The sequence below is a fragment of the Tenrec ecaudatus genome, chromosome 1 (assembly GCF_050624435.1).
Source record: "Tenrec ecaudatus isolate mTenEca1 chromosome 1, mTenEca1.hap1, whole genome shotgun sequence".
Taxonomy (NCBI): domain Eukaryota; kingdom Metazoa; phylum Chordata; class Mammalia; order Afrosoricida; family Tenrecidae; genus Tenrec; species Tenrec ecaudatus.
In genome coordinates, this window is record NC_134530.1 from 116,908,830 (window position 1) to 117,030,725 (window position 121,896).

The window sequence follows — 121,896 nt, forward strand, 5'->3', positions numbered from 1 at the left end:
CCTATCACCTTTAACAAATACTCAATGCCTCCTGCATAATCTTCTGTATTTTGCTTTGCCTACTTCAGTGCCACACACATAGGACAAACATAAGAAATACTCAGGAATGAATGAGTGAGTGAATAACTCGTATAAATTCTGCATTTCCCTGCAGGGAAGGGTCCTGTTCCATCAACCACGGAGGGATTAAGAAAGGGAGTGAGTACAGCTTCCTTCAAGTAGAGTCAGATGCGCTGGACCAGGTTCTTCCAGATGTGCTCAACATTGAAAACAGCGAGCGCCACTGAGCCTTAGCTGAGCCTGGGAAGATGGGGAGGGAGTGCCCCCAACTACAGTTCCCCAGGACTCACGGTCTGATCAACAAGTTCTTGGTCAGACATGCTAAGCTGCCAGGCTCCCTGGAGACCTATTTATGTTTCTCCTGAAAACCGGTGTGTAATATCAAACTCCTGACAATAAAATCACAGTTTAAATGGAACCATGGAGCTGGCTGTTTTAGAGGAACCTGCTGGCAAGTTCTCTCCGAAAATCTATAGCCACTCCCAGATTTATCTGTGTTATGACTCTGGATTTTTACATATTGTGTTCCCTTCGAGCAAAGCATACCCTTATATTGAGTTTCCCCACAGTGGAGTCTTTGTGTTGAGTCAGTGATTCGAAGAGTTTTGCCAGGACTGGCCTCTCCCTAGAGGGTTCCTGGTTTATCTAGGCTCCAGTTAGACCACTCCCATCCCTCCTAGAAGCCAGGGTTTCCCTGTTGTGGAGGGAATAAATAGAAACCACAAATACTGTTGTGCTTCATTTACTTTAGAAGGAAGTTACTTCTGCTCTGAATTACTTCCAACTTCAGAGAGCTGGACCATAGCAATAACACAGGTGCATCCTCTACACAAAACAGATTGTCCGTGGGCATGTACGCACATGGCAAGGAACAGGGAGGATGCCTCATGTGTTCAACCCCTGTGCATTGAGCATCTAAGACATTCCAAATTCTGTTCTTTTTATGCGGGGTGAGGCTAGAAACACAGTGGCTTCTTGTCTTGATGAACTCTGAGTCTACAGCTACAGCAAGCTATGCTGATTGTCTCATGCGGTCTGAGGCTGCCTCATCCTGGGACTGGGGGAAGGTTATACAGGGAAGGGAATCTAGAAGTTGGGTCTTTGGTGGAAAAAATGAAGAGAGAAAGGGTCGTGAGGACAGCATGTGCTCTGCTGTGTGCCTTGAGAATTCCACCTGGTTTACGTATTATACTACTAACCACAAGGTTAGCAGTTCAAAACCACCAGCTGCTCCCTGAGAGAAAGAGGAGGTTTTCTTCTCCTGTAAAGAATTACAGTCGCAGACACCTGCAGGGCCAACGCTACCTTCTCTTAGAGAGCCTCTACGAGTTGGCATGACTGGGCAGTAGTAAGTTTGGTTTATGTCTTTGAGAGCATGTGATGCTGGAGTGAAAGGCTTGCCACGATGGAACCTATACTTGTAAAGTCTCTAGTTCTAAACGTGGTTTCCCAGATACCCTCACCCCCCCCCACCACCGAACTTGCAATTCGCTCTGTAGCCGTGCCACTGTGGGTGCCGCAGGCCCCCTGGGGATCTTCTTCTCCTGACTGTTGCTGTCTCCAAGGTGAGGGGGGCAGGAGAGAGCAGCCACGGTGACACTGGTTCTGGGCCAGAGCAATAAAGTGTTGCAGCTTCTGCCCGGGGGACCCCATGCACAATGGCCGGGAGCACTGCCAGGTCCTGTGGTGTCTGTCATTCCCATAATCAGCTGAGGACTGAACTGCTGCGATCCACAGAGGCTTCTCTGGCAGCTTCTCAGAAATGCATTGCTAGGCTCGGCTTAGCATCAAAGCAGCAGACAAGTCCCCACTGAGTCAGTGGGTGCGGTTTTGCTGTAGGAACATTGGCCATCGATGGAACCCAGGTCTCAGGCAGGGATTCGACGACAGAGCAGCCACCGCCTCAGAAATTCTAGATGCTCTTTCTCTACCTTCTTCTGCCTGTACTTCGGTCCTTCCCCAAGCGCCACATGCTGCCAAAAGCTGCATGCTCACATTTGTCAGACCTGCACCTTGAAGTCAGTCACCAGGGCCTAATAAATAATCCACGGGCAAACACGTTTGTATGGTCCCACTGAAATGGGGGGAGGTGCCAGAGGCAGCTGTTAAGCTCTCTCTCTCTTTGAGGCTTGATTTCTTAGATCCCAAATCTTAGGGCTCAGTCTCCTTGGCTAACTTTTTAAACTGGAGCTGAGGGTCTGTGATCACTGTGGGACAATTCGCCCACTAAATTGGGAGTCCCTGTCAACTGTTTCACTCCTTAATACTATTATTCAAGACAAGGATGATAGGATTTCAGGGATGCACCCCATCTGCCAGGACCTCTTTCACACCTGCTCTGCTAGAGGTGAGCCAGGTCTTTCTCATGGGTAGAGATGCCTGTCTGCCTGCTCTGCCTTGTCTGTAGTTTATGTTCAAGAAGTGTTGGCTGTTTTGCTGAAAATTAATTGGAAATCCTCCTCCCCATGTTTGTCAGTAACTGCTGTGGTTGTCCTCCGGGCGCTCTTCAGACTGAATGGAATCCCTGCTGTACATCATCTAAAGTCATCTAAATGACATGCCCACCTGCACTCCCACCCATCCTTTGTTTCCCAGGATAAACATTCCTGGTGACTACAGTGATCTGAATTTCAGACCTTTCATTCCCCGGTTACTTGCCTCCATATACTCTCCAGTTATTCAAGTCACTCTAAAAATTCATGAATGAACAGTCCTTTGGGTGTTTCCAGAGGCTTAACTCCAGCAAGTCTCTGAGCTCCTTTAAAGACCCTAAGGTGTACTTTTACTTACAAATCAACTATTGAACCATGAATACGAATTCTCTTGGTCTCCTCAGATCCCAAGAGGCATAGATTTAAATCTCAGGATCCAAAAGACAACATAGCACAGGAGAAATAAGTCTTGACTTTTTTTGGTATCCCCAGTCCCCAGCAAAAAGCCTGGTCATTAGTAGGCTTTCAATAACTATGGCCAAGCAATGGAATCATTTACTTAATCAATGTAGCTTAATGCCATATTGCATTTGGATTCTTAGCAATATAGCACGATGGCACAGTTTGTAGTAAACAGAAGTCTCATGGTCTATATATCATATAGAGAAGCTCTGGTGAGATAGTGCTTATACACTGGGCTGCTGACTGCAAGGCCAGCAGTTCAAAACCACCATCTGCTTCAAGGCGGAAAAACAGGAATTTTTATTTCCGTAAAGAGTTATCTTAGAAACTCACAGAAGCAGTTCTATCCTGCCCTAGAGTCTCCCAAATCGGCATCAACTTGATGGCAGTGAGTTTAGCTTTTTATATTTCCTATAACTATCTGTCAAGAGAACCGCCCACTTTGACTTGCATTGTTGATTTTCCTTAATGTAAATTTAGGACTTAGTATTTATGGAACAAATTCTTCCAAAACGTGATAGCTTAAATCAACGATACTTTCTCATATGTCACAATTGTGTTGTGTTGGGTGGGTGTTTTTTTCTATGTATGACTTTACTCAGCAAGATGGTTCGTGGGAACTGGAATGTCCAAGATGGCCTGTCACCTCCCAAGTCTCTCTTCTATGGCTTCTTATCATTCTGGACCCTGGCCTGTGTTTCTTTAGAAGCAGCATGCTGATTTGTAAGAAGGAGCATTCCAAGAGCCCAAGTCCTAATGTGAAAGCCTCTGAAAGTATCACACTAATGAATGTCTCATTGGTCAAGACAAATTATTTGGTTAAACCTAGAGTTAATGTGGGAGGGAACTATACATATAGGCATGATTCCTTTAAGAAAACAAAAACCTTACAGCCATGGAGTCCATTTAAACTCATGGCGATGCTATTGGACAGAGTAGAATTGCCCCTGTGGTGCCCAAGGTCATAAATCTTTAGGAGAGCAGAAAGCCTCAACTTTCTCCTGTTGAGTGGCTGGTGGGTTTGAACTGCCCACCTTGTGGTTAGCTGCCCTATGCATAGCTTATTATGTCACGAAAGCTCCTTATGGAGATTATTGGAGACAATATGATTCAGTCTACCACAACATTCATTCTCCTTGTTACATTTATTCTCAATGTTAGTGTTTCAGCTTCAAGAAAGTACTTTTTTTTCCCCACTCCTTCATAAAATTCTAAGTTTTAGTTGTATGGACAAGCCTGATGATGATGATGTTTATTACCTGCTCTGTACGAGGCTGAGCTTTATGTGTTTATAATTCATGTAAAATGCCAAGGACAGAATTATAAATTTTTAGATAAGGAAAGTGAGGTTCAGGCCCTCTTGGTTCAGGTGCTTAAAATCTCCTAGTTAGTTGAAGACAGGATTTCGATGTAAGTTTTCTTGTTTCCAAAATGTGCATGTGTGTGTGTGCGTGCATGTGTGTGCATGTGCGTGCGTGCGTGTGTGTATGTGCGCACATGTGCGTGTGCGCATGTGTGTGTGCGTGTGCATGTGTGTGCGTGTGTGTGTGTGCACACGTGTTACTGTGCTTCTCGCTCTGCTGTCTCTCAAACTGAAAATTATGTCTCCCTTTTTGACTCAAATAAATAGCTCCCTGAGAGACTGTCTTTCAAACTCTAATAAGAAGAGAGTAGGAAACCCAAAATGCAAAATAGTCATTTCTTTCTCGAGTTCTTTAAATGTTTAAGTCAGATTTTTCCTTGAATTTTTTTATATATAGCTAATTCCCTAAAGAAGTGAAGGAGTCCTATAAAGTACTGATCATGCAGTAGGGCTGGGATGTTTGAATCTGAATGAAGGCGCTGATAAGACTTTATACACATAATTATAAAGCAAGATCTCCGTATTTTAAAAAAGCCAGTTTTGAATCTGAAGCCAATCTTTTTTTTTTAAAGCCAATCTTAACTCTCTCCATATAGTCTCCAATGCCAGGCGAATTGGCCTCCAAGTAGAGAGCTCTGCTTTCTTCTTTATCTGTGCCAGTAAATTATTAAAAACTTCTTCTGCCCACAAGGGAGATCATTAACCCCGGGGAAGTTACAGAGATGTCTCGCAGGTGCAGAAAGGTGAGCCAGGCTGCACTGGTAAGGATAGCAGGGTGAAAAAGCAGCTTCCACTGGTCAACCAGAATGGACAAAAAGTCACCAGAGAGCAGGCACTGTGGACAGCAATGGAGGCATGAATGGGATGGGGGGACAAGGGACATCCAGCTCAGCTTGCAAAAACTTTAGGCTTCAAATTCATGAAACCAAAGAAAAACCAAACCACTGCCATCAATTCCATTCTAACTCAGAGTGACCTCTAAGGCATTTCTAAGACTGTAAATGGCTAATGGTACAGACAGCCTTGTCTTCCTTTCTCAAATCACTATTGACCTTGCAGTTAGCAAGGTCTGATCCCACAATGCCATCAGGGCTCCTGGCAAACTCATTAGGTAATAAGCAACACGATTTGCCTGGTTGACTATATATCATATGTGTATTACTAGCATGTCCTTCTTGGGAACATGGAGCTTCTGTGTGGTACACCTGTCCCCTACGGAAGGAGAGTCAGAGATAAGTCCCAGATTGATTCATGGAGACATGCCTGTGTAGATGACACAAGAGAGAGAGATGTCACAGAAGAGAATAGGTGGGGTGTGTGTGACACGATATGGTCACAGGCACCAACTTCATTACCCAGAGACCGGATGGCCTCTCCCACCTCCCCTCAGCATTGGTGCTGTGGTCAATGTCAATAGCTTCAGCGACTATACTGGGCGGACAGTTGAAAGTGGTTTTCCCTAGAAGTCAGGAGGCCAAATCTGTTGCTGTTGAGTCGATGCGATTCATAGTGACCCTGCAGACAGAACAGAACTATACCGCAGGGTTGGCAAGGTTGCAAGTCTTTCCAGAGCAGACTGCTATGTCTTTCGGTGGCAGCGCAGCTGTGTGTTTGAAGCCCCGCCTTCAGAAGCAGCCCAGCACTTAACCACTGAACAACAAGGGCTCCGGCAGGAGATCAAAGGTTCTAAAGCTTTGACTTGAGTCCAGCAACTTGCCCTGATTAGGTTTCTCTCCCACATTCTGCTCTTATTTGGGGGTGCAAAGTGCTCCTGCTATTGGAGCGTTCCACTTCTTGAGAATCTCTTTCAGCTTTTCAATTGACAAGCGGGTCCAAAGTGCCACCTCTCATTCCGCCACTGCTCAAGAGTCTGGAAGAATTCCTGAGCGGATACAGGGTTCATCTGGCGTGAAAGCCATTCACCACACTGGCCCGATGGTGTTAGAATTCTGGGAGTGCGGCCGCATACATGGGAGATCTTTTTTTTTTTACTTAGTAAATGATATATTTTCTTTGTGGGTCATGCTATGATTACAACTGAGGTACACATCGGAAATATCCCTGGGCTTCAAGAAGTCACTGGCTGTGAGAAAGTTAGATCACATCCTTTTATTTCAGAGCAATATTGGGGGGGGGGGGGACGATGAGAAAAGAAGCAGGGCCAGACCAGAGACTACGCCTTCTAGGCCCAGAACTATTTTCCCTCAGCCTTGTCTCAATGGAAAAGGGATGAAACTATCAGGCAGATATGTAAGGGCAAGAGGTGAACCCTGAGACTTAGGAAGCTTCCACTTCTGACTGGAGTGGCCGGGGCAGGGGACCCACCCGCCGAGCCTTGGCTGCGAAGGACTTTATCTCCATAGCTAGGGCTTCTTCAGGAAGGGCATTCCGGGCCCAGAAGAACCCGGGCCAGAGCCCCGAGGCCCCGCCCACCGCGGCCAGAAGAAGGCCTGAGTGCGGTCCCCACTCTCTTCCTGGTGGGGGGCCGCCCGAGGTTCCTATTGTCTGAGGTCACCGAGCCTCCTGCAACTATTTCTGGAATGCGGAGGCCCTGACTCATTCTCTTCCCCGTAGTCCGCGGGCTGCAGTTCCGAAAGCGCTAGTCCCTACTCACTCTCATTCAAGCAGCGCCCACGTGCTTCCCAGATGGGGCTGCCCTGGAGGAATCTAGGGACACTCGCTTTGTTGCTGAGGATGTGACAGGAGATGAGGAGGTAGGAGCTGGGGGGTTGGGGGGGGGGATCCCTAGCCAGGCGCTGGGGCACGTGAGAGCCAAGGAAGGGAGCGCTGGGTGCCATTGGCGGCCCTTGCCCTGCCTCAGTTGCCACTAGGTCTCCTGGGAAAGGATCCACACCTGCCTGCGAGTTGTGAGGAGGGTGAAAGGCGCGAATCCGTGTAAGTACTGAGAATACCGCCTGACACACAAAAAGCATTCAGTAGAGCCGGCATAGTGTTATTATTACTCACAGTTGGGGAAGGGTGCGTTTTCTGAACACCGTGTTGGGGTGTGGTGGGTGGTGAGAGAAGTCCTTCATGGAAAAGGGTTGCGGCGAGAAATCTGAAAGGAAAATGTCCACTGCTGCGTGGGGAGCGATCTGGACCGCGAGGACTGAGGCTAGGGCCGCCCACCCCGTGGGAAGGGGATTCCAAGCTTGGAGGAAAGAAACTCTCATCCAGCCAGGTGCCCGGACACAGCTCCAGCTCAAGTGCTTCTTCCTGACTGTCGACAGTTCTCCAAATGTCCAGGGAACCAACAAAGGGCGGCAGGCAAGAGAGTCGGAATGTGCAGGGAACATACAAATCAGCCTGGCTCAAGGTCCCTAAGTCGTGGGAACCCTTTCATTTCCCCTGTTTAGGCAATGGGATTATCCGCGAGGAACATGTCACATGGCGTGAAGGCGGCGTCTGACCTCCTCTGTCTGGCACGTGGAGGAAGGACAATCAAAATGGTCAGACCGAGGCAACGAGATCAGGCATGGCTCCATCCTTCAGTTTTCCTGACCAAGTCTGACGGCAACCGGACCCTCCCACGACAGGCTGGGCTTCTCTGCTGGGTCTGACCATTCATGGCAATGACTCGAGCTCGCAGACGACCTCAGGATTGCGGGCTTTATTAGAGACGTTTACAGGTTACAATTCAGGATTGTAAATGCTCCGGACACAGTTCTTCCAGTCAGGAGTCTTTTCTCAGCTATGTTCCCAGGAATGCTCCTCTTTTGGCCGTGGCCTCTGGCCTGCTTGAGCGAGTGTTACAGAGCTTTTAGTGCTCAGCGCCAGCCCTGTGGACCAGCAAACCCACCTACCCAGATGATGCACCTGGAGGCCACCCACTCCATAAGCAAGCCTCCTGCTCAGCTTACTGACTAACTCTAGAGCCCAGGAAGCGCCTTTCTCTGTCTTGTGTTCTTGGTTCTGCTGTCTCTGCTGCTGTTGTTTCTCCATCACAGCTCTGGTTCACCGCCCTTGCCTCCTGGAATGAGGAGGTTCAGTGCTCAGGGATCTTGAAGACCAAAGAGGACGCTATTCCCCATTCTTCTTTCCATATCTGCTTCTGAGCAGGCTCGTTTGAAACCTAGTGGGATGGCAAAACAGACCAGTGTCCTACACATTCACAGAAATATTTATTAAATAAAAATATCAAAATAGGAATGGATTGTTTTTCAACCTAGCCTCCATCTAAGTCTATACACTTCTGAAAACAGTATTTGCATCTCTATATTCTGTCCCTGGAGAATTTTGCACTTTGGCATCCCCAGGGGACTGAAATCATGTCCCTTTTCAACGATCTTTCGTTTGGGGGGACCAAGAAGTATGAGATGGCAGGAGGAAGACTTTAGGATTGATGAAGTAAGGCTTCCCAAGGAAATTCTCATAGGAGAGCCTTTGCTACTGCCCACGAATGAGCAGGTGCATTGTGCGATGCAACTTTCCTTCCCCTGGTCTCATCAATATGGTCTTAAATTGTCTAAACACCTCCTAATCAGCCTTCATGGCCATCTTGCGTCCTTCAAGACAATCTCTCAAAATTAGCCCTTTAGGGTTCCAAAAGGCAGTCACCGTAATTTTCAGAGCTGACCTCTCCACCTAGAATTTAACTGACCCAGATGATGCCCTTGGAAGCCACTGTTTTTCTTTTATAAATTGTAACACATTTATTGACGTCTAATTCACATACCGTACAGTCCAAAAGTTTGAACATCTTTAAAAAATGGTTGTGTCATCATCGCTACAGCCAATTTTAGAACATTCTCTTCTTTCTTGTACTCATTATTATCAGCTCCCCATTTTCTCTCAATCTCCCCGACCGTACCCCAAGAGACTATTAATCCAGTTACTGTCTCTGTAGATTTAACTATCTGGATTTCATATAGAGAAAAACATACAAAATTGAAAAGAAAGGGAGAATAAGTGGTGAGGATTAAAATTTAACCTAACTACATCTGCATTAGTCTGCTCCCCAATGTGCCCTGCCTGATAGCAAGGCTATCACATCCTGATCAATGGTCAGAGGCGATTCACCAGGGCTTAATCCAAGTGGGGAGCCTGCAAATGGAGTTTGGGTTTCCACTGTCACCCACAGTTTTCTGCAAATTGGGTTCTCAGAATTTAAGCTCTAATACCATTCCCACCTCCTGTCTTGGACTTTATTATTTAGAATCCTTGCAAGCTACTCTTTTACTTGGACCTTGTTTTCTGGACTACACTGGTACATCCAAGACTTGTCATTCGATGTGGTTCATTACATAAAATCATCTTCATTAGCTTCAATCTTGCTTAAAAGACTGATGGAAAGATCAACTCTTTGAGCTAGCTTATCTTTTTGTCATGTTTTGACACCCACTGTGAGAAGAAGCATGCCGAGGCAAAAATGTTAGCTTTAAAATTGAAAATGCCAAATCATATGAGATCCCTATATCAGTGACTGTTGCATTGACAGTAATTCTACAGTCTTATTCCACCAATTTCTGAACTTCAGGAAGTTTCTTCATTTATCCAGGTTAATACATTGCCTGCCTCCCCCTACCCTGCACCTGTCCCTGCCCTGACTAATCTTTGTGGTCTTCCCAACTTTGAAAAAGTTTGTTTGGCAAATACATAATCTCATGTCAACTTGCGAAGGGGTGGAGTCTAGCCTGTCAATCAGGTTGCAGCTTGATGACTTCATTTGGAGGTGTGCTAGCTCACTGGGGGCCAGACACACTCTCTGCTTCGTCTTCCTCCTGACAAGACAGTTGGAGCGACACTGATGGAACTAGAGCTCTGGAGCTAGAGGAGGCACATGAACATCCACGCCAGCACTGAGATGCTTTCACCACCACTGAATCTACAAGACTTTTCGCCCACTGACTTGTGATCTTCCTGCATTCAGTGTCATTGCATGTGTTGCGTGAGCCTGAGGAGGAATCTATAGACTGGCATCAGACAGATGGGCTAATATCGGACTATGGACTTGATCTGGACTGGGCTGGGATGTTTTCTCAATATTCAATTACTCTTTTATATAAGCTGTTTCTCACACACATGTGTGTGTCTCTGGATTTGTTTCTCTAGTCAATCCAGACTAATACATTATGGTACCTTGGGAGTGGGGTGCTAGAGAAACAAGCCACAAAGCTGGACAGTGGATGTTTGTCTGACCTCTGCCTCATGGTAGTTTTTCCTCTTTGGCTAGCCAGAGGTCAGATATGGCCATGCAGTCTACTGGGCTGTTTTCTAAAAAGAAATTAGGAAGTTAAAGTTTTGAGTATTTTGTTTGGTTGTTGTCTTTGGTCATTCCTGTAGGAAATGGCAGAAGTGAATGTGATTAATGTATATTTTGAGCTCAGTAGATGAAATTGCTCCTTGAATTTTTCAGAGCTGCTACGTGAAAATGGCTGACAGAAAGTCTGGCCCTGGCTTGAGACCAAAGGCCATATTTTATATCAATGGAATAATTTAGATAAGGATTAAGAAAAGATAAATATTGAACTTGACTGTTTTGAGAATTGAGTTTAGGATCTGGCTCTACTAGGTCTATACTATTTTCTTCTGCCTATTGTCATTGTTATAATGAATGATAGAAATTACTATTGGGAAGCGAAAAGAGAGCGTTTGTAAGACTACTTGCCTTCAGTCATTAAATTAGGACACACCTTCAAAGAAGGTTCTAAAAGGAAAAGCCCCACCCAGTGTCTAGCATGCTCGAGGCATTCAAGGTGAAGAGACTTACCTAGAGAGCTGTTGACAGATTGAAGAAAAGGGAACTCTTCGGGTTTCTGAAATTTGAACTAGTGCTTTGTGCCTGAGGCTGGACATTTGGAACATGGAAGGAACTCTAAGCTCTAGGACTGAACTGTTAGAGGGAGCCTGTGGGCAGGTTGAAATGCTTGCTAGGTGACCACCTGGATCCACTTGTTGAGTGGAAGTGAGAGAAATACAGCAATAAAGAGATGGGTCGAGTCTGGCCACTGACACCGTAAACTTGGTTCACAGGGACTAAAGGAGAAGGAGCGGGTTGACTGGTTTGAAGTTCATGACCTAGCACAAGAGGGCTAGGCTTACTGAAAATTTGTGATGGTGCCCATGGTCTAAAGGCAAAGCAGTCCTGGTGCGGCTAAGTGAAGTAGCCCACATTGACTTGGCCAGAAACCGACCAGATGAAGAAAAAGATTTTTGATCCTGTGAACTGGTGCCTACTGCTGCTGACTTTATGTACGCCCTATCCTGATTTGGCTTTGCTGATGGATGCAGACTTCACAAGGTTCCAACTGGATTAAAGATTTTCCACGTTAAAGATTAGAACTGTCTTCTCAGAGCACTGAGTGGATGTAAGAGGGCAGTATAAAAATTGTATACCCAAAATGGCATAAAGGCATGAGGAGGTTGGCTTACAAACTTTCATAGGTGGAGGAATATCTTCATAGGATTATGGGGTAGCTGTTCACATTAGTATAGAATATTTTTGTTTTGTTTACTTATAGATGTTACATTTAAATGAGGGTGGCACTTTTAAAATTGCATGTAGTTCAGTTTTATCCTATTAGGTATAGATTTTATTTTATTATTGTTTTGTTTAAAAATTATATATAGCAAAGACTTGTGTAAGAGTGTCAAGTTGACAAGGGGTGGTCTGTTGCAGTTACATAATCTCCTGTCAACTTGTGAAGGGGTGGAGTCTAGCCTGTCAATCAGGTTGCAGTTTGATGTCCTCATTTGGAGGCATGATGGGGATAAACAGCTCACTGGAGGTCAGACACAGTCTCTGCTTCATCTTCCTGATAAGACACGTGAAGCTAGGCTGATGGTACCAGAACTCTGCAGCTAGAGGGGGCAAATGAAGATCCACGCCAGCACTGAGATGCTTCCACCATCACTGAATCTACAAAACTTTCCACCCGCTGGCCTGTGATTTTCCTGCACTCAGCATCACTGTATGTGTTCCCTAAGTCTGAATAGGGATTTACAGACTGGCGTCAGACAGATGGGCTAATATTAATGGACTTGATCTAGCCTGGGCGGGGATGTTTTCTCAATATTCAATTACTCTTTTATATAAAGTTCCTCCTTCTCATACACATATGAGGGTTTCTGTATTGGTTTCTCTAGTCAACCCAGACTAACACAGTTTGGTCCATCGAAAAACTGCTGTTTTATGTGAGGTAGTATTTCTGTAAACTTGTTACAAAGCTTCAATGATTTGGGAAGATGTTCATGTGAGTTTCATTAAAAGTTTGATATTAGTGCTGACCTGAAACCCAGTTCGCCCCGCCTCCCCCGCCCCATGGCACCCTAGTGAGCTGAAGACAGGTGTATTACTGAAAGAATTTATCCTCGGTCACCCTGATTGTGGAAACATGCTTTGTTTGACATAAAGTCACGCATGTAGGAACTGGAGCCCTATTTGCGATACTTTTTGGCATACCCTCACATACTTTAAAGATAGTTCTGTGGTAGTGTACATAGAATTGTCTTTCTGTAAACTAGTTTTGCAAAGCAAATATAGTTAATGTAGAGGACCCGTGGTGGCATAGTGGTTACTTGTTGGAGGGCAGTTTGAAAGGTCAGCAGTTTGAAACCACCAGCCACTCGATGGGAGAAAGACGGGGCTATCTACTCCTATAGATAGTTACAGTCTCGGAAACACAGGGCCAGTTATACCCTGTCCTCTAGGGTCGCTATGGGTCAGCCTCGACTCAAGGGGAGTGAGTATAGCTAATGTATATTTCAGAAATGCCTATATAATCAGTGTGTAGTTGGGTAAATTTTACAAACTGGACACTGAGAGCCAGCAAGAAGCCACCACCAGCATTGCTGGTTCTCCAGAAGCCCTTCGAATGCCCCCTTAGAGACACCACGTGTCCCCTTGGCTCGCCCTGGGTGGAGCAAATGGGCAAGTGCTTTACTGCTAGCCAAAGGTCGACGCACTTCAAACCTACCCACAGTTATCTTGGGAGAAAGGCCAGGCTTGCAAGAGACCAGAGGTATGAAAACCCTACAGAGTACAACTCTATTCTCTTCACATGGGTTGCCACGATTCAAATCCATTTGAGGGCAACTGATTTTTGTTTTCACCCACCCCTTACCAAAGACAACCATGTTGCTGACTGCCTATCAGCTTCATTTGGTCTTGCTTCTTTATGTAGGTTTCATGAAAGCACCATATTGCCTCTCATCCTCCTTGGTATCCAGCTTCTTTCCCTCATCATCATGCTGTGCGGTTCATCCGTGCCATGGAATTTCACCTGCTACTAAATGATACCTCCCAATAAGTTAAGGTCCTTGCTGCTGTGGGTAAAACCATCTCTAGCGGCTTAACATCTTGCATGTCATACACACTTTCAATCTCTTTCTCTCTCACAACCTTTGCCTTTCTTTCAATGGCATTGTAAAGGCCTTCAAGAGTTCACATTGCCTCAAAATGCACCTCCAGATGGAGATGCTGATGAAAGCCAGCAGCCCTGTGTTGAGATTTGTGTAGAAAGTTAGGTCAAAAGGAGGAGTCCGGGGGGCAGGGGCAAGGAACAGCAGCCTTCTTTTCTGATCAGCATTTACACAGCCACAACGCAAGGAGGCATGTTTATTGAGGCCTCATTCACTTCCCCAAGAAGCCAAATCTCAAATTCCCCAAACATGAGGAATCATGACAACGCACTGGTTTGCATTCCCTTTGCAAATGTTACTTTTAAAGTGGAGTCAATATGACTTCCAAGTACAGAGCAAAGCAGCTTTAACTAATATCAGCAAAAGGCCTAAGAAAATAGATGTAGCTAATGCATTCCATCTGTTTGTGTGCTTTCTTGTGCCATCAGACTCAAGAAAAAATAACCAATTTAGAAAAGGAGTCATAATACACAGGTCACAACAAGGTACCAACAAGGCAAAGCTAGACATTGTCCAACATTTGTTGTCCACTTATGAATTAGAGATTCCAAGCTGTCAAATCAGTCCCCAAACTTACTCCCCACCCCATCCCAAGTCTGGCAACAACAGGGGTGTCTATTTCAAGATATGAGCTCTTAAGCAGCAGAACCAATGTGCACATTTATGTGGGGGCCCATCAGCGCTACCCTGATTGGCTCAGCAGGCAACATGCAGGACTGCATTCTTGTGGCTCTTCTTTCCAGAAGGCCTTTCCCAAGCGCCACATACTGCCTGCCCTGGGTCCAGCAGAAGAGGGAGGCAAAGGCTGTGCCCGATGGCACGTCTGACTCTGTTTTATGTAACACTGTGCTACTTGCTTTGGCCCATGGCATTCCTGCTTCCTTCCTCTGGAAGGCCTTGTCACATGGGCTTCAAACGAAGTCGTCCCCATTTGCCAATCTGTAACAAATAATTATAGTGGCTGCCAGACATCCTTTCAAACTGGTCATGATCTCATGCAATTATTCTTGCAGCAATGAAACTTACAGAAAACCCAAGGAAATCCAACCCTCGACCCCTGGCTTTCATTGAGAATGTGGACAGAGAGAAAAGGAGGGAAGAATCAGTATAGGAAAAGCAAAGAGCTCATGGGGAAAGCTGAAATGGAGCTTTAGCCAAGTCCAGAAAGAATGTTCCATTTAAAGGATTTATAAAGATTTTCTTTGATGAGGAGTAGAGTACTGCATAAGGTGTGTGGCTTTCCAGTGACTTTTCAGTCTGGCATCGACTAAAAGGAGTTTTCTATCCACCGCAGAGAAGAGGACAGAGCACAAGGAGAGTACACATCCTCCCAGGGCAAGTCAGGATGGTGGGTGGGAAGCAGGGGGGAACGCAACTGCCAAAGCCAGAGCCAAGCCTCAGTCTTTACTCACCAGGGGCTACGTGTCTCTGGCCTAGGAGGCTGGGGAGGGCACTCTCAGGGCGAACTCACTACTTCCCTGTTCAACTGGATTCCACACGATTATATCACATTCCTTCTGGGAAATACCTTCATAAAACGAGGACAGAGATCAGAAATGCCCATAGGGAAGGCTTTGATAGGAGCCTAGGAGCTCAAATGGCTGGAGTCTGAATTGGGCCAACACATGCAATTTTAACCCTGAATGACTGAACAGAAGATAAGCAACCATCGGGTGACAGAGCAAACACACACGAAATATGACCTGCCTATCACGGAGCAAGCTATAATTCTTTTCTTTTTTTAAACATTTTATTAGGGGCTCATACGACTCTTATCACAATCCATACATATACATACATCAATTGTGTAAAGCACATCCGTACATTCTTTGCCCTAATCACTTTCAAAGCATTTGCTCTCCACTTAAGCCCTTTGCATCAGGTCCTCTCTTTTTCCCCTCCCTCCCCGCTCCCCCCTCCCTCATGAGCCCTTGATAATTTATAGATTATTATTTTGTCATATCTTGCCCTATCCGGCGTCTCCCTTCACCCCCTTCTCTGTTGTCCGTCCCCCAGGGAGGAGGTCACATGTAGATCCTTGTAATCAGTTCCCCCTTTCCAAACCACTCACCCTATACTCTCCCAGTATCGCCCCTCACCCCCTGGTTCTGAAGGTATCATCCACCCTGGATTCCCTGTGCCTCCAGCTCCCATATGCACCAGTGTACAACCTCTGTCCTATCCAGCCCTGCAAGGTAGAATTCGGACCATGGTAGTTGGGGGGGAGGAAGCATCCAGGATCTGGGGGAAAGCTGTATTCTTCATCGGTGGCAAGCTATAATTCTTGAATGAATCTCAAAGGAGAGGAAGTCCCTGTTGACTCTGTAATTTTGAACCCAAACCTGAGCAAAATCTTGAGTCTTGATGCTTGGAAGAAGAGTAAAGAGGGCAAGGGCAGGTAGATTTTAAGGGCTGGTAGAATTTGAGCATTAGTCTTGTATGAACAGACGTTCCAAGAGTCAACAGTAGCTGGCAGTAGATAACATCTTCCAGGATCTAGGACGTCATATTAGTGCCAGACTGGCCTTAGAGATGGCTGAAGGGTGTCAGATGAGGAAATCCAAGACAAGAAAGGTTACAAGGCTTGAGCTGGAAGTGGAGCCAAGGTAAGCTGACTTCCATTGCTGTGACGTCCCTGCTAGTGTATAACCTGACTCAAAAATAGTAGAAGGGGCAGAAAAAAGGGAAAGGATATATTGAAAGTCATTCGTGATCCTAATGTTAGACCCAGATCATTAACCCACTGAACCCGCACATGCTGATGCCCTAATGACATAGAGACAACAGCGATGGCACTAACATGGAATTTTACCCAATAGATATTTAGGGCAGACTTAACATACATTTAGAAGGATATTCATCTAAACATATACCTATCTATTGTACAGATTGAATGAGCGAATATTTGTCTTTTAATTTTGCTAAAAATAATTTTTCCCAACAGAATTGTTCACAGAACCATAAAATCATGTGACTTATAGTTGAACCCCAAATTGTAATTGTTTCCATCGTCTTTCCCCACCTTTTTTTTTAACTGCTTATTAGTTTTCCAAGAGTGTCTTGAGGTATGACGGTGGCAGTGAGAAAACAGAAGTCCTTTCAATCAGCCCTACCCACATCCTTGCAGAGTGAGAAATAGCTCAGCCAAGTGTGGTGTCTCCAGGTTGGGACGAAGAAGATGGGCATGACCATGAAAAGCAGGAGTGACCTGATCTATTTTAGACACTAATTGTTAAGTTTCCACCAAGGAGCTCAGAGAAACTAGGCTACCCAGTTAAGAGACGAAGATACAAGATTTTGTTTTGTTTTTCTCTTTTTTTCCCTAATGTAGCTTAAAACATCCATAGCCTAGAACACTCTGTATTCACAGTAAGGACATTCGCTTGTATTCTATTCAAGAATGGTGTACATCACCACTTGGGTCTAAAGGACATGGTGAATCCTCTAGTCTAGCATCTTCACTTTCCAGATCCAAGGCACTGAACGATTCTGCATGCCTCTGTCACCAACTTGACATGAAACTTGGCTGGATGATTTGGCACTTTTACTGGCTGTACTCGTTTTAAGCAAGGTTTCAATTCTCTTGACAGGCAAGTCTATACTTTCCTGCAATCATCCACTATCAACTGTCCATAAAATCAAGTTTGGCCAATGCTGAAAACCTGTGACCACCTTAAAGTGCTCCAAGCCGCAAGGCCCACCCTGAAGCAAAATCTCTGCAGAGCATTTCCCTTTGGTCAGTGTAGAGCATATTTCATATTCTTAAATAGTTTGATGAATGAGCTTATAACCTTGGAGTATAATTGGGTCTGCTGTTAAAACCACAGGACAATGATTGTCATTCATTGAGCACCTACTAAATTACAACCAGTTCACAAGAGTTCACAAGAGCCAAAATATGGCCTTGCGTCTATCTCACTGAATTACAAGACCATCTCAAGAACAGATTTGGAATGTTGAACACTAATGACAGAGGACTCGAGGAGCTATGAGATGACATCAAGAACATCATACACGAAGAAAGCAAAAAGACAAGAAAGGAAAGAGCAGAAGAGACTCTGAAACCTGCTCATGAATGTAGAGCAGCTAAAGCAAATGAAGAAATGATGAAGGGAAAGAGCTGAAAAGAAAGTTCTGATGGGAAGTTCAAGAAGACAGAGGGACTACAGCGAAATGTGCACAGACCTGGAATTAGAAAGCTGAAAAGTAAAAACATTCCCAGCACACCTGAAGCTGAAAGAATTGAGAAAAAATTAAAGCCTAGAGTTCCAATATGTAAGGATCCTACAGATAAGATATTGAATGATGCAGGAAGCACTAAAAGATAAAGGAAGGGAACATGTACCCAAAAGACTTCTTCAATGTTCAACCATTTCACGAGATAGCGTATGACCAAGAACCGAGGGCACTGAAGTAAGAAGTCCAAGGTCCACTGAAGGCATTATTGAAGGACAAGGGTCCAGGATCGAGGGAATAACAATAGAAATGTTTCAACCAGCCGACGTAACACTCATTTGTCTATCCCAAGAAATTTGGAAGACAGTTGCCTGGACAATTGACTTGTAAAGCTCTATATTTGCACCCATTTCAAAGAAAGGCGACCCAACAGAAGGCACAAATTATTGAACGATATCATTACTCTTACATGTGAATAAAATTTTGCTGGAGATCATTCAACAATGGTTGCAACACTAAGCTGACAGCCGCCAGATATTCAAGCTGGATTCAGAAGAGGATGTGACATGAGGAATATCACTGTTGATGCTGATGGATTTTGGCTGCAATCAGAGAGTACTAGAAAGAGATTTCCTTGTGTTTTATTGGTGATGCAAAGGGATTTGCCTATGTGGATCATAACAAACTCTGGATAACATTAAGAAGAATGGGAATTCCAGAACATCTCATTGTTCTCATTCAGAACCTGCACATGGTATAAGAAGTAGTTGTAGGAGCAGAAAAAGTGAATACTATGTGATTTAAAACCAGGAAAAGTGTGTGTCAGGGTTGTATCCTTTTACGATACTTACTCCACTTGTAGGCGAAAGATGTGGCTTCTACTCTCATTAAAAGTTCCAGTTTCGGAAACCCACAGAGGGTTGTATACGGTAGCTATGAGCCAGAATTGACTCGACGGTAGTGAGTGATTGAATTCCATCCGTGTGCTGAGCAACTGAACTATATATAAAAGAACGCCATGACATCAGAATTGGGAGAAAGCTTGTTCACAGTCTGTGATACGCAGATAACAATCTTGCTTAGAGGAAGCAAGGGGGACTTGAAGCACATGATGATGAAGTTCAAGGAGTACAACCTTCAGATTGATTATAACACAAGGAAAAGAAAACAAACACCCTAACAACTGGATCAATACACAACATAACGATAAGCAGAGAAAAGATTGAAATTGACCATGGTTTTATTTTTCTTGGCTGCACAATCAAATCTTGTAGAAGCAGCAGTCAAAAATATCCAATGACACATTGCATTAGATTAATCTGTTGTACAAGACCCCTTGAAGAGCAAGGATGTCACTCTGAGGACTAAGGTGCACCTGATCCAAGCCACAGCATTTTCTCTTTTTTTTGTTTGAAATGAACTTGTATGTCACTAATGGATCCAAGTCAATTCCAGTTTTACATTTGCTTCTTTTTGAGCCACTGAAACAAATATTTATATCTTAGGGGTGTGTTAGTCTGGGTATATTAGAGAAACAAATCCACAGAAACTCATGTATAAGAGAGAGTTTTATGTAGAGGTTAAGTGCACATCAAGAAAACATCCCAACCCAGTGCTGCCCAAGCCCGCAAGTCCAACATTAACCCATTAACCCATATGCCCGACACCAATCCATAAAGTCCTCTTCCATCTCACAAAACAGACACAACGATGCTGACTGCAGGAGGAAAGCCAAGTCAGTGAATGTGTAAATATCTCAGCGCTGTCAGGGGTCTCCACACGGCTGCTCCAGCACCTAGGGCTGCATCGGGGTAGGTCCATGTGACTTCTCCTCACGGATACCTTGCAGGAAGTGATCCTTGCAAGCTGAAGCAGAGAACTGTAAGGTATCTGCATCCTGATGTGATCATCACAAAGCAAGAAACCCAAGAACTAGAAAGGCCAGGCTCACTGAGACATGTATCCCTCCATCCTTCAATTAATCTCACATGTGTTTACCGGCCAGGTTGTCACAATAAACCAACTACCTCAGAGGGGTAAGGAATCTGCAAGTATTTTTTTAATGGAGCATTTTAAAATTTAATTTAACAATTCCCATTAAACTCTTCGCTCTCTCCATCTCCCTGTTCCTACCCCATCCCTGGCCTATTTGAAGTCACAAAGTCTTGTCTTTTCATGTATAAACCACATTTCTTCTTTGTTTCTCCTTATAATAATGGTGATTGTGTTAGTCTATGTAGACTAGAGAAACAATTCATAGAGACACTCATATGCGTATAAGAAAGAGCTTTATATACAAGAGCAACTATAAATTAAGAAAACATCCCAGTCCAGTCCAGATCAAGTCCATAAGTCTGACATTAGCCCATATGTCTGTCTGATACCAATCTATAAAGGCCTCTTCAGACTCACGAAACACATGCAATGATGTCAAATGCAGGAAGATCACAGGCCAGTGGATGGGAAGTCTTGTGTATCCAGTGGCATTGTAAGCATTTCCGTGCTGGCAGGGGTCTTTCTCCATGTGGCTTCTCCAGTTCCCAGAGCACAAGGTCTATCAATCTATCAGTGTCATGTGTCTTGTCAGTCTAGCATCTCTCAGGGGGTGAGCACAGAGAGAGTATGCCTCCTATCTCCAAAGAGGAAATACAGAGGTTCCCAGAATCCTCAGGAGAAGGCATGCCCCCACAGAAGCCTCATTGGCTGTGTCCTGATTGACAGTCTAGACTCTACGCCTTCACTCTGATCCTCTCAAGTCCCAAATTGACACCAGAGTATGTAACTACCACAGTGAGATTAAATCTTTATCTTCGTTAAGATTGACTGGGTTTGCTAAACATAATGCTAAGCCATTGTACTTTCAACCACTTCACATGCATGTGAAAGTTGGACATTGAATGAGGAAGACCAAATAATAACAGTAAATGCATTTGAATGATGGTGCTGGTGAAGAATATGGAGAGTCCATGGACTGCCAGAAGAACAAATGTGTCTTGGGAAAGGTACAGCCAGAATGCTTCTTAGAAGTGAGGGTGGCTAGGCTTTATCTTACATACTTTGGGCATATGATCGAGAGAGATCACTTCCTGGAAGACATTATGCTTGGTAAGAATAAGGTCAACAACAGAGAAAATGATGCTCAATGATATGGCTTGATATACTGTCTGTAGCAGTGAGCTCCAACATAACAATTCAAGGATGATAAATACTGACATTCAAATCTGAAGGAGGGAATGATATAAGGCCTTAAATTGTAGACACTTGGTTTGCAGAAGGCTGCGGATAATGGCGGAAGCCCAAGATCCATTTGCAGGAGCCGCACATGGATTAAGCCTCTGGCAAATCCCCTCTGACCACAGCTGAGGGACGGGAAGAGTCCTGTTAGAGGACAGAGAGCATTGGAAAGTCGATTATGACTGGTGTACTTAGGTTAAAATGTAATGCCTTATCATTTGATCTCCCTTTAGACGCATTTTAAAGTTTGTTCAGTTAAGGGGAAATATACTCCAATATTAGTATTAAGGTAGCAGATGGACATTGGGCCTCCACTCAAGTACTCCCTCAATGCAAGAACACTTTGTTCTGTTAAACTGGCATTCCATGATGCTCACCTTCCCGACAAGATCGCTGAAGAGAAAGCAGTGCATAAGCAACTGTGGTGAAGAAAGCTGATGGTTCCCAGCTGTCAAAAGAAATAGGTTCTGGGGACTTAAAGGCTTGAAGATAAACAAGCAGCCATCTAGCTGAGAAGCAACAAAGCCCACATGGAAGAAGCACACCAGTCTGTGATCACGAGGTGCTGAAGGGATCAGGTACCAGGCATCAAAGAACAAAAAATCAAATCATTGTGAATGAGAGGGAGTACAGTTTGGAGACCCAAGACCCATCTGTAGGCAACTGGACATCCCCTTACGGAAGGGTCTTGGGGAGGAGACGAGCCAGTCAGGGTGCAGGGCAGCAGCGATGAAACATACAACTTTCCTGTAGTTCCTAAGTGTTTCCTCCTCCCCACCCCCTATCATGATCCCAAATCTACCTTACAAATCTGGCTAGACCCGAGGATGCACACTGATACAGATAGGAACTGGAAACACAGGGGATCCACGACAGACGATCCCTTCAGGATCAGTGGTGAGAGTGGCGATACAGGGAGGGTGGAGGCAGAGTGGGCTGGAAAGGGGGAACTGATTACAAGGATCTGCATATAAGCTCCTGCCTGGGGCATGGACAACAGAAAAGTGGGTGAAGGGAGATGTCAGACAGTGTAAGGTGTGACAAAATAATAATGATGATTTATAAATTATCAAGGGCTCATGAGGGAGGAGGAACAGGTGGGAGGGGAGAAAATGAGCTGATACCAAGGGCTCAAGTAGAAAGCAAATGTTTTGAGAATGATGATGACAACAAATGTACAAATGTGCTTGACACAATGGATGGATATATAGATTGTGATAAGAGTTGTATGAGCTCCCAATAAAATGATTAAAAAATAATAATAAATAAATAAAATGCAAAAAAAGAAGAAATATATTCCAATGTACAGTGGAGTAAGCCCTTGGTCAATCCACTTTGACAATAGGCCAGGGATGTCAGTAGCATTGCTATTATGCATAGTGGATTGGAAAATGGCTAATTGCAGGCTGAGTTAGGTTAAAATTTAACACCTTATCATTTGGTCTTTCTTGTGACCCATTTTAAATTTGTTCTAGTTCTTAATATTTTCTAGTTTCCTTTCAATTGAAGTTTCTCTATTTTACTTGGATATTGTTGTCAACTTTTTGTATATTTTTTCTGTATATGAAATACAGGGTAGGTAAAGCTATAAAGACTATAACTGAATTGATGCTTTGGGGGGGGGTAAGGCAGTGGAGGGGGGAAGGAGTAGGAAGCTAAGTAGAGTGCATACAAGAAAGTAACAAGTGTTCTGAAATTGATTGTGGTGATGATTGTATTGCTCTTCTTAATGTACTTGACCTACTGACTTGTATGCTATGTAAATTATATTGATCCAACGAAACGATTAGCAATTAGCAATGCCATCATGGCTGTCAGGATGGTACAGAGTCCAGCAGTGTTTCATTCTGCTGTACATGAGCTGACGGCCCCGAGCGTATGGACAGTGCTTAACACGCAGTCCCCCACTCCCATCTCCATGCTAGTGCTGCACTGTAGAATGTGTCCTGTTTCAGAGATGAGGAAATCAAGATCAGCAGTGCCCGGGAACTTGTCCAAGGTCACCCAGCAGAACACGACTGAACTCTGATTCTTGAATTCTAGCAGCCTCCTTCCTTGTTCAGGGCCCAGATGCACCCAGCCAGACACAATGGCATCCCTCCATCTATGTCCCAGATCTTATGTTACTGTCAGAAGCCTTTTCAGTTCCAGTATTTGCTCAGAAGCCTGTTTTCTGGAACTTCATTTTTGTCATGCATACATACAACTTCTTTCGATTTCCCAGCAAATTTCTACCAAATAAAACCATATGCACTTCCTAGCAACATTGCAACACAAACATGGTGTAATCGTTGTTCACTGTAGTAAACAGCTTGAAAGGTTTGGGGGTTGTTTTCTTAATAAAAAGAAACTGCATTTGTATACAGTTGAATGGAATCCCATGGCAACAAGTACAAACATCAACTTCGTTTTTAGGCTCCCCCACCCCCACCCACCTCTTTTCTTCGCAGGGTAACAGTTTGAGAACATCAGAAACTAGGTTGCAACACTTGTAAGCAAGCAAGGTCCCACTCAGTGACCGATGAGCTGCCAGCCCAACGGAGCCCTGCGGGGGACAGCGGCCACACCCGGCATGTGGAAGTAGGAGGCCAGGCCCCAGCTATTGCAACTCTAGCTTGATGCACGCGGAGACCCGGGCCTTGTGGAACCCGAGATGGCCTCTGCGACTATGCCATATGCCAGGCCAGCTCCCTCCGGAGGCTGGGTGCGACCAGTCCGGCAGGGTCGCCTTGGGGTGCGTGTGGAGGAGATGCTGGCTTGTACCGACTGGGTCAGTCCAGTGTAGGGAGCCATCGTCGCGCACGTTCTCTGGGCTCGTCTGTGCGCATGTGCGCTTCCTGTTGCAGCGCATCCTCTGTCCTCATAAAGGGATATTGCGATTGGCCTTATTTTACAAATGAAAGCTCCAGCCTCCTGTAAGTCAGCACTTTGCCCAAGCCGATGCTGCCAGGAATCGTTGGCGGCGGGGTCTGGATCGGGGCCTACCTTGTTTGTTTAAATCACATATTCGACTTTTGGACCCCGTGGACTGTGTATGGCACACTGGCTCTCTACCTGGGTCACAGCCCTTCCCAGCGCGGTCTCAGTGGCATCACTAGGGCTGGTGTCCCCAGGACGGTACCACACAGTGTCACAACCGCCCCCACCCCACCCCCTCCTGTACCAGAGAATGCAGAATTGTTAGATATGTGTGCGTTTAAAATCTATTTTCATAATAGAATAAGGCACGTTTGTGATCAGTATGGGTGTACATTGCTTAAACACAGCACTTCTTAGATAAATGAATATTACCAATGGCATTGTTTCGAAGAACTTCCCACATCAGTGAGTTAAAACATTATTTGTCACGGAGGACGACATTCTCTTTGTTTTCCTTTATTGCTATATAAGACTCAAAAAAGTTACTCATATAGGTTCACAAGTACCAGTTCCACAGCATCTTAAATGAATCACCGCAATTTGACAAAACCAGCAAGTGTGAGATCACTGGCAGTCAGGAAAGCAACAGCGCCTGCTTGCAGCAAGTGAACAGAATCATCGTCTTCAGGGACCAAATGACAGCTCTCACGAGAGCGCGCTGTCGGCCTCAAAAAAGAAATTAATAGCGAGTTATGACTTGGTAGGTATGTTGATACTTGAAAGCTGGGCTTAATGAAAACTGTTTGTTGTTGTTAGACCTGATTTTCAGGGATTTTTTAAAATGAAAAATAATGCATTGCTGCTGAAACCAGGCACAAACATTTTAGAGTCATTTTGGCATCCTCTCCTCTGGTGATATCCCCCGCGGTGGTCTGCATCCCCCTAGGGACGCCTCTACATGGCCCACTGGGGACCGACTGGATGTGAAAGACTTCGCTGCTCACGGCTCTGGTGCGATGCAGGTAAAGGCATGTTTGTCTGTTTGTGGTGCCTGGGTATTCCAGCTAACCCGTCTCCCTTCTCCTCACAGCCTCAATTTAAGGCTTAGTACATCCCTTCACACGATCCCTCACAATCCCTGATGCCCCATACATTCTCAAAGAACTGGGCAGCTGGCATTGGCCTATGGCAGAAAGGCCAACGCTCCCTCGCTGAAGGGGAGGAGAGTTTCAACTTGTTCTGATCACCAGGTGCTAAATCTTGAAGCAATGTTCTTTGGTTCGCTTCCTCCCTGGAATTGTGCAGAAGTGTCAACAGTCTAGGAAACAGGAGCCATGGGGTGGCGGCAATGAATCCTACCCTTTCTGGAATACTTACTCTGCGAAGCTCTTTACAACTTTGTGTGGTGAAGTGAAATTTCTTAATATAGCTCTTCTACCCAAGTCTCTGTAACGCCTAGGAAATGATTGGACGAGATTGTGCAATACGACATGTGTAACGTTAGGAGCCGGGATTGGCCATTTTTCATTACCCTCGCACACACAGCCACACACCATGCTCTAACAAGGAGGCACCTTTGAAGCAGGACAAGACAGAAAGCCCACGGGCCTTGGAAGAGCACATTCTGAGTGGCGGAGGGTGCTGAGACCACAGGCATCACCGACTGTGGCCGAGAGCCTCAAAGGAGCAGCCCCGAGACTCTGCGGCACCTTTTCGTTATCTGGCCTGAGACTACGAACTGTGGGACCGAAGGACTAGTGGGTTGGCTTCCTGGCCCACTGAGGCAGAGATCAAGGGACCACATGGCTGAGAGTAAGAATGAGAGAGAGAGAGAGAGAGAGAGAGAGAGAGAGAGAGAGAGAGAGAGAGAGAGAGAGAGAGAGACTTGGCTACCCTGCAGCTCAGAGGCTGAGAACTGACGAGAGACGTGGCTGCTGGCTAAGGAGACCAATGAATGTATCATTACTGTCTGCGGATGCTGACGTATGGTAACCTATTCACTTCCTAACAAGCTCCCTCTTTGGTGAGAGCTGTCTGGGAGCTCTGGCCACTGCAACAAAGGATGGAACCCAGTGCGGATGTTGAGCTACTGGGAGGGGTGGCTGCTGTCAGAGTAGGTAGCCCAGGATGGAGCAGGGGGGCTGGTTTGACCCTTCTTGCTGGGGGATAGTGGGGAAGCCAGAGGAGGTCAGGTGTCTCCATGTCCCTTGCTGTTTACGGCACACTGGATCCTCATAAAGACAAGAGGCAGGCAGCAGGACTATCCTCTTCATCGGCTGGCGGATCTAAAACGTAAAGAGAGCCCCTACTTGCCCACATCACTTCTGACCCCAGAGCCAGTCCTTGAGGGAGACTTCCTGACAAAAGTCTGGTGGGGACTGACTCTCAAAGCGTCACAAAGAAATTCGTACCCCTGGAGACCCCATTATTCCTCAGTCTCTTACGCAGAGTTCAACCAGCTTCAGAACATCGTGGAGGGGAGGAGTGGGAATTTTTCAGTCATTGCCCCAACTCAAAAGGAGGAGGCAAAATTCAGTCAGGAAGGTTTTTTGTTGAATCATTTGTTGAGGATTTTTTGGTTTGTTTTGCTTTTAGAATGGAAGCAGAAGAGACCCAGTGAGGAAGGACAGTGAGCACTGCCCTGTCTGGTGACACCATGAAAATATAAGCCGGACAAAGGTACATCATTCAGCCCTGCAGAGACATAATAGGCCCCTTTGATCCAGAAGCCTATTAACACATTCCACTGAGGAAGTCCCTGCCCCTTTGGAAGGGACACTGTAAGAAACCAAAGAATCCAGCCACACAAAGGGTTCTGTGCAAATGCCAAATCATTATTCTGTAAATGCAAAGAGCCCTTAGGGATGGTATGTGAACAAAAGCCGGACAAAGGACACACACCCAGATGCTGCCTTGGCCAGGTTGCAATTTGAATGATCTAATGTTTTCTGGCTCGGTCATGCTTTGCTTTTCCAATTTGGTTTGAATATTTGCATTACTGTATTATTTTCCCTGTACAATTGCTGTTGTCTGTACACAATTAGGTCATTTTCATACTTGGGTGAGGAGACACTCAGACCTGAGATGAGCTACAGCTGGTAGCTAGCTCCCACCCTCCAACCTCCTTCCTCCTTGGCCAACTGTGTCTTTAGATGATTGTTCTGTTAGACCCTACCTGCTTCCAGGATCTGAAGGTTTCAATCGAGGTTCCCTTTGTAATGGTGAATAAGCACATCTTGTTCCTATAAGTTTCGGGTTGACTCGCTGATTTAATCGTTTTGTTCCTTGCGCCAAATCTGACAATGTATTGTAATGCTCCAGACAAAAGAAAGGGCTGCTTCTCACTTGTCTGTGGTTTTCTAGTCTGTAGAGAGTCGGCTAAAGTAGACCTTGAACGAGGAAGAAGGGCAGGGAAGAAACAGGGTGAGGAGAAAGGGCAATTTCTCCCCAGAGGCGAGTCCAGAGCCCAGATAGGTCTCTGTTTAAGGCAGTACAGAGGCTGGACTTTGAACACGAGACTAGAAGAGTAAGAGAAAGGGAAACACCCCCCCTTAAAAAACAAACCATGCTCACTTTTCATCAGTGAGCCATCCAGGGTGACGCTCGTGAAATGCACTGCAATCCCTCACTGAAGTAAAACCTCACTGATACACCCCTTACTTAGCTCTCTCAATTATCTGGAGCTTGGAACTCTTCATGCAAGACCAGGGCTGAAGTTAACTTGTGTGCTATTTCTGAAACTGAAACCAAAAGAAACTTGAACTCACTGTCAGCAAGTAAATTCTGACTCATGGCGATTCTATAGGACAGGGTAGAACGCCCTTTGTGAGCTGCCTGGGATTGTAACTCATTCTAAGATAGAAAGCCTCATCTTTCACCCTGGGTTTGGCTGAGGGTTTCAAACTTCCGACCTTGAGGATTGCAATCCAACTCGTAACCACTACACCACCAGGGGCTCTTCGGAAAATAAGGAGGTGAGGTTAAATAAGTAGAGAGGGGAGGCTGCATCTGGCAAAGCCCTCTCATCAACCTCAATGAAGGAGCCATTATGACAGGACCTGTCTGGCTTCGTCTTCTCATTTTCTGATTGCCTTCCATCTCAAAACTTTAAAACTGAATTATAATCAGTAGGGTCTGGGACCCCCCGGGAGAAATAGATCTTCTCTGGAGAGATAGCCATGCAGACCTCACAGAAGTCCAAGACCCACTGAACTTAAGATCAAACCCCACATCAAGAAACACAATAGGATACAAGCTAGCTTGTATAAGAGCCAGTAGAATTCACACACACACAAAAGAGAGTCAGACTTTGGCTAACAGTTTTCCACCAAATGCAAATTGCTTGAAATATTTAAGTAAATTAAAAAGTGAACGAAACATTAAAAGAAATCTAAGAAGACAGGGTAGAAATGAGAAAGAATCAAAGAGGATTTCTGGAAACAAAAAGATATACACCCACTTCTCATGGTTACGTTCCAAAGACCGAGTCATTTTGCGAAAATCGGCATTATGCAAAAATGGAGAATGACCACATCAGGTCCAAAATACAGGATGACTGCAATATGACACGGATGCCAAATGACATCATTACATAACTGCCAAGCCACTGAGACTCATGGCCCACTCAAACTGACGAATTACTGCCAGCATCCCGTTCTCACACGTCGGCATTCTTGCCTGCTCCTCATTCGTGGTTAATACACAAAACAGCAGCTGTCTTATAATTCTGTCGGCAAAACATCAGATAATGTGATAGTTGATAAGGAAGGAGTAGGTGTATATATATTTTTAATTAGAAAAGACAGTGAAGGAGTAAAAGCAGAGTAGATAGATGTAAACAGATAATTGGCTAACTGGAACCTAAATCTAAATAAATCACTCTGGATACAGGCAAAAAAAAAAAGGAATGGCAAAGAAATTACACCATAAAAAAGATGATTCGGAGGTCTGAGAGGGGGGAAAAAGAGGATGTGAGAAAGGCAACATTTAGTGAAGATGGCTGGAATTATTTCTAGAATTCAGGTCAGGAAATAAGGCTTCCTTAATCTTTGAGTCTATAGCACCTATAGCCCAAGGCATGCTTACTGATTGATTTCATACGAGGTCCTCCACCATTTGTTTTCTGCATGTATTCATTTTAAGAATATCTATTGAGACATAGTGGTGAGTAAACCAGAAAAGACCTTTGTCTTCACTGAACCTATGTTCTGGATGAGGAAGATAAATAATAAGTAAGTAAACAAATCAATAATGGAGATTTTTTAAAGTACACTAAATCCTATGAAGGAAATAAGAAGAACTCTTTAATACAGATATTAGAAGCAGAGTTTTACTAATAGTTGGAGATTACTAACTGTTACGAAAAGTGAGCTCTCAGGATAGAAGGCAGTGAGGGCGTCCTACGCTAAGGTTTACAGCAAGTGCGGCATCCCTCAGTGGGCTTGCTCAGGGAAGAGAGGAGCCATCGAGTCTGGAGCTCTGTGAGTGATGTGCAGCGTGGTGAGAGATGTGGTCTGAGAGACAGGCAGGAGCAAATTTTGGTTTTGACAGCAACAAGAGGAAAGCAAAGGGTTCGGGGCACAGGGGTGATGGGATTTGTCACGCTGGGTCCCATGTGGTAATTGTAGTGGGGGCAGAAGTGTAAGCCAGGAAGCCAGTGCATGATTTTAGGTGTCTAGTCAGAAGAGAGTAGAAGTGACTGAGTTCAGGTCTATTTTGGAAGTAGACTGCAGGGACTTGAAGTGCGCGTAGAAAGAGAAGGAATGGTGAGAGCAAGAATAATCCAGAGGGTTTTGGATTGAGCAGCTGGGGAAGCAGGTGTGCCATCATACATACAAGCTGACAGAGTCGAAGAGTGACCCTTGAGTCGGGGTGCGGTAGAGACACAAATCGAGTGGGCATGGTAAACTCGAGATGCCTATCACACATGCAAATAGGCAGTTGTGTCTAAGGATATGGAGGAGCGCAGGGAAATGAGCCCCAAGTCAAGGGATCTCTGCTTCTTCAGGATCTTCCCAGGGTGGAGGCTTGGCCAGGAGTGCTCAGAGAGACTGAGCATTTCCAATTGCTATTCAGCGTTTAGCCAGGAGATGTCTGGACCCATCGCCCAACTCAGAAGTGCAGCCTGGGTCTTCCAGGGCCATGTAAGGCCCTGTGCTTGTTACCTACTGTGGTAGCATGTCAACGTGCTTTCGGAGGGCTGCCCGAGCATGTGTTTTCATTCAGAAAGCTGCTAGGTGATAAAGCCCGAGTGTGAGGAAGGGTGGAGACCTGGTCTTGTAATCTGGCTCCCACCCACTCCCGCCCACTCGCTCGACACTGGTATCCCAGAGAGCCAAGGGAGTAGAGTCAAGAACATGACACATGAGGCGGTACAAAGCAGAAGGAGATCCCAGCATGAGGTAACGACCCAAAAATGTCATAGCCCATTACATAAGCGAAAGTGAAACCTCTGTGGAACAAATAAACAAAGGGTGTCATATTGATCTAAAAATACAAGGCGCTCACCCTGTGGTTGCTGACATACATCATTGTGGAAACAAAATTATGTCCACTGTGACTCCAGTTAGGCTGGGAACCGCATCACAGGAGCTGCAGGAAGGTCCAGAAGAATCAAGAATAACTTGAAAAAGAGTCTTCTTCTCCAGACTTAAGCCGTGAAAGAAGTGACAGGCATCCCCTGGAAAGGAAGGACAGCCATTCACGGGGGACCGAGAAACTCAAGCCGTTCGTATTAAAGAGGAACATTAGTCTTGGAAAAGCACCCCCATTTGACTGACATTAGGCAGGATTCAGCTTTCAAGAGCCCGAGACCAGAGTAGGATTTGTTTCTTCTCAGAAAGAGACGAAGGGACTTCACAGAGTTCATACACAAGAGGGGGCTTCAAAAAGTTTATGGGAAAGGAAACTGAAAGACAATGGAAATTTTCCTTTTATAGATATATGTATGAGTTGAGTCAATCCAATGGCAGTAGAAATATAAACCTAAATCTATATAACATGTATATACCCATTAAGAAATTCCTAAGGAAAAAAGAAAAAGAATTTCTAAGAAGCCAGGGTGGCTCAGAGGGTTAAGCATTGGGTGGATAACTGCAAGATAGGCAGTTCAAACCCACCAGAAGTTTCCCGAGAGAGAGATGAGGCTGGCTGCTCCCTTATAGATTTGTAGTCTCTGAAACTATGGAAGCGGTTCTCAACCAGTAGGTCGCGACCCCTTTGGGGGTCGAACGACCCCTTTCACAGGGGTCGCCTGTGAAAACACCTGTTTCTGATGGTTTTAGGAACCCAGGCACTGCTCCTCTATCCATCTCCAGGGGGGTCCACCCACATGCAGAGGCGCCCACGTATGAGTACCTGGCGTGAAGACTGTTACCCATGCTATACCATGCTCCAAGACAAAATTTCATTTATTTGTCATTAGAAATAAATATTCCACATTGTAGAATTACATATTATTTTTGCGATTCATCACTATGTTTTAAGTATGTTCAATTTGTAACAATGAAAATCCATCCTGCAGATCAGATATTCACATGGAATTCCTAACAGTAGCAAAATTACAATTATGAAGTAGGAATGAGAATAACCTCATGCTTGGGGGCCACCACAACATGAGGAACTGTGTTACAGGGCCGTGGCGTTAGGAAGGTTGGAAACCACTGCTTCTGGACTAGTTCGACTCTGCCTTATATAGACAGTCACTAGGAGTCAGATGGCAATAGGTTTACTTTATTGATTTGGGGAGGTAGGGGGGGAAATCTGCCCTTTTGTTGCTTAGGAAAACCAAGACTGCCACTCGCGCTTAGTGTATCCGGTACCCGGTAGCTTGTGTGCTAACCTTGTTTTGGGTTTCATCTTATTTTCAAACCCTTGTTTTTCTTTCACCTTCCATTTTCCTCCTTCAAAGAACAATCGTGTTTGACACGCCATGTGTTTTGGCGTGAGTTGGAATACAAATAAATAAAATCTCTGCCCAAACAAGGCAGCCTGAGCCCGGAGCCTGGGAGGATTATGACTCTCCTTGAGCTGGTGAGATTCTAATGACCATCTGCGGACACATGGGAATTAGGAAGTGCATGAGTAGACGGGAGTCTTGCTTGCACGATGGCAGGATGATGAATTAAGCGTCAGGAACAAAAGGAGGAGGCCTTCAAGTAAGATGGACAAGCCAATAAAAACAATCAAATGTGCAGCTCCAACTCCTGTAGGGACTGATTTCCGCCCAGGCCAGGTTAAGGCTTCCAGGATTCGCTCCTTTGGCTGCCTGGGTGGTTCCCTTTCAGAAACATGGTGGGTCCTGGGCATGGCTGGTCCTTCAGCTTCTTGCCAGACCCTGGATAGGGAAAGGGCATCAGAACCCGCCTTAGACCTCTGGTAAGGGACTTACATTTTAGTTGTGTTGATTCCATTTTTTGATTATTAAAAATAACTTATTTTTAATGTCAAAAGCAATGCAAAGTCAAATATTACTGAAGCATCTGAAATATAGTATCAGTTTCCCTGTTTTCCTTTCCCTGTCTTCTCCACTTCTCCTCAATTTTTTAACAGTTCACACTGATAACTCACTGTGTCAGATGGATCTTTCACATACACTTACATATACGCACATACACAGCTAGATCCATAAAATACTTACATTTTGGAGAAAGAAAAACTTCTATTCATTTTCTGTAACTTGATTTTTACAAGTAGATAGGGTTCTATTATTTCCATTATTCCATCTCTTCACGAACGTTTTGAAACCATTTTATTGACCACATTCTTTTTGATTGCTGTAAGGTGACTCATGAAATCACACTAATATATATATATATATATATATATATATATATATATATATATATATATATATATATATATATATACTCTAATCTATTTGAAATATCGTGTTGATGCATTTGAATTATGGTCATGGTGAAGAATATCGAAAGTACTATGGACTGCCAGAAGAAGAAATAGATCTGTTTTGGCAGAGGCATGTACAGCCAGAATGCTCCTGAGAAGCAAGGTTGGCTAGACTTCATTTCATGTACTTTGGACGTGTTATCAGGAGAGCCTAGCCGCTGGAAAAAGGAATCATGCTTGGGAAAGCGGAGAGTCAGCCCCAGGGGAAGACCTTCAATACGACGGATTGACACCGTAGCTTCCACAAGGGCCTCGTACACAGCAATGAATGTAAGGGTGGTGCAGCATTGGGCGGTGATTGGTCTGTTGTTCTGTTGTCATGACTCTATGACACCTGGAAGCAGCTACAGGTTGTTTCTAAGCTTTTGATAGTGCAAATTAATGTTGTATTAAATATTCTTACACCTATGACCTTTCTAAGAAATGAAACTGCTAGGTCAAAGTGTATGCATATATAGGTTGCATTTTGAAAGGTACTGCCAAATTGCCTTCCAGAAAGATTGACTAATTACACTTCCACCAGCTGTGAAACAGTGTCTTTTGTTCTACATTCTGAACAACCATGGATATTGTCAGTCCATGAAATGTTGCCAGAAGTGATTGGCAGGTGCTCCATACTCATTTTAATTTGCACTTACCGGATCAGTTTTTTCCCTTTGCCTACCATGAAAGCAGAAGGTGAGGATTGGGTTTCTTACTTTTCAGTACAGATGATCCATCCAGGCAGTGATATTTTGAGCCGCTGATCACTAAGAAAATCCAAATTTTGACAGTATATGTTTTCATGTTGGATATGTCATAATTTAAGTCCCAAGGTTATACTGTATCTGATATGTATTCTTAGACCTTGGAGTTATATAATGGCCTTTTGTCCAAAACGTGAAAAGATGACAGAACTATATTTTAGTAAAGTTCCCTTGTGCCAACATTACTATACTAGCAGTTGCAAGTAACAATAATAATTCTGAACAACAGATGGAAAAGTAAATGAATTGTAAGACTCTTTAGATCCCCTTGAGCCGGATGGGCTTCGGGGCCTGGGGCACCATGACCGTGGTTACCAAAGCAGCAATGGTGTGGTAGCGAAGCGGCATAGCCACTGTTTGAAGTCTTCTGGTCTCTAGGCTCAAGAATCAAACTCTCTGGAGAAAGCATCTTATTGACTTATTTTGGACCACAAGAGTCCACCTCAAGGCAAGGCAGAGCTCTTAATTACACAACCGCAGTTCCACCAGACGACATTCAACCCACAGGAGGTCTTAAAAGACAAAAAAGTGCTTACTGTTAGAGAGTGAATGGATGCTGGATGCTGGTCAGTCAAATCCAAACCAAGATAATCAAACAATCCACTACAAAGAACAGAACATTTCAATTGCCTTTGCCCCTTTCATCTGGTAAACTTACCCATGCCTCTACAGTAATCCCCGGTCACCTACAGCCTGCCTGCATGTGCGCACACCGGTTCACAAGCCCAGAGAAGAACGTCAATGGTCCCATTCCTTGCAATTTGGACCATGCTTGCTCAAGTCGTCTCCAGTGTTTCAGGCCTAAGGTTAGAATTTTAAGTCTTAGAATATGAGCAATAAGCCTGAGAGGGTTTAATTTTGGCCTTCAATCACTCTCCACTCTTCTCAGTGATCCTCAAATACATCGATGCTCCACATATTTATTTAGTGAATTATTAATTCATCTATTCCTTTATTTTTAGAAAGCCACCCTATGCTAGGCACTCTTCTAGGTTCTGAGGGCACAGCATTGACTTGGAAAGACCAGGTCTCTGCCCTGGTGACAGAGGAGGTTGGAAGGAGTAAGCGGGATGACATCACAAAAAGCTCCAGTTTGCAGTCTTTTATCTGAAAAGTAACAGAAAGCAATTCGAAGGTTAAGAAAGGGCAAGACACATGATCGGATTCTGTTTCATCCATCCTAATTGATTACTAGAGATTGTGTTTTATAGGGCTCAGACTGGAGACTAGCCAGAGGACACTACAGTAGCTAGATGAGAAAAGGTGATCGCCTGCATTAGGTGGGTGGCTCAGGAGAGAAACAGACGTGGACGGAGTAGAGAACTGTTCGGCTCACTAGTGAATGATTAACTGCATCTGGGGTGGGGTGGGGGAGGGAGGAAAAGAGACCAGGAAAATGGAAGTCTTGGGCACGAGCAACCGGGTGAATGGTGGAGACAGCGAAAGGCTCAGGAGAAGCTGGGTTGTGGGTGAAAGCTTGGGGCCACACTGCATCTGAAGTTCATGCAGCTACTTCCGCCAAGTACGCAGTTGAGCGTCTAGGTCTGAGAGTCAGGAGAGCGAGATCCAGGACATGGGGCCATCATTGTCACCAAATCAAGGAGTTGGGAATGATTGCCAGAGGCGAGGGTGTAGATGAAACAGTCATCAACCCTGCGCTCATATATTTCACACGAAGGAACCCGAGCATTGCTTCCCTGAGCTGGACGTTCCCTATCTCATGAAGGCCCGCGTCAATTCCTCTCTTCTGACGGCATTTTCTATTGTATTTAACAACAACCAGCCCTACGTGTAAGAAGCTAACTCCTTGGGCAACATGCCTGGTGGATTCACCACGGGGTCCCCGCTGTAGGATGACTCCCGATGAGCTCCATGCACTTCCATCGCTGTTGGCTGGAGGCGTTGTTACAGTGCTGATTCGGCCCACTCGTCACAAATGTCCAGCTAAATCCTTCGCCTTTGGTTAAGGCGCCATTGGACCCAGGGCTGCCCACATGCCACGGGTGGTTAGTGGCTGGGATTTTGAGAAGTTACCCTTTAGGTTCTCAACCTGTGGGTCACGACCCCGATTCACGACAGTAGCAAAAGTAGTTAGGAAGTAAATGATGTTATGGTTGGGGGGTCACAACCACGTGAGGAACTGTACTGAAGGGCGGCGGCCATAGGAAGGTGGGGAAGCACTGCTCTGCCATGTTGGTGGTGGGCGCCATCAAGTCAGTTCTGACTCGTTATAACCCCACGCACAACGGAACCCCGCACTGCCTGGTCCGGGGCCAGCCTCACAATTGTCCTGATGCCTGAGCCCAGTTTAGGACAGCTCATCTAAACGGAATCACATCTCCTCTGGTCTTTGGCCCTCTTGGCAGGTCTGACTCTCACTCCATTCACTCACACAGTCCTTTCTGGTTCCACTCCCCGCCCCCCACCCACTCACTACCCACTCCCAATAAGTTAGGCACTACCCAGTCTGGAAAAACGTGGTCCTTTGTGGACCAAAGGCATTTGAGTCTTACTTTCTGTGTCCACTTGACGTGCCCTTCTGTCTTGGTGAGAGAGTGGGGAAGGGAACTGCACAGGGAAGCATATTACTAGGCCGATCGAGAACTCGGATTCTGCCACACTTTCAGACAAGCCGCCTCCTCCAGACAGATGATTCAGACAGAGATCAACCAGGTTCTGGAGGGCTGGCTTACTCTTGCCAAGAGTGCCGGAGAAGGCTGTGACTATTCGGCGGAAGATCACACACCCGAGTTGTTGAAAACCACACTGGGCTATGGTAAATATATGCACAATTAAAAAAATATATTTGCAAAAATCTAGGTGTCTCCGGTCCAGCCCTCCCTACTAATCAAAGGCATTGCTCAGCTTCACAGCCCAGCCTAGGATCCTCGCTCTGACCGCTGCTGCCCACGGAGGCCTCAATGAATTCCTTTCTGAGCCTCCAGACTTCCTTGGCTGCAGACTTGTTCTTCTTGGGACAGTTCGCCGGAGCTGAGCTGCCTGGCCCCCAGCTGTGCGGAGCCCTCTCTCCGGTCAGAGGAAACGCTTTCAGTTTAGTCCATTAACACAAACATGCAAAAGCAAACACAAAAAGCCACAGATCATGTTCACGTAAATAAAATAGGATTGAGAAAAGCTTCACCCCAGAAACCAAAGGGGCGTTTGAAACGCTGCCCTGGTCTTCCAAGCAGGCAGGCCACTGGTGGAGCCCCAGCAGTTCCAAAGGACTGTGCGTGGTGGAGCTGGGTGGCTGCGGCCACGGGCCTTTGAAGAGGAAATGCCATCCCTGGTACAGGCAGGCAGCCAGTCCGGTCCTGAAAGTACCAAAGAGAAGCAGGAGGGAGGGAAGGGGAAGGGGGGGGGGGGGAGCAGTCAGGAGGTAGGAAAGAGAAGGAAAGGGGCAGGCAAAAAAGTGAGGAAGTGCTACCCAATTAGGGACCCCAAGACCAAAGAGTCATTAGACAGAGCAAGTCACTGTACCCCTGAGAGTGAGGGAGGGGCCTGGTGAGTTGTAGGGGGCGGTGGAGCCCAGAGTGACTAAGGCTGGGAGGAGGGTGAGTGTCACTGAGAGAGGTGCCGAGGGGTGGTGGCGTCTGGACAGAGGGATGCCTTCCCTTTGAAAGCGTTGCAGGAAATTAACTTTACAAGGTGCCTCCCTGTCTCCCAGAGTTATTAAAAGAAAGTAGGGAGTAAAGAAGAAATGGAAAAGTGGTAATGCCCCAGGAAGGGCTGAGCGATGGCAAGTGAAGGAAACGGGAGGCCAATGAAGTGATACATGTGCAACGGAGGAACAGCTCCGAATGTGAGCTTGTGCAAGTGAGGAGAAAGCCCAACAAACAGCACAAACAGAAACCCCAACCTAGTGGCCAAGGAGAACACACACACACACACACACACACACACACACGAATGACCAGTTATTACATACTTTAAAAACCTTCAAATAATTAGTCTTTTAGTACTAGTGTCTCAATAAGGTAGCAAGGGGTGCTTAAAGCAATTGAATTGATTCAAAGGAATCAGTTTACATCACAGGGCCACAAGACGTTACAAATCCAGAAGCCTTTAGGAGACTTACAGTTTGGATGCAGATGCAAAGAAATATGTAGGCACTGATGTCTTTTCTGATGAAGAAACGGCAAAAGTTCCACAAATTCTTTAACCAAAGAGAATTCAACTGAAGCTACCTATTTCACAGGAAGCCAGGTGTTTTCGGGTTAAACTCAATAAAACTTCATTTTTTAAACCCCTCTTGTCTGACAATAATCCTCAGGTCAGGTGAAGCCTCCTCACACAACTTCAGCAAGCCCTGTTAGTTTTGAAAACACAATCCTTGAAGTTTGTGCCTGCCCAGACACATCCACCAGCGACTTCTTCCCAATGAGAAACAAATGTGTTCAGGTGGGATGGCAAATCCCAGTAACTGTGTGTACAAATGGAAAATACAAGACATATTCTCTATATATGTATACACGTACAAGGGGATACCCCCCCTAAATGGTAAAAAGCTCTACTGGGTGGAGCTTTCATGGTACACTTTTCCCCAGTAAGCAAGCATTGAACAACTCATTCTGAGTGTACCCAGTGGCATTGCCTAGGAAGGTTCTCTCTGGTCACAGAGAATTTTTTTTCTAAAAGCAGTTTCACTCCAACCTCATTTTCTGTGATGCAGATTTAAGAGAAGAGTGTGTGGCTGTGAAATTTTGTTTCCTGCTCGGGAAAATAGCTGCCGAAACTGTTGTGATGTTGAACACAGCTGACAAGGACAGTGCAATGGGAAACACTCAAGTGTACGAGTGGTTTTCTAGTTTCAAAAAAGGTGAAATGTTGATTGATGACAAGCCTCGTTCTGGATGTCCATCGACTTCTGAAACAGATGAAACTGTTGACAAACTGTGTGCAGTTGTGCTCACAGACTGGCAACAAGCCATTGAGGAGAAGGGGAAGTTATCTGGACTCTCTTAGAGCTTGGTTCGGTGAATTTTAACAGAAGATTTGGGAATGAGAAGGGAAATGTGAAATGTGTGCCTTGGAGTCTGACTCACCAGGAAAGGGCTTTGAGCGGACGCGTGCCTTTCTTTGAATGACCAGCTTCTAAGCATCCCTGACTGCTTGCTCAAGATGCTATTCTGACGACCCTGACAGCAAACGTCAGTCAGCAGAAGACACCATCACCACTTGCCTCCCACAGGCTTGACAAGCGAAATCAAAGATCATGGTGATGGTGCTTAGTGTATTTGGAGTTCGTTCCACCACCAGGTCAGACTTTAAATCAAGCTTTCTTTTCAGAAATTATGAAAAGATTGTGACAAAAAAGGCCTGATTTGTGACACATGGGGGACTGGTTTTGCCACAACAATGTACCTGCTCACGCAGCCATCTCAGTGCACTAATTTGAGGCAAAAATCAGCATGCCTCTTTTGCCCCGCACACCTTACTCACCTGACCTTGATCCCTGCGACTTCTTTTTGTTTCCTCGAATGCAGAGGGACATTAAAGGACAGGGATTTGCTGGCATATGTAGAAGAGGTGAAGAAAAGAAAGAGGGAGGTGCTGTCAGCCATTCCAACTGATGAGTTTGAAAAGTGTTTCCAAGAGTGGAATCACAGATTTGACAAACCTATTAAGTGTCATGGAGAGGATTTTGAAGGTAATAGGTTGTTTTGTAAAAACATTTAAATATATAGCATTGAAAAAAATTTCGTTTTTTATACATATGCACAGAAAGAGAGAGTGAAAGAGAAAATATCTGTCTGCTGCTCCATTTCGACCTCGTTAGACCTAATGAATTTTCAAAACACCTTGAGTCTTCACAACTCCTTTGGATGGAAATTCTAGAGAGACTTTGCTGTCTCTGAGGACAGCAACCAGTGAGTGGCCCTGCAGTGGGCGGGATGCCTTTTTACCTTCCAGACAATTGTGTTTAGCCTGTTGGTTTCCACTCAGTTCATTAAATCTCTGTTAAAGCTTCTTATACCGCTATGCCAGTGGTTCTCAACCTGCCTAATGCTGTGACCCATTAATACAGCTCCTCAACCTCCCTGAGACAGTGTAGGGCAGAAACTGCACAAATAAAAATATACAAGGTCATGATGGGCAGACAGCTCATCCCTCATGGGCTAATTTTTATTTCCATTTAAAAATTTTATTTTGTGTACCAGTCGACAGATTTCCAACAATAACAGCCATGCTACACTTAGTGTTAACTATGTGCCCAATGTTTTATATACATTTGTTTTCCATACACTGTGACTCAAGGGATGTGGAGATGTATAATACATACATACACACATACACACATGCCACACATATGAAGATATACAGATATCCTTATATACTGTATACATACATGTATCCTTATATGACACAAGTACTATATTGTTGTCAGTTTATAGAAGCAGTTAATGGAGGCTGAGAGAAACTGGGGAGCTTGCAAGAGAATATGTAACAATTAAAATATAGAGTTAGGATTTGAACATAGCTCTATTTAGCTCTCCGACTAGTACTTTTAACCAGCACACTCAATTAGCTCCAGGATAGATCTGTTTCTGCAGCAGAGAGAAACTGGCAAAAAAAGAAACAAAACATTTCTGTGTAGGGGGTTAGATTTGACCGTATGACTCTATGTTCCAATTCCGTGAATGTGGGACATGCAGTAGCCACCATCCCTCAGGACATATTGCAAGCTTCCTGGAGAGCTAGGCAAGGCCCGGGTGCCATACTGAAAAAATTAAATTTTCAAAAGCTGTCTTCATCTCTCCCTGACCCATGCTAAATCCATTGATATGTCAATCTACATTAATCACTTGGGTAATAAGTCCCATAATTTTATTATCTTCTTCATGCATATTTTTATGTATTCTGGGTCAACTCTTTTGAAATGTTTCATGGTAAGTCCTCATGCTCTATTATTGTGGGATTTTTAATAAACTGGCTGATAGAACCAAGATCCACAAAATCCTTGACACTGGAAGGATGGGCTGAGAAGGATTAAGAATAAAGAAGGAGTTGTGAACTGAGGCCCAATTAGTCATCCAGTTGAGGACAGAAGGAAGGCTGAAAAGAAAAACAAGAGGGACCCTGTGACTCAAAGGTCACTCATGGGATGTGAGGGAATAAGACGGCTGTAAGAAGACACAGGCAGTGCAGGGCAGAAGTGCATCAGCTCCAGTTTAGTCTATACTGCATATATATTAAGTCCTGTTCTAAGCGACTGGAAATCATATTCCATTTAAAGAGTCTTGGTGTGTCTGTGCATGTGTGCTTCCAGAGGGATGGTTGGGAGGAGCAGCGCAACTGTCTTCAAACATGTGAAGGCGGGCCATGGCTTCCAGGAGGAGAACTGTAACCTCATGGAAAGAATGTCCAAGGGGTGATTTGGGCTTGGTCGATGGGAGCATTTCCCAATGATCAGAGCTGACAAAATGGAATGCACTGCCTCAAATGGTAATAAGCTTCCCATCCCTGGAGGTATTCAAGTGGAAGCAGGCTGACTACTTGTCTGGAAGGCATTCTGAAGTTGGAAGTGAAGGGAGGTTCAGGGGGCTTCATGATTTCTAGAGCCCCTCCCAGTTGTGAGATTCCATATTTAATATCTCTTAACCTTCATTTACCATTTGGGCAATCCCTAAACGAGATGTTTTATTTAAATTCAAATTTGCCCTTCAGCAAAAGCATTCATAAAATGTGAAAAATGACAGATTTTTTAAAATTTTATTTATTTTTTAAACATTTTATTAGGGGCTCATACAACTCTTATCACAATCTATACATATACATACATCAATTGTATAAAGCACATCTGTACATTCTTTGCCCTAATCAGAAAAATGACAGATTTAAAGTGAAAATACTAGCTATATTTTTCTAGATCTCATTATTATATGTCTATTTTTTTTAGATGTTTAGGAAGCAACTAAAATCCACTTGCTTGCTCATGAATATCTTAGAGATTCTGGACTAGTTGATCTAAGTGGTTTTTTTTTTTTGGTTTTAAATGTTTGAGTCTGTGGTTCTGTAGATTTCAATCTTACTTTTTGAACATGACCACAGTTTTGGAACAGATGACAAGATCACCAACAGAAGGTGCTCATTTGAATTTTCACATATCCTCCATATCATTTGGGAAGGCTTATTATTGCTATTGGTGCAATTTCAGAGAAAGCATTCTAAAATGAGCGCAAAATAAAACAAAATGCTATGAGGATTCATCTTCCATCTCTGTTTTGAGGTTGGTTGTGTTCTCAGAATGACTCCCTTGTAGGCACTCTGCAATGGTTACAGCAGTGCTACACCTCCTGTCCTCGGCTGCGCAAACCCAACCAGGAAGACAGAACCTGAGTGCCAGCATTCCTAGTAGACATATGGGGATTCACCTACATGCACATTTGCACGGCCATTTCTGAAGTGATGTGGCTGAGAGACTAGAAGTGAGGAGTGGTCCTCGTCTAGTTGAGACCCAGAAGAACTCTAGTGGCTATTCAAAGGTGAGAGCACGAAGCATGCATTTTCAGGACGCTCCACCGCCTTTTGGGACAGAAATAGCAGTGAAGTGAAGGTCTGGGGCTCTCTTCGGTTCATGCTCGCAGAGAATCACCTTTGTTCCTTCTCTCTGTGAGACAGCCTCGCCACCGAATGCACAGCTGGAGATTTAGAGGGCAGATTTAGAAATTGGGCAATCATGGAATATATATATATATATATATATACACATACATACATATAGATATATTCAATACTCAGAACTGTAGAGTTTTTCTGTGATATAAGCCACTTAACATTTACCTGACTTCAAGTGACCCCCTCCCAAGAGGTATGTACTACAGAGGACAACACTAAATCTACAGGTTGGGGAGAGGGACTGGCACACCATGCCCACATGGAAGCAAACCAAGAAGAAAAAAGAGAGCGAGGTTCTAGGCCCCCTATCGCACACTAAACCCGGAGGACGACGTCCCTGCACAGAGCGGCGAAGGCCCAGAAAGGACTGTAGGGCCGGCAGCAGCTCAAGACATGCTGTCCTCTCACTGGATCATACTGCAGCAGAGGACAACATGGGGGACACATGGCAGAGAGTGAGTCTGGTCTGAACACCTCACAGTGGGTGAGCCAGGAAGGGGACACAACAGATCAGCAACAGGAGCAAAGCCAAGCCACAAAGCTCCTGAGGAGCCCCCAAATAGACTTCAGGCTAGGACGGGTAGTTCCTGGAATTCCCCCAGGACCAGTGGGGAGATAGCCATAAAAGTCAGCAGACAGACCTAGAATTATATATGCCTTTTTGTTGTATGCTAGCTAGTACCTTTTTTTGTTTCCCTTTTCCCTTTTTATTAAATCTTTTGTTCTCTTTTTTTTGGTCTCTGTTATTGTTGGCTTACCTACTTATATAAGATAGGCATGGGAAACAAGCTCAAGGGGAAAGCAATGGGACTGATGCTTCTGGACAGACTTGGGGGAGGAGGAGAGGGAAGGGAGCAGTGAGCAAACCGTGCCATAGACAGGGGAACAACTAGGGAATTAAAATCAACAATGAGGAGGACGTAGAGATCCTGGGGGTTGGAGAAACAGCAATCTAGCTGAGAGGAATTGCTAAGAGGTGGAAGAAGGGTGAGCATGGGGCAGAAGGAAGGTAAAAGGAACAGAGGAAAGATCTAGGAAGCAAAGCTATGGAGGTATAAGCATAGGTGTGTACATATGTAGATACATTAATTCATAAAAATAGAGGTATTGGCCTATGTACATATATTTATATGACAATACACTGAGGTAATAGATGGACTTCAGGCCTCTGCTCAAGCACTCCCTCTCTAAAAGAGCACTTTATTCTAACAACCTGGCATTCTGTGATGCTCAACCTCCTGGCACAATTGTTGAAGACAAAATGGGTGCATAAACAAATGTCGTGAAGAAAGCAGATGGTGCCTGGCTATCAAAAGATCATAGTGTCTGGGGTCCTAAAGGCTTGAAGTTAAACCAGCAGCCATCTAGCAGAGAAGCAACAAGCTCACATAGAAGAAGCACACCTGCCTGTGTGATCCTGAGGTGTTGACCAGGTGACAGGCATCAGAAGACCCAAAACAAACAAACAATAAAACCATATTGTTGAGAATGAGGGAAGTCAGAGCAGAGACCCAAAACCCATCTGTAGACAATGGGACATCCCTTTGCAGAAGGGTCACAAGGAAGGGATGAGTCAACCAGGGTGCTGTATAGCACCTATGAAACACACAATATTGCTCTGGTTCCTTGAGGCTTCCTCAAACATCCCCCCCCCTACACACCCCCCCGCTATCATGACCCCAGTCCTGCCTTTCACTATGGGCTAGACCAGAGCACATGCACAGGTACAGATAAAAGAGATCAGGACACAAGGAATCCAGGAACAGGAATGGGAGTAGTGATACCAGGAGGGTTGGGGGGAGATAGGAAGAGGGGAGGTAGAGGGAACCGCAGTGATTGACACGTAAGCACACCCCCTACCCCCAGGGAGATGAACAACAGAAACCATGAGGGAAGGGGGACAGTGGTCAGTGTAAGAAAGATGTGAAAATAATTGATAATTTATCAAGGGGTCACGAGAGTGGGGCAGGGGGGAGAGGGAAAAAAGGAGCTGATACCAAAAGGCTCAATAGAAAGTAAATGTTTACAAAACATTAATGGCACCATATGTACAAGTATGTTTGATACAACTGATGGATGGGTTGTTATAAGAGCTGTCAGAGCCCCCTATAATGTATTTAAATAAAAAAAGAATATATCTGGCTTCCCATCTATGTACCTCGGATTACTTCATAGGTTACTAGTAAAAGTTAGCGATCTAGTTGGTTAACAGTTTTTCATTCAGAACAGAGGCTTGCAATGACTATAAATTAATGATGCCAGCTTCATATTGGTCTTTGCTTGAGGGCAATTTAAAACCATGGCCTGGCATGGGGACGGCCAGCTGACCTGGCTGTGCCGGAAGGCTGTTCACTACCGGCATCTTCTAAATGGGCAATGGTGTCCCCTTTGACAGGCTGCACGTGTCTAACAAGAGGGTGCTGGAAGATGCCTGGGGAAATAACACTGATTCCAACTCCCTGTCCTATTTCTAACTTCTCTCTTTCCCCCTTCTTATGCTGAAAATAACAACTCCAGGAGTAAAACGGGATTTTCTACTCATTCAGGGATCCAGCTGGCGACACTACATTGACTTGGATTGCGAATTGCCACCGAAAGAGGTGTTTCTGGTAGCAAAGCCTTATTTTATTATTTCTTAGTTAACAGATGGGTTCGTTTCCAATAAGTTTTTCTCTTAGGATTTCACAGAGGCTTCAACATATTCCTACACCCTAAACTTTTCCCCAAAGTCTCTATAGAGACATAGAAGCTAAAGATTGCAAAATACATTAGAAAATGGAATAACCAACTTACACAATGCCACAATGCAAAAATTGTCAGTGGTCACCTGTGACAAAGACTTATTTACACCCCCCAAACCATTTAATCTTCCTTTTTAGTAATAAAAGCCACAGTTTTAGTTAGACAGGTTACCATCCAGAATAAAGGTTTTTGGTCCCCCAACCCAAATATCCCTTGCGAGTAGCATATATACTCGTGTATAAGCCAAGTTTTTCAGCACATTTTTAATGCAGTTTTTGTGGTAAAATTAGGTGCCTCGGCTGATATTTGGGGTGGCTTATACTCGAGTAATACGGTAGGTACAGCACATGGCCATGATCTGAAAACGGAACCTAAACAGAATTGGCCTCATTCAGTGTAGAAGACGTACTTTCTTCTTTCCGTCCTTCCTTGGTTTTTGTTAGGTAGAAGGTAGACTAATGACGTCCAAGTCATCTTGGACCGCATCGTGACCTTGAGAATGGAAGCCAACTTTGGAGAGTAACAATGTGGCGGGAACTTGGTTCTCTCATTGATTGCCACTGACTGGTCTTCTTGGATATGAGATAATCCGTATTTTATTTAAACCACAGTTAACTTATTTTCTTACTTTTACAGCCAAATCTACTCTAGGCTAGAGCATCAAGATTCTCTTCAGCTGATTTCTTCTTCCAAGGGATATCACTTGCCATACTTCACAGCACCCTGGTAAGACATTCTGACACAGATGGTAGAAAAGACAATTTGCCTCAACAAGTAGAAAGAAAGAAAGAAAGAAAGAAAGAAAGAAAGAAAGAAAGAAAGAAAGAAAGAAAGAAAGGGGACTGCACTGTCTAAAGTATGCGAACATTCCACAGGGACAGATGGCTTGGTTTCAGGTAGCCTTAATCAGTTACCTCTGAACTCAGCAGTCTCAGGCTGGCTCTCCTCACAGTAGCAAAAAGCTGAATTCATTCTTTGTCTTACAACTTTATTGCAGAGAAGAATCTATGCCCTGCCTGTTGTCGTCCAAACCTCTGCAGTCCCCTCACACTGTAACAGCTCAGATCAACTGACCAGTTTGAGCCGGGCACGGGAGTCCAGAAGTGAGATCGGCTCATCAGTTCAGACTGATGCCAACCACCCAGGAACTAGGGTTGAGGTCAATCCCATCCAAATCAGACAGCTGAGAACAGGAGGGGAGTTGGCAGGTTCCCCAAGGAACTTAGGCATCATTACTAGAAAGGAGAGGGGTGCATGTTGGGTAGCTACCCACCACATCCTTCAATCTGATGTATCACCCACTGCCCTCACTTGTCCTAAGCTTCATAGATTTACTGCTACTCTCTGGAGAAATAATAAATAGGGTGATGGGAATAGATATATCTCACCAAACTCACTGCCATCAAATCAATCCCCACTCATGTCGAGCCCCTCAGAGAGGGCAGGGCTGCCCCTGTAAAGACTTTCTGAGACCGTAACTCTTTACTGGGGAAGAAAGTTCCATCTTTCTCCTGAGGAGTGACTTTTGGTTTGGAACTGTTGACCTTGCAGTTAGCAGCCTAACATGTAACCCAGGACACTACCAGGGCATATCTACATCATTATAGACTACTTTGGGTGAGCTAAGTTTATATGATGGATAGGATTTCAAATAAAGTACTCTGATGGTCTCAAGGTGCTGAGGGAAAAAAATTCGTTTCTATCTTACTCCTACAAGTTGGGTCGAGGAAGGAGAATTTGATTGTTTAAGAAAAAAATAAAATAAAACAGCCTCACAACTGGCCTCCTTGCCCCCTAGGACGGCGAAAAAAGAACATCTGGCTCATGTTTTCCTTGCCTGCTCCCACACAGGTTAGCCACAAACAGTAGCCTCCTTCTTACCAGTCCCATTAATGTGCGGCCTGGAAGGGCGAATGCCCGCTCTTGCTTGGCTCTCACCACCTCAGGTTTTCCATTTCCAATGCTTAGAAGTTGTGTTTGTGAGGGTCCAGCTGTGGCCGAAACGATGTACAAGGCTTCCAAGCTGCCCTGGCGACAGCGGCCAAGGGTATTGGCTGTACAAATGACCGACCTTTCCAGGGAGAAATCTGAAGCCGAGAATTTTTAAAAAGCAAAACAAACAAACAGAGAAACCACCTTCCAATCTGTCAGGAATGTGGAAAAAGTTGCTGTCTCTTCTGTGTTGGTGAGGGCTTAGAAAGAAAAGCGCAGCATCGCAGCATCGGATTAAGCAACCATCACTACTTCAAAAGACAGAAATCAGGCTCTACAGTTTTCCTTTGGAACACAGAGCCAGAGTCAAGAGCAGGACCACAGAGCTCTAGGGAAAAGAAGTGATTGAGCCTTAGGGACCGTCTTGGCAACACAAATTCAAACCATGTGGACATCAAACTGAAAGCAGGGGGTTAAGGAGTTAGAAGAAGCCATGACCCCAGGAGGAGATGTGAAACCATATCTTCTCCAAGTGAACCCATCCTCACGTGCTTGCAGGGGTTGGGAGAAGGGATGGGTTCGGTAGTAAAACATGGAACCACAGTTTGACAGTCCCTGTAGCTGAGGGAGGTAGGAAAGTTCCCTTTTAAAATCTACATGGCTCCGTTTACTTCTTGCCTAGAGTTCAGACACGACCCTCCCATGAAATGAAGACTCGACGCTCCCATCTGTTAAAAACCAACAAGCAGACACACTGTGTGGCGTATGCACCACGCATTTCCTCGCTCGGTGGAGAAGGGTTGGCAGTCATCACCACAAGCCATTCAGAGCATTCTCTTCTCCACCTCATTGAAGGCTGAATTCACGTGAGGACCTTGCAAATGGATGCTGGGCTTCTCCTGCCATCCAGTCTTCTTTCTGCAAATGGCATGCTTACAGTAGAATCTCTGATACCATGTCCTCCTTGGAATTTCGATCTCTCTGTTTATGGCCTTCACTGTCGGCTCTGGTTTGTTAATGAATTTTATCCAACCATCCTATTTCCACTTTTAAGGCCATCTCCAACATTTCTAACAGGGCCTGAAATGGCACATCCTAACTTCTCTCCCAACTCTACAGCCCCACCTCTACCCAAGCCTGAGACAACAGTTTCAGTGTGATTCTCCAGTGAGCCAACCACATACTCCTTGCTCAGATTGATATGCCAACCTGACATTAACAATTATTTTTGTGTCCCTCTGTCCTTCCCACATGGACCCCCTTCATCAAGTAGCCTGGATAGCCATGTTCCGGAAGCCCACTGCAACAGCTTTGAGCAGTGACCAATTCACACAAGAACACCTTGGACCCTGAAATAGACCTGATACTATCCCGGCATCCAGTAAAAGGCACTGATATTAGCACTGCCAGCTGGTTTCAAACTAACTGAATTGATTGAATTTTTTATGCCCAAACCAACAAAGTATGTGAGTAGCGTGGATAAAAGATTTGAAGCAAGAGTTCTAAATACTAGAATGCAATAGTCTGTTGCCCATCAAAAAAAGCTTCCAAGAAAGGGTTCTTTCCACTGGAAGCCCCAGTAAACCATGCTGTGCGGGGAAAGGATAAGGCCCCGACTCCTGTAAAGAGGCAGTGTGCCTTGTCCCATAGGCAGCATTCTAAGTAGCAGTGAGTATTGAGAAACGATGGTGTCAGCTCCCAAATCAAATGAAACATGGTACAACTTTGCGGACAAGGGCATGTGGGAGGCAACCTCACTTAGTTAAGAACATGGGCTCTGAAGCCCAACGTGCCTGAGTTTGAATCCCGGCTCACCTGCTTACTGGAGATGTGACATGACAGCTTTAGTTTCCATACCCACAAAATGAAGACGATAGTCCTGTACTTGCCTCTTTGATAGCTACCTTTGAGTTGGCCCTCAATTCATGGTTATCCATGCACAACTGAGTTAGATCACTGGGGTTTAGAGGACTTTCACTAGATGGATCTCCCGGTCTTTCTTTCTAGTCTGTTTTAGTTTGGAAACACCACTGTAACTTCTTCAGCAGCATAGCATCACAAAAGCCTCCACCAACAAATGGGTGGTGGGCGTGCATGAGATGCATTAGTGTGGAATTGAACAGAGGTCTCCTGTATGGAAGCCCCCGACTCTAGCACTGGACCATCTCTGCCCGCTCAGTTGACTCCAGAGCTCTGAAATTTTTGGAGTTTCAAAATGGCTGCTGGTCAGGCTGTATGCATGATGTAGATGTCTTTGTTTGTGAGTATGTGGACTTGACCTTTCTGGTGGCCTAATTGGCACTTCAACTCTTAGTATTTCTGTTCACAGACCATTGTCTGATCATTTGCCAGAAAATTTTTGGTTATTGATCAAGGAAATACCAGGATCAGAACTGCAAAATGGGTGTCAGGGATTTTGAAGAAAATCCCAGAGATGGTCAAGGAGGTTTCTGAGTTATGGAGTGATTCAAGAGCTAGACTGAATGTCAAGGTTTATGAAAGTTGTAATCATTGATTTTCACTGAAACTTTCTTTTTATGTATCTTTTAAGCACAAGAGTGATACGATAAACATTTATCTATATACACATTACATCCATTCTAAGTTACTTTTTCTTTTTTAATTTTATTGGGGGCTCATACAACTCTTATCACAATCCATGCATACATCAATAGAGGCATTTATAGAGGTCTAAATAAAGGCATGTACATATGTAAATATATTTATATATGAGGATGGGGAAATAGATTTATAGGTTTATTATTAAAGTATTAGGGCAGCAGATGGACATTGGGGCTCCACTCAAGTGCTCCCTCAATGCAAGAATACTTTGTTCTATTAAACTGGCATTCCATGATGCTCACCTTCCCGACACGATTGCTGAGGGCAAAGCGGGCGCAAAAGCAAATGTGGTGAAGAAAACTGATGGTGGCCGGCTATCAAAAGATATAGCATCTGGGGTCTTAAAGGCTTGAAGGTAAACAAGTGGCCATATGGCTCTGAAGCAACAAAGCCCACATGGAAGAAGCACATTAGTCTGTGTGATTACAAGGTGCCGAAGGGATCAGTTATCAGGCATCAAAGAACACAAATCATTATCATTGTGTGCGCTCACCTCTCAGATATGACCGCTGAAGACAAATAGGTGCATAAGCAAATGTGGTGAAGAAAGTTGATGATGCCCAGCTATAAAAAAATATAGCATCTGGGGTCTTAAAGGTGTGAAGGAAAACAAGTGGTCATCTAGCTCAGAAGCAACAAAGTCAACATAGAAGAAACACACCAGCGTGTGTGATCACAAGGTGTTGAAGTGATAAGGTATCAGGCATGAAAGAACAAAAAAAAATCATATCATTGTCAATGAGAGGGAGTGTGGAGCGGAGACCCAAAGCCCATCTGGACATCCCTTTAAAGAAGGGTCACTGGGAGATGAGCCAGTCAGGGTGCAGTTTAGCAACGACGAAACATACACCCACCCCCTGGCATCCCACTATCATGATCCCAATTCTACCTTACAAATCTGGCTGGACCAGAGGATGTACACTGGTACAGATAGCTACTGGAAACATAGGGAATCCAGGACAGATGCACCCACCCCTCAGGACCAGTGGTGAGAGTGGTGATGGCAGGAGGGTAGAGGGAGTGTGGGGTCGAGAGGGGGAACCAATTACAAGGATCTACATATAACCTCCTCCCTAGGGGACGGACAACAGAAAAGTGGGTGAAGGGAGATAGTGTAAGATATGACAGATAGTGTAAGATATGACAAAGTAATAATTTATAAATTATCAAGGGTTCATGAGGGAGAGGGGAGTGGGGAGGGATGGGGAAAAATGAGAAGCTGATGCCAGGGGCTTCGGTTTTGAGAATGTTGAGGGTAACGGATGTACAAATGTGCTTTATACAATTGATATATGTATCTAAGCTTTTTCATACTTTAATATGTCATAAGTCAAAGTGTATCGTACAATTAAGTGGCTATGGATATTGGTCTTCGTGGGATAAAAAAGGCGTGTTTTACAAGTGATGGAGTCTTTGATCCATTGAAATCTCTAAAAGATCACTTTATATAACACAAAACATACTCAAAGTCACTGCCATGGAATGGATTCTGACCCATAACAACTCTCTAGGGCAGAGTAGAACTGCTCCCTAGGACTTCTGAGACTCTCTGTCTTCACAGAGAAAGCAGCCTCATCTTTCTCCTATGGAACCGTAGGTTGGTTTGAATTGCCGACCTTTTCATTAGCAGCCCAGTGCCTGCTCCACATTGCCACCAGGGCTCCTTTATAAATAGACACATTCTAAATTAAGTCTTTAAAAAGTGTACGCCATAGTTTAATTGGTATTTTTCCCTTCGTGTTAACAAAAAGCGGCACATCTATTACCAACATTGTATGTCTAATACAGCAGTACCAACCTCGTGCATTTGTGAGGAATCAACACTTGTGATTTAATAGTTGTGCATGTGCATAGAATATGCCTAATTTCTGCTAAATTCTACTTAAGTATTTAGTTGTTAATCTTAATCGTATAATCTAAAGCAAAGCATTAATCTTTTTCACCTAGAGAATCCCCCTACCCCTTGTACCCTAGCTCAACACCCGGTTTTTATTCATTTATCAAATGAATGTGTAATTTAAAACTTTTTATCGTGGTTTCGGTGAAGCTTTACATAGCAGATAGTTTCCCATACTAATTTGGCTTCATCTCATGGATTGCAATTTTCTATACGTGCCATCTCTTATTCCACGTCCTCCCTGTGTTTCTTGTTTCTGTTCATCCTAATCCTCTGAACTCTGTTCCTGAGTAACTGTTGCCCCTTTTCATATAAAATTGTTGCTAAGTGTAGTGTGCACACCTCACTGTTACTCTTCTCCTCAAAGATCTTTCTAATGTTTGGCTGAAAACTGAGATCCTCAGGAATTCTACATGTTTCTGTCCAATCAATAAGCCTGATTTTTATTATGATTTTGAGTTCTTTTTCATATTTTTCTCCCAATCTATCCAGGGTCTCCTAATGAGATTCCTTTCAGAGAAGTTGGTAGTGGTGGCTGGGCACCATCTAGTTCTTATGATCTCAGGGTCGTGGAGGATCATATGCATGTGGTCCATTCATTCACTGGACCAATCTTTTCTATACGTCTTCCATTTCCTTCATTCTTCTTTCTCAGGGCGAGACCAAGAGTTGTATATCAGATGGCTGCCCACGAGCTTCTGAGACCCCAGGCACTACTCATGAAAGCATGATGTAGAATATTATCTTTATGAAGCATGTTATGCCAACTGACATTGGTGTCCCCCGAGACTGTGATTCTGAGTCCCCAGGTGCAGCGACTCATTCCATCGCATATTTGGTTACATCTAAGAAATTTTCATAACTTTGCCTCCTGTATGCTCCACCACATTCACGGATGTATTTGCAGCAAAGGTAAATTTCCATGTACAAAACTTTTCTATCATATATATTGTGAACATGCTCTCCCGTCCATTCAACCTGTGTATCTACCTAAGCATCTATTCCTAGATCATTGTTATTGCAAGATTATACGTATAACAGTATTTACCTGTGTTGCCTTTAACTCTTGAACTCCTCCGTGTCTTTTCCTGATCCCATCTTTTGTTTCCTCCAACCTCCCTTTTGTACATTACTGTTACCCTCTTTACCTTCACCCAAGTTAACACATGTCTACTCTCTGATGCGTGACTTAATCTCCCTCCAAATTAAAGAATGTTTCTCCAAATTAAAGAAGTGTAAAAATCTTTTCTGGACTTCTGACAATATTGGTCTCACACAATACTTGTCTTTTTGTGTCTAATTTCACTCAGTGTAATGTCCTCCACATTCATCCAGGATATGAGATGCTTTGTTAGTCACTATTGTTTTGTTGCATAGCATTTCATTGTGGGTATGTACCACGTTGATCCATTCTTCTATCAGCGGATGGATAGGTGGTTTCTGGTTTTGCTCTTACAAACAGTGCAGCAATTAACATGGGTGTGCATATATGTATGTGTGTCATGGTTCCAATTTCTCCAGGGTATATACCACAGAGGGATTGCTAGGTTTTATGGTATTTCTATTTCCAGCCTTTTGAGGAGGTGCCAGGGGAGTCATATGGTAATTTTATATCCAACCTTTTGACGTAGTGCTATGCCGTTTCCCACAGTGGTTGCACAATTTTACCAGTGTCGCCATACCCTCACTAGCATTTGTTTTGAAGTTTGCTATGAATTCTGGGATGAGCTCTCTTATTGCTGTTTTGATTTGCATCAAACGCTTGTTCATCGCCTGCATGTCTTATTTGGTAAAGTATGCATGTTCTCATTTTCATTCATTGTATTTTCCTTGTGGGAGTTTTTCTTTATGTTTTGGAGACTACCTCCCTGGCTGATAGGTCCCTCCCTGCTAAAAGTTTTCCCTCGGTTTCTGTTTACTCAATTGGTGAAATCTTTTGGAGCACACGAGTGCTTAGATTGTAGGGGCTCCCATTTATCTAATTTGTCTTAAACGGTTTGGATGTTTTAGTTATGTTTGATAGAGTATGCCATGTATTGGGGTCCTGATGTTTGTCCCTAGTTTGTTTTCCTCGATGACCTGTATAGTTCTGGTTTTACCTTTGTGTGTGTGTGTGTGTGTGGTGTGAGATATGGATCGTTTCATTTTTCTAAAATGGTTATCCAGTCTTCCAGGATCATTTAAAAAATAAATTATTTTATTCAGGTCTCTTACAGCTCTTATAACAATCCATACATCCATTTTATTAAGCACATTTGTACATATGTTGCCGCCATCATTTTCAAAACGTTTTCTTTCTACTTGAGTCCTTGGTATCAGCTCTTTTTCCTCCCTCCCTATCTTACACTGTCTGCTGTTTCCCTTCACCTGCACTTGTTTGTCCCCCTGGGGAGGAGGTGTTATACATCAATCATTGCGACCAGTTTCTTCTTTCTCCCCCACTACCCTCATGGTATTGCTACTCCCATTAATATTCCTGAGGGCTTTACCTCTCCTGGATTTCGTGTTGAAATGTCTTGGTAGAACTGGGGTATTGATAGGGGTGTGCGCATGCATTAAAAAATTAGAGAAATGTGTGTTTCGTAGGTGCTATACCTCACCCTGGCTGGCTTGTCCCTTCCTTGTGACCTTTCCAATTGTCTACAGATGGGCTTTGTGTCTCCACTCCAACCCCCCTCATTCACATCTATGATTGCTTGTTTTGGGTCTTCTGATGCCTGTTACCTGACCCCGTCAACACTTCATTATCGCACAGGCTGGCATGTTTGTTCCATGTAGGTAGGCTTTGTTGCTTCCCTGCTAGATGACCACTTGTTTAAATTAAAGCCTTTAAGACCACAGACGCTCTATCTTCTAATAGCAGGCAACATCAGCTTTCTTCACCACATTTACTATGCACCCATTTTGACTTCAGCGATCATGTCAGGAAGGTGAAAATCACAGAATGCCAGGTTATTAGAAAAAAGTGTTCTTGTATTGTTGAGGGAGTAGAGGCCCAATGACTATTACCTTAATACTTAACATATAAATATATGTACATAGACCTATATCCCTATTGTTAAGTATAGATTTATATATACATGCCTGTATCTGTACCTCTATAAATGTCTTTTGCCTCCTAGTTATTTCTTCTATTCTCTTTTGCTTTCCTCCTGTACCATTATCATGTTCGAACTTCATTCAGCTCTCAGTAATTCCTCCCGGCGACTCTGGACTGATCAAACCCCACCAGGTGTTCTACAAGCTCCTTGCCATCAATTTTAGATCTGTTGTTCCCTCCCCCCTGGGTTTTTGGCTCCCCCTCCCTTTCTCCTATCTTTCTGGAACCATCAGTCCCATTGTTTCCTCCTTGAGATTGTGTTCCTCTCCTATTTTGCCTCAGCATGTGTGTGTGCACACGTGCATGTGTGACAGATCTGGCACAATTCCCAGTCTCCAGTGCTGTCACTTGCAGTACTGTGGGTCAGTGAGGGGACACTATCTTATGGTGGGGCCAGCCCTCTGGTCCCTTCTGTACCTTGGCTATTCTGAGCAGGTGTGTCGTCCTCAGGGCTTGGTGGGCCGGGATGCAGCCCACTCTCTCTCCCTCTGTTTGCTCCCCAGTGTCGTTTGTCAGACTCTCTCTTCCCCATTTGTTTTGACCTTCTGGGTTCTCAATTCTGCTCCATCAGTCATTCTGTTGGTCATCTCAGTATTATACTATTTTGACTAGTGTAGCTGCGTAGTGGGTTTTAAGATCTGGAAATGTGAGGCCTCCTACTTTGTTCTTCTCTAGTAGTGCTTGCTTCTTCTGGGTGTCTTTCCTTTCCATATAATGCTGATGATTAACTTTTCCATCTCTTTCCAGAGTAAGAGTCACATCAAGATTGCATTGTATCTGTAGGTCGCTTTGCATAGGATTAACATTCCACAATGTTCACTCTTCCCAGCTGTAAGTTTGGTGGATTCTTCCATTTACATAGTTCCTTGGACTGATGTTTTATAGTTTTATTTTTACAAGGCATTTGTTTCTTTGGCTAGATTTATTACTAAATATTAATCTCTGGCTGGCTGTTGTTAAAGGTATTGCTTTCCTGATTTCCTTCTCAGAGCTCTTTTTGCTAGTGTAAAGGAATCAAACTGATGTTTTAATGTTGATCTACCTGTTGAGTGAGTTCCAACTCACACAAACTCACAGAACACACCAGGTCTTGCCCCAACCACATGATCGCTGTTGAGATTCATTGTTGAAGCTGTGTCAATCCACTTCATCAAGCCGTCATTTTTGCTGATCTTCTACTTTACTAATAAACATGGTGTCCCTTTTAAGTTGTCACTCCTGTGAACACGTCCAAAATGCATGAGGGGTTTTGCCGTGCTCAGTACTAAGGAGCGCTCTGGGGAAGTCTGTGAGTGTAGCGGTGAAGGCGCGTACGCAGTTCTGTGTAGCACGCCTGAGGGTAGTTGGCTGGCGGAGGCCACTGTCTGTCACTGATTAGGCGGTACAGCATCAGGCAGTAAGCCTTGCCCAGTGAGTGGGACAGGGCTGTACGGGAGCAGTTGCTGCCTCTCACTGGGGGGAACAATGAAAAGAGACGCAAACAACAAAAATGAGAGGAGTAAAAGGAACAACAGAGAAAGCATCACATTAAGTGGGGGAAGCAGGCAGAGAACAGCAAGGAAAATAATAACAAAGAGGAAGAATAAAAGGGGAAAGGAAAAATGCGAACAGTAAAGAAAAAATGGGAAATAAAGGGGAAACGAAGAAAAGAGAGATAAAACAAAGAACAGAAAAAGGGGGAAGAAAAGCAGCAAAACAGGAGAGAACTAGCGCGTGCTCGTAATCGGAGAGAAAACTGGTCCAGGGCTCACGGCGTTGGTCGTGTGGGGAGATGCGGTGGGGTGCGTGGTTTAGACGGAGGCCCTGTGGCCTTGGATGGTGTTTGGCCTCAAGGTACTCATCAGGAAATAGTCTGTGCACTCAGGTGGTTCAGATTTCATACCCGGAAGTCAGGTGGTTAGTTAGCGGGTTACTCATTGGGCTGGTAAGGCCTGCGGTGGAAAGTTGAGGTTTTCTACTTCCATAGGGTTAGTCTTGGAAACCCACAGGGGCAGTTCTTCCCTGGCCTGTAAGATCTGAGTCAGAATTAACTTGATGGCAATGAGTTCGGAGTTTGGCTTGGTGGCTGGTTAACCACGTCATACGGCACACTCTACTGATCCGATGAGGCAGATAGAGTCTGTGTATTTCCTGATGTGGAGGCGGTCTACCAGGAGCCAGATCCAGCAGGGTGTAGCTCCAAAGTTGGACAGAGCAAGGGCTGTCCACAGGGAGGTGTCAGTGGCTGACTTGTGTGAAGATGGGATATGGCCATGATTTTGGTGAAGAAGGTGTAGGAAACCCGTGAAATTCCCAACTTTGGAGCTGTCAAATCACTGGTGTTTATCTATGTTATCAGGCTGCCATCTAGATCACTTCTCAACCTGGGGGTTGAGTGACCCTCTCACAGGGGTCGCCCAAGTCATAACTTTAGCAAAATTAGTGATGATGTAGCAACGAAAATAATTATATGGTTGGGGGTGGGTGGGTGGGTGGGTGAACACAACATGAGAAACTATATTAAAGGGTTGGGGCACGAGGAAGGTCGAGAACCACTGGTCTAGATGGAACCCCGCTAGCAAAAGGTCAAAGTGCCTAGGCCACCTCAGAGCAGCTGACAAGTTACATGTGTCTCTTCTCACACCGCTTGTGTTCACCCTCTTCTCCTGGCCAATATTTCATCTAGTTGCCTTATCTCTTCCTCTGATGGTCAAGGTCCTAGGATTATCAACTGCATCTTTTTCTTTCAAAAAGATTTGGTTAGGGGCTTTTAAAACTTTTGTAAAAACCCACATCAGTTGTATCAAGCACACTTGCACATACTGGCATCCTATTTTCTAGACTTGAATTTTCTATTGAACCCCGCTTGATGTCAGCTCCTCTAATACGTTGCCGCTCATTTATCATTAACAGTTCGATTTAGCCCACGGTGAGGTCAGAGGAGCAGCAGAACCCGGAGCCAGAGCAGAAAGCAGAGTGGTGGACTTCCCAGCCAAGCCATCAGTAAAGCTGAGTGCTTGCAGAGTGGGGTGCCTCTGGGCACTAACTGTGGAAGTTTGACTTGCTGACCCACGGAGTGTGAGCTGAACGCCTTTGGGTTGAGGCGTACAGTGGAATTTCAAGCCCTTGGGCAATTATTAGTAGTCCTGAAAAAAACACTTATCCTGATGAACAACTGTATCTTGGAGCATATCTTACTTGCACTGTAATCTGTTAACTTCCTTAATAAACCTTTTCATCCAGGAATATTGTGTGTGAGTTCTGTGTAGTCATTAAAATGGATTAGAGTTGAGATCAAAAAGGTAGAGAACACTGTTTCAGTGACAGAACACGCAGTCACTGATTTGGAACCGACCCAATGGTAGCAGATGGAATGATTTATAACAACTAAGAAAGGTCTAGTGTCCCCTTGAAATTACTGCTAAACACCTAGTCAGGCCCATCACCGCTCGCCACCCTCCTTTAAAAATACGATGCAAGAACAGAACATATAGGGTATTGAACTTAACATGGAGCAAGGAGTTTATTAACTCATGAGCATTTTCCCAAAATCCAAGCATGAAGCGGGCCTCTCGAAGGAAATGAATCTTAATGTGACAAACTCCCAAAGGCCTGAAGGGAATCCTTCCAGTTTAACACCTCCCTGCCTGTGACATGGTTATTCACTAAAACACATGTGCATTATTGTGCTTATTGGTCAAATGAATTGAGTTAGGTTTAGGGAAACTTTTCTATGTAAATTCTGTAACTGAAAAACGTCTGATAGGAGGAACTGAGCTGGCAAAGGTGTAACTGCCCTCCCCACTTACTGGGCAGTGGAAGTATGGGACAAATCCTTTAGTTTGTGTGCAGTTTTTAATTCAAATTCTAGAAGAGAAAGAATTCAACTTTTCTTCTACATGAAACTGTATCATAATAGATGTGACCGCCAGGAACTCTCTCTCCACCCTGATGTTTAGACCGCACGTTCTTTCTGTGTAGTTTATCCCACATTCCCCAGTAACAACTCAAATACACAGTCAATTTCATCTTTTTTCTTGTCTGCTTCATAGAAGCAAATTTTACTTTTAGATTAAGTCTGAATCCTTTGCATACCCGAACCCAATAATATAATTTTACATGAATTCTCCACAACAGGAAGAAAATTGCAGAAGTTGCTTTAGACCACACGCAAACATGTTTCAACATGGAACTAAAAGATCCTGGCTTTCTGCAAGTCTCATCTTCTCGGAATCACAACCCCACTATTACTTTTTTACCAAAAAGTAGTTTTTTTCGCATTATCTTTTAAATAGTCTTTTCTAATTTTTACTTACGATATAGATGTCTATGTTGACAGAATATATATATACACATTGACGTTCTCTAAATTCCAGAGAGAATATTATCTGCTGATATTTTTAATCTCTCTGTCTTTCGACTGAATACCTCTGTCTTCTTTTTAGGCTAAATACTACTTCAATCAACTTAGCATAGATTTCTTTAATGTCCAATGGTGTCACTGTTTTCTTAATCATTAAATACACAGATGCATTGCAGATGTAATAATCGTTCACTCTTTTATAATCACATTGTGAATTTATAACTGCGAATTCCAGTAAAATTAGGAAACTTAAATTTTAATATGTGAGATCATAATGCACACAGAGCTTCCATAAGGTATAAATTAAACCATGAAGCTACATAAATGCACAAATATACATTTGAATAACAAATTGAAGCGTTCCCAAGGGTTTCTTTTTTTAGGTTTTGCTAGCCATTGCAAACACCATAAAACTTGCCATCACAACCCCCCGTGTGGCTGTCAAGAGGAAGTAAAGCACAGAATTCATAGTAAGAAACAGTTCACTTTGTGAACAAGAGTACAAATTCAGTAGCACCGATGGTTTATAAAGTAATGTGCAGCCAGTAATTTTCTTAGCCGAATGTAAGAAATCATTGCAAACAATAGGAAGTCTTTATCAAGACAGTCGTACTGGGTGCTAACAGGACCCACCGTTGTCTCAGGAGAAACGTTACATAGAAACCTCAATGGTGAGAATGGACAGCAGGTACCGGTCAGCTGTCTTGTAGCCAAACAGTGTGCCACATGGCTGTCCTGTTTAGTGAGAAACCCACTCAAGAGACTGCCCACCTTTGCAGCCAACAGAGGATTCTGCACCAAACTAATAAATAAAAAGCTTCCAGTCTATTAAATTAAGCATATTAAAAGCGAGGCTCTAATGAATCCTCAACTGCTCAGGTGCAAAAAAGGGTTGTCATACGTAAAGTTAAGAGGTTACAAAATATTCCTTAAAACCTTTTTCTTCTTCCCTCCAGGTTGTTTAATTACTGTGAGAGCAGCAAAGACTGCCACCCACCCACTGATAATACCCCGTCTTCCACAGCAGCTAGCCAGTGTACAGTCCTCTGAAGATTTCTGAGAATGTTCACCTTCTTCCAGGAGAAATGCTCAGTTTCCACTGCCAACCTTTTTGGTGGATTCACTTTTCACTGGAAAAGAAGAAGCAGGAAACACACAGTCAAGTGTTTACAGTGTCTGTTTCCCTGCTCTCCTCCCTCCCGATGCACAGCCGCAGCACTGTTCCCGGGCTGACACGCCGTGTCATGTCCCCAGGAAGCCAGGATACACAATCTGCCCACAATAAATAGGGAAACGCTGTCTGAAAGTGGCAATTATGTGTTGTGAGGTAACATCCTTCCTGACTGTGGCAGGTTCGGGAATGGAACGGCCCTGCATGGTGCGGTGGGGACCCCACACTCGCAGCACTGAATAGATCATTATGATCATGCAGCACCGCTGGCGGGAACTGGAACACATTTTTCCATGATTTCATTTTTTTTAAACAGGGTCAGTACATGTCTGCTGAGTACATGTGGGCTGAGAGAAGACTAATGTCATCTCCTTCCTTCCATCGGAAAGCTCCTGCCTTACTGACAATGAGCCATCAAATTAATCACTAACTCAAGTTCTCCTGGAGGAGAGACTAGATCACTCTACTCTGTAGCACAGCGAGGAACAAGCATCCAATTAGTACTTGCAAATCATTGTTTCTACTCTAATTTTAGTATTTATCTGCAAAATGGGAACCAGCTCTGATAATCTGCTGTATAATGAAGCCAGACTCACTGGGTGGTGCAGTTAACACTTAGCTGTTAACCAAAAGGTGTCCCCAAAGGGACTTTGGCAGAAAGGCCTGGCAATCTACTTCTGGAAAAAATCAGTCACTGAAAACCCTATCGAGCACAGTTCCACTATGATACACAAAGGGTCACCGTGAGTCAAAAGCCACCTGCTGTCAACTGGGCTGATTTTAGTATGAAGCCATAAGGAAGTAATGTATGTTTGTTTTCTTAAAGGTGAAAATTACAAAATTAAAAATATAGATATTTTACTTGGGGCTCACAGCTGAGTATCACCTTTGCACAGATAAGAAAAATGGAGTTCAGAGAGAAGGTGAATGCTCTGGGCCCACAGCTAGTAAGAACTAAGGTAAAAGAATAAATCTGGACCTTTGCCTCCTATTCCAGCTGCCAATTTTCTTGGGGTTTGCGGATGGTGCCTGGATTTTAGGGAGTACAGCAATCACCCCAGCGTGTAGACAGCCCTCTCTGTGTTTCGCCCTGTGCTGTGGATGCCGCACGTGAGAGGCCAATGCGACGGCCTCTAACTACAGCCCAGTGAGTCAACAAGGCATAGAAAGGTCCCCCCACGACACAGTGCCTCTTCTTGGGGGAGTTCATCGACTGTTGCAACCAAATACTCCCAATCACCTCCACATTACAGGCGAGGTGTTTTCTCCTCTGGCTTCTTCAGCATCTTATGCAACCTCTACTATGACATAACGTTTATTTACATGTGTGCTCTTATCCCTAAAATCCATCCTTCACACTCCCCATCTTGACACGAGAGAGATAGATAGATAGATAGATAGAGAAGAAAGGATTTACTGGCCAACAAGAAACTCATGTGAGTTGAACAGAGTTATCTGCTATGCCAGGTACCTTCATTACTTCAAATAACTTTACAGTTACTACCTTCTCATTATAGCCAATTTTCTAATTTCAGCTCCATTAAGATGATGTTGTGTACTCCTACAGGACAGAGCAGAATGTCTCGCAATGTTTCCAAGGCTGTAATACTTATGGAAGTAGAGCACGACATAGTTCTCTGTGGAGCAGCTGGTGGGTTCGAACGACTGACCTTTCTATTAACAGCCGAGGGCTGATTGACTGTGCCACCAGGGCTCCTTGAGAAATATATTTTGCTGATGCTTTTAAATAATGGAGTTTTATGCTATTTTCAGGGTAGGACTGCCCTGTGGGTTCCTGAGACAGTAGTAGTAGAAAGCTTCATCTTTCTCCTGCAGAGTGTGCTCGTGGTTTTGAACTACTAACCTTGTGGCTAGCATCCCAATACTTAATTTAACCACTACACCACCAGGGCTATAAGTCAGATGGCAGCGAGTCTTTGTTTTTTTCATATTCTGGCAGTTTGGGGCATTATATTTCTATTTATACACCTACTGAGATGGTCAAGTTTCATCATCCAATAAGGCACCATTCTTTTCTCTAGGACTGAATGGCAGTATGCTTTTTATCCAGTGAGTTCAACATGTGATTCTAACTTTGCCCAACAAGAGCTTGTACACCACTCAAGCCCACTGTGAGCATTTAACTATTGAACCAAGTTGGGGTGGCAGGCAGCACCCTGCTTCTCTTCTCCAGAGTACAACCCTGACTGCTTAGCCGTGTAGGGACCATACCACATCTTTCAACGCAACAATTAAACTACTCTGAATCCTAGCTCAGAAGCTGTATTTTCCCTAAAACTAGGAGTATTTTCATAACTCAATAGTTCTTGTCTCTTGGGAGGGAAAGGATTAAAAAAAAAACTGCCCTGTTCTTCTTACTTCCCTCCCTCATTCAGGGGCACCTGTAAAGTGCTGACATTAAGATGCATGTATGGTACAACCTGGCACTGTGTTTAAGATGTGTGTCCTCAGGTTGAGGCAACACCGGCATGGTCCCTCCACTGACACGGCTCTTCCCTGATCGCTCATGTCACCTGCTGTTCCTGTAGGTACGTTCAGCAGCCAGTGCTGTTCACCAGAACGTGCTACGTGGGACTTCCTTAGGTTCCATGGACACTATAACACAGTCTTTTCTTTTTGCTTCACGACAGGAAGCCTTCCTACAATGTACACTCTGAAACAAGGTGAAAGAGGAGCTGTGTGTGCTGTGTTTATTTATACAGTGTTTGCCCTGGCTACTAACCCACATTACTAAACACATTTCCCTGAAACCAACATTTAGAAAGAGAGCCATGTGAGTTCTATGAAGGAAGGTGTTGAACAGTTTTTAAAACGCAACACCAGTTATTTAGAACAGAAACTTCTAATATACTTTGAGAAGATAAAGTTGAATATTTTTAAATTACACACACCCCTCTAAGAAAAAAACATAACATTTAGAGAGTCATAATTTATTACTAGGCATGTCCTATTTTAATTAATTAAAAACCACTTTATTGAGGGCTCTTATAGCTCTTGTAACAATTCATACATCAATTATATCAAGCATATTTGTACATATCTTGATTTATTGTCTATTGAGCTCTTGGTGTCAGCCCCCTTTTTTAGGTATGCCACTTCTGTTGAATCGTTTCACATTGTGGCATGGACAAACATTTTGAACACTGAAGGGGGATCTTTTGTTAAGGAAAACGAGCTACAGACACGTGCAGAGAAAATTCTGCAACACCGGCTATGGCTAGTGCATGGCCTACAATGCTCAGGTAACTATGAAACGGGAATCAGATATTTACAATAATCTTGCTTCTTTTAAATTAGAGTTCAATCTAATTCAAAGAGTCTATGGTTCTCTGGAGTTTGGAATAATGACACTTGGTTAGACTCAATTTGTAGTTGGAAGTAGTGTAGTACCTAATGATTTGCGTCTTAAGTTTTACAACCTCTCTCCTCCTTTTAATGGAGTTACTGAACTTTATTTATCCTCTTATATTCAGAAACACAATTAACCTACTTTAATTAGTAGCTGCAAATATGGGTCAAGTCATTTTATTACACACTGAACAATCATTACACATCCTTTATCCATTTCTAATATTCCCTTCGATACAACTCTACTACTTACCCCAAAGGAAAAAGGGCTATCGGTTTCCAAATCATCCAAGGTCACACACAAGAAAGCAGCATTCACTCCCGGCCACTGAGCTTATTCTGACTCACAGCTTTCTGATAGGCAGAGTAGAACTGCCTCTGTGGGTTTCTGAGACCATCAATCTTCATGTGTATAGATAGCCTTAACTTTCTCCATGAGCTACTGATGGTTTCAACAGGTAATGTCTTAAGTCCCCAGGCTCCTAATTCTAAAGACTCACTAAAACACTAAGGAATGTGAACAAGACAAAAACAAGCCAACAGGTAGGTCTTCCATGAGATTAGAAAGATGATAAACGGTCATTGCAGTGTAGCCAAAAGTTTAAATATCATGTTGCTTGCAACGCAGGAACATTTCATAATCACTAATTTGAGAAAGCTTGAAAGAAAGAGTTCCAACTAGGAAGCGCATTTTTCTGAACAAAAAGATCATTACTTAAGAGATTTATTAGCTTAAGAAACAAAACAACACCAGAAAAGTAGTAAAGAACATCCTTTTATGGTGAAACAATCTGATTCATTCATTTTCAATTAATACAAGGCTACATGCTCTCAAAAGGACAGAAGCAGCAGCTCATCTACCTAGTTCTTTACAGTATTAATTACGGGCATAGAATAAAACTCAGGGACTCAACGGGAAAACACACACCCACAAATTTGGGCTCTTAAGTAATTCCCGTATTTGCTTGTGTATAAGCCAAGTTTCTCAGCACATTTTAAATTCAGTTTTTGTGGTAAAATTAGATGCCTTGGTGGATATTGAGGTCGGCTTATACTCGAGTATGTATGGTACTTCGGTCGCAATAACAATTTTCTACATTACAATAAATTTATACTTACCTTGGTGAAGAACTTTCATGTTGCTACTGGACCCTTTTAATACCACATGCAATGTTGGGTACTCCATAATCACTTTGTTCTTCAAGTTTTCTAAGAGACTCTTACAAGGATCCAGTTCATGATAACTTATTAATAAAACAGTAAAACAAACACATAAGTGCCATTAATATTTAAATAGACTGATAAGTAAAAACAAATATATCAGCTATACATATATCCCTTATATGAGCAGGGGATAAAAAACTAATGACACTGAATTCAGTAGTTATTTCCTTAAAATAAGTTCGATATAGTCTAAGAAAACCAGGTGGAAAAATTATTATTGAGGTTCTAAAACTACACAAGTATTATCTGATGCGTATCAGGAAAACTCTGGAACAAATGGCTACTTTCCATATCAATAATGAATGCAGACTAATGTTCACATAAAAGCTATGTTCAGACACTGCTACTCGGACTACAAAATGGCACAAGCACTCTGCTGGAAACAGGCATATTCTATGACCAGCAATCCCTCTGTTTGCTATCAAATCTAAAGAATTTAGAGTGAGGCATGTTCACCACAGCACTATGCAAAAGAGCAAAAAGGTGGACACAATCTAAACGCCCACCAGTGGAGAGATGGATAAAGTTGGGTCTGAATAGCATAATGGAATGTTGTTCAATGGTAAGGACTAATGACGAATCTCTGAAACACCTCATAGCATGGGTGAACCTGGAGAACATTAAGATAAGTGAAATTAGTCAATCACAACAGGACAAATATTGTATGAGACCATTCATACAAAGGAAGAGGGGAAATACAGGCTAGTGGATAGACAGGTGTTGACTTAGGTGAAGGAGAAGCAATAATATCTAACACACACACACACAAACACCCCACACCACACCCCCCAAGAAGGAGGATGGTAAAAAAATGATGGAGGCAGGGTGAGACATTAGGAAACTTGCAAAGATTAGGAACAACAGAGGCAAATTGTTATATGCACAATCTTATAGTAGTGGTGAGCTACAAGTAATTGCTTAAGTAAAAACATGTAGGCTGAACAGGTGTGTGAGGGAGTGGGTATATACTTAAAAATATATACAGATTGACAGACTATTTGTATGTGTTTTTACCTTTGCTGCAAATATATCCATTGAATGTGGTTGAGCATACAGGAGTCAAAGTTACGAAGATTGTTTTAGACATAGCCAAACACCTTGACAGAATGAGTCACTCGGTCTGGGGATCAGAACCAGAGTCTGGAGGGACGCCAGAATCTAATAGCATAACATAGTTCCCAAAGACAATGTTCTACATCCTATTGGGGGTAAGTGATGGGCATCTGTTTTAAAAGCTCATGAGCTGTCATTTAAGGGTAACCATTGGTCTCTTCTAGCCCGCAGCAAGGAAGAGTGAGGAAAATAAAAAGATTTATGGAGCCAATTACAGTCCAACAGACTAGAAGACCACACAGTCATCACTTTCTAGAACCTATAAAAAGTTTCTGTAACAGTCATCAGTTTCTAGAACCAGAAGAACAAGATGGTGCCACTGACCACTACTCTTCTCTCAAGAGGTCCTGGATAGAGTGGAAGAAAAAATGTGAACCAAAACCATGATCATAAACGAAAGCAGTGTTACTGCTCAAACAGAGACTGGTGGGGCCCCAAGACTAGGCTCATCCTGAGCTGTCCTTCACTTCTAGATCAGAACTCACCTCTGTGGTAAAATAGTCAACCCTATTGGGCTGCGTTTACCCAACAACAAAGACCAGAGGGTTAGTAAGGGAAGAATGGAAATAGCAAACACAGGGAACTGATGGCACATTGTGGGGACTGTGATGGATGAAGTAAAGCAAGTTATTCTCCAGCTTGATGGCACTAATCCCCTGTTTCTCCCCCACTCAAGAAAGCACCATGGAGGTGCTCAAGAATGACATTTTCATCAGGATACATTTGAATCGGTTGTAATTTTGTTTTAAATCAATCACAAACTATTTGCACAACTCAGAGCTCATGCAGGACATGCAGGACACTGAGAACTCTGTGGGGCTCTAAATTTGTGTCATGCAACAGTTTTTAAATGGGGGAATGCTCAGGTGTTTAAAAAGCCCAAAGTCAAGTCCACCATAAAGCCTTACTTATTTAAGAAGTACATGGTAGGTAGCGTGAAGATAACTTACTTATGTTCGCATGCCCACACATTCCACCCCTAGAATTAAATCATTCATTTATAATCACAGGATGGTTTTATGGTGAAAAGAAACTTGAAATGCAAAATATTCAGTTATCCTAAGTCAGTCACCCAAATATCCATAGGACACAGAGCACATACATTCGTTTGCACTTTAATGTAATGCAGATGTGCTTGTAACACTTTAAAAGTGGCTCCAGCATTCAAGGATTATATGCTTCACATCTTTTAAACATTATTTCCCTTTGAACTAAGCTGAAGTTAAAAAAAAGATTAATTATTCAATGGAGGAAAGTGAGATTAGGTTAGACACCAAAGTATTAATTTATGAAGCAAAATAGGAAATGGGTGTAACTAAATTTTTCTTATACGTAAATGGTACTTGAATTCTTAAATAAGAACAAGTAGTATACTACACATTTAATAACTTATCTTCTGTGCTTTCTAACTTCATCATAAGGTGTCTTTCATTAAGAAACATTTTCTAAATGTTTTCCATTTATGATCATGTGTCGCTTTACCTCCACGATACAGTCTACAACACAGGGCCTTAGGTATTAGTTGTGCAAGCATTGCATGGTACACGGCTACCTCCGATTATGAACAAATCCATTCCTAATTCTGCCTTTCATTCCAATTTGTACATCAGTTGTAAAAGCACAAATGTCTATCATAGGAGACAGTTTGCCTTTATATGCATAAAAACATTAACAGAACATCTTTAGAGAAATGAATACATCTTTAACATAATATAATAATACAGTAATAATGTTTTGATGCATGTTGCAAACCAGTGCCCATTTGTTATTATGAACCACTCTGTGAACCTTAAAGTGCCCTGGTGGTGTAGTGGTGACAGGTTGGGCTGCTAACCATAAGGTTAACAGTTCAAAACCATCAACTATTTCTTGGGAGAAAGATGAGGCTTTCCATTCCTGTAGAGTTTCAGTCTTGGAAACCCACAGGGGCAGTGCCACCCTCTGATATATTCTACTGTCTTGTCTTATCGATTCCACTATGAGTCGGAATCAATTCGATGGCAGGAAGTTTTTTGCTTTTAGTATGTATCTCAAGTTTTAATAGAATCGATTTTCCACAGTTGGCACCATGGATATCTACATGGTCAATATTGCCTGAAGAGATGTGATATGATACAAAACTGTATTTCATTTGCTTTGGTACATAATTTTTAGTGTTTATCTTATGTTTTGCTTTATGTAATATTATACCTTTATTATGTTTCTACAGACTTCCAAACAGAAGGTATTTTACAAAGAAAGATGTATCTTCATAAGACATAGAAATCAACATCTAGTACTTTTACTGATACAGTAATCAGGGGTCCTCAAACTTTTTAAACAGGGGGCCAGTTCACTGTCCCTCAGACCCATTGGAGGGCCGGACAATAGTTTAAAAAAATTATGAACAAATTCCTCTCCACAATGCACATATCTTATTTTGAAGTAAAAAACAAAACAGGGCAAAAACACCCGGTGGGCTGGATAAATGTCCTCGGGCCATAGTTTGATGACCCCTGCAGTACATGTTCCCAGCAAAGATAGACACATATTGAGAGACGTTTAAAAACCACTATCACAGGTTATACCTGGTTCCAATCTCAAAACGGTGCCAATTACACTTGTTTAATTAAAGGGATGGTCGTCTTCACTTTATGTGCCAAGAGGGCACTGCACTCAACAAAACTGCCAACCAATACATTTTAAAATAGGGTTTTCTTCAAATGCGATAAAAATCTAGTATCTGGTGTAAGAATGTGTTGGTCAGCATCAGTGAACTTTGATGTTTAATCTACAATTCTGCTAACTTCTAATCACAGAAATCTATTGTCAGCTAACACCTAAGCTTCAGGTTTCTAGTCTGTTATATCAGGAAATCAGATCTCACTAAATCATCTTCCAGTAAAAACTTCTTTGATTTTTCTATTCATGGCTACTGTGAGGGACTAACAGTAAATGATGTAATCTGTTCAAAGAAAGTGACCAGCACAAATTGGGGCAGCATTTCATGGACGTGGAGTCAAGTCAAGTCAAGTGAGGCGGCAGTGGCAGCTCTTAGTGGCTGCGTGGGTTTGGAGTCTAACACTCTGAGTTAAGCTTGGCTCCATCACTTGGTGATTATGGGAAAGCTGCTTAATCCTCTCACCCCCAATTTCCATGCTTGAGAATGCAGATAATGACAGAATTGCTGAGTGTTAAATGATAAAACATAGGAGTTTTTACATTTCTACTTACCTAAAATAATATACATTGTAAGAGAAATTTTAGTAAAGGGGAGTCGATGAACCTTTGTAATACAAGAAACGACACTTATTTTTCTGTGGAGATACCATCTTAAGTACAGTCTTGCAACTTTTGGTACAACTTTCAAACTATTATTTTATGTCAGATTTCCTTCTAAGAAGCAGAAGTCCTTTCAATGTCACGTTTCTGTTCTCATCATCAAGGCAAAAGTCAGAGGGTCTACCTGGCAAAGTCCTAAACCGGCGGCTTTAAGCCCTTTGCCAGCTGTGAAGCCATGGAGTCCAAGGGCAGTTTAATCCTTCTGCAGTCTCCCTAAGGAGCAGGCTTCTGAGCCCGCACACGCTCCTGGAAGTCAAAAGTCGCTGCACGGTCGCTGCAGGGCCTGGCTTTCCCCTGCCTTCCAGACACCCTCAGACGCTCCTCTGGTCACTTCACTTGCTCAACCCTGCTCTCGGCAGCTTCCCGGGGGCGTTCGGGAGGCAGCCTGCTTCCGTTGGCACAACAGGTGCAGTTAGCACGACTGACACGATACAGGGAAAGGCTGTCCCGATGCTTGAGGGTGTGCTTTCATCTGCACCGTACACACTCGTGTGTAAGCTGGGTTTTCAGCACATTTTAATGCGGTTTTTGCTGTAAACTTAGGTACCTGAGCTGACAGTCTGGTCGGCTCATCCTCCAGTATATACGGCACTACCTGTCAAAGAAACAGGCCAGATTCTTGAGCTCTGTTCTCTCCAAACCAACGGCTTTATTTCCTATCACACCATTGAATGACAACCTTTGGATCCTCATCCCCCTAATGCCTAAAAAAACCATGAAACTAAGTTTGAGTATTCTCCAAATCTGACAATACCAGTACCTGGTCACTGCACCTAGATTACTCTAACTTTAAAATTCTACAATTTTTGCTACTAATGAGCGCAAAGCAGTGTTTCAGCTACAATCTTTATAGCTGTATATATTTCTCAATCTCCGTTTCTGGGTTAAAATTGTTCCTACCTAACCCCGAAAGGACAAAGTCGAATCTTTGTTTTTTTTAAAAAATTAACCTTCATATAAAACACTTCATTGTTCTAAGAGCTAAATAATTTTAAAAGCATGGTTTACCCAGGCATAAGTGAATCTAATAATGTTCCTGCATCAATTATAAATGAAATAATTTACATTTAAACGTGCCAAAATTTCTTTCGTTAAATGCAAAATTAAAGGTACTAAATTTAATAGAGTAGAAAGAGAATGAACTAAGCAAATTTTCTCTCAAATTAAATTTTCAAAAAAAGGGGAAAGAAACACCATTGTTAATGAAGACCCATAATAGATTGGGGGTGGGGACGGGGATGGGCAATGGTGACAGAACTGAACCAAAAAGTTGGTTTCAGACACTACTTTCAGATACCTGGTGGGCAAATACTGAACCCCATGGGAAGTCAGAACAGACAAATCTGTCCTGGAGGCAGAATGCTTCTTAGAAGCAAGTATGCTGAGATTGCCTCCTGTACTTTGTACATGTTACCAAGACGGATTAGTCCCTGGAGAAGGCCATGGCATTTACGAGACCCTCAGGAAATGGCCTAACACAGTGGCTGTGACAATGGACACAAACAGCAATGATTGTGAGGATGGCCCAGGAGCAGGCAGGGGTCACTGTGAGTGGGCACTGACTCAACAGTACTTCACAACAAAAACACCGACCTAACATGGATACATTTAACATCAAACAAGAGTTAAAGTATTGCTCACCTTGTCTAGAGAGAACTCATTTTACATTTACACTGCACATTTAATTCTCCTGTCATAATAGACTCTAAATGAGTTCATCATTAGAGACATTGTCCGTTTGCTATATGCAAAGAACTACCATATTATTTTGAATCTACTTTTCAGCAGAGCCTGTCAAATTAGAAATTGTCAAATTCACAGCTGCCAATACTTCAGTGGTGCGATAGTAGTTATGTTTGAACCTAGCCTGCAAACACTTGCCCACCTGTACCAACTAGGTGAGCTTTAGCGTGTCTAGAATTAAGGTAACAAATGTTATGATAAAACTGCAGCAAAATACAACATATTAACCTTATTCTATTTATGAAATAAAAACCTGTTTAGCACTCTGCTCTAAATTTTCCTTTAGGTATGAGCATAGATATTCTTCAGTTTGATTCTAATATTTTCTAGTCCTGTTCCCATGCTCCAAAATGTGCTGAAAGGTTAATTCTATTTTGAACACATACCCTGGTCAAGACTCTGAACTTGAAAAATCATAAACAATCCCCTACAAGCACAACAAAGAAACTGGGTTGGGTTTCATATGGATTATCACCATCATGGTGCCAAGGGGCCGACGTTACATTGCAAAGAGGCACACAGGACCAGGTTTGGGTCTCAGTTCCACCATCCGATGGGCACACAGCTGTATGTGGAATCCCTATGGAATTGTGATGTATAATGCACCACATACTACAGAATCAAGAAAATAGCTTACTCAATAAGAGGTTGTTTTTAATACTATCATTAATAAAGGCACCACCTATTAGCTTCCAGATTTAACCTTGATTATAATTCACCCTTGCATCGAACAGTGTTTTGTGTTTGGGAAAACTTACTCTGGGTCTCTGTACATTTTTTGGTTATACATATTCTAAAATAATGTTTGGAATGGCTGCTTTTGTATATAGTTTATTTTGTATATTTGTACAAATAGAGATCTAAAATTCTACTTACTATCTTTGCTTCTAAGTGTAAATAAGTGCAAAGTATATAATTTGTGGTGTATTACATATATTGATGTAAGTGAAACAGAATATTCTTTAAGTGAATAAGGTAGAATCTAAATGCAATGGCAATTTGATATCAATACAATACAATCGATATAATGGAAAATATGAAAGGATCTTCCATTCCAATTTTCCCATAGCATTTTACCCTAAATAATATATTTTAATGTTCGGATATCTTTACTGATTACCTATAACCGTAAGGCTTTAAATGCTAACATTTCTTTTGGGCCAAATAATTTGAAGTTTTATTACTATAAAATTGATCAAAACCAGCATATTATTACCATCAATTTTATTAATAAAAATGGATCAAAATCTATTCTCTGTATTCATAAAAAAAATCTTGAAAGTAAAATTTCTAACCATTCTACATAAGCCTGGCATAAGATCATCTAATTTTCTATCTCTTGCTTATTGGGTAAAGGTTATATTTTCAAAGGCAAATATTTTGATTTAAAAAATCAACCTAAATATCCAATAATCTATATTTCTACCACAACTTCAACAACTCAGCTGAATCGACTCTTATTATGTAAAGTATAGTATGCTAGACACTGTACAGGATCAAGCGAATCATATCACCTTGGCCTCGCTCTTAACTGTGGTCCTCAAAGAGTACTTAAATCCATGTCCCTTAGGAATCTGTAAAAAGTACAAGTATCTGAGTCCTCTGCTAAGATTTACTAAACCAGAACTGTGGGGTACCAGCCTCCACAATCAAATGGGTCCAAGGGGTAATGAGGGGTAAAATTAAAGAGACATCAGACAAGATAAGGCACGCAATTGCTCACCTCCTGGACGGCCATGATCTCAGCCGCCAGGTCGGCAGAGAGAGCATGAATATATTTCTAACCAAGGTTTATATACACTTAAGGGGCTTGTAAACCCCCCAAACCACACACACGACAGGAAAGGGCCACACAATAAAGCATACGTGACAGGAAGGGGACGAGTTAGGGGTGTGCATGCAATAGGAAGGGGAGGCACTAGGGTATACATGTGACAAGATGGGCAGACCCTGGAGTCCTGATCGCAGCCTAACCTTGATCCTCCTGAGTTGGCTTGACCTTGTCTTTGGGCTCTCCACTATCCTCATCAGAAGGGAATGGGTCCCACCTAGGGTGGCACAGACTATAGGGTCAGATTGCTGTAGATGGCTGATAACCTTCAGGGAGATAGCCGTTAAGCAGGTGACCTTCAAGTGTATAGCCACTGACCATGTGTTAGCAAGCAGCATCTTGGGTTTGGCATATAATACAGAAGGACAACCAGGGAAATAACCTTTCTGTATCCAACACAGAACCTCTGAGGGTAGATGGAGACCCTAACTTTTACTCACAACTCCACGTGATTATGATAGACACTGAAAGGTGAGATGACAGTGGTTAAGGAGCGACTAGAGTGTATGTGCTCAATTAGGAAACGTTTAAGAACAGGGAGGATAACTGCCCAGCGGAGGCATGGATTAGGTAAAGGGCAAGGAGGGGCCTGAAAGGGTTTAGGAGGACAACAGCATAGGCTCCTAGAATCTGCTAGCTTCGAAAGGTAGTATCTGGACGTGCAGAGCTGCGTCTGGCAGTACCAGTGACACAAGCGGGGTGGCCTGCTCTGCTTGACGGCAGGTGAGGGTGTCTTCACTTGGTGGTGGCCAAAGGAGAGGTCAAGTGGAACTCAACCTTACTAGCAGAGTTATAGGCTCATCAAGAGGTCCCTACATAAACAGAATCATTTTCTTAAAAGGACATAGGCAGACTTCTTCACTGAAAATGATTTATAAGTAGTCCACATTAATGATTCATAAAGATCAAAAGTAAAATAAGCTTAGTTTTTTATTTAAAAATAACATCCTCTCCCTCAGCATGGAAATAAAATCATCCAAGAAAAATAGCTCAGTTTTGCCGGTTGCTTTTCAAACAAAGGTGTCCCCAAACCAACTCCAACCGGCATTCTGAGACATGACTAACAGAACTGTGAACGTACAATCAAGTCACACCCTCAAGAATACTCATCGAAGTCAATGAAAAGTTAGAGCATGGTTTACTTCTGACTTGGGTTGAATGTCTTAGCTCCTGCTTTATATGCCAAAGTTGAGGCGTTTATCAAAATTGATACAAGTCCGGAGTGTTCAAATAGAGATGGCCACCTCCTCTGGTGCGCTCCTGTTACGCTACCTTATATATTAAATATATGTTGATCGCAGCACGGACTGTGAGCTCTTTGCTCTCCTTTAGACGGCTATGGATTCACAAAGGAGTCTGGTGGCACAGCAGTTAAGCACTTGCCTGTGAATTGGAAAGTTGGCAGTTCAAACCAGCCACTGTGTGGGAGAAAGATGTGGCAATACCTGGAAGCAGTATGATTACAGCCTGGAAACCCCTTCAGGGAATAGCCTGTCCTACAGGGCTGCTATGGGTTGAAATGGACTCAATATCAATAAGTTTGGTTCTTATTATGTATCTCTGGGTCTTAGCAGAGAGCCCCAGTGGCTCTCTGTGCCAGGAATTGGTCTGTTAACTGCAAGGTTGGCAACTGAAACCCACTAGAAACTGTGAAAGAAAGACGAGGCTGTTTGCTCCCCAAATTATTTACAACCTTAGAAATTCAACACAGGGTCCACTATTGGTTGGAATCAGCTAGATGGCAGTGGGTTGAGTTTGAGTTTTTGGGCATAGCACCGAGCTGGCACATGGAAGGGCTTCAATGAATATTAACTGAATCAGTGAAAAATATAAAACTTCTCAATCTTAACCAATTGATGTTTTAGGCCAAGTTCACATATCCAACTATTTGCTCTGAGCAGGTGCTATTATTTTTTCTGAACTAACTAAATAGCACTTGGCATGCTTCTCTCATTTTACAGATTGAGAATTAGTCTCTAACTGGTTATAAAATACTGGTCACAAATGATCAATGAAAAAATCCTTTAGAGCAGTGATCTGCTGCCAGTAACTCACAGCCTATTTTTAAAATAAGCCTTTAATGGGAACAATCATGCACAATAATTTGGGTGCTTTTGTGCTAGATCAGCACTGTTGTGTGAGAATACCAAGGACTATATGGCCTGCTGAGCCGAATACATTTGCTACCTGACCTTTGCCAGCGGTCTAAGCTCTGCATTGGACTAGTAAAGTGACACTGATCCCTAACAGGCACTTACAGCAGGAGAAAGAGGCAGCTTTCTATAAAGTGCTACAATAAGAAGCAAACAAACAATAAATAGTTACAGGAGCTCTGAAACCTAATAGTTATACGTTGGGTGGTAACCTCAAGGTCAGCGGTTCGAAACCAGCAGCCGGCTTTACTCCGGTAAGAGTAGTCTTGGAAACTCACAGGGGCAGTTCTACCCTGTCATGTAAGGTCACTATGAGTCAATGGCAGTTGAGTAGAGAGATTTTCCAGGCACAAATATATTTTAAATGATTTGGAACTTCACTTAGCAAAAAAATAAAGACTTGAACTCCTACTATTTGATGTTGACTAACTTAGCATTATAGGATATCCTTAGGCCAGTGTCCTCAAAAGAGAGTTTATTGTAATACGTGGTACAGTTTAAGGCAGTCAAAGAAAAGGCAGGATTATAAAGATGTCTGAGGGGCACATGACATTTTTTTCTCAAAGAACAAGAAAATTATACCCAATTTGGAGAGGAGGGGAGAAAGATGGGCCTTTGTACTCCCGTCACGAGTTGCATACAGTCTTGGAAACTCACAGGGGCAGTTCTTCCCTGTCTTCCCGGGTCACTATGAGACAGCACTGACTCAATGGCAGAGTTTGGCTTTGGAGGGAAGAGAACGATGTGTGAAAGGGCTCCAGGGCAGTACCAGGCTGGTGGGGAGGACAGGACATATGGACGAGCGAGGAATGGAGATCGATGATGTCATACAGGGCAGCAAGGGGGATACAAAGGGACTCCTGGGCAGACCAAGAATGTGTGCCTGAGTCACCAGGAGAAGGGCAAAGCTGGTCTTAGGAGCATGTCCCAACTTTGATTACTGATCAATGTCAGGAACACAGCTCATTTAACCTCACTTAAAAAAACGCAAACACAAACCACAGAGCAAAAGATGTGGTTCTGATGAGATCTAGACATACTGAGTCTCAGATTTAATGAGGTGTGTAAGTGAAGATTACTAAAAACAGAGCTTGGAAGAAAGGTGGAAAATTTATCTAGATTTAGGAGGCATTTGTACAGAAATAACTGATGACATCTTAAATAAACAAACTCCTGAAACCTCATATTCCTACAAAGTCTAACTTATGTCCAAAGAAATGTAAACTAACATGATTGGGTATCTATAGCGGCTGAGTCGCCTATTGGGGGGATAGCTAATGGTGAGCTTAGAGCACGTCACAGAGGGATAAGAAATCATTTGGCAAAAAGAAGCCATTATTAAAAAGAAATACAGCCAACTTCCAGCCATGTGGAACTTTTTATTTTAAGCAGATTTCTTCCTTTTATTAAGGAAGTACTCTCTAGAAGAAAGAAAAGCTTCTTATAGTCATTTGATCAGTTCAGTAAGTTGCGGGCATGAATGTGCTTCCTGTCACAACTCATAATACAAGAATGATATGTATATATTCAGTTATTTGCTTGTGCCAGGTATTGTGCAAAGTAACTGATAGGTAAAAGGGGGCTTCAAAAGTTCATGAGAAAAAAATCCCATTATCTTTACATTTAATTTTCCCAGGACCTTTTTGAAATACCCTTATTACCTGCTTTCCAACAAAGCAGTTATCAATTGCCTCGATCTCAATTATCAAATGCAAAACACTGATTTTATAGAAAATCTGCTTTGATCTAGGTATTTGGTTAAAATCAAAAAGTGCATTTACAACAACACAAATTTGAATCAGGCTTGAGGAACAGTGATTTAATTTTTGCAAAGTGGGTTTTGGTCCACAAGTCTATCCTGGAACTTCTTGAAGTGGAATAAGGTCTATTTACTAAATAGGGATCCTCGGTTGCCTAGTGGTTAAGTGTTGGGTTGCTAACCACAAAGCCAGCAGTTGGAAAGCACTGGTCACTCCATGGAAGAGAAATGGGACTGTATACACCAGCGGATAGTTACAGTCCCAGAAACCCACAGGGGATTTCTGTCCTGTTGCATAGCATCACCACGGGTCAGAGTCGACTCTATGGCAGTAAGCTTGGCTTTTGATGTTCAAAGGCGGAATGTGCAAGTATATGACTCCAAGAAGACAAAAGTCGTTAAAAATGAAACTGGATGAATAAAAATTTATATTCTAGGTATTAGTGAGGTGAAATGGCCCAGGAATAACACAATTAAGAGGAATGAGGTTGCATTCACCGCTAAAAAGGACATTTCAAGAGCTATCTTGAAGTACTATGCTGTCGGTAATAGTAAAATGTCTATCTGCTTCCTGGAAAAACCAATCAATACAACTATTATTCAAATTTATGCACCAATCACTAAAGCTAGTGATGCAGAAACTGAAGAATCCCATCAATGACTTCAATCTGAAATAGATCAAACATGCAATCAAAAGGCACTGAAAATTTTGGTTCTTGAAATGCAAAAGTTGGAAACAGAGAGGAAGGAACAGTATAGTCTGGTGATATATAGTCTGGAAAATATAGTCTTGGTGATAGGATTGGAGCTGGAGATTGCATGACAGAATTTTGAAAGAGCAATGACTTCTTCATCTCAAACACCTATTTTCAACAACACAATGACTACTGAACACATGGACTTCTCCAGATACAATACACAGAAATCAAACTGACTATACTGTGGAAGAGACAATGAAGAAGCTCATTACCAACAAGTAAAACCGGACCAGTGCCAGACTGTGGAACAGAGCATCAATTGCTCACGTACAAGTTCATGTTGAAGCTGAAGAAAATGAAAACAAGCCCACGAGAGCCAAAATGAGACTAAGGACATCATGCCAGAATTTGGAGAACATCTCAAGGACATTTGATGCACTGAACATTAATGATAGAAGACCTGATTATAGGAGGCATCAAGAATATCATACATGAAGAAAGTAAAAGGAATTAACAAGAAATAAAGAAAAGATAAAAGTGGATGTCAGAAGAGACTCTGAAACTTTTCTTAATCACGTAGCAGCTAAGGCTGATGGAAGAAATGTAGTTAAGGAGTTGAATGGAAAATTTCAAAGGGCGGCTCAAGATGATAAATTAAAATATTATAACGATATGTGCAAAGACCTAGAGTTAGAAAAACAAAATGGAAGAACGCACTCTACATATCTTAAGTGAAAGAACTCAAGACAAAAAAATCTAAGCTTTGAGTTGCAATCTTGAAAAATTCTACAGGCAATGTATTGGCAGGAAGCATGAAATATTAAAAGAAGATGGAAAGAATGCACTGGTACTAGGTGACATCCCACCATTTGAAGAGGTAGCACCTGAACAAGAGAACCAATGGTATCGAAGGAAATACAAAGTACACTTAAAGCATTAGCTAAAAACGAGGTTCCAGGAACTGATGGAGTACAAGTTGAAATGTTTCAACAAACCAACCAAGCATTGAAAGCTCCACTCAGCGATGCCGCGAAATCTGGAAAACAGCTACTTGGTTGACTGATGGAGAAGAACCACATTTGTATTCATTCCAAAGAAAGGTGACCCAAGAGAATGTACAAATTATAGAACGGCATCTTTGATGCACATGCAAATAAAAGATTGCCGACGATTATCCAGCAACAGTTACAGCAGAGAGCTACCAGAGGTTCAAGCTGGATTCAGAAGAGGACACAGAACAAGAGCTATCACTGCTGATGTCAGATGGATCTTGGCTGAAAGCAGAGAAAATCAGAAAGCTGTTGACTATGCCAAGGCATTCGCCTCAGTGCGGCATTACAAACTATGGCGAGCCTTGAGAAGGATGGGACTCCAGAGCACTTCGTGGTGTTCCTAAGGAGCCTGTATGTGGATCAAGAGGGAGTTGTTTGAATACAACAAGGGGATGCTGCATAATTTAAACCCAGAAAAGGTGTCAGGGCTGAATCCTCTCTTCATACTCATTCAATCTGTATGCTGAGCAAATAATTACAGAAACTGGATTACATGCAGAAGAATGTGGTATCATAATTGGAGTTAGACCTTAACAACCTGAGATACACAGATGACAAAACCTTGCTTGCTGCAAGTGAGGAGGAGCTGAAACAGTTGCCACTGAGGATCGAGGGTTGTAGTACCATGACTGCTCAAAAACAGACAAATCGGTCTTGGAAGAAGTACACCACAATGCTCCTTAGTGGCAAGGATGGTGAGACTTAAGTCTCATCTACTTTGGACATTTTATCAACAGGAACCAGTCCCTGGAGAAAGACAACACGCTTGGTAAAGTGGAAATGCAGTGGAAAAGAGAGAGGCCCTCAAGGAGATGGGTTGACAGTGGCTGCAACAAAGGGCTCAAATATGAGTACAACGTCTGGGGGTGGGGAAAGGCAGTGTTCCACACTGTTATAAACTGGTGGCTGTGTGTCAGAACAGGCTTGATTGCTTTCAACAACAAGAAGAACAACTTTCAATAGGCTCTGTATTCTGTAAGGGTAATACAGTGAAGGTGGTAAGAGCTGGAGTTCATGGGACCTGTGCTTCCAGGAAATTTTGCACTTTTGACAAGGTACAGTTTAACCACTTGTTTTAGTGGAAAACATTTGAGTTTTCCTTCTTTGAAAGGTCTCTCTCTAGCAAGGGTTTTTGCAGATTTTACTATATTACTACCGTATATACTTGAGTATAAGCTGAGTTTTTCCAGCACATTTTTTAATGCAGTTGTGGTAAAATTAGGACCCTTAAACTTTTTAAACAGGGGGTCAGTTCACTATCCCTCAGACCCGTTGGAGGGCCAGACTATAGTTTTAAAAATATTTATGAACAAATTCCTATGCACACTGCACACATCTTATTTTGAAGTCAAAAACAAACGGGGTCAAAACACCCGGCAGGCCAGATAAATGTCCTCAGTGGGCCGCATGTGGCCCATGGGGCGTGGTGTGAGGACGCCTGCTTAAGCCCTTGTAGTCTCTAGCTGTCCCTGAAGAGCACTCGTGCCAGCAGCTGTTTACTGCTGCCTAGCCATTCCTTTCTAAAGCCAACTGGTCACCAAGTCCTACAGCTTGCCCCATGGGGCAAGATCCAAACTTAGCATTAGGGTTGAGTTCCAAACTACATCTTCAAACTCTTTTAAAAATGTTTTAAGCTGTTACTCTCCATAAATCTCTATGTTCGTTAACTTCCTCAAATCACATATTTGCCTTTTTACAAGACAGTCTGCATGCTTTAGCTTGCTTATCTCCTCACATCCTCCACAGAGCCTTCTTGGCGACACAAAGACCACAGTTAGCTTCCAGGGCCCAACAATACTTAGATCTGGGTCTGCTCAAGTCCACATGTGTGCTTGTTTTCCCATTCACTCTCACACAAACTAAATTTGTTTATGTGCCTGGAAGACAGAACGTACTTACAGTAGTTTTGAATAAATTTGGAAAGTCTTAATCTGCAACAGTTGAAATGATGTCTTCATCAAACCAGGTTTTATAGAGATAGCAAAGCAACAAGGTGAACAGAAAGAACAGCAAGTGTGCCTAAGCTTCTTTACGAAAAACAAACAATTCCACTAATAGGTGAAGATAAAATACATACAGGCTTAAAATAAAATAGATTTGGGATATTTATAATTGAATGGATACTATCAAAGCTGGTGACTTACTAATTTTTCATTGTCAGTAATAAATAAATACATGCTCCCTGATGGTACCTGGCCTTACTCAAGTAGGCTGTCCTGGTCAACAGCACTGTTTCCTTTCCGAGAACGGTAAACTGGTAAGCAATGAGGCAGGAGGAGGCCAGTGTGGTCTTGCTAACACAAGAACCGTACTTTACAAGCTCCACTGGGAAAAGGAAGCTCGCTGGGGGCAGAAAGGGTTTCATGACTGCTCCAGCCCAGTGCCTCCACCATGGAGACATACTGGCTTCTACTGATCACTTGCTGAAAGGATAGACTTAAGAAGCTATTTTAGATGAACAATTTTAGAGGAGATAGCTTCAAGCATGTGTATTCTGGGGGTGAGTGGGGGAAGCACAAATTTTCAAATAGAAGAGCAACAAATTCTTTAGGGTTGGCAACACTGTATATACTTGAGGATAAGCCGACTCAAATATCAGCCAAGGCAACTAATTTTACCACAAAAACTTCATTAAAAATATGCTGAAAAACTCAGCTTATACACGAGTGTAGACAGTATATTGTGTGATCAAATCAACAGACTAGCAAATGTCACCTATGACAAAGCTAAAACCCAAAAAACACACATTATCTCTGGTGATCTGGCATGCATATCAGAAGGAGCTGCCATAAATCCTCCAAAAGATGAAAAACCAAATCTGTGGGAAAAGGGACTCTAATATATTTGGTAGAAAAACTCTTTACATTGAAATTGCTGGAAAGCTATGAACCTTAGGGTACATTTAAATCAAACAGCCAAAAGAAAACCACACATTTCTGTCTTCTACGCACTTTCAGGAAATAAAAAAATCTTAATTTAGTATGCTTAAATTAGAAGCCTAACATTATATAACCTATAATAGTCTTAGTTAAGATGGTTTCTGAATGTACTCTCTTTTAATGATATAATTATGTAATACATCAAGAGTTTACAAATCTGTAAAATGAAAATCTCTTTCTAGATGTAGCCCATAGTAGCCACATCCATCATTCATAAGAGGCTAACTAACTTAACAGGTAAATGGGTGGAACTCTCGGACTACCAATTTAGCCCACCTCCAGGAGCCCTGGTGGCAGTGACTTACACCCTGGGTCATAATGGCAAGGCCAAAGGTTTAGATCGGCTATCAGCTGCTCTGTGGAAGACACGCTTTCTGCTTCCATAAATATCACAGCTTTGGAAAGCCCTGCACGGGAATTATCTTCTGTCCTCCAGGGGGCTGCGAGTGAGGATCTGTGGCACAGGACTGAAGGGAAAATGAGGCTCAGAGAGGGCAAGTGCTGAGAATCAGGTGAGCTGGCCTCCATTTCAGTACACATTTCAGGCATCTTTTGTTTCAGTTTTATCTACTTTGGCTTTTCGTAAGAGCAAGTCTTAACCATTTGGCCAAGCATTCTTGGATTCTAAACCAGGTATCGTTTCTTTCTTTGCACAGCGAGGCTGCACAACAGAAACATCACATGGGGTCCTGCACCATATGCTCACCATGGTTCGTGTGTTCTGAGTTCATCAATGCAGCTGTGTGTGTGTCAACCATCTCCTCGACAGTGCTCCTCTTTTGGGATGTCCTTATACTTTTCCAAGAATGATGTTCAGGGCTTGGTCTCTCCTGACAACATGTCCAAAGTAGGCGAGATTAAGTCTCACCATCTTTGCTTCTAAGGTGCATCCTGGCTGTACTTCTTCCAAGACAAGAACGATTTGGTTTTTGGCAGTTTGTGGTACTTTAAATATTGTGTCAACACCACAGTTCGATTCATTGATTTTTCTTTGGTCTTTCTTACTCAATGTCCAACTTTCAAATGTATATGAGGCAAATGAAAATACTATGGCTTGGGTCAGACATACCTCAGTCTTCAAAGTAACATCCTTGTTTATCAACACTTTATACAAAGAGGTCTTGTGCAGCAGATTTAATCAATGCGTTATGTCTGCTAGGGTAAGCGGTTTCTAGCCCCTCGCCTTCTCTGAGGAGCCCAGTGGCACAGTGGCTATTCAGTCATCAACGGAGAGATCAGTGGTTCCGTCCAACTAACCTCTTCAATGGAGATGGATGTGGCAGTCTGCTTCTGTAAAGATTTCCAGCCCTGGAGACTTTATAGGGCAGTTCTACTCTGTCCTATATAGGATTATGGGTCAGAACTGGCTCCATGGTGATGGCTCCATGGGGATGGATTTACCGTCTCTAGGATCTTATAGTACACATTTCCAAGTTAAAAGTAAATGCTATCTGGGCCCAACCAGTCTGTTCTATAAAAGAGCATCAACCAACGCTGCCAGACTTTGCAGTTACTTTGGAGACCATCTAGAGCAATCAAATTCATCATCTCATTAATAAAGGAATACACACAACCCACTCAAATCTTACGGTTTTAAAAAATCTGATTCTCTACTTTGCTATGCAGTGTTCTTTCTACTACAGTATAATAGACGGATGGCCACCTGATCATAGTTTTTAATTTCCAAAAGAGAAAGTATGAACACTGCAAGTCTGTTGTATAAACTATTTAAGTAAATTAAGATGCGATTTAGAACTCTTTAAGTTGTACATCATTGCAGTTCTAACTAGGGTGATAAGATTATCTAACTAAATTTATCCTATACTATCCCAGCTTATCTTCCACTATTCCAAAGTAGAAAAAGCATGAAAAACAAAGAGGAAATTACTATTCATTTCTATGAGAAAAAAAATCAAGCACTCCTATCAAATCATACCCCAAATAAATAAATAAAGATAGATAGATAAATAAATAGCCGATCACGCCAAGTAACACATAGAACCTAGAATAACCCTGATGTACAGTGTACACAGGCAGTTCCAAGCTGTGGTGGTCAGATGCTAAGAGAAGCTTACACTATTCGCTGATTGGGGAATATGTTGTCTCTTGCTGTGAAAATTCTCTTTGCATTTCTTTAGACTAGTGGAATCAGGCATGAATGTGGGCCTTTTTCAAAAGTGAAGTGGTATACAAAGAACTTGTAAAAAGTAGGGGATGCCTATATTATGCTAAATGTGATTGTTTCATTGGATAGAAACATTTTGAAGTCTAGGTTTTGCTGATAATTATTAAATGTAAGTCATCACCTAAATTAATCAAGCCACTTAGAGATTTAGAAAAAAATTAAAGAAATGGAGAGGGAAGACAGTTTTACCTTACTACATTTTGCTGCACACACTCGACCTTCATTAGAATTTGGACACCAGCCTGAGAGTGAATGTAGACTTTCAATCTGAAATAAAAATGAAGCAAGAAAGGAAGCAAATGTGACTTCTGATAGGTTTTAAGAGTCTTATGAATTAAGAGCAACTAGTAATATTTAAATTCACTTAAACAAAGAAAAAGGGCTAAAAGGTATTTTTCACTCTAAGATCCAAATAAAAAAGTAACCTTTCTTCTAGTGTCATGGTTATTTTATTTTGAACTTTTAAATTCAGTTCAATGACAAATGTCTAGCAAAGACAAAAATCATTTCTCAAGCACTGTCAAATGACTGATCACCAGCTAATGACTGACGATAACTGCTGAACCATCAATTCTAAGGGAAAAATACCCCCCCACCCCCCCACCCCCATAAACCCAGCAGACCCTCAGACATTTGGTTGGTACGGGATATGGACCTATCCACTGGGGTATTAGCCAGAATCAAAAGAAGAATGAAGTCTAACTAGAACAGATTCAGACATTTAAATTTTAAATGCCAGGTTACTCTGGAGACAAACCCAAATTTTCTATCCCAAGTAGGCACCATCTGGTCTAAGGAAGTCAGCTGGGTTCCTGCCTAGGACTGCTAATAATTCAAACTATCAAAAATAGCTCCCTTTTGGGGGTACTGCCTACTGTGTGCTAGGCGCTTTACAGCTCCTTCCTTGAAGCTTCATAGCAACTCTACTGAGCAGGTATTCTCACCCTCATTTTACTAAGGATGGAAGAGTCAAGGCCAGAGGAACTTTCTCCTGATCAAATAGCTATAAGTGGGCAGAGCCAGCTATTGTAACTCATATATATATGACGAGGTCTATCTTACATGTTAGTCACTTGTGTATATGTCACATGTTTGGACAGGAGGCCAAGTATACTTTGCTGAGTTTTAATAAGACATGACAGATAACATATCCTATCTCTAGCAGCTATTTAGAAAGTCTTAATTTCATTTCAGGATCTTTGGTTCAAGTTGAATGACAGTCTAGAGCAGTAGTTCTCAACCTTCCTAATGCAGCGACTCTTTAATACAGTTCCTCATGTTGTGGTGACCCCCCTACCATAAAATTATTTTCATTGCTACTTCATAACTAATTTTGCTTCTGTTATGAATTGGGAGACCCCTGTGAACGGGTCATTTGACCCCCAAAGGGGTTGCGACGCACAGGTCTAGAATAAGGACAAAGAGTGCAGACACTGATGTCAGTCCACCTGGGTTTGAATCCCGACTTCTCCATTTATTAGCTATATGAAGTTACTTAATCACTCTAAGGCTCAGTTTTCCCACCTGCAAATGGGTGTAATAAAAGTAATCTAATGTGTCTGGTTATTAGGAGAAGTAAATGAATTACTAATTGAAAAGGTGCTTCAGAAACCACTGTTACCGATTCATGACGATAAACCCTAGGAACGAGACAAGCAAATTACAATGACATCTCACATTCTAATAAAACGTCACGGCTTTACATAACAAAGGCACACATAACAAGTAGATGGACATTTGCAGTAATTTCAGAAATTTTTATTTTTCAAACATACCTTTGACGAATCACAGGATCAGATTTTTCAGGATCAATGTAAGTTCGTAAGATTTCATTAATAGTTCTATTATCTGGTACCCTGTCCCGAAATGAAGAGGAAAAAAGACAAAAAGAACCCCACATTATTGTTCACAATATTCTCTTAAAGGTGTTAAGTTAAAATTACTGAGTCTTGTGGCTTTTTGGCTTTAATAGTGGAACACAGACCTTTTATTTTATTTCTTGGAAAAATATAACATCCTTTTAAGAAAAAAGTTCAAAATGATGTCTTGGACACACTTAACAAGTTTTTAAACACAAACATTCCAAGAAGCTTCCCATAAGTCAATTAATCAACTGTGAAGCTTCTTTTAGCACACATCTGTGCTCAAATATGAAAGAAGTCAAGATGTGAGAGTTTCAGAAACCAGAAATCCTTTTTAAAAAGGATTTCAAATGATGCTAATTTCACTAAAGATTCAAATTTATTCACCCCAATTTTTAAAGCCAAATTTAAAAACAAGTAAAAATTTCTCCAGAAAACAGCATTTTCTAACTTTCCTATGTGAATATTGTTTTGAACCATAAAAGCTGAAGAAACAAATTATGACAATATTGAGATACTAGTTTTCCTATATTATATATACCGACGATATAGTATTGTTATATATTTCCCAGCTATAAAATCTAAGACTTTCCCATCTTTATGAAACGTCAAATGAGAAAATCCTTCACTAAACTCCACATGACAATCAGGGACGACACTTAAAACGACTTAAAAAGCAGCTTCAAATTTTTCCCAAGTCAAGATCGATTAGTACAGATGCACAAAAGACTCTTTTAGTGATACTTTAGAAATGCTCACATGAAAAAGGCCAACTGCTTATGCCAACTATCCCAATTCTGAGTATGTGTACGTATGTCTGAGTACATACACCAACACACACAGAAGGATTAAAAGAAACCGTGGAAAAATGGAACTAAAGGTAATGAAGTTTTCCATGAACATGTTGAACCCCCTCCTATGTACTTGAGGGACACACTGATGCGGACACTCAAAGCTCATTGCCATCGAGTGACTCCAGCTCACCAGAGGAGAACGGCCCCTCTGGTTTTCCGAGGCTGTAAATCTTTACTGGAGTAGAAAGCCGAATCTTTCTCCTGTGGAGTAGCCGATGGGTTTGAACTACTGATCTTTGCGGTTTGTAACTCAATGCATAATCCATTACTCTACCCAAGTTCCCTGTGCTTTTAGAATGTCCTGCCCCTTGAGAACTACATCAGACACATATACATTTACATAAGGGACAGGCACTGTGAAGACAGACAAATAAGTGACTGTCGTGTACATCGAAGAACACGCTCAGCTCCCTCGGTGACCCTTCAGCGAGCACCATCAGTTTCATGCTTTCCCTTTTGAGTTCTACCAGCTCCTTGGAGGTTCCAATGCACACAAAACTCAAAACTCACTGCCATCGACCCTAGCAGGGCAGGGAGAACTGCCCCTGGGGGATTCTGAGACTGTGTCCAGCTTTTCTTCCTGACGTTGAAACACAGAATCAAACATTATGCATTCTTCTGAATTTGCTTTTCTCACGCAAGATTATTTCTGAGAGTCAAACATTTTCCAGGGTACTCATCCAGTCTACTACACACACATCTTAACACTTGGGTTGTTTTATATAGGACTAAAACAAATCAGTTCTCAAGACAAACAAAGACCAAATCAGTACTAATACACAATGATAAGACTATACCTTTTTTCTATGTAGACAGCTTGACTCTGAGGAAACAGGAGCTTTACATGCCAACAAAACCGTTGATTTCTAAGAGAGAAAAAGATCTTGTGAGTCTAAAGGTTGACAATACATGCCTGAGGCAAGTCAAACTTTCTAAAAGTGCGTTTAAAAAATTCTAAAGGAAGTCTCAGAATTTATCTTTTCTATAAAGAGTGCTTTTCTTGTTTCTAGCATTTTTGCAGTTATGGTTCTGAAAAAATATACTAGTAATTGTTTTAAGAAGTTAAAAAAAAGTGAAGTCATTCTGAATTCCAAGGAGTTGACATTCCTGAGTTAGAAGGGCATTTCTCCTAGTTCTAGGGCCTCTGAGATTAGTTGAATACTACTCTAAGTTTACAAATACTTTTCCTCATGACTAAACCAATGAGCTGATGTTTTCCTCTGACTAGCTGGGGAATCAGGTGAATGAAGTGTTGTCTGGTTGAGTCCAGCTGGCTGCAGATAGACTGCTGAGGCATGAGTTTGTGCATTCAGCAGTGAAACACTGGACAACAAGTTGGTTGCTAAGCAGAATGCACTCTGAGTTACAAGCCCTTTGTTTTTTGGTCTTTTGGCTTGACATAGAACAGACACTACTAATTCACTGATGTCTGATTTTAGAGAAACTACCAGAAGTTATAATTAAATCAAAACTTGGTAATATCAGACATCATTTCTTTCTTTAAAAAATTTTAATGCTGACAATATCAACTCCATTACATAAATGTAAATGTCATTGTATGACAAGTTTACACATGCTTATCTCTTTAGAAGAAATTTCTAAAAATCTTATTGAAAAGTAATGGCTGGCAGCATCTGTTCCAAGCAGTGGCCAACATCTCCTTTAAATCACCCTCTTGTAGTATGCCTCAAAATCTATATATCTGATACAATCTCTTATACTGTTCACTAAACATTTATGTGATTCAAACTGTTAGAAGACAATGATCATAAACTGAGTAACACTCCACCCATTAGGGAAAACCACTGCAGATCTGTACAGGGCAGCTTCTTTAATAAGACAATTTCTGACACTAGATTTTAAAATGCTTGATTGCATATAATATTATACTAGTATTACACTTTACTGTATAAGAAATAATCATGTTGAGTCTATTATTTTTGACAGAACAAAATGAACAAATCATGAAGCATCCTTCACCAATCTAAAGATCAGATGCCAAAAATCTTAGGGGAAAATAATTAAAAGATGAAACAAAAAATGCAAAGCTATCAGTATTAATAATTCTTCAAAAGTGAAACACATTGCAATATTTATTGCGTGTTAAGCTGGCATTTTACTACCACCAAGAGACTGAGGGAAAGCACATTTCTCTTTCAATAAGAAACATTTTCCTTATTAATCTAAATTCATAATAAAGTTTTTTCTCTAAATATGAGGGGGCTTTAAATAATCATGAAAAAATGCTTATGGAAAAACTATGAATAAATTTCAAGGGTTCTTTTGTACAAAAATAAACTTATATGCCTTATAACATGTCTAATAGGATTTAGAGGTTGTTTGAGGATCAAAAAGGATAAGACATCCGTTTTGAAGACATATTTTATAAAATTCGATTAAAATTGAAAAACAAACATCACATACATGGTGGATCTTAGATGAACAAGGGGGAAATCATTGACGCTTTAGGGAAAGTTTGGATACCGGCAGTGTACAAATGGATAAGTTCTTTTACGGAGGAATTAGAAAGTGTTAAATGAAACCCACCAATGCAACCGAGAGGAATTACTGAAACCGGAATGAAGAACAAACACGATAGTAGGGCAAAAGGATGGTAAAAGGAAATAGAGGAAAGAACTAGGAGGCAAAGGGCATTTATAGAGATCTAAATACATGCATGTACATATGTAAATATTTATATATAGTGATAGGGAAACAGATCTTTATACATATATTTATAGGCTTAGTATTAAGTTGGCAGACAGATACTGGGCCTCTACTCAAGTATTCCCTCAACATAAGAACACTTTGTTCTAATAACTTGGTATTTCGAGTGGCTCACCTTCCCAACACGATCGCTGAAGACAAAATGGGTGCACAGCAAATGTACTGAAGAAAGCTGATGGTGCCCAGCTATCAAAAGATGTAGTGTCTGGGCTCTTAAAGGTTTAAAGATAAATAAGCGGCCATCTAGCTGAGTAGCAACAAAGCCCACATGGAAGCACACCAGCCCATGTGATCATGAGGTGTCGATAGTATCAGGTATCAGGCATCAAAGACCCAGAGCAAAAAATCATATCATTGTGAATGAGGGGGAGTGAGAGATCCAAGCCCATCTGTAGACAATAGGAAAGCCCCTTACTAAAGGGTCACAAGGATGATGAGCCCGTCAGGGTGCAGTATAGCATCAACGTAACATACAACTTTCCTCTCGTTCTTTAACTCTTCCTCCTCCCTACTATCATCACCCCAATTCTCCCATATAAATCTAGCTAGACCAGAGCATGTACAAATAAGAGCTGGAAACACAGGGAACTCAGGATAAATCCCTCAGGACCAATATTGAGAGTAGCAATACCAGGAGAGTAAGGGTAAGGTGGGGGAGGAAGGGGGAACGGAACACAATGATCTTTACATAACCCCTTTCCAGGGGCACTGACAACAGAAAAGGGTGCAGGGAGACATCTATCAGTGTAAGACATGAAAAAATAATAATTCATAAATAATCAAGGATTTGTGAGGGAGGGAGAAAAATGAGGAGCCGATACCAAGGGCTCAGTAGGAAGAAATTGTTTTGAAAATTATGACAGCAACAAATGTACAAATATGCTTGACACAGTGGATGGATGTATGGTGATGAGTTGTATGAGCCCCCAATAAAATGATTTTAAAACCCAACAAATCAGCACATTACATATAAAGGGGGGGGGGGCAGAAGCCCATAGTAGAAGACCATTCACATCTACTTGCAAAGGGAAAAATAAAAAATAAATCTTGTTTCTGCCGTAATTGAAGAGAATGATAATCATAGTGGAAACACAGCCATAGATTCCTCAGGGACTCAGCTGACACAATGCTGACTGAAGAACTCAAGCTGGGCAAACCTGCTGCTCCATGAGGGCCGAGACTGCACCGAACTCGGCTGACACAGGAGCAGGGCTTCAAATGGAAAATGCAAACGAGTGGGGTCAAGATCCCGACACATTTCTTGGATGAATTCTAACAGGTGATGAAATAAGGCTTAACAACCCAACCCTGGAGACAAAACACAAACACCACAGCTACCCAGAGGTGAGAGCAGTCCAGGCAGAGTAAAAGTGGATTCAAGAAACAGCCAAGTCCATGGCAACAGTGTTTTTGAATGTTCAAAGCACTTTGCTTATGGCCTTTCTGGAGGACCTAGGAGTGTCAACATCTGCTTAGAACGATGGTGTTTTAAGAATGGTCACGCTTTATTGGAACACCGCCCTGGAAGGCTTTGAGCCAGTCTTCTCCACCTTGACAATGCTTGTGCTCCTTCCTCTTCTCAAACACCTTACAGTTCTGATTTGGCTCCTCCCCGCTTCTTTTCTAGTCTTACAAATAATCTTTCAAGGGCACCTTTCTTTCTCCAGTTGATAATGTATAAAAGAGAACAAATGGGGGGACAAATCCCCAAACGTTCACTCACTTCTTTAGGGATGGGCTAAATTATTGACATCATCACTTATAAGAGTGCCTTGACCTGGTTGTAGGTGACGTTGAGAAATAAAGTTTGTTTAAAATTTTTATGTTAATTCTAATTTTCCAGTAACTTTTGAAGTCCCCTCATATATTTGTTTTCCCATATTAAGTTACAGACACAACAGATCACTGACGTGTGGAATTGTAAATCATAAGCAATCACTTCAACACTGCTTGGGTAATTCCAAAACCATTCATCTTTATTAACATTCAGCAGACCCTAAATACTTCAGAAAGTACTTAACATTCCAGGCACAATGAAAGGGAAGTCCTTAAAATAATTCTATTCACTGTATTAACTAGTTGTGGTTATAATGCAGTCTTTCATTACTATTTTACTCTCCCTGGTTACAACACTCTGAACACACTTGATCTGGCCTCGTCACTATTTGACTAGACACACAATTAAATTAAGACTAGTATAATTTAATATATTTGACCTCAGTTAAAAAATGAAACCTAAAAAGACCATATTTAGTTTACATGATAATTTTGGCCTTTTAAGAAAATAAAGGTTATAAATATGGTTAATTATACTATATGTTGTTTTTCATTCATCCCCCCCTCCCCCGAGGTAACTACCATTTTGAAGTTGGGTTTGTATTTGTTATATATATTTTTCCCCAAATGTTTTGTTTCAAGTCCCCTCGAACATATACAGAGGAGCCCTGGTGCCAAAGTGGTTACAAGTTGGGCTGCTAACTGCTAGGTCAGCTGTTCAAAATCACCAGGAGCTTCTCAGGAAACAAAGAAGGCTTTCTACCCCCATAAAGAAACGGTCTCCGAAACCGAGAGGCAATCCTGTCCTTCCCGATAGGAGAAGCAACTCAATGAGAGGGAGCACGAAGATAAAAAGACATCGTTTTATAGGATTCTAACATTAAAGCAGGCAGGGATGGGGAATGTTTGGTCCTCGTGCCTTGCAGGGGCGTCAAACTCATCAATCCCAGTTAATACCACAGCTTCACCAAAGAGTAGTTCCAGCCAAGATGAGTGAGTTAATGAAATGTTTGAGCAAATACAGCAGGCTGGTTTTTCAGTTGATAACTCTCAGTGGCCCCTGGCGGCAAGGCTCCCTACTCTGGAGTTAAATGCCACACTAAAATATCCTACGCCTTACTTTTCCATTCGCAGTGTTTTAAAGACCTACTCCTACATGTGTTCAGTTTAATGGCTACATAGGAGTCCAATGTGTGAAAAAAGCCAAATTATGTTCATTCTTTACTAATACACGTTAGGACTGCTTCTAGTTTTCCCCTATTTATTCTTCCAGATTAAATAACAATTGCTAATGTTAGTGGCCATCAAATCAATTCCCCAAAAGAAGATATTGGGAAAGCTATTCTTTAACTCCAGTGAAGCAGTCAACAACTAGCGCAAAGGTTGATGGCTCAAACCCAACCAGTGCACCTCAGAACAGAGGACTGGGGATCGGCCTCTGAGCGGTCACAGCTCTGAAAATCCCTATGGAACAGCTCTCCTCTACACAGTGGGGTCGCCCCGAGACAGTGACTTATTACCACTGGTACACAAGGGAAACTGCCGCCGAGGGACTGCCTGGGCTTGCTTTACTCCAGTCAATTTGAGAACAGTAAATCAGAGCGCAAATGTTTCAAGTACAAGAGTGGGCAGAGACTGAGTCGGATTACATAACGAATTTCTGAGATGGGTGAGTTAATGATCACTAGTTTAGAATTCTTTCGCATTCCTGAAATTCAAGTAAATCCTGATATGGGTAACTGAAATCTCTTCCTGAGACTCAAAGAATTGAACTTATTGCCAGTTTTTCATAAATACATAGAGTGATGTGTCAAGGAATGGCAATAGAATAGTATGCCCCATTAAATACACATATACATAGAAATTCCAACAATATCATTTGTGGGCCATAGGACTAAATCATTTTATTCTATGGTTAAGTTTCTTAAAGGAAAAATGTTTTCAATACTTCAGTGAGTAATCATTTTTTTTTTGGGGGGGGGGGGCTGAATTATTTTCTAAATCCAGATATTAAAAATAGAAACTGTAGGGAAAGTATCCTGGTGGTACTGTGGTGAACTGCTGGGCTGAAAACGGAAAGTGCAGCAGTTTCAACATACCAGCCACTCCATGGCAGAAAATGACGAGACATTCTGCTTCTGTAAACATATATATGGCCTTGGAGACCTTCTGGGGCAGTTAGAACAAACTCCATGAACACCAGATGGCTTGGGCTCACAATCATTAAAAAAGAACAGAGTTTCTTAACCTTGGCACTACTGACATTTTAACCCAGACCTAAACCCACTGCTATTGAGTTGAGTCAACTCACAGCAACCTTATGGGGGAAAGTAGAGCTGCCCCTGGGGGTTTCTGCCATGAACTCTTTATTTTTTTTTAAGAAATCATTTTTATTGGGCTCATACAACTCTTATCACAATCCACACATATATCAATTGAGTAAATCACCCATATACATTCGTTTCCCCCATCATTCTCAAATTCGCCTTCCACTTGGGTTCCTGGAATCAGCTCATTTTCCTTTTTCCCTGACCACTCCCCCGTCCCTCATGAACCCTTAATAACTTATAAATTATTATTGTGTCCTATATTACACTGCCCAGTGTCTCCCCTCACCCACTTTCCTGTTGCCCATCCCCTAGAGAGGAGGTTACATGTAGATCCCCAAGATCGGTTCGACACTAACTCTTCAAAAGGGTAAAAAACCTCGTTTTTCTCCAGCTGAGTAGCTAGCTAGTTAGTAGGTGGTGGGAGAAGAGAGGGTCTTCCTGTGCACTCTAGGCTGTTCAGCAGTGTCTCAGGCCTCCACTCACAAAATTCTGCTTGGCCCCTAGCTGTGACAACCACCAATGCCTCCAGACATTGAAAACCAGCGGGGCAGACATTTAAATAGTTACTGATACTTGTAATGCAGTAAGGCAACCGTGCCCCAGTTTCAACAAAATGCCTTTAGCTACAATGTCATTGCGTCCTGGATATATTTTAGTGTACATAAACGGTTCTAATTTGGGTGCCTGGAGGCACTATCGTTAGTTTGCACATAGTTCATGAAAATATTGTGGCAATTATTAAACCATAATATTTTCTGTGGATAATTCCATAAAGTAACGGAAACACTGACTTCTCTGAAATGCAAAATACTCATTCATACCAAAAAGTTTTTCTTCTTCCCCAAATATTTACTTCTCAATGGAACAGTGCTGGCCCAAGGGGAAATAAAATTTTCTTGGAAAGGCAAATAGAATCCTAGATATTACAATGGTGCGGGTCCTCCAAGGGGTGACATAATGATATTAAGAATATAGCCACAAAATGGATGTCAGAAGAAACTCTGAAACTTGCTCTCAGTGGTAGAATGGCTAAAACAAATAGACGTTATAATGAAGAAAAAGAGTTGAACAGAAAATTTCAAAGGGCAACCTGAGAAGATAAAGCAATATAATGAAATATGCAAAGACCTGGAGTTAGAAAACAAAACGGAAGAACATGCTCAGTATGTCTTAAATGGCAAGAAGTGTTAAATGTTTAAGCTTCGAGTTACAATAGTGAAAGAAAATTTATAAGCAAAGTATTGAATATAGGGCACAAAATACGATAGAAGAAATGCGCAGGGTCACTGTGCCAAAAGAACTAGTCAACATCCACCCAGTTCAAGAGAGCATATGATCACGCACTACTGGCACTGAAGGAAGGGCAACCTGTACCAAAAATATTAGACAAAAAAGAACCAAAAAACCTCACCAAAACAAAGCCAAACCCCCAAAATGGCTCCCAGAATAGACAAATACCAGCTAAAATGTTTCAATTTGGAAGAAAGCTGCTACCTGACTGATGGGAAGAAATTCTTTTTAACCCTCAATCCCAATAGTCTTACAGGCATATAATTCAAATATCATATAATTCAATAGTGCAATCACATGACACAACCAGTTTTAGAACATTTTCCGGAAGCAATTCTTACTTGTACCCATTCCAAAGAAAAGTGACCTGTAACATTGGTATCACATGCAAGTAAAATTTTGCTGAAGATCATCCAACAACACCGACAGCAGTACTTTAACAAGGAGCTTCCAGGAATTCAGGCAAGCTTCAGAAGAGGAATTGGAATGAGGCTATCATTGGTGATGTCAGATAGGTCTTAGCTAAAGGCAGAGAATACCAGAAAGATGCATACATGTTTCTTGACTTATTTTCAATTTCTTCATCTTCACTCTGATCTTAATACGAGCAACTGATGGTCTGTTCCATAGTCAGCCCTTGGCCTGGTTTTAGCTGTTAGTACTGAGCTCTCTCCCTGGTCTCTCTCACAGATGTAGTCAGTTTGATTTCTGTTTATCCCATCTGGAAAAGTCCATATGTATAGTTGCTGCTTACGTTGTTGGGAAAAAAGCATTTGTGATTAAGAAGCCATTGGTCTTGAAAATTCCACCTTGCAATTTCCAGTTTCTTTGGGTTGCGGTGAGAATTTGGGTGGGAAGTAAAGGAAATATTCTAAAATTGATTGTGTGATGATTGTACAACTCTTTAAGATATTAGAATCACTGAACTGTAAGGTATGTAAATTATGTCATTAAGATGGCTTAAAAATAGTTATTCTCAGAAAGCCACACAGGTATTTCTGCTCTGTCCTAAAGAGTTGCCATGAGTCAGGATTGATTTGAAGGTAGCGAGATTTATTTTTTGGTTTTTGAAAACCTAAAGACCTGAGAAATCTCTGAATAAAAGCATTTTGTTCCTTTACCAAGTATATAGTCTTATTTTAACTTAAGTTTTCAAGAAAATCTATCAAATTTTGAAACACCCCTTGAAAGAAGGTCAAAATTGGTAGTTTCCTTAAAAATAATACAAGTAAAAACCATCTATTTAATTAGGACAATTGTTTCTAGAAGAGTCAATACACAGGATCTTTTAGTTCTTTAAGAGAGTAGATCTTTGCCCTCTTTGAGACTTAATAAATGTTCTCTGTAAATTAAAGGAAAAAAAGGAGTAAACTAATTTGAATTGAGACTAGAAATCACCAATTCACATCTCCCATCATCACGGAACACTTTGAAAAGTTCTAGTTACACATTTTACAGCTCGGCCTTTTAAGAGTTGGACTCAAACCAAACTCACTGTCATGCAGTCGATTCCGATTCACAGAAACTCTTTCACAGTAGAACTCCTCCCATGGGTTTCCAAGACGAATTCTTGATAGAAAACCTCATCGTTTTTCCTGCTGAGTGGCTAGTGGTTTTAAAAAGCTGAACTTTTAGTTAGCAACTCAAATGTAACCCACTACTCTAGCAGGACCCCCAAAAGTTACTGACACCACTACTAAAAACGAAGAAGATAATGAGGTTGTATTGGCTTTAGCACAGAAGTATATTAAGAAAATGGATGTAGTAGATGAAGATTTAAATAAAACTGCATATTTTGCTTTACATAATTGATAAATAGTTGAGCATCTAACATAGCCATTTTCAAGTGTGGGAGTACCACTCCCCAGAGAGGGGGCATTTGGAAGTACCTATGCTCTTTTGATGGTGTCAGGGCGGGGAGCACCTGTGGCACTGAGTGTACAGGGTTAGGAATGCTAACCCCATAATGCATGAGGAAATCCCATACAACAAACAACTAAGTAGTTCAAAAGGCCAGCAAAGCCTCTACTCAGAAATACTACAATGTAGAAAGGAGAAAAGATATATGCATCCTGAAAAATGAATAGCACCACTAAATGCTGCTTGTTTTACCCTTACTGTAGAGAAAATGTGTAGTATGAGGGAGTACCCCCCCAGCCAAGGAATTTTTTTTCAGAACTCTGTATTTATTTTTAACAAAACAACCATATTACCTTCAAAGTGCTCTTCATTACACTTAATAACATTTGTCAAATCTGCAATTGCATTCTTGGAAACATCTCTCAATATCACCTGCTTTGGGTGGCTGAGGGCACGTCCCTTATTTTTGTCTTGTCTTCTGTGCCATCAAATTGCTGTCCTTTCATGTCCCTCCAAATGCGCAAACAAAAAGTCTCTCGGGGAGAGGTCAGGTGAGTAGGGTGTGCAGGGCAAGAGAGGTCCACTGTTTTTGCCAAAAACTTTCCCCCGAGATGGCTGTGTGAGCAGGTGCAGTTGTGGTGGCAAAACCAGTCCCCGGGTGCCACAAATCAGGCCTTTTTGTAGCACACTGTTATGCAATCTTTTCAGAACCTCTAAATAGAAAGCTCGATTACCTGACCTTGTGGAACAAACACCAAATGCACTATCCCCAGACATAAAAACAAACGAACATCATCTTGATCTTTCATTTCACTTGACAAGCGTTTTTTTGGGTCAAGGCGATGATGGCGTCTTCCACTGGCTGATTGATACTTGCTTCCAGGGTTGTAAGAACAGTACCATGTCTTGTCCCCAGTAATGCCTTGGGGGGAAAGTCTGGGTCGCTTCGGTTTCCAGGAGATGCTCTTCTTGCTGGTTAGTCAGAACCTGAGGCACAACTTCTGCAGCAAGCCTTCGCCTCCCCAAATCTTCAGTTTATTGAACTAAGCTCCAGGACAGTCTAGATAACTTCCCCATCTCTCCAGTGGTCCACCATCAATCTTCAAACACAAATGCACAAATGTTGTCGATATTTCGACCATTCAGGAGGTGGAGAGATATCCAGAACGAGATTTGTCATCAATCGACATTTCACCTTTTCTGAAACGGGAACAGCACTCACACACCCCATAGCACTGTCCTGGCAACACCCATGTTTCTGTGGCATTTTTCCCGAGCAGGAAAACAAAATTTCACAGCCGCACACTGTTCTGTTTGAGTGAAACTGCTTTTACAATAAAATTCACAGCGAGTAGAAAGCACCTTCCCCGTTGATGACATTGGGTACACTGACTCAGAGCAAGTTGCTAGATGCTCACCTAGCGGAAAAATTTCGTACTACGAAAGTTCCACCCAGTGGAGCTTTTCCCTTTGTTTGCAGGGGATTCCTCCCTTATATAGAAACTCAGGAAGAGGAATAATGGAATAGATGAGCTACTCATGGAGGCTAGGAAATATGGAAAAGTTTAAAAACAATGACTAGCCTGGACACATTTAGTTGGCTATGTAATTTATCAGGTTGGGACAAATTATGAACATCTACTCAGTAAGAATAACTGGTAGGAATAGGAAGATGTTTTTCCTCAAAATATGCTTCCACCCAAATTCTATGGCATGGAATACAGGGGCTAACTCAGAATGGCCCAGCCACGGCCAGCCTCTCCAGCTTCATTCCTTGGAATTCACCACCTCCGACCCTACTTTCCAACCATGCCAACCTACTTGTATTGCCCTTAATTGGCTACATTATGCTTTTGCCTCAGATACTTTCATCACCAGTTTCCCGGTTTGGAGACGAGCTCCTCAGTATCTGTTGGACTCCCTTCACCCTGCTGCCCTTGCGTTTACTCTTGAGGCTAGTGCGTACCCATTCACCAACACTCTCGCAGGGTCACGGTTTTGCCGTACTCTTTCTCAATTATGGAGCCCGCGAGCTCCACGTACCACCTTAAAGTAATCAAATCACAGCGTCCTCAGATTAGCACCTTTTCTTTTGTGTTCCTCTTTGAGGTGTTTCCCCAAAATAGCGGCCACGAGCAAGTGGTCGAGATGCTAATGGGTAGCTTCTCCTTCTTCCTCACGTATGGGCTCATCTTGACTTCCCGCTACCTCAGATGCCATCTGGAGTTGGGGGATTTCTGTAGTACTTGTTGATTGGTTGGACAGTAGATTGCTTGCTTGGGAGTAACCGAGAGCATCCACTTACCCTGCCACCTTGCTCCACTTTCCTCCTCATAGCTAATTCTGATGGACAGTACAGATTACAGAGCCACTACACCTCGACTGGTGCTCTGACACACACAGATAGAGACACAGCTAGATTAAGTAATTTTCCACAGAAAACACCCTTACTCAATGATGAAATTGACATGTTTCTCTTAAACATTCAAGACCGACATTATTATTCCTCTTTTACAATGCAATTACACCAAAACGACTTAGAATTGTTTTCGTAATGAGAACTACTTGAAGCAGACTATGTTTTCAACTGCCTGCAAGGTAGCAATTTCAAATAAGGCGAGGAATATGGAAAGGGAGTTACGTTCTGGACAAGGAATTGGGTAAAACACTTCAGAGCTTTAGAAAGTCAAAGACCAGGAGATGAATTTCTACTGGCATCTCTGCCTATAGCTAGTACAGTTGTCTCTGAGCTGAAGGCTACGGGAGCACAGAGCATTCCAGGGCCCTGCATGTGAAGCCACACGCTAAAGGACATTTTAGAAAGACGTTCCCGGCAAAAGCATGAACAAGATTGAGGGAAGGAGACAGTGGAGACAGGAGAGCACTCGGAGTTTCCGTAAGATCCCAAGGAGAAACAAGAAGGGTCCGCACGGAGAAATGCAAGTCAAGAAAAGGAAAAGAAAGGGACATGCGAAGAGACTTCCAAAAGTGCACTGAAAAGTAGAAATTAAAGTGGACGAATTTTTTCATTAACTTTGTACCAGAGGCACATCATGAAGGCACTGACTTATGGGTTGGGTTAAGACTGCTTAAATGAATCAGGATGGAGACTCTTGCCCTCCATTTCCACCCGGGGTAGCTAACTGCAGTTGTTGAAAGGTATCCACTCTGAGACGCTGTCACAGGAATGCGTGGCCCATTATGTAATTCCCTACACTCTGCAAAATCCGCTTGCACTCCTCATTTCGTTGTCCTTTTCTAGTTAGATTGCAGCAAAGCACAAACACGAATCATCCATATGAGGTACTTTCAAAAATGGAATTAAAAGAAAATGAACTATTTTCTCAACCCCTTTTAAGCCCTCTTGAATTTCAGAGACACAATTAAAACACACAAAAACACTCTCTTTTAAGTATATAAGTAAATAATTGCTTAAGAGAAAAATTGCTACTGACCTTAATACAGGGTTATATGAGTATATATTTATATATAATTAGAATACTATAATTTTATGAAAAGAGAAGTAAATTTTTTGAGTCTGTAAAGAGGTTACTTCTTTACAAGAGGGACACCTAGTGGCTAGATCCTAAAACAGAGCTGGCATTCTTACACAGAAATCCATGCTGTTTGTCTAAAAATTGGGCACACATCTATATGCCACAAGCAAAAGAGAAACACAGAACTAGGCTCCTGGGCCAATAGGAAGAATTTGGACAGCTAAGATATATCCCAGTTTCAAGCTGACAATGGAATGAATGCTAGGCAGAAGACCTGGGTTGCTTACAACTCAGAAGGTTGAAGCCAATATAGAGACAAAAACAAAAAGGTCCAAGTTTGACTCCATATCAGGGAAATGGGTGATCAGTATGGAGTTAAGATTATTGGGGAGGGGCCTTCTAGTCCAAAGCATTCTCTCCTGTTGTACCAAAGTACACTCCCCATTTCCCTGTCAAATCCTGAACCTCAAAATATCCAGGAAAACAATACATGAGACTTCTAGAAGCATTTAAGAGACCCAAGAACAACTATTGCAACTTGTAGTCCTGATTTCTGCGGCTTTCTAGTAAGATAGTAAAGCAACTAAAAATAAATGCATTAAAAAAATAATCTTTTTAAAGGACAATAATGCCACCATAGATGAAAACAGAATGAGGTTTTCCTATTTCATTCTATCATGTGCTTTGTTTTGATTTTGTATGTTTCACTGTATATGCAACCTAGCATAGGCAAACAGAGACAACAACCGGAATAATAGGTGCAAAAGGACAGGCACGGGCGGCTGGCAGAAAAGGAGAGCTAATAATGAGTCCAGGAAGAAGAAACATCCTGCAATTGATAGTGGGGATGGTTGCACAACGAACGTGGCTGAATTACTTAACTGTATCATGTGAATTATATGTTGCTAACACTTAAAAATAAACTAATTAAAAAACACTTCTATAGGATAAAATTTTCAATTCTACATCTATCATTAGGTCTTTAAAAAAACAAAACATTATTTTTAAAATGCATGTGTTTTAAAATAGGCAATATATGTATGATCTAAAAATAAAATAGGGTATACAATTCCTATTCCTCCAAATCTTCAATTCCTCCGAAAGCAGCTACTATCTGTTTATTATCTTTCTATGGATAACTTATGTATGCAAATTATTATTTTTTTCACACAATGTAGTGTACAAGGTCTGACATCTGCCTTTATTCACTTAGTATATATTCCTGTCATTTCACTTTAGATGGCCACATTCTTTTTTACTGTATAGGCCTAACATCATTTATGTTGTCATCCCTACTGACATTTAGATTTTAGCAAAGTTGAACTGTATAACCTGTATGTAAATCATTTTCTACATGAATAGGCATATCTATCAGATAAATTCCTATAAATAGATATATTCAAGAGTAATTATTATGCTTTCTGATCCATCTCTTTTCCACTACCCGATGATCTTTTTCCTAAGGCCAGTGCTTACTTCAAATAATTTAAACACAGTAGAAAAGAAAACCCAGTAGCTCTCTGGATATCTCACATTTTTTAGTTTTAGAGACTAGGGAGCTGGTCCCAATCCCAACTACTAAGTGGACACCTGCCCCCTCCCCCCAGAAGAATTTATTTCAAAGGATGGCATTGAATCTGCAACTCCTGGAGAGGGACATATCTGATTGGAGCACATAGGAACAGATGAAGGGGGAGGAGGAGAGAGTGGAGCACACCCTGGCCCACCAGGCCTTGAGGACGATGTTCCCAATTAGAGTAGCCAGTCGACAGAGAGGACCACATGGCCGACCCCACTATGAGACATGACTCCCCTCACTGACCCATAGGCCTACAGAGGACAAGACCAGAGACACAGTGTAGGAGTTGCGCACCATCTGATCCTGCCACACCGAGGCAAAACACGAAGGCGGTGCAACAGAAAAGCAAGGGAACGGAGCGTCGAGGTCCCCAGGGAATGTGCTGAAAGTGGACTTTGGGGCCAGGGCGTGGTGCCCAAACAGACTGGACTGGAAAACACTCCTAGAGGCCAACAAACAGTCCTTGAACTAATTACAAGCTTTTCTTTCTTGTTGTGTTTTCTTGCCATTGGTTTGTTGTTCGTTGTTTTGTTGTATATTGTTGCTTGGTTAAAAAAGTTTGAGAGAAATCCATAGGTGCTTTGGTGACTGAGTGGTTAAGCACACAGCTGCTAATGAAAAGGTCAGCTGCTTCCAGGGGAGAAAGATGTGGTAGGTGGTAACCACAAAGGTTTGCAGCCTGAAAACTCAATGGTGCAGTTCTACTGTCCCCAGGGCTGCTGTGAACCAAAATAAACTAGATGGCAATGGGTTTTCTTGTGCTTTGGGTTTAGGGAGATATAACAAACATACTGAGTTCACTAGGAAGAGAAATCTTCAGGGGCCAAATAGAAGCAGGAACTAAACTGAAACTACACTCGTAAGGCATGTGCCAAACTTGATAACCAAAAGGCTTGTGATTCAACAGTGGCTGGGTGACAATGAACAAGTCCAAGCTGGAGGCTTCACAACGAGGTCACTGTATAGACTCAGGGAGAGGGTAAACCAGAAACGTCTCACCCACTGGCAAAGGTTTGAGACACAAGAGAACTTAGTCTCTAAGGAAAGAAGCATTAAAAAAAAAAAAGGTTTTAAGTGACAATGCATAATTAAGAAAGGCCTCAAAAAGGCTTTGGGTTTAAATCATCACTATTACCATAGTCTGAAAAACTAAAGAGAGTTTGAGACTGGGGCTGCGGAGTATCTGGCATGAGCAAACACATACGGCTCTCCACATAAAGCCAGATGACTGAGTTCACAATAACACATTAGACCATAGCAAAGAGGAAAACCAGCCACCATAGTCAAGTCAGTAGAAAGGGCAGACAGAATTAGATAGTAGAGACCACCAAAACTCCACATATTAAGATTTAAATAAAGAAAATTCAATTTAAAATTTTCAAAACAAATGCTTCAAAAGAATGTAAAAAAAAAAAAAAGAAAGAAAGAACAAAAATCTATTTAAGCAGCCAGATAGATTTGGGAAAGAAAAGGAACTTTTAGAAAGGAAAAAAAAAACTGTATGAAATGAAAACAAAATAAAACCCACCTAAACGGATAGGTTGGGAGAAAGACGAGGCTGTCTACCCCCCCAGTTAGTCTTAGAAGCTGACAGGGGCACTTCTACTCTGCCCTATAGAATTTGTTCTGAGTCAGAATTGACTTGATGGCAGTGAAGGTTTTTTTGTGTGTTTTTTTTAAATGGAGAGGTTAAATATCAAACCAGACTCAGCTCATGAGAAAAATCAGCAAGCTGTATGATATTGCTGAATAAATTCCCCAGAATGTAACAAAGAAATGGAAACCCTGTGAGATTACTAAAATGCATTAGAATTTTCCAGAACTGTCCTTATTCAGAATGCACAGCAAACCCGAGGAAGATAAGCAACAAGAAATCACACCAAGACACACGTTAGAGTAAAGCTACAGAATCCAAAGCAACAGGACGCAAAGAATACCTACAGAACATTCAACAGCTCCAGAAAGTGTTGAAAAGGGGCCATCAGTTTTCGGTTTGTATGTGTGGTGAAAACACACACCCAGCACAACTGCCACATTTACAAGTCACAGACATTAGCTTTTTCATGTCATTAATCACTCAGCTTTTCCAAAGTATCACACCACCACTGACAGAAATAAACTCAACACCAACAAGTCTCCCCTTTGCTCCTGCTCCCAACCTACGAACTACTGTAGTTTTCAGACTACAGAACGGAGCACTGCCTGGTCCTGTACTATCCTCAACTGTCACGCTTGAGCCCCAGCGAAGCCGCTCCATAAATCCATCTCACTAAGGGTCTCCCTCTCCCTCCCTGACCCTCTACTTTACAAGGGATTGGTTTCTCCTGATAACTTATCTAAAGTATGTAAAATGAAGTCTGGCCAACCTTGCTTCTAAGGAGCTTTCTGGTTGTATTTCTTTCAAGAGAGATTTATTCATTTTTTCATTGTTCATTTTTATTGCATTTTATTGTTCATGTTTCATTGTTCATTTGTATCGCGATCCATGGTACTTTCAAGATTCTTCATCAATACCGTAATTCATATGCATAAATTTTCATGTGGTCTTCCTTATTCATTGTTTAACACATGCATATGAAGTGAATGAAAATATCCGAGACTGGATCAGGCATACCTTAGTGCTCAAAGTAACATTCTTGCTTTTCAACAACTGAAAGAGAGCTTGTGAAGCAGATTTGCCAGTGCAATGCCACCTGATTTCTTGACTGATGTCTTCATGAGTACTGATTGTGGATCCAAGCTAAATGAAATCCTTTGACAACCTCAAGCTTTTCGCTATTTATCATGATGCTTTTCATTGGTGAACTATGACATTTCTGGTTTTCTTTATACTGAGCTGTAGTCCAGCCTGCGTTTCATTAGCCAGTGCTTTTCAGTCTTCCTCGCTTCCTTCCAGCAAGCCAGGTTAAGCCACCTGCACATCGCAGGTTGCTAATAAGCCTTCTTCATATAGTCCAGTTTATCAGATTTGCTCAATATACAAATTGAGTAAGTACGGTGAAAGTACACAACTCTTGACACACACCTCACCTAATTTTAAAACATACAGTATTCCTTTGTTCTCTTTGATCGACTGCCTCTTGGTCCATATACAAACTCTGCTTGAGCACAATGCAGTGTTCTAGAATTTCCATTCTTCTCAGTGTAATCCATAATTTGTCATAATCCACAGGTGAATGTCTTGCGTAGTCAAGGCAACACAAGCAAGCATCTTTCTGGTATTCTCTGCTTCCAGCCAAGATCCATCTGGAACCAGCAATTATGCCCTTTGCTCTATGTCCTCTTCTGAATCCGGCCACAATCTCCTGCAGCCCCATGCCAATTACCACTGCAACTGCTGCTGGATGGATAATCTTCAGCAAAATTCTACTTCCATGTGCCATTTATGATATGGTTAAAAAAATGTTGATTCTGTTGGGTCACTACTTTGGACTGGGCACATATATGGATTTCTTCCCAATAAGTTGCTCAGGTAGCTGTCTTTTAAAGGTCTTGATATTGATCTTTTACCAGTCCTCATATATGATTTACTACAAGTCCAGTTCATAGGGATTTCACTGAATTCTCTGATGAACCCAGATAACTTTATCTTTGCCAACGCCACCTATTTGTACTAAGTGACAGAAATAATATTCAAATCCACATTTCTAAAACCTCTGCCACTTTTTAACAGAGGCTGAAAAAAATGCATTGAAAATTAGTCTCTTAAAACCAAAATGCTGGTGTTGTGGAGTTTCTTTGTAAATATTTTATTTCCTCCCGCAACTACCAGTACAGTCATCTAAAACTCCCAATTATGAACACAATTCTAGGGCATGGAAAGCTCTGTGAAGCATGTTCTGTTGTAATACAGGTGGGATCACAAGAGTCAGAACCAACCAGCAACGTTCTTTTTTTCTTCTTTCAATCATTTTACTGGGGGGTCATACAACTCATCATAATCCATACATACATCAATTGTATAAAGTACATTTGTACCTTCATTACCCTCATCATTCTCAAAACATTTGCTTTCCATGGCATCATTCTTTAAAGATAGCCATTCCACTGAAAACTCAATTAACACATCATCAGCTATTGTTTTTAAAATTCATTAAGTAGCAAAACAGTGGGCTCAAACATAGCATCAGGTATTAAGTTTGGGAACTTGTGGTTTAGATTATCAAAGAAGCTAATAAATTGGCTCAAAAGTCAATAGTCCTCATGGGAAACCACTAAAAATGTGAATAAAACGCTATAACACCAAATTACTTTCAATTCACAAGCAACAGAGAAAATGACAGTAATTCAATTGCCGTTTCAGACCTAAAATCCTCTAAAATAGTGGACCATCTAAATGTGGGTCCCAAACCTCGTATATTAACTCACTGTCATCCAGTACATTCAGTCATAACAACCCTATGCAATATAGACAAGCACTGTCACAAATATTTATGCATCTAAAGACATAAAATATTAAACTATAAATTCTTTAGTTTTAAGGATAATTCTGGTGGTTCTTATAGGAAATAGTGTAATTGGAATGGAATCCTAGAGGTTACCTCATCCAATTCACTAACCATCCAGGTGTGATCCAGAGAAAGAAAGTGATTTGGACAAATTGTAGGACTCCCTTTCAATTATACTGTTCTGTCAACTGCAAGGGCAGAGCCATCAGAATAACTCAAGGTTGTAATCATGATTCAGGATGAAGGAGAAGCAAGTTTCCTAGCTCTCCATCTGAAATCTTACCTTCTGAAAACTATCATCCAATAACTTTATTATAAAAGCTTTTTCTCAATTTATGCCTTCACCTTGTTGTTGAACAATAACAGCACCCTGTGGGAAGCAACACTTAGAGCACACCACACTTTAAAGGACACCAGATATGCTGAGAGAAATTAGACACTTACTTCTTATCAAAAAATGTTGAATTCTCTTTTCTCTTAGTGAAGCCATTGGGTAGAAGTTTTAAGCAAATGCCTTGCCTCCGGGCACGATTTTTCAAAAAGTGCATCTAATAGCCAAAAATATAAAAATTAAATTTAAAATTCCTTAATTTTCAAAAATGATATTTAATAAATGAAATCTACGGAGTGATTTATCACAGATATAAACAGCAAGTAGTAGGACCTCATTTAATCTCTACAATACTGAGATGGGACCTATTATCACTCTCATTTTAGCAAAGATGATTAATGCTATTAGTACACTATATAGCTATTTGTGAAAGGTAAAGCTTGTATTAAAACACAGGTCTGTCTAATTTAATTCTTAAACCTCTGCTTCCAGCTGCATACCCCATAAGGCAAAGAATTTCATGAGATTAAGCACACCCGTGCACACCGCCCCCACGTAGCAATTATAGAAGCTGCTGACAACAGTTCTGTATTTCCTCGTGGCTTGTGTTGTGCTATGTTGCCCCTAGATTTCAACTCAGAGACCCGTGTGAGAGGAAAGAACTGCCTCACAGGTTTTCTACGCTGAAATTTTACAGGCGTAGACCACAAAATCTTTTTCCCACAAAACTACAGCGTGGGTTTGAATTGCCATCTTTTTAAGTTAGCAGACAAATGCCAAACCAAAGCCAATGCCACTGAGTCGATTTCATCGGGTACCTGCAAGCAGAGCTCAGGAAATTAATGAAACTCCCCTTTACCTGTGATATGAAAAAGCTCAAGTTCCTTTACATGGCAAAGGCATTGGTGACCTAGCCTCTAACTGCTGGTCAAACTTTCCCACCTCCAAAAACAAAGACTGCAGCCTTCCATATGGATCTTGGAAGTACTATGCACTGCTGTAAGTCAACAAATCTGTGTTGGAAGTACAGCCAGAATGCTCCTTAGAATTGAGGATGGGGAGTGACTTTTAAATTGCAGTCATGGAGTTGACTCTGACTCACAGCAATCCTCTAGGGCTGAGAAGAGCTGCCCCCACAGGGCTTCTTTCTAAAGGTAAAATTATCCGGCCTTATATTTGTTTCTTTATTCATTTCTTACGTTTCCTCTACAATACAACCATCATGAGGAGGCCTTATCTTGTTCATTGCTATATCCCAGAACAGTGAATTGTGGCAGCCACTTAATTTATTGAATGAAAGAATGAACCTAATTGGCTGAAAGGAAATACAACGGAAAGGGATTAGAATAAATACTTACATGTTTATTTCCCATCGGTCTTTTCAAAAAAGTGTCTCTAGAAATATAGTCCGCTGTTCTTGCAACATCTTCCAAAAATCGATAATCTAAAAAATGCCAAAATAGAAAACTAAATGAATGACCAAAGTCGGTCACTAAAGAGACATCAAAAATGACTATGATCACCTACCACTTAGAAGATTCATTTCAGTAAACTGTTTTATTGAGACAAATGCAGTTTTATCTCGAACTCCATTGCATGTCAGTTCTGCTTTGTGTTTCTTGACACAGGGCAAACTGAAGAGGTAAAGAGAAAGTACTTTGATATTTGGTGGTAAATAGAGTAGAAACAGAACTAAAAAGATAAGGAATTAACATATACCTGCAGGAATATCGCATACAGCGTGGGCATCTGTACTTGGCTTCTTCTGTACCACAAGTTTCACACCTACAAAAGTCCATATGTAATTTATTAAATGATCAAGTATTAATTATACAGACCAATCTATAAATTTGAATGCCAATTCAATTAGCCATCACACTCAATTTACAGACATGTAATTAAACAGAATCAAATATCAGCTGAGGTAAATTTGGCAAACTGCTTCGTAGCTGTCTAACATTTGAAATATTACATTGCTTCTATACAACCGTCTTGATGTGACAGCTACATTGACAATGTTAACATGTCATTCAAGAAAACGTATTTTTAAATCTACTCACAGAGGATTAGATTATTCACTGATATTTTAACTTTCACTTCCGACAATCACATAATGTGTACGTGTGCGCATGTATGCATTGTGCAAGTATCCAGAAGTTCAACCCATAAACTGTGTATAGATATTTTCAAAGAACACAGTGTAGAAAAATATTAGACTCAGTCAAATTTAGGAAAAGTAGTTGCATCATCATTCCTTACTCCACACCCACTGGAATGGACAATCAAAATATTTAGAAATACCTGACTGTTCTCAGATTGGGGGATCAAAAATCATGCTACAGCTTCTATTTGACTTATTATGCTCTACATAGTAATATTCCCCAGAATCTAAGCACGTTTTTCTTATTTTGTCACATGACCATTCATTATAAGGATACTACAGAATAAATCAAAAGCAATAAAGACTCAACAGTACCCAGAAACTATACTATTGAATTTAAATATTAAGTATGTCTGATATTGTTGGTTTAAAAACCTTTTCTCATCTATTTTCTATAAAAGAAAAACCATGCTACGAGCTTATTAATAAGTCAGACAAAGCCTATTTTCAAAAGTCTCCCCATGCTCAGACTTTTCCTTTTCTAGCTTGGCCATTGCCCATTTGACTTACTACCAACCTCAAATATTCTACTGAACTTGTTAGCTGACAGCATCCAACACATTGAACTTGTTAGCTGATAGCATCCAACACAGTCACTGCTTGGTTAAGTCCCCCACCCCCACCCCATTTCCTAACTCAGGCTCCAGGGACCCAAACTTACACTACTTTTCAATTCCTGCAGATATTTCCCTCACTTCAGGCAACAGCGAAAAGAACTCCACAGCTTAGGTCCTCAATTGATTCCACCCCCAACCTACCTTGACATGGCCAGTTTTCGCTTGTAGCTCACTGGATTGACTGTAGGTTCTTCGTTCACCTTTGTATCATCCATCACGACGTCTTTCTCTTCTTTCACAAAATCTCCAACCACCATCTCGTCCTGTTTTGTGTTCTGGTCAGCCACTACCTCCTTTTTTATCTCAGATTTAACCTCCACCTCTTGCTTCACTTTCACTTTCTCTTCCTTTATCCCAGACCCAGCACCCACCTTCTCTTCTTTTACCAGCAAACTGGCACCCACCTCCTGTTGCACTTCCAAGGTGCCCGCTTTCTCACCCTCCACCGCTTGCTCCACCCACTGTGCATCCAGCTGGCAGTCTTCTGTTTTTAACCAGTCTGGACTTCCCTGCTTCGCAGCCGCAAGGTCCACTCGCACGTCCTCTGTCCTTTGCCCACTTCCGTCCTCTCCGGCCCCTGTTCTCCACACGCCTGTCAGTCCTTCCCCTTCCCTGCCACCGCAGGCCTCGGACATCCCTGCCAAAGCCTTGACTCCCTCACCACACGACTCGGGTCTTAGCGCTGCCCCCTCGGCGGCACTCACGCCATCGCCTCCCAACACCCCTTCGTTCCCAGCAGCAAACTCCATCGACCCGCGAACTGGGATCTCTGGGATTACTCCGCCGACAGTGCCGCAGCGCTTCCGCCAGGAATGAATTACTCTGTCCCAAGACGGCCCGCGCTGCACGTGTACGCGCGAGAAGCCGCGGCCGGAGGACGCCGTAAAGCAACGCCCCTGCGTTACGCCACTTCACGACTTTTTGCGGTTCGGCGGAGGGCGGTCCTCGCTTCTGGGAAACCGCGTGGGGCCCGCCCACTGCCGTTTGCCCCTCCCTGGGCGGGGCGTAGCCACTTCCGGCTTCAACCAATGTTGTAGGAAGATGGAGGGAAGGCAAAGAGGTTAAACCTTTCAGCCTTGAAATGGAGACATCCACCCTAATCTGTACTAACGGTTAAATCTAATCTTGTGGAAAAACCGGAGGGTATAGCTGATTTGATACTTCTTAGAACTTTTGTGGTTTTTCACTTCTAATCTACACCATTGTTAGCTCCCATGGAGTCTGCCTACTCAGGGGACAGCATACAAGCACAGGCCCTCACCTGCGCCACCGCCACCCCCTTGAAGATGTTTCACGAGGACAGTACAGTACAGATCTCTTAATGTTGTGAAGAACACGTTGCGTGTGGTTGGAGCCAAGAAGTATGGCTGGTTGTGGACGGTTCCAGAAGTTGATTGTGGTTACGATTATTTTTAAACAGGGGATCATGAATTTTACTGTGATTTGGATGGATCAGCTATCAGAAGGATGGATCAGCTATCAGAAGTAAACGTTTCCAAAAATTTGGCTGAATGTGAATCCTGACATGATGTCAGGAGAGACTAGTCCCTAGAGAAGGACACCCTGCTTGGGAAAGGGGTAGCAAAAAAGAGGAAGGCCCCCAACAAGATGGATTGACTCTGGCCTCACTGATGGAGTCAAAGGATTAATTGGGAGGAAGGCACAGGATTGGGCAGTGTTTCGTTCTGTTGTATAAAGGGTGGCTATGAGTCCTAACCAACTCGATATTACCTCATAACAGTATTATTATTGGAAAAGCACAACTTGGAGCAACAAATACATAATTCAGGAGCTTCAATCACAATTGACAAGATTTGAGGAAAAGATAACAATTAGGTCATCTTCATGATTTCACTAGAGGGGCTAAAGGCATATTATTTGCTGCAGTATGTGAGATAGATTTAATAAGTAAATTTTTCAAAAATTTGTAAAAAGTTTTTCTTTGTGGGACATTTTTAACACATTAAGACTTGAAAGAGGGAACTGATCACAATGATCTATATATAACCTCTTCCCTTGGGGAGAGGGGACAAAAGTAGGTGAAGGGAGACATTGGTCAGTTTAAGACATGAAAAAATAATTACAATTTATAAAGGGTTCCTGAGGGAGTGAGAGAAGGTGGGGAGGGAGGGGAAAAATGAGTTGATACCAACGGTTCAAGTAGACAGAAAAGGTTTGGAAAATGTTGATGGCAACAAATGTACAAATGCGCTGGACACAATGGATGTATGTATGTATGGTAATAAGAGCTGTATGAGCTCCCCAATAAAATGATTTTCAAAAATAAATAAACATAACAAAAGACGAAAGAAATGACAGTATTTTCTGTGATCTGTTAAATTACAAAGGAGGCTGGGTGGCACAATGGATTAAGCATTGGACTGCTAACCACAATGTTTTTTGGTTCAAACCCACAAGCCAATCCACAGGAGAAATAAGAGGCTATCTAATTTCATACAGCTTGATAGTCTGGAAATCCAAAGGAGCAGTTCATCTCGTCCTATAGGGTCCCTATGAGTCAGAGTTGATTTCGTAGCAATAGGTCATGATAAACTATGCAGGAAATATCGGGGAAACATTTACAAATAATTTTAACAATGGATGTATTATAAATAGTTAAATCTGTGAGAATCAGAACTCAATAGGACCAGGATTTTTGGGGGGTTTTCCAAGTTTTTTGCCTTTGGCAGGGTGCAGTCGAATCCTTTTTCTATTGTTTATTTTAGTGGAAAATATTATTTGAGTTTTCCTTTTCTGAGGTTTCCATTTACACTGTCTCTTAGATAGCTAGTGCTACAATAACAGAAGAACCACAATTGGATGGCTTCTAAAAACTGATGCAGGAGTCTAGAAGTTTGAATTCAGGATGCTGGCTCTAGGGAATATTCTTTCTCCTTGCTGGCTCTGAAGGAAAATCTTTGCTCCTTTCTATATCTGGGGCCCTGGCGTTCCAAGGAGTTGTATGAGTATTTGACATAAATCTTCCTTTGGATCTAGAGAGCTCCCCAATGTCAAAGGATGCCCTCTGCTGCTGGCTTCTCTAGCTTAACATTAATAGCGCCCCCCACCCTCTCTCCCTCTCCCCGCCTCTCTCTCCCCTTTCCTCTGTATCTCAATAAGTTAAAAAGTGCCGCAGGTCACACTCCAGGGAAAATTCCTGTATATTTTCTTTATAGAACACAGCTCAGGGCTGGGTTGTATCCTGCCCTTAATCCTTTTACAACTGATTAGCCCATCAGATGACATCGTGGGGGGATCATTACATAACTGACAAACCAGAGAATCATGTTGACAAATTGACACATTTCGGGGAGGCAAAATCCAATCCATGACATTCCCACCATCCTTTGCCCTTCTGCTGACAATTAAGGTACTTGCCACATGAAAAGCATGTTCACTTCATTATGTCATCCCCTAAATCTTCCAAGTTCAAATTATAACATGGGACAAAATTTCTCTTCACCTGTAAATGGACAAATTATCTGCTTCCAAATAGCATGCTGGAACAGGTATTTCCATTACAAATGGGAGCTATTGTAAGGAAAGGGGGATAGGGGGCACCAAACAAGTTTAAAAAGCAGCAGAACCATTTACATCTGTTCTCTGATACCATTTAAACATTGGCTGTGCCCTAAAGATTCTGGGTGTTGGTCATGGCTTTTGGGTCAGGGTTTTCTGCCCCTGAGGCCCTATGCTCAGTGGTTCTGGAGGTTCTAGTTTCAAAGAGAGAAACACTCTCACCTGGAGCTACAACACTAATTACATTGAACTAGAAGTTAACAATGCCACTCAGCTACTTTGAGTTTCTAATGCCTTGGGATCAACGGGCAAAGGAGGGAGTTATTGTTTTAAATTATGTGATTGATTTTGATTAACAAGGGGAAATTGGATTGATATTACCTAGTGGAGGTAACTAAGAGTATGTCTGATATCCAGAATATTCCATCAGATGTTTCTATCTTTTAATTTTTTTAAATCATTTTATTGGGAGCTCTTACAGACATCATAGCATTCTATAGTTCAATCACATCAAGCAGTATTGTACATTTGCTACCACAATCAGTTTCAAAACATTTTCTTTCTTCTTGAACTACTTGATATCAGCTCCTATCCTTCCCGACCTTACCCCCCAGGAACCCTTATTATCATTTTTCCCTGTAATAGTTTAGGGGTGTTTAGGCCATATCTTACACAATCCAATATATCTATTCACATACAATTCTGTTGTTTGGTCCCATCGAGTGTGGTTATACAGTCATCATCTCCCTCTTCCCCCATCCTCCCCCCTTCCTGTACCTCGTGGAACCATTACTCCTGTTACTGTTTTTGAAAGGTTATCTATCTTGGTTTTCATGTACTGAACTATCTTAAATATACAAATGAACATTCACAAATATAATATGATTAATGAGGTAAAACAAATAAAACCTATAATAGTAAGGGGAAGAAATATTAAAGAACTAGGAGATAGTTATGTGATTCATTAGTGCTATACGGCACCCTGGATTAATCACACCTTCTGTGTGACCCTTCTGAGAGGGACAGTCCAAGGAACTTACAGGTGGGTTTTGGGTTTCCACTACATCCATGCCACTTCACATTGATTTGGTTATTTGTTTTTGAACTTCTGGTACTTCTTCCTGTCAATACCTCATGATCACATAGGCTAATTTGGTTCTTCCACGTGGGCTTTGTTGCTTCCCTGCTAGTTGGGTTGCTTGTTTATCTTCAAGCCTTTAAGTCCCCAGATGCTACATCTTTTAATAGCCAGGCACCATCAGCTTTCTTCACCACATTTGCTTATGCACCCATTTTGTCTTCAGCGATCGTGTCAGAAAGGTGTGGTAGTTATATAATCTGTTGTCAAGTTGACACTTAGGAGTGAAGGGGTGAAGTTTAGCCTGTCTATCAGGTCACAGCTTGATGACCTCATTTGAAGGTGCTAAGGAGAGAAATAGCTTGCTGGAGGCAGAACACGGGCTCACTCCCTGGAAGACATCCCTGTTGAGAAGACACATGGAGAGAGGCTGGTGGAGCCAGAGCTCTGCAGCTGGAGGAGCCACATGGAAACCCCTGACAGTGCTGAGATGCTTATACCACTGGATCCACAAGACCTTCCAACCACTGGCCTGTGATCTTCGTGCATTTGGAGTCATTGCATGTGTTTCAGGAGTCTGAAGAGGATTTTATAGATTGGTATCAGACATAAAGGCTAATATCGGACTTATGGACTTGATCTAGACTGGGCTGGGATGTTTTCTCAATATTCAATTGCTCTTATATACAAAGATCTTTCATATACACATGAATGTCTATGAATTTGTTTCTCTAGTCTACCTAGACTAACACAGGAATGTGCGGATCATACAATGCTCCATTATTAGAACAAACCATTCTTGTACTGAGGTAAGATTTAAATAGAGTCCACATCAGATGCTTCTTAGTAATACAATGACCTCTGATTAAGGTCAGTAGGAAACTACAGAAACCTAATTAGAATAGAACTATTAATGGCACAACCTTTCAGAAATAAAGTTGTGGGTCACCTCAACAGGCAATGTTGTGGGTCACCTCAACAGCTGAGAGGTTTGTCCAAAGCAATGATGGAAAAATGTGCTTCTAAAACAACCACTGTAACCAGGTGATCAGTTGCAGAAATGTGGACTGTAATTGTTATGAGTATTTCTTTCTTGATATATGCATCAGATATTTTTTTCTTCACTCATAAAATATAGGGTGTACATTTTCAGTGGTACTTCATTGCCATTATTTAGAGATTATGTTTCGAGATAATGTATATAGAGATTATTGTTTAAGGACATGTGCACAGGTCCTAAATTGACAAGGGGGTACACAGGGTTGATTAAGCTTGTGTGTCAACTGTGCCATGATTCTCAGTAGTTTGGCAGTTCTGATGTAATTATCTCCCATGAGATCTGCCTGATACCATGTAATCACCTCCATCATGAGATCTGCTTTATGCTTTTAATCTGTTAAACAGAGGTTCCCTTTGAAGTGGGGCTGCTTCCAGTATTCTGGCAAAGTTTTCCTGCTTTCTGTTGGCTAAGGATCTTCTATCGCGTGACGGTCAGTTCAGATTTGAGCTAGTGCCTGTCATATTACCTGCTAATCTTGTGTTCACCATCTCTGTTGCTACCTGTCAGAAGCCTCCAGCCTGAAACTTGACCCTCTGACTGGAAACCTGCTGCAAGCCTCTGACACTCTGAGCCATTTCCTTTATTTGTACATATAGGGTTCACTGGTTTTGCTTCCCAACAGAACACACATAGATTTCATAGGTTTTACTGTAGAATCTTGGTGTTTGTATTGGTAGTTACAAGTTTTAACCCTCTTTGGAAAGTTGAAAACACTCAAGTGAAAAAAATGGCATGTAATTTAATGACTTTCAAATGATGTGTTACTTTCCAATCATTAAGAGTGATTCTTATCCTTATTCATGAAGTCAGGTTAACTTACATTTCAACTCTGAATTGGTCCTGAACTATATTCTTCGAAACTAGTTTTAGTGATTGTTCCTGAGCCGATTGTTCAGATTTGTGTCATTAGGTGCTATTGAGCCCATTCTGATTCATAGCAACCCCATGCACGGCACAGTAAACTCCTACCCTGTCACGCGCTATCCTTGCAAGTGGGATTATATTTGAGCCCGTTGTCGCAGCCACGGTGCCAGTCCATGTCACTCAGGGGCTTCTTTTTCACTGAGCTTTTACTTTATTACACGTGGTGTCCTCCTCCAGAAACGGGCGTCTCCTGATGACGTGTCTTAAGCAGGTGAGCATTCTGGCTGTACAAACTCAGACTGGCTTCTTTGTTCTTCCTGCTGGACATGGCACTTCCATGATTCTTTGCTAACACCATAATTAAAATTCTACTGCTAGGTGAGGTCAAGAGGATAGCCCAGCTTCTGCATCAATTGCTGTTTTCTATTGAGGTGCCGTTTTCTAACTTGGCACTGAATGATGCCAGGACTCTGGGTCCAAAGCACACGGGTTGCATAACTGTGTGCCGAGGCTGAGGTGACAATGACCTCATTATAGCTGTCGTAGCCAATTATGATACGGATCACGAGGAAAAAGTTACGCTTGATTTTTAACAGGGCACCATACTGTACATTAAAAGGCCAGCTTATATTATTTTTGAAATGAGAAAATTGGTAATCCTCTGTGGGAGGCCAAATTCATACATTTGGGTCAAATTCATCCACGTAGCCTGTTGAAGTGCCTGCAAGTAAACACCATCTTCCTCGTGCTCTAGTGACCTTTGTGTAACTGGCAGCGTTCCGTTGGCTTATCGCACAATCATCAATTAATGAAACACAAAATATCTTCACCTCCTACAGAAATAACTACATTCTTGTTCCATTCAGTGAGTGTCTAAAACAAGGACAGATTCAGGCCCTGCCAGGCAGGATGATCATACAATTTTAGAAAGTCTTCTTTAAAAAAAAAAGACCAAAAAATTATTGCAGTTTTGAAAACTTTACGAATATGAATACCTATTTGTACTAGATTTTCAAGGTTTCTCCAAGACCCCAAAGTTTATATTTATTAGCTTCATGGGAACCATATTTTAGGTTCACTTGATAGATTTTAAAACATGCTGTCTCTTTAGATTTTAGTTTAATGTGCCAAAAACTCTCTTGTGAGTGGGAAAAAGGTTTGTGAATTTATGAACTCACAGATTTTAATTTTTACTTGTAATGACCTGTCCCTATGTGAATAAGTGTTTTGACTCAGATTTTTGTGTTGTTACTGTATGCAAATTAATGTAGCACAATACGTCGTAGGAAAAACATATTGTACTGCGGTTATTTGGATATGGGCCCAACAGCCACCAAGTAGGATAAACACAGAGAGAATAACTTCTAGGCTTCTCATACTTGGAATGCTTAACACCGAAAGATAAAGATAAACTTTATAACAGCTAAAGAAAAATGACATATTACATGTGGGGGTACAAAACTATGAATGATGGCTAATTTTTTGCCATAAATAATGCAGACTTGAAGACTTTGGAATTATGCAACAAAAATGATTAGGAAAAAATAACAACCAAGATTCCCATCCTAGGGAAAATATCTTTCAAAGAGGTGAAACTAAACCAGAGAGAAATCATTGCCAGCAGAATGATGAGATTATTCTACGCTTGTAAAGAGTTAAAATCTTGCCCGCAATGCAAGGCAGGGATGGGGTGATGATAGTGGGGGGTGAGGAAGCCTCAAGGAACAGAGGACTATTGTGTGTTTCATCAGTTCAGTGCTATCCTGAGCCCTGGTTGACCCATCCCTTCCTTGTGACCCTTCTGTGAGGAGATCTCCCATGGTCTACAGATGAATTTAGGTCTCTGCTCTGACCCCCACCTCATTCTCAACAATATGTTTTTGCTGTTGTTTGTTTTGAATATTCTGATTCCTGTTACCTGATCCTGTCGACACTTCATGATCACATAGGCTGGTGTGCTTCTTCCATGTGGGCTTGTTGTTTCTCTGCTAGATGGCCGCTTGTTTAACTTCAAGCTTTTAGGACCCAGACACTAAATCTCGATAGCCAGGCACCATCAGCTCTCTTCACCACATTTGCTCTTATGCACCCATTTTGTCTTGAGCAATTGTGCTGGGAGGGTGAGCATCACAGAATGCTAGGTTGTTAGAACAAAGTGTTCTTGCATTGAGGGAGGGCATGAGACCGGAGAATGTGCATGGGTACAGATAAGAGATAAGAGTTCACAGTCCAAGGAATCCATGAACAGGAATGGGAGCAGCAATACCAGGAGGGGAAGGGGAAGGTGGGGAGAGGAGGAAGAGGGTGCTGATCACAATGTTTGACACATAACCACCACCGTCCACCTCTTCAGGGGGATGAACAATAGAAACCATTGGGGAATGGAGGCAGCAGTCAGAGTAAGACATGAAAATAATAATAATTTATCAAGGGTTCATGAGGGTGTAGGGCAGAGGGAAAAACCAGGCCCTGATATTAAGGGTTCAACAGAAAGTAAATGTTTAGAAAATAATGATGGCAACATATGTACAAATATGCTTGATACAATTGATGTATGGATTGCTAAAAGAGCTGTAAGAACCCACAATAAAATGATGTTTTAATATTCAAAAAGGGGAAAAAGAGTTAGAGTCTTGGAAACTCATAGGGACAATTCTACCCTGTCCTACAGGGTTGCTATGAGTCAGACTCAACTCAATGGCAGTATGTTTGCTTTTGGTTTAGAGACAAGAGATGATTAAGGAAATCCTTAAAGGGGAACAACACTCAATGTTAATGTTGACCTATAAGCTACACAGGAAAGAATATGTACATACATTTTTTTCTTATTGTAATTTAAAGTTATATATATATTTGTTTCTGTGTGTGTATAAATGTTTAAAACAAAGTTTACAATCTTGCATTATTGGATCTTGTCTATACAATGATGTAAAATGTAAGACAATAATAGCATAAAAGATTGGGGATTCAATGAAAGTATTTCTTCAAAGATTCTATAGTTTACTCACAGTCTTAGCTCTAAGTAGTGTGTGGTAAAGCTTAATATTGTAGTAAGAAGGTGACTACTAAACAGTTGAATAAGAGGCAGGTATAGTTCTCCCTTTTCAGTTTAGATACAATAGAATTGCTCAGATTAGGCCAAGTTTGCTGCCAAAAACAAATATAAAACTGGATAAATGCTTTAATCATAGCTATTTGGTAATGTTATGGATTGGGATGCATCCCACAAAAAATTGTGTTGTTGTACTAACTCCTGTGTGGTAGTAACAACCTTGTGTCAACTTGAGGGTATTAAGTGTGAAGGGGTGGAGTCTAGGCTGTCAGTTAGATCACAGCTTGATGTCTCCTTAAGGGCACAGCCTTCTCATGAGGATTCTGGGAACTTCCTCTATTTCTCTGGGGCGGTGGGTCCCATACTCTCTCTGCTTCACCTTCCTGTTGACAAGCCACGTGGAGCCACGCTGATGGCAGCCAGAGCCCAGGAGATGCATCTACCTCTATTGGAGCCACAGGAATTTCCACCCACTGGCCTATGGTCTTCCTGTATTTGGCATGATTGCATGTGTTGTGTGAGTCTAAAGAGGAATTTATGGACTAGTGTCAGACATATGGGCTAATATCGGACTTACAGACGATCTGGCCTGCACTTGGATGTATTCTCAATATACAATTGCTCTTTCACAGATATGAGTGAATTTATTTCAGTGAATTTATTTCTCTAGTCTACCTGGTCTAACACACCATGTATCTGTAAATATAACCTTGTTTTATGGTAATGAGGTTATACTGATGTAGTTGCCCTGACCACCATACTCACTTCTGTGTAGCATCTTATGAAAAGAACAGAGTAGACAGACACACACACAAGGATGAGACAGAGGATGGAGAGCGCTCTACCTATCAATTCAGGAACACCCAGGATTTGAGGCATCTACTAGAAGCTGAAAGAGACCAAGGAAAACCTTTTTCTAGAGCCAGTAACCTGATTTGGATTTCTAATCCTTTTCACTGTGAGAAAATAAAGTTTTGCTTTAAAAAAAAAAGCCATCCACTGGTGGTATTGTTTTTATGGAAGCACTAGGTCACTATACAGATCATACCAGTTAACATTCAGGCAGCAAGGCTTAGAAACAAAGAAGCAAATACAGCGAAGAGAATTGTACCTTCTCCCGCGTGTTTCTTTCCCTTGGGGTAGTGACAGCTCAGAAAACCAGTGGCTTAGAGCTTTTATGTGGTCTCTAAGACCGGGAACTAGTGAAAACTTTGGCCTTATAATCACTCTCAGCTTTCAGTTGAGACATCTGAAGGAAGAACACATGGAAATAAAGGAAAACGAGCAATAGAACAGCTCTCAGAATGCTTAAAATTGACTCTCAGACGATCTTATCACCAAATTGGACCCAACTATCTGAAATAGTCTCTTGGAAGGGAAATACCATCATTCAGAACTTTCACCATTTTTCATCCATGTTGTCTAGTATTTGATTTAAAAGATTAAATATTCTTTGAGCCAAGAACAAATAACTGGAAAATGAAACAAAATAGCCAATGTAAATAGACTTTAGAACCTACAGATATTAAAACAATCAGATATGAAACTTTAGTCTGTGCAATTAATATGCTAAATAAATGGTAACTGGGAAGATGAAAGATTTCACCAAGGAACTAGAATTATAAAAAGTTAAAACAAAAATAGTGATTAAAATATTCTAAAATTAAAATCTTAAGTATGGATATAACACCATGCAAATCCAAACCAAACCAATTCCACCCCTGTGGACTTGATTCTGATTCAGAACAACCCTACACAGGACAAAGCAGAGCTGCTCTGGAGGGATTCCCAAACTGTAACTCTGTATGGTAGCAGATTGCCTCAAGTTACTCCCATAGGTGGCTTGTGGGTTTGTTTTAAGGAACTCTGAATTCCAAGAAAATAATTACATAGAAAAATACATTAAGCACATTGTGGTAAAATTTAAAAACTAAAGCAGGCTAAATCCCCACCCCCCAAATATTTTCAAATGAGCAAACATAAAACCGAGAGCTGTCTTTTTAACAGAAATGATTGCAGCTAGAAGACAATAGAATATTACCTCTAAAAAGAAAATAAATGACAATTTGGAATTTAAACCTAACTAAAATGTCCGCTAGAACAAAGAGAGTTTTCAACCAAAAATTTTCAAAGATAATTTATCACCAGAAGAACATCCCAGAAGAAGAAATTAGTCCAGATAAAATCATAGTGAGGAAGAAAGCAAAGCAAAGCACAGAACTCACTCCTACTGCCCTTCAAGTAGGCTTCCACTCACGGCAATCCTGTAAGACAGCAGTTTGGACACGTTGCTCCGAGGGAGAGAGACGGCACTATCTACTCCTGCAAAGCATTAGCGTTGGGAAACTATCGCGGCAGGTTCTATCCTACAGTACAAGGTCACGATGAGTCAGAATCGACTCAGTGGCACTGAGTTTGGTATATGAGTTTCTGAGGCTTACTGTAAATATTTATGGAAGCAGAAAGCTTCCCTTTTCTCCCACAGAGTGCCTCTTGGTTTTGAACTTCTTAACTTGCAGTTAGCAGCCCAACAAATAACCCACTACACCACCAGGGCTCCTATACAGGGGAGGGTCAAAGGATAGATGAAGTTAAATGAATATTGTTGATTTAAAACATCGGTAGCCATAAACATCATAACAGTTTGTAAAAACATTTATAGAATTAAAATACATGAAAATAGCTCATAATATCAAAGAAAAATAAATGAATAAAAGTGTTTAAAGGTCCTTGTGTTTTCTGAGAGTGGTTATGTACTTTTTAATGAAACTTATAAAAAGTCTAGGATGCATGTTGGAGTCTCTAGCGTAATCTCAAAAGAACAACAAAATAAGTTATATAATTAACAAGCTAATAGAGGGAACATGGAGTAACAATAATAAAACTTAAAAAAAAACAAATGAGGGATGGTAGGAAAAGAGAAAAGGAAACAACAGATTAGACAAGTTAAAAAATAATAATAAGGTTGTAGTTTTAAATGCAAATATAGTAGTAATGATAATTATTTTAAAAATACTTCAATTAAAAATGCAAGATTGTCAAAATTGATTTAAAACTTTCAACTGTATGGTGCTCTAAACACACCTGTATAAATACAAAAAGGAAATGGATATTCTGTATACGCACTAGCTATAAAGAAAGCTGGTAAATTATATTAGGAGTCTAAACAAAGTTGGCTTTTCACAATAAACATAAGTAAAGATAAATGAGCTATTCCAAATGAATAAAACACCAATAATCTATAACCAGTGGTGTGCTGGAGTCAACTTCAACCAGCTTGCAAGAGCCAATGTGTGCATTTCTTCTACTCCATATGTATTGGCATAATGTTGCTATTTTGAAATTGGCCATATGTGTGAAGTTCTATCATGAAAGTAAGCAAATGCTACAAACCAAGAGACATCTGTCTAGCCACCAATACAGAGCTTGTTGTTCAACATTTATCACTACATCACTGGATGTGTTGTTCGATGCTGTTGTTTCAACCCAGACGCATAATGACCCCATGTCCAACAGAGGAAAACACTGCCTGCTCATCCTCGCGGTTCTTGATAGGTTTGAGCTGATATTGCAGCCACTG

The 121,896-nt window shown here is 42.0% G+C and overlaps 1 protein-coding gene across 1 annotated transcript; it reads right to left on the reverse strand.

Moving 5' to 3' along the window:
• Window positions 1–57,988: 57,988 nt before the first annotated feature.
• Window positions 57,989–109,631, reverse strand: ZNHIT6 (zinc finger HIT-type containing 6). Its single transcript, XM_075557902.1, has 10 exons — window positions 108,885–109,631; window positions 107,685–107,750; window positions 107,493–107,599; window positions 107,324–107,409; window positions 106,079–106,182; window positions 86,925–86,993; window positions 85,187–85,267; window positions 83,601–83,678; window positions 64,513–64,637; window positions 57,989–59,983 (listed from the first exon to the last, which is right to left on the reverse strand). Exons 1-10 carry the CDS (start codon window positions 109,490–109,492, stop codon window positions 59,943–59,945), a joined length of 1,365 nt encoding a protein of 454 aa, XP_075414017.1. The 5' UTR covers window positions 109,493–109,631; the 3' UTR covers window positions 57,989–59,942.
• Between the last annotated feature and the right edge of the window lie 12,265 nt (window positions 109,632–121,896).

Excerpts from the sequence above, each read along its gene's own strand:
- ZNHIT6 (XM_075557902.1), bottom strand. The coding sequence starts at position 109,492 with ATGGAGTTTGCTGCTGGGAACGAAGGGGTGTTGGGAGGCGATGGCGTG. Across the intron at positions 86,994-106,078 it reads TCAACATTTTTTGATAAGAA|AAATCAACGGTTTTGTTGGC; the intron begins GTAAGTGTCTAA and ends TTTCTCTCTTAG. Across the intron at positions 83,679-85,186 it reads GATCCTGTGATTCGTCAAAG|ATTGAAAGTCTACATTCACT; the intron begins GTATGTTTGAAA and ends TTTTTATTTCAG.